The sequence below is a fragment of the Pteronotus mesoamericanus genome, unplaced genomic scaffold (genome assembly GCF_021234165.1).
Source record: "Pteronotus mesoamericanus isolate MK-2021 breed Mesoamerican mustached bat unplaced genomic scaffold, CSHL_Meso_final scaffold_125, whole genome shotgun sequence".
Lineage (NCBI taxonomy): Eukaryota > Metazoa > Chordata > Mammalia > Chiroptera > Mormoopidae > Pteronotus > Pteronotus mesoamericanus.
The window spans coordinates 949,339-1,093,517 of NW_026555304.1; the positions used below are offsets into that span (position 1 = coordinate 949,339).

The 144,179-nt window shown below is 39.6% G+C and overlaps 2 protein-coding genes and 1 pseudogene across 2 annotated transcripts; 2 read left to right on the forward strand and 1 right to left on the reverse strand.

Annotated features, from left to right (window-relative positions):
* The first annotated feature begins 7,839 nt into the window (after positions 1-7,839).
* Positions 7,840-8,366, forward strand: LOC129082280 (60S ribosomal protein L21-like). Its single transcript, XM_054587943.1, has one exon. The coding sequence runs from the start codon at positions 7,864-7,866 to the stop codon at positions 8,344-8,346; it is 483 nt and encodes a 160-aa protein (XP_054443918.1). The 5' UTR covers positions 7,840-7,863; the 3' UTR covers positions 8,347-8,366.
* A 3,703-nt stretch (positions 8,367-12,069) lies between these two features.
* LOC129082250 (tubulin-specific chaperone E-like) lies at positions 12,070-25,246 on the reverse strand (annotated as a pseudogene).
* A 13,423-nt stretch (positions 25,247-38,669) lies between these two features.
* FGF9 (fibroblast growth factor 9) lies at positions 38,670-97,384 on the forward strand. The gene is made up of 3 exons (XM_054587992.1): positions 38,670-39,092; positions 48,960-49,063; positions 96,613-97,384. Exons 1-3 carry the CDS (start codon positions 38,816-38,818, stop codon positions 96,856-96,858), a joined length of 627 nt encoding a protein of 208 aa, XP_054443967.1. The 5' UTR covers positions 38,670-38,815; the 3' UTR covers positions 96,859-97,384.
* Positions 97,385-144,179: the final 46,795 nt, after the last annotated feature.

The window sequence follows — 144,179 nt, forward strand, 5'->3', positions numbered from 1 at the left end:
CTGGCTACTTTCTCTTTTCTCTCCCCAATGCCTCCATCTTCAGACTTTCCTTAAGTATCTCCAGACCACTCTGCATCCCATTTAGCTAGGGATCTGCTATCTGTGACTTCCACTCTGTACTCAGCACCGGGGCCTGTGCAACACTGGTCTGGGGCTGAATCTCCTGAGAGCGTGGCTATTTTGTCATTTCACACTGCTGCAACTTGGGTGAGTGGTCTGCTTAAGCAAGATGGCTGCTCTCCTATGGGAGAGGGGTCAGCACCCAGATTTCCCCGGCTACTACTTCAGTTCTCTCCCCAATGCCTCTGTCTCCAGGCTCTCCTTAAGTGACTCTAGACCACTCTGCATCCCCTTTAGCCAGGGATCTACTATCTGTGACTCCTACTCTGTACTCAGCTGTTGGGCTTGCCGATCACCTGGACCTGGGCCGAGCCTCCTGGGGGCTTGGCTATCCTGTCCTTTCACTCTGCTGCTGCTCAGGGGAGTGGTAAGCCTGAGCAAGATGGCAGCTGCAGAATGGGGGGTAAGTCAGCACTGGGACCCGTTTGGCCACTTTCTCAGTCCTCTCCCCAAAGCCTCCTTCCCCAGAGTCTCCTTAGGCGGCTCCAGCCCACTCTGCCCCGCCTCCGCCGGAGTCCAGGTTAAATGACTGCCACTATAAGTTTTTGTGTTGGCCCTTTAAATGGCTCTTTGCTTCTCCAGCCACCAGTCTCTGGCAGAGAACTCCCCTATGTTTTTCACAGTTGGGTGTTGTCTATGTGCTTTTTGGGCTCTGGTGCTGCAGGCTGGAAATTCCTGCTTTTGGTTTAATCCCCACTCTTCTCAGGGGGATCCAACTGGCCATTTCAATATCCCTCTGGTGCTGCCACCTGTGGGTGCCTGGCCCACCCTCTTGAGCCTCTACTGCACTCCTTACCAGTTAGGCTGTGCTTACATCTATTCTTCTCTCTGTGTGAGGCTTTACGGCTCCTCTCTTGCTATTATTCTGTTGTTTTCCAGGTGATTTCTCCACAATTTAGTTGTAATTTCAGATTGGTCCTGAGAGGAGGTCAGTGTGACTTCCACTCACTCCTCTGCCATCTTGAAGTCTCAAGTTTTGAATTCTTTATCTGGTAGTTTGCTTGCCTCCATTATATATACCATATTTTGCTGTGTATAATGCACACTTTTTTGCCCAACTTTTTGAGGGAAAAATAAGGAAATGCATTATACATAGATATAGTGATTTCATGGGCATAATAATGGGTGTAATAATCCTGTGTATAATGCTCAGAAAAAACTGTGGGTGCATGTTATACATGGGAGCACATTAAGTGCAGCAAAATACAGTAGTTATTTTTCTGGAGATTTCTCCTGTGCTGTCATTTTGGACCTGTTTCTTTGCTTCCTCATTTTGGCTGCTTTTCTGTGTTTGTTTCCATGTATTAGATAGAGCTGCTACATTTGCTGGACTTGGCAGAATGGCCTAATATAGTATGTGTCCTGAAGGGCTCAGTGACACAGCCTCACCAGTCACCTGATCTGGGTATACCAGGTACACAACTCCCTCATGTGGGTTGTGGGTACTGTTCTATTGTAGTTGAGCTTGATTGCTGTTGGCACATTGTTGGGAGGGACTGACTCCCAGGCTGATTGACTTCAGGGACTGGCTGCAACTACAGCAGAAGAGTTGCTGTACTGGGGCTGACCCCACAGAGAAGTCTTGCTTCAGTGGGACTTTGGTGCCCACTGAGTCTGCTCCTGAAATGTGCTGCTTGTGGAGGTCCTTGGGTTTTAATCTGGCCTGGCCTGAAGCTGTTCATTGGATGTACTGGCTGTGGGGCCTCCTTGAAAGTACAAGTTCAGGCATCACCTGTGCCCAGCCTAGGTCCACCCAGCATGAGCTACAGAGTGATTTGCCAATGGCTGCTTCTTGTGCTGGGCTTTAGGGATAACTGGGAGAGACCAAGCTGTGAACCAAAGCTGGCAGCTGCTAGTGCCCGGCCTGGGGCCTTTTAGCAAGAGGTATGGGGTATGTGGAGGCCAAATGTTGCTTGTTTGAGAGATTTTAGGAAAGTCTGAAGCATGGGCCAAGAGTGGCTGTTTATATGGAGAAGATACTGGAAAAGGCCTAGGTGGGCCCACAAGTTGGATGGGAAAGGGTCTCGAATCACCAGGGTAGGGTGAACAGTGTTAGGTGGGTTGATGGAATCTCAGATATGGTGCCCATCTGCAGGCTCCATGTGGGGAGGGCTCAGCAAAGGAACTATAGCCTCTGCCAGCACTTCTGTGTGGGAGAAAGCTGCCACCCCACCCCTCATCCTGAAGCCAAAGAGTTTAGTTCCTCCCCTTGTGTCCCTGGCACCTTTTGAGCTGCTGCTCTAGAGCTGGAGCTCAGAGTGAGTCCAACCATGGGCCCTTTAAGAGAAATTCTTGGGACACCAAGAACCCTTAGCCTCACTCAGCCACAATCCCCACTAGTTTTTACAGCCAGAAATTATGGAGATTCCCCTCCCTGCATTGGAATTCTGGGCTGTGGGTTCTGATGTGGGGCTGGGATCCTTGCTCCTCAGAGGGAGCCTACGCATTCAATATATCCTTCCCAGTTTTAAACCACTCCATGTGGGTGTGGGACCAGCCCTTTCTGTGACTCAGTCCCTCCTCTCTCTCTTGATGTGACTTCTTTAAATCCCTAGTTTTAGGACTTCCATTCAGCTAGATTTCAGGCATTCTGAATGGTGGTTCTATAGTTCAGTTGTAATTTTTATGTGGTTGTTGGAATTCTGAGCACTGAATTTACCTACACTACCATCTTGGCTAGAAATTGGTCATGAAGTATCTTGAAGTTTTACTAACTTATCTTTAAAACTTGAAATAGCATTAAACATATTAACATAAACAAATAAGGAATTGTCTTAGAGAAACACTGAATAGTGAACTATGCATAGGTCTGTATACTTGAGAACAAAGCTCACTCAGAGGGAGCATGAGTGGTGTGACAGCCACATATGAGGGTGGCCTGTCACTTCTAGGTACATTGTATGTATACCTTTCCCACAGGCAATGCATGTGTATGTAATATATTTTTATTGTTTATTGTTTTTTTCAACATGTATAGTCAACATATCTATAGGAGAAAGGGTTGCGACATTCCTAGAGTGATCTAATCTCTTGAAGGTTAGGTACTAAGAGAGAAGAGGGTATAACTAGTAAAGGTCAACACAAGCCCAGATCAGGATCTGGTGAGACCATCACAACTGCCTGTGCTCTCCCTCTGCTCTTTGTTTGTGTTACTAGATTGGCACTTGACATAGTATCATTACAAGTCCCTTGAAGGCAAGGACCATGTTTTATGTACCATTGAATTCTAGTATTTAGCACAGGCCTGTGCACTTAGTAGGAGCTCAATCTGTGTTTGTTGACTGGAATTGAATATTATAAACAGGCAAAGAAAGGCTCACATGGAGAACTGTGATGTCATGAACTACGCTGAGGGGCCATCATTCTGGAATGGTCTGTCTCTATCCCCAGGGCACACCTTCACCTTCTCCCAGCAAGCATTTCACGTTGTGCAAGGAGGACTACCGACATAAACATGAACTGTATCACATTTGAACGATGTTTATTGTGGCGTTGTCTATATGAATAATAATCAAACATCCATCAGTAGGAGGAAATTGTTATCTGATGATATTATGGAAAATGAAGTGGCCCTTAAAAAAGAACAAGGTGAGTCTGCATGTTCTGACAGAGGAGGGGGGTCCATGGTAGAGCACTGATTTTCAAAAAGCAAGCTGTATATCACTAAGTCTAATTTGTTCCCATTTAAAGAAACAAATATATATATATATGTACTTACAAAAGGTATGGAAGGATGCACTAGTGAGTTTCTGTGAAAGGATGGAGAGGTTTTTAAAATTTTTACTTCATACACTTCTGAGTTGTTTGAATGTCTTTCAGTAAGCTTGTATTGCTTCTGTTACTTTTATAATATATGTATTATGTATATGCATACATATGTAGAACAGCAGCCTGTCTCCTGTGTGAGACATGCTTTGCTTTAGTAGTCAAGAATAAACATATAAATATACATATTAAATATTTATTACTTATTATTAACTATTAATTTATTGATTTATCCTCAGGACTTAAAGCAGAACAGTTCTCACAAGGGAGAAAGATCATTCTTCTAGTGACAAATTCCCATTTTCTGTGACTGAAAGCCCTATCATTTGGTTGGGCTCATATTTCTTTCAGTAGAAGTATGTGGCAGTGTCCCCAAAGCTCCTCTTTGAACTTGTGTCAAAAAGACTTTTTTTCTTATCATGAAAGTCCTTATCTCTGTGACCTAAATGTCCCCTGGCATGGGTCCTGGCCATGGGGAGATCTATCAGGTACAGCTTGGAGATGAAATTGTTAGTCAATTTAAAGGCTACTGACTGGACACTCAATCTGAACCACCATCTGGGGGCTTTACAAAAATGCACCCAGGTGGGCTCCACCTGAACCAGTTTACTCATAATCTTAGAGGGTTGGGCCTGGCTCCAAGCTTGTCCAAATGGTCACACAAGGTTGGGAACCACTGAGAAAAATTAGACAAGGGAATGAGAACCATGAGAAAAACCACTGTAGGTGAAGCAAGCCAAAGACAGCATGGCACCTCAGAGTCCCTCCAGGCATCAATTCACTGATCACCACCTAGAGTAACTTGGGGTATGCATTAAAAATGTGGGTGTTTTGGTCCCATCCCAGACATACTTGATCTCAGAGATATGCATTTTAAACAAAGATCCCAAGTGATTTTCTTTTTTTACCTTGCCATTTGATTTATAGTTTTATTTTTTTTAATTTATAAATCATGTTTATTCTATTTCCCCCCGCTTTACCCACCTCCACCCCCCATCCCCACCCCTCACTCCCACAGTCAATTCCCACTCTGTTGTCCATGTCTAAAATTTTCAAGTAAAGTTCTGGGGCCCCTGGTGCATAGACCTGGCTATGAAATGTCTCCATTTGGCAGCCAATTATAGGAATCTGTTCACACTGGGAAGGGTAATAGAGGATATGCATTTCAGTAAATGGTTTTGCTAAACTAAGGAAAAAATTTCTGATTTGTTTGATTACTGTAGCTATAATGCTGTAGCTTCAGAGTTTGTGTCTACATGGTATCTTTTACCCAAGGATCTTAATGTATTTTATAGGCATTCTTCTCATCATGGTTTTGACAGAGTTTGTAAATGTTATATTCCTCACTTTTCAGTCCATGAGTAGCAGATTCATAATTAAAAGTCACATTCTGGAAATACAAACTAGTATTTCTGTAGACTTTGTTGCAGTTCACACCCAACAAATGGTACAAGAAGAATATTTTTGTCATTAATATCAGAGCTTTAAACTCTAATGGGGTGGCATTAAAGTCTTTAACTATGGTTAACATATAGGTATACTATACATACATAACTGGATTCTGAAAGGCTGATCCCAGACATGAAGTTAAAATCAATGCTCTAATTATTTTGATTTTTTGTGATTATCTTCAGAAATGGTGTTATTAAGATATTCTCCTACACCAAGCTTTATTTTATAGGTGGGAAAGAGTAGTTGTGAAAACTGTGTTTTTGAAATTGTAGGTCTGTTTTTTATTTTGAATCATAATTTGTATGTCCAGTTCCTTTTTTGCATTTGCTCTGGGAATTTCTAAATAAGGCAAGCCCAAAGTTAGAGTAAAGTTCTAGATGAGCATTCTCACTGGAAGGGGAGGGAAATCCTAGGAGTAAGTCTGAGATGGGTCCTGACAACTATACTTTTACGTCATTCCCCATGTAAATCCTGAGGCTTAGACAGGACTGAGACCTACTTCTGGGGTTTCCTTTGATGGTAAAAATACTGTGTGTGATCTTGACATTAACACAAAATAGGAAAAGGGAAATGTTATTTTGCCAAAGCAGGTTTGTACTTTTCTCATTTGTTTTGATGGTCAGCATCAAACCCCAGTCTGATATTTAAATGCTTATTATTTTTGAATGTCTGAGATTGAAACTCTGTCAATAATTCTAGGTATATCGAAACCACAATCTTATTTTTCTTTATCACTCTTGGGGGCATTTGGATGAGATGACCACAGTGTTGTGTTCCCTTCCAATTATACAATTCCACTTTCTGGCTCTGATGGGTACCTGAGTGCTCTAGACAAGTCTAAATATCTAGACCTAGATGACTTATAGCTCAAGACACTATAAGAATTCACTTATATAATGGCAGAGCCTGTTCAATGGTATTTAAGAAACTTTTCCATGACTCTAAACAATCTTTTGCCACACTAAAAAATAACAGTTTATGTATATCAGTACGTAGCTGAATTAGTCTTTTAACTGATTCCCTATTATTGAACATTTAAGTTATTTCCATTTTTTCTTCCCTTGGTGTCTTTTTTCCCCCCTTCAATGGTCTCAATGTATGTGCCAGATATTTTGCCAAATGTTATGGATGTTTCTGTGAAGGTGGTTTTAGATGAGGTTAACATTTATATCAGTAGACTGAGCGGAGCAGATGGCTCACCAGAGTAACGGTGGGCTAATCCAGTCAGCTGAGGACCTCAACAGAAAAAGAGGACAACTCTGCCCTGAGTTGGAGAGAATTTTCTCCTTGATGGCATTACAAATAGGACATTGCTTTTCCTGTTTCTACAGCAGCTTGCAGCCTTTTGGACCTGTCCTGGGGCATTATCTCTGCTGATTTTGGACTTGCCAGTCTCCAAAATTACATGAGCCAGTTCTGTATAATAAAATCTTATATCACATATGATTAACTAGATCTGTCTGGAAAAACTCCAACCATTGTTAATATAACAAGAATGGTTTGATGCATGACCCATGGACATTAACTAAGGAGGGGGAATTGCTGGAGGGAATTGGTACAAGGTGGAAGGGGACAAAGAGGGAAAAATTGGGACAACTGTAAAAGCATAATCAATAAAATATATATTTTTAAAAAAAGAATGGTTTGTGCAACATTGATGCAACCTGGCAGCCAAAGAGAGTGGACTGGAATGTACATATGTGAACAATGATGACTTCACTGTAATAGACAGTGGGGGTGGTAAATGACATTGAGTGAGCATGTGTACTGTGTGGTCATTGCGTTCAAAATGACTGAACGAGTAGAGCAATGAATCTGCAACCAATTTTGAGTCAAGCTCCAACATTCTCCACATAAACTATTTGGATGATTCAGAAGGTTGCAGATATGGGCAACTTGTGACTGGCAGCTTCATCATGACAATGTGCCCATAATGCATCATGTCTCGTGCAGAGTTCTTTTTAATTTACTTTAATTTTTTTAAATTTTTAAATCATGTTTATTCTATTACAGTTGTCTCAGTTTTTCCCCTGTTCCTCTCCTCTACCCATCCAACCCCACCCACCTCTCCCACAGTCAATTCCCACTCTGTTGTCCATGCCCATGGGTCATTCATACATGTTCTTTGTTTAGTCCTTTCTTCTTTCCACCATTGTCCTCCTTCCCTATCCCTTCTGGTCACTTTCAGTTTGCTCCATGTTTCCATGCCTGTGATTTATTTTATTTGTCAGTTTATTTTGTTGAATAGAGTCCACTTATAGGTCGGATTATATGGTATTTGTCTTTCACTGACTGGCTTATTTCACTTAGCATAATATTCTCCATTTCCATCCATGTTGTTGCAAAAGTTAGGAGTTCCTTCTTTCTTTTTCTTAAAATGCAGATTGATTTTATTTATTTTTTTAATTGTTAAAATCCATTATAAAATATCAAGAAATTTAAATCCATTATAAAGTCTCAGCAATTAAAACATAACACCAGCTTTTTTTTTCGGTTGGAACCGCTATCTTCCAGTAATTCACCAAAATGACTAACACAAAGGGAAAGAGGCGAGGAACCCGCTATATGTATTCTAGGCCTTTTAGAAAACATGGAGTTGTTCCTTTGGCTACATACATGCAAATCTACAAGAAAGGTGATATTGCAGATATCAAAGGAATGGGCACTGTTCAAAAAGGAATGCCCTACAAATGTTACCATGGCAAAACTGGAAGAGACTACAATGTCACCCAGCATGCAGTGGGCATTGTTGTAAACAAACAAGTTAAGGGCAAGATTCTTGCCAAGAGGATTAATATATGTATTGAGAATATTAAGCACTCTGAGAGTCAAGATAACTTCCTGAAATGTGCGAAGGAAAATTATCAGAAAAAGAAAGAAGCCAAAGAGAAAGATGCCTGGGTTCAACTGAAGCGTCAGCCTGCTCCACCCAGAAACGCACACTTTGTGAGAACTAATGAAAAGGAGCCTGAGCTGCTGGAACCCATTCCCTATGAATTCATGGCATGATAAGTGTGAAAAAAATAAAAGACCTTCCTTCTGTACTGGTTAAAAAAAATAAAATGAAACATGACACCAGCACAGAAATAATCAAGTAGATCAATGAAATAAAACGAGCATTCTAAAAACAAACATATATATCTGTCTAACAATGTAATATATGATTAAATTGATATTTCAAATTGATGTGGGAAAATAAGGCTTATTCAACAAATAAGGTGCATAGACCACTGTTACTTGAAATAAAACAAATATAAAGCCCTATTTCACACATTATACAAAAAATATTCAGGTGAGTTAAAAATATGTAAGGATTTTTTGGAGAAAATACAAAATAATATTTTTCTCACCCTGAAGTCAATTATTCAAACCCAGAAGCTATCAAGTAAGATATTGACAATATGACTATATTAAACATTTAAGACTATATAGTAATATACATATAAAAAATGTTAAAGGACAAGTTATAGAATAGGAAAATATTTGCAACATATCTAAAAGATGGTTAATAGTTTTTGTTTTCTTTTTAGGGAAACAATTCTGCAAACATTTAATTAAAAAATGGATAAAGTATACCAAAAAGTCACTTAAAGTTTTTTTAAAAACTAGAAAGAGGCAAGAAATATACAAAAACAGGTTTAGTTTCAACAAATAATAAAGTAACAATTAAAATAACACATTATTGTCACAATCAGATTAATAAGGATTAAAAATATTGGTAATATCAAGTATTGGTGACTGGGAAAGGAACTGAGTATTCATACACTCTTTTTCTTCATCTTCTTAAAGCAGTCCCTTTAGCATATCTTGCAGTGCTGGTTTGGTGGGGGTGTATTCTTTTAGCCTTCTTTTGTCTGGGAAACTCCTTATTTCTCCTTCCATTTTAATTGAGAGCTTTGCTGGGTAGAGCAGTCTCGGTTGCAGGCCTTTGATTTTCACGACTTGGACTATTTCCTGCCATTCCCTTCTGGACTGTAGTGTTTCTGTTGAGAAGTCAGCAGCTAGCTGTACCAGGGCTCCCTTATTATGTTACTACCTGTTTCTCCCTTGCTTGCTTTAGGATTCTCTGTTTGTCTTTGATATTTGCCATTTTATTGATGATGTGTCTTGGAGCGGGCCTCATTGGGTTCCTCTTGAATGGGACCCTCTGTGTTTCCTGGACTTGTGTGACTTTTTCTCTCCTCAAAATAGGGAAGTTTTCCATCATTACTTTTTCCAACAGGTTCTCTATCCCTTCCTCCTCCTCTTCCCCTTCTTGTATTCCTATTATACAGATATTATTATGTTTCTGGTTCTCTTGCATTTCCCTAAATGCTCCTTCATTCTTTTTGAGTCTTTTTCATTTTCTGACTCTTTCTGGGAGCTTTTTTCCACCTTGTCCTCCAGCTCACTGATTTGATCGTCTGCTTTATCTAGCCTGCTTTTGATTCCTTCTACTGCACTCTTCAATTCAGAAATTGTATGCTTCATTTCCTCTTGCCTCTAATTGATAGTTTCTGTGTCCTTTTTCATGCTGATATAGTTTGCAGTAAGTCGCTCGTAGTTTCCCAGTAGTTTTTTTGTAATTCTCTCTGAGCTCACTGAGCTCATTGAGCTTCCCTAGAACCGTTGTTTTGAACTCAATATCTGATAGTTGACTTCCCTCTATTTCATTTAGTTCTCTTTGTGAGGATTCCTCCTTTCCCTTCAGCTGGGGGTGTTTCTTTGTCTTTCCATTATTTGTTGGACTCTTCTTTTTTGCTTCTGCTTCTTAAATTGATCTGTCTTGATTTCTTGACTTTGCGATGTGAACTTCTGTGACAGGAGACTGCTGTTTTTCCTTTCTGGATCTGCCTCTGATGATGTCAGATGTTGACCCTGTCTGACCTTAGGCACTCTCTTCGAGGCTTCCAAGAATCTACTGTCTGTTACTGTCTCCTTCAGTTGTTAATCTAGTCACCCTGCTCTCATCAGGCTGGCTTAGAGAGGGCAGGGCAGAGTCCCTCCTGGGAGAGGAGCAATTGTGTCCTTTCATGCTGTTGGCACTCAGGGGAGTGGTCTGCCTGAGCCAGATGGCTGCTGTCATAGGGGGGATGAGTCAGCACTGGGATTCCACGGAGCTACTCCCTCAGTTCTCTCCCCAAAGCCTCCCTCCCCAATCTCTCTTCAGGTGTCTCCAGCCCACTCTCTGCTGAAGACCAGGGTAAGTGGCTGCAAGTAAAAATTTATGCATTGGCCTTTTAAATGGCTCTTTGTATCTCTAGCCACCCATCCCTTGCAGAGAGCAACCCTGCTGCTTTTCGCAGCTAGTTGTCATCTATGTACTCTTCAGGCTCTGATGCTGTATGCTGGAGATCCCCGCTTATGGTTTAGACCCCTTTCATCTTAGGGTCATCCAACTGGCCATTTCAATATCCTTCTGCTGCTGCCGCCCATGGGCATCTCACCTGCCTTCTTAAGTCTCTACTGTACTCCTTGCCAGTTAGGTTGTGCTAACGCTGATTGTTCTGTCTGTCCAAGGATATAAGGCTTCCCTTTCACTATTGTTCAGTTGTTTTTTCCAGGTGATTTCTCCACAATTTAGTTGTAATTCTGGATTTGTCCTGGGAGGAGGTCAGTGTGACTTCCACTCACTCCTCCACCATCTTGTTTCCCTCATGCAGAGTTTTTTGGTGAAACATCAAATTACCCAGGTGACTCCACCCCCCTACAGCCCAGATTTGGTGTCCTGTGACTTCTGGCTGTTCCTAAAACTAAAATCACCCTTGGAAGGGAAGAGATTTCAGACAGTTGTTGAGATCCAGGAAAATATGATGGGGACAGCTGATGGTGACTGGGAGAACTGTGTGGGGTCCCAAGGGGACTACTTTGAAGAGGACTAAGGTATCATTGACTATGTACAATGTTTCTTGTATCTTCTTAAATAATTGTCTCTAATTTTCATATTACATGGCTGGGTGTCTTCTGGAAAGATATCATATATACTAAATTTGTGCGTGTATATACATTTATTTTATATATTATATGTAATATAATGCACATTATATATTAAATATATATTTAATTATAGTATCTAGAACATAAACACATTATATTATGTGTATTATAATTATATATATAATTATATATAATATATCATGTGCTATAATGTATCCAGTTATATATAATATATAATTATTATTACATATTATTAATATATAATATATATTATGTGTATAATATATATACATTATAATATAAACACATTATAATATAATGTTATATATACATTATATACGTGTGTATAATATAATACATATTACATCATATATACTCTAATACATATGTATATGTGTATAGTATGTATTTTATATAATATATATTAAATGTATAATAAATTTTATATGTAATATTTAATATATAATGTATAGAATAAATATTTTATATATACTATATATTTAATAATATAACATATATATTATTGATTCTGCATCTCTGGAGAACCTGAATAACACAATGAGCACTGAAAAACACATAATTTTTGGTATATTTTTCAATTCTTTTTTTCAGTCAGAACAAAGTCTTTATTCTTGCTATTTTATACAAGCTAGAAATTGTCTTTTCCTGATGAAAAGTACAACCTTTTCTATACCTACGGAAAATTATAAAACCTCTTTTTTTTGAGAGTAGAATTGTTCCGATAAATCACTTATGTCTTGTGAACCCTAGTCATGATAAACAGTCTAATCGCTGAGTTTTATTAGTTGGCTGTCATCATTGCACTAATAGACAATCTCCAGTTTCCATACAATAAAACTGTAATGACTTTGTCAATTTCTAGGTCAATGTCTCTGCCTGGCATTTTGTAACTTTCCTAGGATAGCAGAAGTTCTGACACAGGAACTTTGAGAAGATGTGACAACAATATTTTCAGCTTGAATTGTCATGCAGTCTGGAATTTGTTTCTCTAGGACTTTTTGATCAAGATGATTAGGATATTTTATTTTCAGTGTTAGTAGCTGATTTTTGAGCAAAGCTGGTGGTTGTGTTTTACATCCCCCATCTTCAGGTGCACCTGATTTGAGGCAGAGTGACTGGTACCTGGGATGGGCTGCTAGGAACTCCTCATTTGTCCTGCTTTTGTCTGGATCCTGATGTCCACCTGCTTTCTTCCATTCATTTTCAATGCTTTTAGGTAGTCCAGATCAGCTCCATGCCTATCCTTTGGAAGAATCTGACATTTGTTCAGGACTTCAAGCTGATCAATCTTGGTGATAATGTATTGGTAGGTGGTTTCCACTTTGCTTCCCTCAGTCAGGGGATTACAGGTATGACAAAGCATGCAAACTCTGTAACTTACCCAGCTTGTTGATAAATGACCATTGCAATGTCTGATTGTCATTGACTACAAGGTATCGAAAGGGAGGAGACATTGATGTTTTTGCACCAAATGCCAGCATCTGAGAAATGTAGAAAAGAAATCCCAATGTCAGGATTAGTTGTTCTAATCTCGGCAGTAAGCTGTTAGAAACAGCTGATTTTCATCATCAATTGATTAGAGGCATGATCTAATAACTTGACAATCTGTAGAATGTCAGCCAGCCTTTCTAAAATGGAAAGATTGTTAGACTCCTGGAGGATTGGTCACCCACCAGCACACCAGAGCACCTCAGCCCATGTCATTCCTGTTGGGCTAAGAACTAAAATCTTCAGTGTAGAAAATGTTCTAGTTGAAGATGGTGAGCCAGGGAAATCTCAGTTTGTCTTCACTGAGATTAAGGAGTTTCTGGTGTCTAAGCTGATCAGCAATTATCTGTGACTTCATCCAATGCTCACAGCAGGTTGTTTTATAAATTAAATTTCTAATATTAGGACATGCTTTGACAATACCAGCACAATTAAAAAAAATCCTCACCTGAGAATATGTTTATTGAATTTAGAGAGAGAATGGTGGGGGACGGGGAAGAGCACAACATCGATGTGAGAGAGAAACATTGATGTGAGAGAAACATTAATAGGTTGCCTCTCGTAGCTCCCAGACTGCAGATTGAACCCTCAGTCTAGGTATGTGCCCTCACCAGGGGTCAAACTTGCAACCTTCTGGTGTATGAGACAACAGCCCAACCAACTAAGCCACCTGGCCAGGGCTGTCACCAGTACAATTTACTGCATAGTTCCTCAAAAAATTTTTTCTGTAACTTGTTCAGCTGATTTTCCCATTTTATAACGGATTCAAAACCAATAGTTCCCACAGGTCCATGGTTTATTTTATAAATTTGCTCTTTTTCATCTTCCTCTTTTCCATTTTCTAACACATAGTGGTTCTTAATTGTAATTAAGAAAGTCAACTCCAAAGTGGGCTTTGTTTGGGCAAATAAAGGATCTTCCTGTTGGGTGCCTGCTGTACTTGCTTCTATCATGCTTGCCCCTCTCCGGATTGTCCCATTCTATTCCTCACCAATCTCAACTCACTTCCTCTGTGCTCCAACACTGGCATAGCAGCTTGAAAGGCACCAGAGACATACAGGGAGGGACTTAGTTGTCTGGCATTGGGGTGAGAGCTGGGAGGGACAGTTTTCTCCCAGACAGAAGTGCTGACAGAGGCCATCATTCCTTTGCTGAGCCCTTCCTCCACAATGCTGACATATTTGAGTCTCTATCAACCTGGCTATCACTGTTCACCGCCACTCAGGTGATTCCCTGAGACCTCCTAAAACTTTTTTTCTCATTGACACATATATTGGATTGTTAACAGGCAAATATAAGTTGTGTTACTTGTAAATCAGATTCATTGGGCATGAGGATGCTACAGTTACAATTTAGAAAACTTCCCGTGACTCCACTTTTGAGATGAAATAGAATTTAAAAGGAGCAACTGATATTTGATATAAATTCAGTTAAAGAATAAGTGGAAATTAAATACATCACCTGAAATATAGTATTTTTAAAAATTAATACCATAAATTATGTCTTCTGATAAACTAATAATAGTGTTGTAGACATATTTAAAGTCTTAACAATTTATAATCAATAACAACAACTCTCAGAACATTAGAATTTTCAGCTATTTGAAAAATCATCATATCGTCTTCATTTTACTCTTCCAAAATTGCTAAAAATTGTTACATAATTTAAAAGGGCAATTTCAACAAAGTCTGGAAACTAAAGATTAAGAAAATTTAACAAGCTTTTTTTTTCTTCATCGGCCTAGTTTTTAAGGATCTTGATGAGTTTATGGCAGAATTCTCACTAGTGTGGTCTAGACTAGGGTTCTTAACTTTGGCACTGTGGACATTTTGGGCTGGATAACTCTTTGTTGTATGGTCCTGTCTTGTACACTGTGGGATGTTTATCAGCACCCTGGTGTCCACCGTGGAGATCCCAGTAGTACCCCATCCCCGAATTGTGTCAACAAACAAATGAATGTCTCTAGACATTGCCTACAGTCCCCTGGGAGGCAAAATTGCCCCAGTTGAGAACCACTGGGGATTGGGCACATATGGCAAAGGCCAACTATGTAAGTAAGTAAAGGACCATAGCCTAAAAAAATTAAATAAGAGATTGCCTAATAAAGTTTAATAAAGGACAGTTGTCACAAAAGTGTTTGGAGCCCACAATGTGTTTCCACCTTTTTCCCCCTGAAATTTGATGTTGTAGTTAATAGGAAATGGATTTTGCTTTTTGTTGACTTTTCTAATGTCTCTCTTCGGTTTTTGACCAGGATTAAAGCAACAGCCTATCCAGAATAAGAATACTGTACTAATTTAAGGCATTTGCTAGCTTGTAAACCTCAGTAAAAATGACTCTGTGTTTGAGTTGATGATTCAGCTTGGTGTACCTTTCCAGTCTATCTAGTGTTGTGTTAAGCTGGTCAGGGAAAAAATATGGGATGCAGCAAGAATGGTATTTCCTGAGGGTGCTGTTTTTGTTGGGGTCTGCAATGAGCTGAGATCCTGGTGGCTTTAAGTAAGCTAGGAAATAGGAGGAAATAAAGCAGAGAATGTTGAGTGATTGTGAGGGTCAGTTGGATGTGTCCACTCGGCTAGACCACAGACTCCAGTTCTTCACTCAAATAGCCATCTAGGTGTTGCATTTCTTCAGGGTTCACTCTTGAACCCCACCTCATGCAAATGTAGTTTTTGTCTTTAATTTTTTCCTGCTTTTCTCTTTGTTATTACTTAGTCTTTATATGTATCATTTTCTCTTTATTTTTCCACGTTGAAAATAGCTTTAGGTAAAAGAGCCCTTTTTTAGGTACCAGGCATTTGGCCTGGTACATCTCTTTTTATCCTCAAAACAAGTATGTGGCAGGTATTATTGTCATCCTTATCGTACAGGTGAGGAAATTAATGTTGGAACTGCTCACGATCATCTCCAGACTAATGGCAGAGCCTCCGAGAAATTGCTTTTTCTATTTTGCTGTACTCTCTTGTTTGGCTTATTTCACATTACCTTTTCTTTGGTAGGTAAAGGGATTTGCAAATTCTGGGAGAGCATTTCTTTTTATCTTGCTCTGTGGGAAAGAATATGTGAAAAGACTCAATAGATGGATCCATATTGTACTATGCAGTGTGTTTTTCTGAAACTCAGCAGAGTGAACCATGCCTTTTTTCTTTTAGGTACTGTTGTTGCTTATATTTCCAAATTTAATTCACATTCCATAGTTTTAGGCTTTGGGTTAGTCACCAGTTAGTCACCAGTGACTATTTTACTTGAAATCCACATAGACAGATACATAATTGAAAATGACAGAAAAAGTGTTATGTGGTCATCAAACCCAACTGGGAGGCTGGGAAGTAAAATTAATAAGCAAGTAGAAAAGTAGTAAGTAAAATCCAGTCATCATTAAGGAAACGTTCAAAGATTAAGACCAGGCACTGTCATTGGATCTCCTTACAGTTTTTCATATGAGAACTGATTCAGGATACAGCATTCTCTCCAAAGTTGGGTATACTTAGAAACAATAATAAATTTTTTAGTCCTTTTACTGTGTGTTCAAAATGAAGTAAACAACACCACACCAAACAGCCCCAAATATTGTGAGAAAATTAAACACATACATAATCTAGTCACAGCATGGTGGACAAGGAAGCATCTCCAATGTCGGCATTTTAAAACTTGATTTTTCCTTTACCCTAAAGTAGCTCCTGTATATTGAAAATAAAAATGCCTCACCAACTGTAACTGTCCACAGCAATTTGGTTGGCTAGGTGTGGTCATTATTTTTCTACTTCATTCTGTGTCTGTAGCTTTTCTTTGAACTCATGCTATTTAATTATTCCTGATATTAACAGTGTGTCTTCTGGGCCTGGCCAGTTCATGAATAAGACCCACTCTTCTCTCCCCTCTGATTTTTAAAAAATTGCATTAATGCTAGGGGAGAAGTTTTGGGCATAGGGACTTTCTAGATGTCATTCAGAGAATACGACATAAATTCTGCTGACCACCTTGCTTAAAGACCAGCTCAGCTGGACAGCAATGACTGTCACAGTGAGAGGAGGCTTGTTGAATTGCTATAGCATCCAGAGGAAGAGGCTTAAAGATGTCACACAAACATGCCTGTGAAAGGCCAGCTTGGTGGAGCCAGCCAGAGAGATGGTAAGAATAAACATATATTCCCATCATAAATGAGAAACCAATGTAGTTTTCTAGAGTTGAGTTTATATAGCAGCATAATTCATATAATTAATGTGCCAGGATGTTCATATAGGGCTTGATTCTACTGCTATATATATATATACATATATATATATATTTAGAAAAATTTGGAATGTTAATTTTGTTTTTGTGTTTTTTCCCATTAGTGGAAAATGCTGTCTGTGGCAATTGTTTCATAAATGTTGTAAAGCCAGCTTTATGAAGATCTGAGATGGTGATTCACTAATAATTTTAAATCTCACCTTGAATCGGTCTGCATTCATTCAGTCTTGTAAATGAAGACTAGCAAGTGCAAGTCAGTTGTTGAAGAATGTTGTTTAGCCTGGTGAATACACTACCATTTATTTTTATGTCCCTAAATTAGAGAGAGTGTAGACAAGCTAGGTCTCAGAAGAACGTGGAAAAGCCCGCCTGATCTTTCACATGGACAATCATACTGAGGTGGCAGGCTTTTAGAGAGTCACTGCTGAGTCAGGTGCCCTAGTGTACCTATGCCATAGCTTTGGTGCCAGCTTTAATTGAGACAGTGGATGTGTAAGACCTTTGAAAACTAGAAAACACTATGAAATGAAGGTAGAATACTTGACATAGTAATTTTCAAAAATAAAACATGATACTACTTTGGATAGTATGTAGTTGGTTGAGGCAGGTTGGTAGTCCTACTGCAACAACTGGGAAAAACTGGACAAATTACAAAAAAATGGTATTTTTAAAGGCACCATAGAGTTTGGAAGAAATGAGTCCTAGGTGAAATAAAATTACAGAGAGGGGAAAGTTGTTCCAAGGCAAGCTGATGATTGATAGCTGTTTTTAGCCTGACAGACCTTTGTTGATTCTGCACATGGGTTGAGGATTGGACTTGGCCCAGGCTAAGAGTCTTTATGAAGGAAAAAGAAACCTGCAAAAGTCTAACCAACATAGGGCTAGTCTGACAAACTGGAAACTTGAGGGGCTTCAAATTCACAGCTGGTTTCTTCCTAAAGATATTTTCTGAGTTATTAGGATTCACAGGATCTTGGAGAGTGAGGCTGAAATTTCTAAAAGGCAAAGGAAACCTCCCATGGGCTTATGCTCCTTAGAAACAAAAAGCCTCTAGAAGATAGGGCCTGCTTCAGGCACAAAGCTGTTCCCCCTTTAAGGCTTTTGCAGATTTTGAAGCTTTTTGTGGCAAGGAAGCTGGAGAGCTGGTTTGAAACCCCCTGCAGGATAGAGCTAGATTTCCTGCAGTTTTTCAGGGTTCAGGAAATGACACCATCAAGGCTCTCCATCAGAAGGATGGGAAGGCCCTACGTGAGGAACAGGGGCCAAAAAAAGGTCTATAGATTCTTACTAAAACTGTGGCCCAGCCCCAACCCAGTTCAATTCCTGCTGGATTTATGTGCTCAGCTCCTCATGCAGTCTTTCTAACAGAAAAAAAAGGGACACACTCTCTAGTGGAATCATCATTAGCCTCTACTTTTTTTATGTGCAACATCTGACATACAATCAACAATATTTAGATATGCAAAGAAGCAAGTAAATATGAATGATAATAAAGAGAAAAACAGCAGAAGCAGACCACATGATAAAACTATTGGAGTTAATAGCTAAGAATAGTTAAGAACATAATAGATAGGTAGATAGGGAGAGAGATGATAGATAGACAGATAGATAAGTAGATAGATAGGTAGGTAGGTAGATAGATAGATAGATAGATAGATAGATAGATAGTTATGGGCATATGGAAAATTTCACCAGGACCAGAAAGCTCCATGTAAGTGTTCATAGGAATTCTGTATTTGTTGCCATGGTGTGGGAGTATTGGGCATGATTTAACAGAGTCATTCTTGAATTAATCCACTGAATACACATTGACACTCCTCTGTCAGGCTGCAAGCTAAGCTACGGACACAGAAGAAATTCTGGTGCCGTCAGAGGGTCCTCAGACTAGAGCAGTACAGCCCAATAGAAGCATAATGTGAGTCTCACATATTTTTATTTTTTTTTCATTTTTTAAATTTATTTACTTTTTAAATACATTTGTCTCTGCCTCCCCCCCACCTCTTTCCCTTGCCCCCTCCCTTCTTCCCTCCCTCAGCTCTTCCCCTTTGGTTTTGTCCATGAGTCCATGCTATATGTTCTTTGACTTTCCCTTTCCCTTACCTTTCCCCGCATCCTCCCTTCCCACTTGTCTCTGTTGACTTCGTTTCCTTTCAGTGTTGCTGGTCATATTTTCCTTGCATCTTTGTATTGTTGGTTAGGTTCCGCTTATAGGTGAGATCATATGGTATTTGTCTTTCACCCCCTGGCTTATTTCGCTTACCATGATGCTCTCCAGTTCCATCCATGCTGTCGCGAAGTTTAGTAGTTCTTTTTTCCTTTCTGCTGCATAGTATTCCATTGTGTATATGTACCATAATTTTTTGATCCAATCATAGACTGATGGGCATTTAGGTTGCTTCCAACACTTGGCTATTGTAAATTGTGCTGCTATGAACATTGGGGTGCATAGGTTCTTCTGAATTAGCGTTTTGGTGTTCTCAGGGTATAGTCACAGCAGGGGAATCACTGGATCAAAAGGCAGTTCCATTTACAGCTTTCTGAGGAAATTCCACACTGTTTTCCACAATGGCTGCACCAGTCTGCATTCCCACCAACAGTGTACTAGGGTTCCCTTTTCTCCACAGCCTCGCCAGCACCTGTTTGTGGATCTGTTTATGATGGCCATTCTGACCATTGTGAGGTGGTAGCTCATTGTGGTTTTGATCTGCATTTCTCTGATGGCTAGAGATGCTGAGCATCCTTTCAAATGCCTCTGGGCCCTCTGTATCTCCTCCTTAGAAAAGCACCTGCCCAGGTCCTTTGCCCACTTTTGGATTGGATCGTTTGTCTTCTTGGAGTGGAGTCGAGTGAGTTCTTTATATATCTTGGAGATCAAACCTCTATCTGATGTATCATTAGCAAATATATTTTCCCATAAGGTTGGCTCCCTTTTCATTTTGCTGATGTTTTCTTTCGCCGTGCAGAAGCTTATTTTGATGAGGTCCCACTTGTTTATTCTTTCCTTTATGTCCCTTGCTTTAGGAGACATATCAGTGAAAAAATTGCAGTGTGGCATATCTGAGAGTTTCTTACCAATGTTCTTCTCTAGGACTTTGATGGTGTTGCGACTTATATTTAAGTCTTTTATCCATCTTGAGTTTATTTTTGTGTATGGTGTCAGCTGATGATACAATTTCAATTTTTTGCGTGTAGCCATCCAGCTCTCCCAACACCATTTGTTGAAGAGGCTGTTATTGCTCCATTTTATGCTTCTGACCCCTTTGTTGAATATTAGATGCCCATAGAGACCTGGGCTTATTTCTGGGCTTTCTATTCTGTTCCAGTGGCCTATGGGTCTGTTTTTGTGCCAGTACCAGATTGTTTTGAGTATGGTGGCTTTGTAGTAGAGTTTGATGTCCGGTATTGTGATCCCTCTTACTTTGTGTTTCTTTCTCAAAATTGCTGCAGCTATTCGGGGTCGTTTATGGTTCCATATAAATTTTTGAAATGTCTGTTCTATTTCTGTGAAATACATCATTGGTATCTTAATAGGGATTGCATTGAATCTATAAATTGCTTTGGGTAGTATGGACATTTTGAGGATATTAATTCTTCCAATCCATGAGCACGGTATATGCTTCCATTTATTTGTGTCTTCCTTAATTTCTTTTTTCAATGTTGTATAGTTTTCTGCGTACAGGTCCTTTGTGTCTTTGGTTAAATTTATGCCTAGGTACTTAATCTTTTTTCTTGCTATCTCGAATGGTATTTTTTTTCTGATTTCTTTTTCTTCTATTGCATTGCTGGTGTACAAAAGCGCCTTTGATTTCTGAATGTTGACTTTGTATCCTGCTGTTTTGCCAAATTCACTTATTAGGTTGAGGAGTTTTTTGGTAGAGGGTTCTCTATGTACACTATCATGTCATCTGCAAACAATGATAGTTTTACTTCCTCCTTTCCTATTTGGATGCCTTTTATCTCTTTCTCTTGTCTGACCACTGTGGCTAGGACTTCCAATACGATGTTGAAAAGAAGCGGTGAGAGCGGACATCCTTGTCGTGTTTCCAATCTTAGCGGGAAAGCTTTCAGTTTTTGCCCATTGAGTATGATATTAGCTGTAGGTTTTTTATATATGGCTTTTATTACGTTGAGGAATGCCTCATTTGTTCCCATTTTGCTGAGTGTTTTGATCATAAATGGGTGCTGTACCTTATCGAATGCTTTTTCTGCATCTATCGAGATGATCATGTGGTTCTTGTCTTTTCTTTTATTTATGTGATGTATCACGTTTACTGATTTGCGTATATTGAACCATCCCTGCATCCCTGGGATGAATCCCACTTGATTGTGGTGGATAATCTTCTTGATGTATTGCTGGATGCGGTTTGCCAATATTTTGTTGAGGATTTTAGCATCTATGTTCATCAGTGAAATTGGCCTGTAGTTTTCTTTCTTTGTAGGGTCTTTATCTGGTTTTGGGATCAGGGTGATGCTGGCCTCATAGAAGGAGTCGGGGAGTCTTCCCTTCTCTTGCATTTTTTGGAATAGTCTGAGAAGGACAGGGGTTAGCTCTTCCTTAAATGTTTTGTAAAATTCTCCTGGGAAACTGTCCGGCCCTGGCCTTTTGTGTGCTGGGTGTTTCTTGATGACTGCTTCAATTTCCCCAGCTGTTACCGGTCTGTTCAAGCTTTCTGTTTCTTCCTCCTTCAGTGTTGGAAGATTATACTTTTCTAAAAATTTGTCCATTTCCTCCAGATTTTCAAATTTCTTGGCATATAATTGTTCATAATAGTTTCTGATGATCATTTGTATTTCTGTGGTATCGGTTGTTATTTCTCCTCTTTCATTTCTGATATTTTAATTTGGGTCCTCTCCCTTTTTTTCTTGACGAGTCTGCTTAAAGGCTTGTCAATTTTATTTATCTTTTCAAAGAACCAGCTTCTGGATTGGTTGATCCTCTGAATTGTTCTTTTTGTCTCTATGTCATTCAGTTCTGCTCTAACCTTGACTATTTCCTTCCTTCTACTTGCTCTGGGATTTATTTGTTGTTGTTTCTCCAGTTCTTGAAGTTGTAGTGTTAGGTCTTTTATTTGAAATGTTTCTATCTTTTTTAGGTAAGCCTGTATTGCTATGAACTTCCCTCTCAGGACCGCCTTCGCTGTGTCCCATAGGTTTGGGAGAGTTGTCTGTTCATTTTCATTTGTTTCCAGAAATTTTTTCAGTTCTTCTCTTATCTCATTATTGACCCATTCATTGTTTAATAGTGTACTGTTCAGTCTCCATGAGTTTGCAAGTTTTTGAAGTTTCTCTTTGAGGTTGATTTTGAGTTTCAAGGCCTTGTGGTCTGGAAAAAGTTTGGTATTATTTCAATTTTCCTGAATTTGCTGAGGCTTGCTTTGTGTCCTATCATGTGGTCTATCTTTGAAAAACTGCCATGAGCATTTGAAAAGAATGTGTATTTTTCTTCTTTGGGATGTAAGGTTCTATATATGTCAGTTAAGTGTCTTTGATTCAGTGTGTCATTCAGCCCCACGATATGTTTATTAATGTTTCGTTTGGAAGATCTGTCCATTTTTTACAGTGGGGTGTTGAAATCCCCTACTATCAGTGTGTTGCTGTCTATATCTTTTTTGAAGTCATCCAACAATTTCCTTATAAACTTGGGGGCTCCTATATTGGGAGCATATAAGTTTACAATGTTGATGTCTTCTTGATAGATTCTTCCTTTAAGTATGATAAAGTGCCCCTCTGGGTCTCTCTTTATGGCCTTTGTTTTGAAATCTACTTTGTCTGATACAAGTATGGCAACACCAGCCTTTTTCTCATGCCCATTTGCTTGGAAAATTATTTTCCATCCCTTTACTTTGAATCTGTGTAGGTCTCTTGCTCTGAGGTGGGTTTCTTGTAGGCAGCATATGTGTGGATCATGTTTTCTTATCCATTCAGCTACCCTGTGTCTTTTGATTGGGGCATTTAGTCCATTCACATTGAGAGATATTACTGATAGAAACTTACTCATCTTTTCTCTTTGTACTTGTGTTCCTCTCTGTCTCATTGTTTTCCTTCATCTGCTTAAACCAGTCCCCTTAGCATATCTTGGAGTGCTGGTTTGGTTGAGATGTATTCTTTTAGCCTTCTTTCATCTGGGAAACTCCGTATTTCTCCTTCTATTTTAATGGAAAGCCTAGCTGGGTAGAGCAGCCTCGGCTCTAGGCCCTTGCTTTTCATGGCTTGGAATATTTGTTGCCATTCCCTTCTGGCTTGTAGTGTTTCTGTTGAGAAGTCAGCTCCTAGGCATATCGGGGCCCCCTTGTATGTTACTTTCTCCTTTTCCCTTGATGCCTTGAGGATTCTCTCTTTGTTGACATTTGCCATTTTAATGATGATGTGTCTTGGAGTGGACCTCCTTGAGTCCCTCTTGAGTGGGGTCCTCTGTGCCTCCTGGATCCATGAGAGCCTTTCACTCCTCAAATTAGAGAAATTTTCCATCATTACTTTTTGAGGAGGTTCTCCATCCCTTGTTCCTCTTCTTTTCCTTCTGGGATCCCTATTATATGGATATTATTGCGTTTCAGGTTGTCCTGCATTTCCCTAAACGCCTCTTCATTCTTTCTGAGTCGTTTTTCCACTTGTTGTTCTTTCTGGGAGCTTCTTTCTACCTTATCCTCCATCTCACTGATTCGATCCTCAGCTTCATCCAGCCTGCTTTGGATTCCTTCTACTGTGTTCTTCAATTCAGAAATGGTATTCTTCATATCCTCTTGTGTCTTCTTGATAGTTTCTATGTCCTTTTCCAGGCTGATATAGTTTGCTGTAAGATCCTGATAGTTTCTCTGCAGTTTCTCATAGTTCTCTTTGAGCTGGCTGAGCTCATTGAGCTTCCTTAGAACCATTGTTTTGAATTCCATATCTGATAGTTCTCTTGCCTCTATTTCATTTAGCTCTCTCTGTGGGGAGTCCCCTTTTCCACTCATTTGGGGGGAACTTCTTTTTCTTCCCATTTTTGTGAGAGTCTGTTAAGTATTTTTGTCCTTTCCTTTTCTTTCTGGGCTTGCCTCTGATGATGTCAGTTGTTGACCATATATGACCTTGGGTTGTTTTTTTGAGCCTTTCAGGAGTCTACTGTCTGTGTCTGACTCCTACTTGGAGCAGCTCTGTGACCCCTTCGGTCAGGGCTGGGCTATTTTTTGGGATCTCTCTGTGCTCTCACGCGGGCTCCTTGAACACGTTCCCAGCACGGCATGGTCCCCCACGTGCCTGGGCTTGCATGTGCTGGCCCCAGACCAGGGGGCTTATTCGCGACTGCGCGTACTCATCTGGCCCCCCTGGCCAGCGCGCTCCGTGGCACTGGTCAGTTTAGGGTCTTCTATTGTGTATTTTCCCAGGTTTTGGCTCTTTGGGTGCGTTGCTTGCCCTCAAATGGGGACTAGGAAATGGGAGGAATCAGCTCTAGGACTCTCCGGTTAATCCTGTTTCTGGTCTCTCCTCCAGGGACTCTGGGCAGCTCTACTTATTTTGTAGGCTGCTCCTCAATCGCAGCGGGCAGGTCAGTTTACCCCTGCCCTTGCCCCTCTGTGCACTCCCTCGCAGGCCGTATGGGTGCCAGTCTGTGTGAGGCCTTGCTGGGAGGTGCAAGCGTTCGCCAGCCCGCGTGGGTCACACGCACGCTCGCCAACCCTTGCCGGTCACTCAGTGCAAGTGTCTCACATACTTTTATATCTTCAGTATTAAAAGAGCAAAAAGAGAACAGGAGGCTTCCAGTCAAGATGGCGACATAGATAGACATGGCTCACCTCTTTGTACAACTACATCAAAATTATGACGAAAATATAGAACAACCATCACTCAGGAATGCCAGAAATCGAGCTGAATGCAAGTATGACAACTATGGAATTGAAGACACCACACCCATCCAGTTTGGTAGAAGGGATGCTGACATGGAAAGGGCTGGCCCTGCACCCACATGGATAAAAGTCCTGGAGGGATATCTCAGGAGCAAGGAGTTCCAGGCCCACACCAGGCCCCCCAACCCAGGATTCTAGTGCCAGGAAGATAAGGTCCCCACAACTTCTGGTTGTGAAAACCAGTGGGGATTGAGTCAGTGGAGGAGGCTGGTGGAGCCCCAAGCAGTTTCTCTTAAGGAACCCACACACAAACTCACCTACTCAGACTCACTCCCTCTGAGCTCCAGCACCGGCATGGCAGCTTGAACGGCACCAGTGGTATACAGGGAGAGAATGAAGTGTCTGGCATTGGGGGGACCAGAGGCCATTGTGCCTGTGCTGAGCCCTCCCCACACAGAGCCAGTAGGCTGGTGCCATATCTGTGACTCCATCAACCTGGCTAACACTGTATGACCTACCTTGAAGATCCACAGAGGCTCTACCCCACCCAATTTATGGGCTTGCCTAAGGTGCTCTTCCATAAGAATGCCTGGTCTTGGCTCCTAAATCCTATCAAACAAGCAACAGCTGGCTTCAGTGAGCCCTAGCAGCAGCCAGATTAGAGTTGCAGCTTGGCTTCACCTGTGAATCTCCAAGCCCAGCACAAGTAGCCGCCATCTCAGATTGCTTTACAGCTCAGTCAGGGTGCCCCATGTAAAATACATGTGGGGGCTGACCTTGACCTGCACCATCTGGGAAACCATAGTGCCAATGTACACAGTGGAAAGCTACAGACCACATTGGAGCACCACTACCCTGCCCCTGCACAGCTGATCCTCCATGGAGGGTGGAGGTTAGGGGTCAGTAGTCCCAGCCAGTCCTTGCAGCTGACTGGCCTGGGTAAATCCCTCCCATGGATCTGCCAACAGCAACCAAAGCTCCACTACAAGAGGTGGGTGTACTGAGCCCACACAAAGGGCACACCTTGAGGACCCAGCTTGGGTGATATGGGACACTGTGCCACTGGACCCTACAGGACACCTACTACATTACCAAGATACAGAGTCAAAGCAGATCTACATAATACATAGAAACAAACACAGGAAGGCTGCCAAAATGAGGAGACAAAGAAACATGGCCCAAATGAAAGAACAGATCAAATCTCCAGGAAAAGAACTAAACGAAATGAAGATAAGCAATCTATCAGATGCAGAGTTCAAAACACCGGTTGTAAGGATGCTCAAGGAACTTACTGAGGACCTCGGCAGCATAAAAAGACCCAGTCATAAATGAAGGATACACTAATTGAAATAAAGAACAATTTATAGGGAAACAACACTAGATTGGATGAAGCCAAAAATCAAATCAATAATTTGGAACATAAGGAAGCAAAAAACAACCACGCAGAACAAGAAGAAACAGAATTAAAAAAACTGAGGATAGTATAAACAGCCTCTGGGACAACTTTTAAGAAGTCTAACATTCACCGCATAGGGGTGCTGGAAGGAGAAGAGAAAGAGCAAGAAATTGGAAATCTATCTGAAAAAATGGTGAAAGAAAGCTTCCCTTATTTGGTAAAGGGAATAGACATGCAAGTCCAGGAAGAACAGAGGGCCCCAATTATGGTGGATACAAAGAGGCCCATTCCAAGACATACCATTATTAAAAGGCCAAAGGTTAAAGATAAAGAGAAACACTTAAGAGCAAAGAAATTAGTTACCAGATGGTTGCCAGATGGGACAGGGGAGGAAGAGAATGGGCAAAGAGGTGAGGTGATCAAGAAATACAAATAGGTAGTTACAGAATAGCCATGGGGATATAAAGTACAGTATAGGAAATGGAGTAGCCAAAGAACTTATACGCATGACCCATGGACATGAACAATGGTGGGGGGGGGGTGTTGCCTAGGGAGTATGGGGCTCTAGGTGGACGGGGCAAAGGGGTAAAAAAAGAAAATTTCACCAGAGAATGGGAATCTATTTAAAAAAATCAAAAGGACATTCTAGAACTGAGAAAACTCTTATCTGAAATTAAGAGCTTAGTGAAGTGGTTTAATACCAGAATGGACATAATAAAAATTAGGATGAGTGAATTGGAAGAGAGGTTTATAGGAAATAAACTGAAGTATAAAGAAAAAAACAAAACAAAAATATCTAACATACACATAACTCTAGTGCCCCCCCAAAAAAAAGAGAGAATAAGGAATACACAATATTAAAAAAGTGAGAAGCTTCCAAAACTGGAGAACATTAATTACAGATTTAGGAAGCTCTGTAAACATCTAGCAGAATAAGCACACAAAAATTATATCTAGGTACAACATATTGAAGCTGCTGAAAAGTCAGACAAAAAGAAAAATCTTAAAAGCATCCCAAGAAGACACATTACCTGCAAGGTAGCAATAATAAGATTTACTTCTGACTTCTCAACTGAAATTACAGAAGCTATAAGAAAGAAAATAAACTGGTAACTTTAGAGTGGTAGGAATGAAATGACTGCCAATCAGGAATTCTATTCCCACTGAAATATCTTACAGGATGAAAGTGAAATAAACACATTTTCTGACAAAACGGGGAATTTGTGGTCAGTAGGCTTAACTAGAAGAAAAACTACAGAGTACTTCAGGAAGAATCTTGACAATGTTTTCAGATGAAATGGAAATGCAGGGGCAAATAACACAAATGGCAAATGGTAGATGCTCTTACCTTCTTTTTAAATAATTTTCTCATTAATCTTTTTTCTTTTTCAGTCATTCTTCACATTTGATTCATGGCTTCTAGAATTAAGTCTCATCTCTAATATTATTTCATTCTTCTCCAACATTATTTTATCCTTAATATAATCTATGCTTTTATAGTTTCTCTATTCTTCCTATCTTATATTTTTAGGTAATTATTTAAAATAGTAACTTGGCAATTATCCATTGAATCATTGAAAAATAGCATAGGACTACAACAAATGAAACAGGTAAATGTTTCATTAAACTTAGCATTTTTGTTAACAATAACAAAGAGCAAAGTTGGAAAAAATTGAGAATATAAACAGATAACTCAATGGAGCATTGCTCCCATTGAGTTATCTCATGATTACAAACCAAGCTTAATTTGGGGAGTGGTAGGGGTGGAGAAACCTGGGGAAAAAAATACAGTCTTGGGAAAGAAGAATGAGTTACAGTAAGTATGGGGAAAGTAGTCTAATGAAAATTGCTAAAATTCCACACAGCATTTTTATGATATTTAAAATGCTGTTTAGAATTTATGTTTGAAAGTGAAGTAATTGCACTGCATATTCTATGGATTATTTTGAGGGAAGCATCATCAGTCACCATGGTTGTTCATCACACTTGGAATAACACCCAATTTCTGGAGAATGTTGTTTGGGGAAGAGGAAAGGGCTACAGTTGTAATCTGGAAAGACTCAGCTAATGGATTGCTATTTAAAGCCTTGGGCGTAGATGAAATCCTCCTGGAAATGAGTATAGAGAAAAGATATGAGCAGTGAGCCTTTAGATGCTCCAAACATTGAATGTTATGGAGAGGAGGATGCAGCAAAGGATACTGAGAAAAGGATCTGTATAGTAGAAGGGAAACAGAGAATGTCTGCTCATGGAAGACACAAAAAATGTATATGAAAGCCAAGAATGATTAAAAGACAAGTTCAGCCAAGAGGGCAGTAGAATAGGTTGAGAACCAACCCCTGGAATTACCTTGTCAGACATTAATTTCAGGAGAATATGGGCAGCACCAATGGGAAGTAATTTGCTTTTTATTTCTAATCCGTGGAGAATCCTCAGAACATTCCATCAACTACATGGATATAGCAAATATTAAAGAGGCCCTTAGAAAAAAGAAGGAAGGAAGCTTTTTTCCCCTTTGTAGGTTGAATAGAAAAATCCCTAAGGTAAGTACTCAACAGGAAAAAACCCTATTTTCACTTGTTAAATTCAACAGTGTAGTAAAGCAGCTGAGAACCCAGGATTTGATGTTGTAAGATCTGTATTAGAATACTGCTCCATGTCTTTCTTGCTGTAAAAGTATCTTAACCTCTCTAAGCCTCAGTCTCCTCAACCTTAACAAGCAGAGATAATAAGGTCTAATTCATAGCACAATGAAGTTTAAATTAAATAACGTAGGTGAAGTTCTCTCTATATAGTGAATGTTTGATAAATGTTGTTTTTATTTATACCACATGTATGTTATACAAGTAGGGAAGGAAATAGGCAAGAAAAGAAAAAAGTTAAAATGAATTATGCTGGAGTGACATAAAGTAAAGTGAAGAAAAAGGACATAGAGAAGAGGGAAGGTTACATTAGGAAGTTGGGTGGCTTTGCTGGCCGTGAGGGTGAACTTGGAGTGGGAGGCAGCTCATTTTGAACCAGCAATGTGATGGAACATTGGGAACGTTGTAAGAGAAGGAAGTCCTAGCGCTTCATCAACCACATTTTATGAGAAACAGAGAGGCAGGAAGGTAAGTGAACAGGGCAAAAGTTGAATGTGGCTTAAGAAAGACAAGAATTACAGGGAAAGACATGGAAAGGGGCAGCAGTGTTGTAGAGCTTTTTGGAGGCTGAATGAGGTTTTTACTGCATTTTCAATGATGTGTCAATTTGTGCACCTGGGTTTGTGTGGAGGAAGGTGGTCCCTAATTCAAACATTGTCTGCGGTTTCTCTCAAGATCTTTGCATCATGCACTGTACATCCATTATTCAAAGAGAAATATGTAGTTATTTTAAAAAAATCAAACTGTGTTTATGTTTTTGTAAATAAATACTACATTTATGTGGTTCAAAAAGGTAAGAAAGTGCATATAGTTAAAATTCTCCTTCCTGACCCTTGTCCCTCAGCTATACAATTTTTTCCTGAAGGTAACCAAAGCTATTGTATTGTTGTATATATTTCTAAAAATTTTACTTATATGTATAAATATAAAAGTTTACTTGTTAGGACACAAATAATGGCGTAACACATACATTGTTTAGGATTGTATTTTTTCCTTAGCAGGATTCTTTGGGGATTAGTTTATGGTAGTATATAGAAAGCTTCCCTACTTTTTTCCCTTTAACAAGCTGCTTAAGGTTCTATTTTATGGGGTTATTATAATTTATGTAGCCAGTAATTCTTGATGGACACAAGGGCTATTTCCAATGTTTTGCTAACCACAAAGAACCACAGTGAGGAATCTTCTACAAACATTATTTTGCATGTGTGCATAAATATTTAAATATTTAAGTTTCCAGAAGAGATTGCTGAGTCAAAGGATCTGTATATTTGTAATTTTATTATATATTTCCAAAGTGCGCTTAGTAAAGACTGTCAGTTTTATCTCCACAGTAATGTATGAGTGCCTGAATTCCCCAAATTTAAACACAGTGTTTATATTATTTTTAAATATTTTAAAAAATTTATAGGTAAAGAATGGTATATCAGCAGAGTTTTATTTTTTATTTCTCTTATTATGAGTGGAGTTGAGCATATTTACTGGTGTTTAAAAACCATTTGCATTTCCTTTTCTGTAAACTCTTAACAAAATTTAGTTAAGTCAGTTTCTAATTTTTTTGGGTCACATTGGTTCACAAAACTATACAGGTTTCAAGTATACAACTCAATAAAACATCATCTGCACACTGCATTTTGTACCCATTGCCCAAAGTAAAGTCTCTTTCCATCCCCATTCCCCCTGCCTTTGCCTGCCTCCACCTACCTCCACCCCCCTTTCCCTCTGGCTGTGTCTATGCGTTATGCATATATGTTCTTTGGATAATCCCTTCACCTTCTTTCATTCATTCCCTCCACACTGCTCCCCTCTGACTGTTGTCAGTCTGTTCAATGTATCCATGCCTCTGTTTCTATTTTGTTCATCAGTTTATGTATTTTGTTCATAATTCCACTTATAAGTGAGACCATTCAGTGTTTCTCTTTCTCTGATTCCATGTATAAGTGAGATCATATGATATTTGTCTTTCTCTGACTGGCTTATTTCACTTAGCGTAATACTGTTCAGGTCAATCCATGCTGTTGCAAAAAGTAAGATTTCCTTCTCTTTTACGGCTGGTTCTGTAATATTCCATTTGTAAACTATATTATTCTATTGTTAATATTTTTTTCAACACTTTAAATATTTGATTCCACTTTTTTCTTGTTTGCATGGTTTCTGAAAGGAATTCTGATGTTATTCTTATCCTTCTTCCTCTAAAGGTAAGATTTTTTCCCCCTTTCTGGCAGTTTTCCAAGATTTTCTTTGTCTTTGATTATCTACACTGTAGACATGGAATATATGTTGAATATGATACACAGTGTAGATTTTTTGGTATTTATTCTATTTAGTGTTTTCTGGGCTTTTTAGACCTTTGGCCTAGAGTCTGTCATCAGTTTTGGAAAATTCTCAACCATTATCACTTCAAAATTTTCTTCTGTTTTTTTACTTCTCTTTCTTCTCCTTCTGGTAGTCCTTTTATTACTATCCCACAGTTCTTGGATGTACTGTTCCATTTCTTTTTTTTTTTAAAAAATCTTTGCATTTCAGTTTGAAATGTTTCTATTGACATTTGGGTCAGGCTCAGTGATTCTTTCCTTGGCTGTGTCCAGTGCACTGATGACCTCATCAAAGGCATTCTCCATTGCTATTACAGTGTTTTTTATTTCTAGCTTTTTCTTTAGAATCTTTCCTGTAGTCTTAATCTTTCTGCTTACATTACACATCTGTTCTTGAATGTTGTCCACTTTTCCCATTAGAAACCTTAGTATATTAATCATTATTACTTCAAACTCCTGGTGTGATAATTCCAAAATTTCTAACATATATGAGACTGGTTCTGATGCTTGCTTTGTGTCTGTACTCTGTGAGTGTGTGTGTGTGTGTGTGTGTGTGTGTGTGTGTGTGTGTGTGTGTGTAGGCGCTCACACACCTTCTACACTTGCATTCTTTTATTGAAAGCTGGATGTAATGCATTGGGTAAAATTTACTGAGGTAAATAGGCCTTTATCTGGCTAGAAGTTAGACTCTTTTTACTGTTCACAGTAGCTATGGTGTCAGGGGAGAAATTTCTTCCTGTGTCCTTAATTTTGTCTCCTGTATTGCTTTCGGGATTCCCTCAAGAGTCCTTAAATAGGGTCTGGGTCTTTTGAGTCTTTTAGCTCTAATAGCTGTTATTATAAAGGAGCCATATGGATATGATGGTAAGGTGTGTGGCCAGGAGAAGCATTTTATAATTCTATGACTACATCTCAGTCTTTTAGTAAGCTTGCCTGAGCTGAGTATTTCTCTTCCTCCACATTGAAGGCCAGAGGGGGCTAGAGTTGCTTGCATTTTTACCTTCTCGCAGGTTCATTAGGTGCTGGTGAAATTGAGGGATGACTTTGTTAAGGAGAACAGAGCACTTTGGGCATATTTTAAAAATGTTTACATTTCCCCCACTCCTGAAGGAAGCAGGAAGATATTTTTCTCAATTCTCTCTAAAAATTTTTTTCAATCACACTTTACATTTAATGTTATTTTGTATTAGTTTCAGGTGTACAGCATAGTCTCAGATTTTCTCAGTGAGAACCTGGTAGGGCTTCTGGAGGTAAATCTCTGGATAGTATAGGGGCCTTTTCTGAATTTTCAACTCTCAAGTTTGTGTACACTGAGCTCCCAGCAATTCATCAATTATAGTTTAAAGTGTTCCTACTGATACTGATTCCATGTGTGGACTCTTGCTCCAGTAAGCTATGATTTTCTGAATTATTTGTCTGTCTACAGTTTTCAGGGCAGCAGTTTGTTCTGTGACCTCAATTCTTTGATAGATTTAGGGAATGATGACTACAAGTTTTTTACATGTCAAACAGGATGGAAGTTGTATTTTTCTTTATGGTTTGCAGGAGTTCCTTATATATTATGGAAATTAGTTCTTTATTTTGATGAGATGTACATTTTGAAATTTTGTCATTTATCTTTAGAATTTGTGTTGTCCCAAATGCAGTTAAATAAATGTCTGTGTGTGTTTGAATTTATCATTGTTCTCTTTTAGAAATTTTAATTCTGTGATACAGTTATAGGTATACCTCAGTTTACTCTGCTTTTCTCTATTGTGCTTTTCACATATTGTGTTTTTAATGAATTGGAGGTAAGACCCTTCACCAGCAGAAAGATTACAATTCATTAAAGGCTCAGAGGATGATTAGCTTTTTTTTTTTTTTAGCAATACAGTCTTTTTAATTAAGTTATGTACATTGTTTTTTTAGACATAATGCTATTGCATACTTAATAGACTACAGTGTAGTATACACCTAACTTTTATAGGCCCTGGGAAAACAAAAAGTTCATGTGCCTTGCTTTATTGCAATACTTGCTTTATTTTAATACTAGCTTTATTGTGGTTGCCTGGAACTTAACCTGCAGTATCTCCAGAGGATGTCTGTAGTAAGGCCTTCCGAACTTAGATTATAAAAGAATTCTTCCATTGTCTCTTTTAATACTTGCTGTGATTTATTTTGTTAATATTTAAATGTTTGCTCCACTTATGTTTTTTCCTCAAGTAAAGTGTGAAGATTAGGTACTATTTCCCCTCCACCCAGTTGTCTATTCATTTGTTTCAAAACCATTTGCTTAATAGTTCATTTTTCCCCCATTGATTATCATATATTAAATTCCAATATGTATTTGGATTTATTTCTGTAATTTTTATTCTGTGTTATTGTTTTATCTCTTTTTCATGTGCTAATATGAATAATTTTATAATTCTACTTTTTTAATTAGTGTAGCTTTACCATTTAAAAAATATTATATGGCTAATTACCCATTTATTTTTCTTGTCAATTCCAAACATTTGTCAATTTTATTTTCTATATAAAACTTAGCACTTGTGTTTCTAATTTAAAAATTTGTTGGCATTTTTATTGTGATCATGTTAAGTTTTTGCCTTAATTTAGAAATGAGTGCACATTTATGAAATTGAGTTCTTTAAAATCTAAAAACATTGTACGACCTTCCATTTGTTCCAAGTTTTCTTTTGTGTCTCCAGTGAGCTTGAAACATATTTCTTCATATAGATCTTGCAAATTTTTGTTAATTTTGTTCCTAGGAATCTTATCTTACTTTTCTTCTTTCCTCCATTGTAACTAGGGTCTTTATACTTTCATTATGTCTCTTAACTTATTTATATATGTATGTAAGCTATTTATGTCTATATATATATATATTTTATAGAAACATGCCATTTATAAAAATTTAAAAGTATGTGCATATAATAATAAAGGGCAGCATTGCATAATGGGGGCCTGAGGTCTATGAACTTGGCTGCACCATTGATTAGCCCTGTAGCAGTAGGCATGGTACTTAATCTTTACAAGCCAGTTTCCTTGTGTGTCAAATAGGATAACAAGAGTACCTACCTCATAAGGTAGTTTTGAAGACTGAAAAGATAAAACATAAAGATGCTTGGTAGGATTTCTGTAATGCAGTAAGCAGTAAGTAAATGCTGGCTACAACAGTTCTGTGCTGTTACCACTGAAGCTTAAATCTAGTGCATCAGATGGGGAACAGATGTCAACATTTCCAAATCATTCCCCTCCAGCCACACTCCCCATTTCCCAAACAACAGCCCTGGAATAAGGGCTGCAGAGTGGGTGAGGGGAATGGGGAAATAGAGACTAGAAGCCCAGTTGTACCCTGTTGTTCTAGGAAAGGAATAAAAGGATTCCATAATGATTCGTATTTGAGGTGTCCAAGGATATTGGAAGAGGTGCATATTAATAAACAAAGCAGTGAAAGTGAACAGAGCACTTTTTTCAAATTGTTGCCTTAAATTGGATGGGACTTGAGAGCTTACAGGCCATTTATACATACTTGTATCATAAACCTATCTTGGCAGCAGCTCACTTGGTCTATGAAAGAGGGATTCAGAATCATGGGGAGTAGCGGGGTGCTGGGGAAGCCAGGTCCAATCTGCTGAGCCATGCTGCTGATCATTGCTGTTTATGTCTCTCTCTACTTACCTTGTCATGTATTCCCAAGTGGGTCTAAGTATTGGGTTGGCCAAAAAGTTCGTTTGTTTTTTTTCCTGTAAGATGGCTCTAGTAGTGCTTAGTTGTCTTTAAATTCATTCAAAAACAATTTTTTTAGATTGCATTATGATGGCTGTCATATCAGTGTGCATTTTAAAAAACTTATCAAAATTAGTGATTTTTTGTGTAGTCATTTTAATATTGAAGATGGAAGAAAATATGAAACATTTTTGGCATATTATGCTTTATTATTTCAAGAAGGGAAAAACACAACTGAAATGCAAGAAGAGATTTGTGTGGTATATGGAGAAAGGTAGACCAGTTGAAGTTGATAGAGATCAAATTGAGGCATTAATTGAGAACAATGACTCAAAATATACAAATCAATAGTTATTGGTGAAAATGAAAAATCTGTCTTTTATTTTATGGAAAAAACTAAATGAGCTTTTCGGCCAACCCAATACTAAATTGTCAGCAGGAAAGACAGAGGACAAACTGGAAGAAGGGAAAAGGATTAAAATGTTTTGAGAAAAGATAGCCTAAGAGAGAGCGAGAGCTTGGGGGTTGCAGTAAAGAATAGTATTTGCTGAATACACCATGTGCAGAAATCTCTGGGGAATTATGTTAGGAATAGTATAATAATAGCAACTATGTCTTAAGTGTCTATTGTGTCCTGCCTGTTTTATGTGCATTTTTTTCTTTTATTCCTAGTAACAATCTTACAAGGCTGGTGTTATTATGCTAGTTACACCACATATCTCTAGAAAGCCTGGCCTCAGTCTTCTTGGAGTTTAACGTCTGCATACTAATTGAAAAATACTTGTAAAACACACCTAAAGGCCTGGACATAGGAGGTCCCGACCATGGCAGAAACCGGAGGGAATTGTAAAGGAATCATTGGTAGCTAGTGGGATGAGCTCCCAAGAAATGTGATGTGAGCAGTGAAAAGAAAGACCTCTATGGCTGTTCATAGGAAAGCAGGGAAAGAAACCCGATGAGTAAGTTAATGGAGCAAGGAGACAGGGAAGTCTTCTGGAGCTGGAGTTAGGGATGTGGATGGAGTGTGGACTGAGTTAACTGCAGTGGGAAAGGGATGCGCATGGGAGGCTGCCTCTAAGTGAGAAAATGCTCTATCAGCTACTTCCCGTTGCTGCATTGCTTTTTAAAGTGACAGTCACGAGGTTTCAGGATTCATAAGCTGAAATGGTCTTTGCTCTTCAATCTAAATTCAGACAGAAAGAATGTGGTGGGAGACAGCTGGTGGAAATTGCCCCAGTTCTGCCTTCAGTGGAAATGTCCACGTGCTGCTCGGCTGTCTCCTGATTAAGCATCTATCCCTCCTCATCTCTGCTTGCCTCTCTCTTTTCATCAGGTTTCATTGGGGAAAAACAAAACAAAAAAACCAAACACACCCAGGAGCATTGTATCCAACTGACCTAGGCATACCCTTGTTTAACCCATTGCTGTTGGCTGCCCCCCAAGATAAATGCGGGCTACTCAGGTAGTTGATGAGAAGTGACACTTGCACCCCAGCTTCTTGAATCTGCCACGGAGCGGTTAACGTGAAAGCCCACAGTGGATGTGACTGCTGGAAATATATCTGGGTACGACGTTGGTACTTCATGAACACGTGAGCAGGACGCACAGAGGAGCGCCGGACACCCCATGACCCAGGACTGCGGCAAATGGGTGTAGGAATGGGAGAAAGGGAGGGTCACTTCGTCCTTGCCCTAGCTCCTCACCCACCCAAGCACGTCGTCCACGCGGAGGCAGGGTGAGATCGCCCTAGGTCGCCCGAGAATCTGCAGATTCATGCTGCTTTTCATCTCCACAACCTTACGTCCCGATGGGAGCAGCCCAACCTTTCCCTTTCATCTCGAGGCTGCTGCTAAGGCGGTCGACTTCTCCCTTAAAAAGGTTCCGATTCCCGTTCCCACTGCAGGGGTCCAGTCACAGCTCAGACTTCCGATTCTAATCGCCAGCCCCGCAGTCTGGGGCTGAGCGCGTCTCTTCCAAGTTTCCCCGTCTGACCCGAGTCGGGCCCTTTCTAGGACAATGTGAACAAAGAGCAGCAGGGAGAGGAACCCGCGGGGCGGCTTTGGAGCAAGTCTGTGTGTGCGTGCGTGTGTGTTGTGTGTGTGTGTGCGCGCGCGCGCGCGCGCGCGCGCTGGAACCCACAGCGGGGAGCCGATCGCGGAGCGTGCCGAGCCGGGCTCCGCAGGGCCTCTCGCGCGGCTCCGAGCGGCGGGTTGCTTTGTCCCGGCCCCGGTAGGGCACAGAAGCCGCCGGCCGCGAGCAGAAACCCGAACCCAGCTCTGGAGCTCAGGCTTCCACGTTGTCCCCCGGTTGGAGTAGGAAGACCCCACACGCCCGGCTCTCGCGGGCTCTGGCCTTGGAGGGGACACTGGACTCGCCTCTCCTTGTCCGAGCTCCTTGCGAATAGCCTGGTCTAGTGACAGAGGGACCCACTGGAGCGTTCTCCGTCCTGAGTCTCCGCAGACACGCGCAGGTCCAACTCTGGGATAGAGCCGGGTCTCGGGCGCCCCCCGCCGCCTGCGCCGCCGCCTCCGGAACAGCGCGGGCAACATTAGAACAGCGCACACAGGAGATGCCCGGTGGAAAGGGCGGCCAAAACCGATCCGGAGGCCACACCTGCATGTGTGCGTGTACGTCTCTATATGAGCGTGTGTGACAAGGGTTGCAGTCGCGTCTGCCGGTCTCACCTGCAATTCGGTTTGCCTGGCAGAGGAATGAAGGAGAAACTGCCATATCCGTTCAGTGTCATTAAATCAGCCCCCTTCCCTCCAACTCTCTACTGAGTTCTATTTTTCATGCAACATTAGAGTCCATGCATGCGAAACTACTTTCCCACTCCACTCTGAATATTCATCACTGCGCCCAGCCACGTTTCGAGGTCCCGGCTCCATTTCCGTAGGAGAACTTGGAGTCTCAGGGCTTGCGTTCCTTGCCTCTTTCCGGGCGTTTTTTAAAATACGGGATTCCCGGGCGGTCCAGGGTCGTTGCTCCCAGCGGGTTGCTCTGGGCCTGCCGCAGCGTGTAGCGGAACGGCAGGCGCTAGGACCGCGGGGCGCGCGGCCGGCACGGCGCTACCTTAAACCCAGCTCCGGCTGATGCTGCGCCACTCAGCGCGCCGGCGGGGTTGCGCAGGACTAGCGCTCCGCCAGTAACCAGGCTAGAGCCCGCGCGGCAACACCTGTTCGCGGCTGCAGGGCGCACGCGATCTCCGGACGCCGCTCCATTGCTTGCTGCTGGCCGCCCGCAGTGAACCAATGGACCTCCACCGAGCTGCCGCACGATTCCGGATCCCAGCTTTGGACGCCTAAAGTTTTCTTCTTTTTTTATTATATTATTATTGATTTTTTTTGGGGAGGGGAAAGCAGGAGGGGAGAGTCGTCTCCGCCTTCAACGTGAGATTCCTCCCCCCCCCGCCCCCGCTCTGGAAGGATTCCTGCTGATGTCTGCAGAGTCGGTTAGAGTAAAAACGGCGCATGCCTTCCCCGGAGTCAGGACCCATGGATTCTGACGTAGCCCGTGTATCTTAAAAATCCTGTAATAACGCCTAGGCATTGAAAGTTGCTATGGTCATTCCGATCTGGAACCAAATGGAGAAACTACGGATTTTTCCGGTTTGACGGCCGGCTGGGATGCAGACCTTCCTGCTTGCTAGGAGCCGGGATCTACCCGTAGAGATACATAGATATGTTTATCAGTATGTCAGTGTGTGAGTATACAGTGCTGGTTTCTTAGGCTATTAGTGGTTTGACCTTGAACCTGTGCCAGTGAAACGGCAGATTACTTTTATTTATGCATTTCATGGATTGAAGAAAAGAACGTTCCCCCCTCTTTCTCTCTCTGCAACCTCAGTAAGGGAGGGAGTTGGATATACCTCGCCTAAGATCTCCCGGGTTGGCACCATCATTATTGTTTATCTCTGTGCTCCAACAGCCCAGCCTTCTGATGGCTCCCTTAGGTGAAGTTGGGAACTATTTCGGTGTGCAGGATGGCGTACCGTTTGGGAATGTGCCCGTGTTGCCGGTGGAGAGCCCGGTCTTGCTAAGTGACCACCTGGGTCAGTCCGAAGCAGGGGGGCTTCCGCGGGGACCGGCAGTCACGGACTTGGATCATTTAAAGGGGATTCTCAGGCGGAGGCAGCTCTACTGCAGGACTGGATTTCACTTGGAAATCTTCCCCAATGGTACTATCCAGGGAACCAGGAAAGACCACAGCCGATTCGGTAGGTGTACCATTAACACTATCGTGTCCGTGCCTTGACACGTCGGGATTATAACTACCAAGAAATGGTTGGCCGGGCGGGGTGCGGGAAGGCTCTCTCCCTCTTTCTGCCCTTGTCTTGCCAGATTAAAAAAAAAAAAAAGAAAAGCATCCGGAACTGCAGGTCTCCGCCGCTGGCTGGCACTGATGCAAGTCTAAATTGAAAGGTTTTCTTTCTTTCTTTTCTTTTCTTTCTTTCTTTCTTTCTTTCTTTCTTTCTTTCTTTCTTTCTTTCTTTCTTTCTTTCTTTCTTTCTTTCTTTCTTTCTTTCTTTCTTTTCTTTTCTAAAAGAAGGGATGGTTTATAAATATCACGCAAGTCCCTCGTTCTTTTGCATCAGGTGCTTGGAAAGATCGGGTTTAGGAAGGTTTTTTTTTTTTTTTTTTTTGACCAATTCCAGGAGTTTAAAGCTTTAATCATTAACTACTGAGAACTTAAAAATGCATTTTCCTGAGAGCATGGGTTTTTATAATCTGGTGCCCCAATGAAGTTTTTGTTCTTTCCCCCTTTCCTCAAACAAGTATCCTGCTTGAATTGTAAATGATTCATATTGATTCCCAACGTGAGGGTCTGCACCACTTGGGCGAGGCTTGCTGATAGAGTTTTCAGTGGGGAGAAGGACTGAAATCACATATGAGACTTGGGAAGGGGCAGGAAGCTCATTGGGGGTGCTTGTCCTTCCAGCCATCAAGTTACCACCCACGCTCTGCAATTTTTCATAGTGTGCAGCCTGCGTGGGGTTCCAGGGTAGCTCTGTGGTGTGTGTGCTCGTGAAAAGCTGAGTGGTAATTCTAAAAAAGCATTCAGTTCCGAGGATTTCACTCCCCCAGGAGGGTACTTGTGACTCAGCATGGAGGAGGCTGCAGACCAGGGGGCTCGTGACTGTCCCCGTTCATGCCTGCACACCCGTGCCCGCTGGGCCACTCTGAGCCCAACATTCAGCACAGTCCAGGTTGGAAACTCTGGGTTTTCACCCTTCCTTACACAAAAAATAAAAATAAAAAAGAAAGAAAAAGCACTAGTTTGGGCAACCAGACTGTTGGAAGGAGTTAACTTTTGAGTGGACCCACCTGACAACACTTAAAGTGGGTCGTAAAAAACAAAGTCCTGCGGTGATTTTCTCCCTCTAGCTTTCATGCCAGATGTTGACCACAATCTAAACTATCTGTTTTAGGTTCGGGGGCTGCCAGAAGGCAGGCAGGATTCAGGCCTGGGTTGGGATGGCCCCGCATTTTCTCCCTTTGCTCCCTGCCCTCCCCTGCTCCGAGGCTCAGCCCAGTGCTGAACCAGCTAGTGCAAATATTCCTGGTTGTCTTTTTTTTTTTTTTTTTTTTTTAAAGTAACTTTTGGCTTTGCAATCATTCGGTTGAGTTCCCCCTGCCGCCCAACACACAGACAATTGGACAGCTCTGGTAGTTTGCACAGCAAAGACTAAACTTTGCAAGTGCTGTCCTGGGGCCGCTCCAGGGGCTGCCACCGTGTCCAGCGTTTGCTCCAGGGACAAGGTCTATGGGCGCTGTGGGTGGGACAGCTGGAGTGTCAGGGTCGCACCGCCTGCCCTAAGTTGGGCAACGCCTGTGGGGACAAGCTGCGGAGGAGGGGGGCGGATACCTTCCGGCGCCCCGCGGGGGAGCAGGTCCTCTAGCTCTCCGGGAGCAGGTGCCGGCTCCACAACCCAGTCTTTTGGCGCTTTCAGCGGTCGCCCGGCCAGTTCCGCGCGGTCTTAAAGAGCTCCATGTTCGGCACCCTCTCCCCGGCTGGTGCGCCGTGTGGTGCTGCTGAGGGGACTCAGGACTCTTGTCAATGGGCCACAGGCGATGGCTTGTATGGCCAAATTTTGGGAACCAGGTTTTTGCCCAAGTTGAACCCCTTCCATTCTTTGTGTGTGTGGGTCCACGGGACTGACAGCTGCCCCTCGGCTGTGCAGTAGTTTTCAGTGTGGGAACCACTGGAGGCACGCACACCTCAGCAGGAGACTCGGTAGTGGTGACTGAGGATAATCGGCTGGAGATCAGAGCCTGACTTCCCATGTCCCAGCCCAGATCCTTCTTTCTCTTTCTGAAGCGCACAGTCGGGGTTCAGAGAGTCGCTGGGATCTGTGGCACCCGGGGCTCTGCCGAGGGAAAGAGTGGACCAGGGGACAAAGGCTTGCGGATGTGGGCCAAACGGTGGCGAGCTATTGTTAACCCCTTCCAGGAGTCCAACCTAACGGTGGTGGCCCCCTGCCCAGGGCCCGCTTTCCAGCTCCGGGGAGCCCAGGGCACCAAGGGGTGCACCCAGCAGGGCAGGGCAGGGCAGGGCAGGGCAAGGCAGGGCTGGCCGGTTACATTGTGTGAACTGGCTGAACCTGGTCTTTGAAATACCCCCGGAACCGAGGTGCAGAACGACTGAACTCCGCATGGAGATTATGGGATGTGCTGTTGGGACCCCCCACACTCTAAGCTTTTTATTATTATTTCACTGCAGTCACTTTTAGGGTAGGACATTTGCTGCACATAGTCGAACCATTAGAAATCCAGTAACTGCCACTGGGAGAGGAGGATGCAAGGGAAAGTGGGGACCACGAGGCTGGGGAGGACCCGAGAAGTGCATTCTGGGGTCAGCAGACAAGGACGGCTGGTACAGTGGCTGAATAAAGACCTTAAAACAACAACAAAAACTAGACCTTGTCACCCTCCCCCTTGCACCTCCGCCCCCCCCCCCCCCCCCCCCCCCAATCTGGGAGTTTGGAGAAAGGTGTTGCAGCCAAGGAAGTGACATCTCTACTGTTTCGGCTTGCTGGGCACTGTTAGCCGGGTTGGCAGGGAGGGCAGGGAACAGAGACCACGGCTGGTGGGGCTTAGGGAGGCTGGAGGGTTGGCAAGCACTGGCGGGCGGGCTAAGGGCGCTCCTGGTGCTCAGCGGTGCGGCTCTCCGTGGCTTGGATGAAGCTGAGTGGGTGGCTGTGCGCAGTGGGGGTAGGGAAGAAGGGTTATTTAAATCTTTCATCCGGTTGCAGTGAGACCAGCCCCCGGGGTGACAGCAGTGCGGCGGTCACCCGCTGCTACCCGCTGTGGCAAGGTCCCAATATTAGCAACCTCTGCAGCGTGTTGCCTCCTGCACTTGCTGCGCAGCCCCACCTGGAGGAGTCCGGTGTCATTAAGACCCAGCACTGGCAAAGAGCGGAGATTGCGGCAGTGCGTCTCACCTGGCACCTGGCACCCTCACTTCTGTGCTCCTTCCACCGACTCCCTTCTGGAGACAATGTTCTTACGCTCAGTTTCTCCTCCTAGTCCCTAGAAAAGAGTAGCTGTGGGGCAGGGGTGGGCTGGTTTACACTTCCATGTAGGAGGTGCATCTTCTACCTGGAATGAACGAACCGGCAGGAGCAAATGTCCAGGAAAACGACTGCCTCCCCTCCAGCAGCAGCAGTGGAGGAGACTTGGTGGGGGAGGGGAACTTACCTTCGCCCTAGCAGAATCTATTCAGGGGGGACCTTGAGTAGCCCTGTGTTTTCCTTTGGGGGACGTTGGCGTGGAGATAAGGAATTGGGAATTGTGTCCTGGGGTACGGGCTGGGGGAGGCAGACGTTTCATTTCCTATCTGTTTTCTCTTTAAAACACTTGCTAGGCGGACAAAAGCACAACATAAATTGAGACGATGGTCGTATAGAAGAATAAAAAAGTGTGTTGGGCCTGATCCTCTATTTTACTTTCACAGGGAAGGAAGCCTGAGCTGTTGACCCTGGCCTTGGTGGACAGATGGCCTGCTTTTCTGGCTGTGCCTTGTGGCTGGCATGGTGGCCCTGCAAGGACCCCAGATGAGCATCTGAACTGGGGCTGCACTTCAAAGGGGCCAGATGTCAGGTGGAAGTTGTACAAGAGGGGAGAAACACAGTAGCATGATTTAAAAAAAAGAAGAGGTTAAAGCAATCTTATTTCTAGGGTTTTGCACTTTAAAAAGTTTGTTCTGTGTATCTGTCTTTTCAGCACCGCACTAAGGTAAAGACTGCCTATTGAAGGAGCTGTTTCAGGATTGGTTCAGATTCTTGAAAAATGGTGGGGTTATAACTACTATTCAGGTAGTCATTTCTTAAGTAACTTTGAGATTTGCTCAAGTTGCTGCCCACTGGACTTTCTAGGATCAGGCCCTGAGATGACTGACTGGGAAGCAGTGGTGTGGGGTTGCTGGCTGAGCAGGAAACTCTGTAGTGTGTGTGTGTGTGTGTGTGTGTGTGTGTGTGTGTGTGTGTATTGGGGGGGAGGGCAGGGGGCAGAGGGAAGGTAATCTATTTTCGAAAGCCTAATGTTATGCATCTCTCAGCAATCTGCATACATTCTTGTCCTCTAAAGAATGCAGCTCTGTTAAGTGTTGGGAGCTTTTAGGCTAGAAGGCTGTTTAACGTGGGCCAGAGTGGAGCAGCCTTTGCCCACCCTTCCCCTTCCCAGGGCTGACCTTGTTATGAGTAAAGATGAAGGTCTGGGGTGGTCTTTTCCTGAAGTGGTCACAGGAATTGATCTGGCCTCTTGTGTACCAGGGATGACCTTGGACAGCATAAGACCCTCTGGAGCACAGTGAGTTCATCCTCACTGGGAATTGTTGGCTACTGTGAAAGGGAATTGCCAAATAACACTAGGCATGGACCCTGTGTTTCCCATGTACCTCTATCTGTACCCATTACTTGAGGATGTCTAGGCTGTGTCTGCCTAAGAGGAGAGAGAGGCCACCGTGATACACATGTGAGGGTAACAGTTTTAATTATAGGCACAATTCCACCATTCCCTCCCTTCCTTCTTTTCTTCCTTGCTCTTTCCTTCTTTTCCTCCTCTCCCATTGATCATTAAGCATTTAAATGTTTCTGCACTGAAACCTTCTCTTGAGCTTCCTCTGTGTTGCATGCTCATATAAACAGATAAGAGAGGAAGTAGGCCATACTCAAATGAATAGAGTTGGACGCATATGCTTAGCTCTGGCTCAGGTCAAGAGACAGGTGAGTTGACCTGGTTGAGGTTATAGAGGTCACTGGGAACAAGATGGTACGATGAATGGTAAGTATTCCAGCCTGGCCTGGTTCTCTCTCTCTCTCTCTCTCTCTCTCTCTCTCTCTCTCTCTCTGTGTGTGTGTGTGTGTGTGTGTGTGTGTGTGTGGTGACTTGCCAGGTTACTAGGTCTTTCTGACCTGGGAGCGTGGCCATGACTCAAACTTTTGGGTATTCTGCTTGGTCTCAGCTCACTGAGATGGCCTCATGAAAAGCTGAGCTATCCTTTTCTAAAATAATCCTCACCCGAAGATAAGAGAGAGAGAGAGAGAGAGAGAGAGAGAGAGAGAGAGAGAGAGAGAGAGAGAGACATCAACTGGTTGCTTTCTGTATGTGCTCTGTCGGGATCAAACCCACAACCTTTTGGTGTACCAGATGACGCTTCCATCAACTGAGCCGAGCCACCTGGCCAGGGCTGGGCTATTTTTCTGAGGTCTTCATTTTTCAACGAGCTGCATAAATATGGATGGTGTCTGAGGTGATGAAATCTTTTCCACCTGAGGTCACTAGATACATAGTTCCTTTTCAAATGTGAGCCCCTCGGAGGCTTGTCCCAGGAACTATTTCTTTTAGGAAACCCCTCTGACTCTACTTCCCAAGCCCATCTTTGGACACTGACTGTGCCCTAATCTGTTCCCTCTCACTGCATTCACCATATTGCTATTATATTCATCTGTTTATTTGTCCTTTCTCCTGATAGATGGGGAGGGCTTTGAGGTTATAGGGCCTAGATTATATCTTATTCATCCCTATATACTCAACAAATGGCCTGATGCTTGGCTTACAATAGTCACTCACAATTTGTAGATTGAATAAGTCAATGCAATGAATTACAGCTGTCTTGATGTGAGAAAAGAAACAAGATAGATATCCTCATACTTTCATTTCTAAAGTATATAATAGTAATTTCAGAACTTAAATTCTATAACAGAAGAAGATATGTGCTATGTGCACATAAATGATTTTGGTAAATAGTCCACACACACAAGATATGTCTACCTTCCCAAGGTCTGTGTGAGGAGGGAATGCAGTCCTAGTGACTTGCCTGTCCTCATTTCCTCTGCGGCTTCTAGTACTGCCTGTGGGATCTGTGGACTCTGACCTTGGCAACATCTTCTAGTCACTAGTCAGGGATAACTATATACAAATGGTACAAAAGTCATGGATTTGTGGGGAAAAAAAAGGTGGACCGATGATAAGATGGGTATAATAAATGAGAGATAGACTTTGGAGTCTGGTTACTTTGGGGCAAGTTATTTAATACCATTAAACCTCAGTGTCCCCATTTGTAAACTGAAGATTAAAATATTGTAATGACTCAGGTTAGGATTATTCTGAGGATTGAATGAAAGAAGACATCTCATTGGCACAGATTAAATTCTCAAGTGCTCTAGGTATTAAATTGTCATCCCTTTGTTATTTATCTTGATGTTCTGCATACCAGCCAGTCATATGGATTTGTGAGGTTACATATACCCTATTTCTTCTTGGGCCTGATGGTCACCGTTGGCAAATATTTATTATTAGTTTCCAGAGCTGCCTCCTGTCTAGGCAAAGAAGAAAGGTCACCATATATCCTCATAGAAGATGCAAGTAATTTTCAGTCTTATGATTAAACCTTTTCCTGTTGACATGTTTTACATAATTGGTCAGACCTCCAAACGGGCACATTGTTTCCTGTCTCTCATTATATGATGACAATTGGACATTATTGAATTCCTGACACTAAATTCTAGATAAATGTGACCTATATTGTGCTGTGTTTTCAGGTAGCTAAGATGAGATTCACACATATGTGACTCCTAATAGTAATTAAGTACCAAAATTGTAATTATTTTCAACCCTAAAAGTTAGAAATAATACAATAAAACAGACTGATTGCATCAATAGGGGCAAAATGAGTTTCATGGAAATACTGCATTGTTTATCTTTCTGTTTGCTTTGTGAGGTAGGAAAGACTATAAATAAACTTGCTTACTTTTGGTGTATCCTCCGTTATAAAGTCACGGAGTATCAGATCCAAAATGTAATTTGTAATTTGCCTTTCTACTTTTTCACATAGTGTTTCACATTCTATAAAAATAGTTTTTCACCTCCTTTTCTTCCTTCTCATTCTCCATTAATTGTAATGTGTTGTTTACACCCTGTGATGCCTTTTCTCTGTTAATGATTTTTATGAGAAGCATTTAGTTCCTTACATGTCTTCCTTTTAGTGTATCGATGTACCATAATTTACTTATCCAGTCCCCTATGGATAAATGTTTGGTTTATATCCAATCTTTGGTTGTTAAAAACAATGCTGGAATGAATATTCCTGTATGCACCTATTGGGGCTTTGTGTGATTATCTTAGGTAGCATTACTAGAGGGAGAATTACTAACTGAAAAAGAACAAAATTGTTATAGATATTATCAAATTGCCTTCCCAAGACAACAGTATAGGAGAGTCTACTTCTCCTACCCATTGATGATATCTCAGTGGTTTTAGTATTTGTCAGTCTCATAGATAAGCAACCTCACTGAGTTTTATTTTGCATTTCTCATATTATAAATAATGTCATATCTTTTTATATGCTGAAAGGCATTTTAAAATTTCACTTCTTGTGACCTTTTTCTTCATATCCTTTCCTCATTTCTATTAGGTTATTAATATTTTTCTGGTTGGTGTGTAAAACTCCACATATTAAGGCATTAGCTCTGTTTTTTATATGTGCTGTGTATAGATTTGAGTTTCTTTCAGATCTGTTGGATGTTGTAGTACTAGAGTGAGCTTTAAAATAATTTGAACTCTGCATAAAAAGAATACTTACAGCAAGCTTTATCTTTTATTATCCATGTACCATGCTCAGATTAATACTAGGTGAATTTACATAATAAATCTGCTTATCTTAGTTTAAAATTTACTTACTGAGTACCATGTCACATCATGGTAAAAATCCTATTAAATGAACAATCTAATTTGTATAGTATGCTTATAGCAGTAATACATGCAGTTCCTAAGTCTAACCTATTCATTTCCCATTTAACTAGAATTAATTTATGGCCCACTATACTGTGTATTGTTATCAGGACACAAGTTAGATTGTGTTGCTGTGTTTCGAAAGTTCTAGGTGTTTTTTGCTGTAACTTGAATATTTATAATTAGAAATTCATGTAGTTTTCCCTAATGTTAGTGATGCAACTTTGAAATAAAATTGTAATTTAAAAAAAATAGTTTTTCAGGTTCAGATAGATATTCTGTGTATTGCAAACACAAGATATTTGTTACATTTTGTGCATATAAAATCATTAGGAATGCCCCTTTATAAGAAATGTCTCTCGTCTTTCACATTGCCTTGGAACCCTTTATTATATTTATGTAGTTCATGTATTTTGTTTTTAAATTAAATTTCTTGGGGCAACAATGGTTAATAACTTTATATGGGTTTCAGGTGCACAATTCTATAACACACCATCTGTATACTGTACTGTGTGCTCCCACCCAAAGTCTAGTCTTCTTCTGTCACTATGTATTTGTCATGTCTTCTTTTCATTGTAGCACTGTCTGTTTTGTAAGAGTTGAAAAATTAACTGTTTAAAAAATCCATGGAAGTGCTTTTTTATTAGTTACATGAGACTAACTATAGGTCAATGTTACTTTTAGTTTTTTTCTAAGTTCTAAAATGTAAATACATTTTTCAATATTTGAAGATTTAAAAAATCTCAATATTTAGTGTACATTAATGCAAGGTCTTTGCAAAGTCTAGCACTTTATGACACAATTGAGAAAATGGCTAAGCATTAGTAATGTTAGCATTGTCCCAAGTATCCGGTTGGGTAATCATGTTAAAACAACAATATAGTTAGAGAAATTGGAGCTGCTGTTGTATGGCCATAAAATTCTGGATTTATGCCAGCTTAGGTATTTTTATTCTTAGTGAGGTAAGTAAGTAGAAAGAAGGAAATATACAAAGATCATTATGTTAATTTGTTGTTGGGATATAGTATTCCATGACTATCTCAAATCAGGAGTATTTGTGGAACCAGCATTTTTTACAGAATATTGTATTTTTTAATTACTTAATGATCACTATGAGGTTTAGATAACTACAGCAAAAATAAATACTTTGTTTAGGCAGAAATATTTGGGATGTGTATATGCTATTTTAGTGTTGCAGATGGAGCTCAATATACAGTAGAGAGCTGGATAACTTTCTGCATAAGCCAATCAAGTTAGCACCTCATATTCAATGTGAGGGACATAAGACTCTTCTCTGAATAGAATGTTTTTCTGATCTATGCCCATACACAAATGCTTAATTTCACATTTGTCAACTGTAAGTAAAACTGTAGTTTTTCTCTTCAATTATATTCTTTTAGATTAATTAGAATATGTACACTGGTTTATGTCATATCACTTCTCAGCACGTGTATGTGAATACTAGCTTTTATTTTTAAAATGTTATGCATTATGTTGATAAGTATTTTTGTATCATTATTATAAAAATTATTTTAGGCAGTGTTTTTTTAATCCTCAAGGATATTGCAAGAGAGAGAAAGGAGGGGGGGGAGAGAGAGAAAGATTGAGAGAGATTGCGCCCTGACCAGGGACTGAACCCCACAAGCTTTTGGTATATAGGATGACACTCCAACCAACCAAGCCACTTGGCCAGGGCTAGGCAGTGATTTTAAGGAAAGACACTTCCTCAAGGAGTGTGAGATAATCCCAGCTGGGAGCTAGGCTCAGTCCTCTTCGAAACTACTAGTGACACCGAGACCCCAAAATGCTCTGTGCTCTGACTTGTACTTTGTCTTCTGACCTTTGTCTTATAGGCATTCTGGAATTTATCAGTATAGCCGTGGGCCTTGTCAGCATTCGAGGTGTGGACAGTGGACTCTACCTTGGCATGAATGAGAAGGGGGAGCTGTACGGATCAGTAAGTACTGTGAGAGACTTCACAACCTTTATGTTTCATGTTGGCTTAAATGTACTTTCTCTAGGTAGTTATAGCCTACATAAAACCCAGTCTGTTGGGAAGAAGAGTATGAGCTTTTACTTTTAAGGCAAATCATTTCATTTTTATTAATAAATATCAGCCCTGGATCTTCACTAGAGCAAGGTTTCTAAGAAAATGCTTTATTCATATGTCAAACTATTTTTATTATCAAATACATAAAAAAATTCTGTGTGAAAAATCTCATCTTCTTGTATTGAATGGGAGTTATTTTTGAAATGAGTTAAAATTATCTTCTCCCAAACTTTGCTGATCATTGTTTAAAACTAAAAATAGACCGTGCAGGGCTTTCTCTGAGCTACATGAGATTTTCATTACAGAGACAGAAGGGAAATGGAAGTTATTGTCAGATTTTCTTATATTGGAATAGGAATATAAATATAATTGTTTGCAAGTATCAAGTTCCTTTTTTTCTTCCCTCCTCATTTCTAACGGTCATGAGCTGCTTGCAGGAAGCAGTGAAGTATTTTGGTACCTACCAGGTGCCAGGCACTGTTCTAGGTTCTCAGGAACATCAGTGGATGAGACAGAGTCCCTGCTTCTGCTTTAAGAAGAAATACTGACTTTACATCTTTGTGTCTTTTTACTGATGCTGGCACAGTTTCTAAAACACATTGCATAGCATGCAGTGGGCATTTAAAACATTTTTGCCAAGTATATGAGTATGAATAATAGATTATTAGTCACTAACATGATTTTCAAGGGAAAGCTTGTAATGACATCAACCTTTAATTTTTCATTTCCATTAGGATAACATGGGAATTTAGTCCATATTCTCCGCTATATGAGAACTTGGATTAGAATCTCCAAAAAGTTGAAGAATAAAAGAGGCTCAGGATGAAATTTTGGAGTTCTCTGTCAACAGGAATGAAGGGCATATGCATATACAATCCGGAGAAATTTTCTATAGGCAGCTCCTTTCCTATCCACATTGTGTGTGTGTGTGTGTGTGTGTGTGTGTGTGTGTGTGTGTGTGTGTGTGTGTGTGTGTGTGTGTACAGGGGTTGGAAATAGTATCAAACTTTCACTCAAAGACTCCAGATGACAGTAAATTATGATCTATTTCATTTGAATACAGCACACACCATTTTTAATGACACAAGGATGGTTTTCCTGCCTTGGTGATATTTGACTCAGGATTGGTTGATTTTGTTAGAAAATTAAGTTATTTTAAAAAGTACTTCCTTGAGAGAATAGATTATTTTAAAATATGTTTTTAAGTCCAGGATTGAGTTTAGCTTTTAAATACAGTTCTTGGTTTTGATAAAGCTATTTATGTCCTAAATTATTTTTGTTAACATTTTAAGTACAAATATACAAGATATAAGGAAGCTTTTCAATTTTTAAATATAAAGTGATATTCTCCTTTCATGCTCCACCTCAATTTCTTTCACCTTTAAGCATATAATGTGGATTTAAGTCAGGCAAAGTTGAACTCAATAAAATGCTTTTTGTGTGTAGGACATAATCTGACCTCCACTGGGTGGCAGAGACTATGGTTTATCATAATAATGTACAAACTTTTGAAATCATATATCACTACCAAAAATGTTTTTGATGGATTTCAACAATGCATATTAAATTATTTTGAAATTGCATATAGTTCATAGGTGTTAGCTTATAAATATATTAAGGTAAACATTTTTCAAGAATGCAATGACTGGGTCAACACAAAAGGAGGCTGGACTATTTATCCTCCTGCTCTGGGAACCACCTTGGTTACTTCTCCAGGTACTTACCCCTTAGAAAGATAACCTATTTTTCAGATGAGAAGGCCCTGTGACCATGTGACTGCATGACCGTATGACCATGTGACAGCCCCTGTGGTTTTCTGGTTGACAGGGATCAAATGGAACTTTGTGTTCAGCACAGGGGCCTCATATTAGTAGTCAGGGCTCAGCCTCATCTCTTCTTCTGGATTCTTTCAGTGGCCACCTTACCCATCTCTCCTCTCACCCAGCTGACCAGAATTCTGCCTGTGTGGTTCTATCTGTAGCACAGGCTGGGGACAGAGTGAGGGCTTGGGCCCTCAGTGAATACCAGTGACAGAAGTACCTGAAAAGGTGGCCAGGGACAGAAAGTTGGAGAATCCCATTGTGGCAGGTTTTCTGTGATTCCCACCAGCTTTGTAGAGAGATTTTTAAGCCCATGGAGGGTGGGGCTAGGAGTGGACTTCTCACCTCCACTGCCTGACAGCAACATGGCCACACAGCCACAGGGCTAGCTGACACTCCCTATTACAGCAAAGGAGATAACCCGAGAAAAGGCAGAAAAAGCTCTTCTTCCTTCTGTGCATGAGAAATGCATACCTTCTCACAAGTCTCCCCTAGTTTGGATGGTGCTTGGAGGAAAGTGTGACAAAGAAGACATTTTCATACTGTGTTTTGTTTGTGGAAGAGTATCTTAAGTGGCTTCTGTGTGTTCTGCCTCTTCCATCTCCAATTCATTTTCCACATGGATGGGAGAATTACCTCCGCAATCCAGAGATGAGTGTCTTTCTCAGCTCAGACCCCTTCAGATGCTTGCCTTTGAAGTCCAGTGCCCGCAGTCTTTTTTTTGTATTTCTTTTAAAAGTATATTTCATTTATTATGTTATTACTGTTGTCCCAATTTTTCCCCCTTGCTGCCTTCCTCCTGTTACCCTCCTTCCCTACAGCAGTGCTCCCCCTTGGTTCATGCCCATGGGTTATGCATATAAGTCCTTTTGCCTCTCCATTGCCTGTACTGTTCTTAATAGCCCCCTGTCTATTTTGTACCTACCAATTATGCTTTTTAATCTGGGTATCTCTGCCCCCATTCTCTCCCTTCCCCGTCTCAGCTGATAACTCTCTAAATGTCCTGTTCTGGTTGTTTGCTTAGTTTGTTTCTTTGTTTTTAGATTCAGTTGTTGATAGTTGTGAATTTGTTGCCTTTTTAATGTTCAGAGTTTTGATCTTTTTCTTAAATAAGTCCCTTTAGCATTTCATGTAATAATGGCTTAGTGATGATGAACTCCTTTAGCTTTACCTTGTCTGGGAAGCACTTTATCTGTCCTTCCATTCTAAATGGTAGCTTTGCTGAATAGAGTAATACAGGTTGTAGGTCCTTGCTTTTCATCACTTTGTATACTTGTTGCCAGTCCCTTCTTGCCTGCAAAGTTTCCTTTGAGAAATCAGCTGATGGTCTTATGGGTACTCCTTTATAGGTAGCTCTCTCCTTTTTTCTTGCTGCTTTTAAGATTGTCTTTATCTTTAACCTTTGGCATTTTAATTATGATGTGCCTTGGTGTGGTACTCTTTGGGTCCAACTTGTTTGGGACTCTCTGGGCTTCCTGGACTTGTATGTTTATTTTGTTCACCAAATTAGTGATGTTTTCTTTCATTATTTTTTCAAATAAATTTTCAATTTCTGGCTCTTCCTCTTCTCCTTCTGGCATCCCTATGATTTGGATGTTGGCATGTTTGGAGATGTCCCAGAGGTTCCTAAGACTCTCCTCATTTTTTTTGAATTCGTGTTTCTTCTTTCTGTTCTAGTTGAGTGTTTATTTCTTCCTTATGTCCCAAATCATTAATTTGGATCCCCGTTTCCTTCTCTTCACTGTTGGTTCCCTGTAGATTTTTCTTTATTTCACTTAGTGTAACTTTCATTTCTTCCTTTATGTTTTTGCCATACTCAATGAGTTCTCTGAGTATCCTGATCACCAGTGTTTTGAACTCTGTATCTGATAGGTTGGCTATCTCCATTTCATTTAGTTCTTTGTCTGGGGTTTTGTTCTGTTCTTTCGTTTGGGTCATATTTCTTTGTCTCCTCAATTTGGCAGCCTCCCTGTATATGTATCTGTGTATTAGGTAGAGCTGTGTTGACTCCCTGTAAAAGACACTTGTAAATTGTGTGGGGCGGCAGATCCTTAGATAATCTCCAGAGTGGGACAACCAGCTTCACTATCTTATGGCTCTGTGTGGGGGGATGGCTTGGAGGAGGGACTGTACTACTGCCTGGTTTCTGGGGATTTGCCTAGCATTTCCCCTGTTTCCAATTACTTCACCCACTCCCTGTATGAGACTGGCGCCCTTCCAGCTGTTTCCCTGGTGTTGAATACCATAGTGGGTGGGTTTGCATACATTTTAAGATCATGTGGGCCCTTTAAGGGGAGTTTCCTGAAAATCTGTCAGTTTCTTATGCTGCCCCAACCCCCACTGGTTTTTATAGCCAGAATTATGGTGATTTATCTTCCCAGTGCTGGAACCCTGGGCTGTGTGGTCTGGCCTGGGGCTGGGATCACTTGCTCCCAAGGCATCCCTCCTGATTTTTATCTACCACATGTGAATGTGGGACTGCCCATGCCAATGCCACTGCTACCACTGCCTCTCTGTGCCACACTGTGTCTCCTCACCTCTCCATCCCAGCTCCTCATTTCTACCCCTCCTACCTGTCTGGATGAATGTGGCTTCTTTAAATCCTTGGTTGCTGGATTTTCATACAGTTCAATTTTCTGACAGTTCTGGGTGTTACTTGTTTTGAGGTTTAGTTGTAATTCTTTTTGTGTCTGCACAAGGAGGCAAAGCATGTCTACCTATGCCTCCATCTTGACCACAGTGCTCACATTCTTTAGTCATGCTGTCAATACTGTCACAGGCACTATGCCACTTCCATCTTTTGCCCTCTTTCCTGTGGAATTTGAGTTGTCTACTTGCTGTTCTGTCTAATTTGTACATGTGGGCAAGTTATTCCCTTTCTCTGGCATGTCTTTCTCTTCTCTACCTGATGAAGCAGTGTTCTTTCTTTAAGATTCAATGAAAATATTTCCTCTTCTGCAAAACCTTTACCATACCCCTAACTTTAACATCTGTCATTCTTTTTAGCAGTTCTAGTGTTTTCCTTTGGGTCCCTGTAGCACTGCCTATATTTTCATGGTTACTCATATAACAGTATTATTTACAGTGTAGTTAGTTTTATTTCTGTATTCCCTCATGTTGCTAACACATAGCCATGGCCTTTGTACATGCTAGGTGCTCAATAAATGCTTATTGGATTGAAATGAATGAAATGTTGTTATTTCCTTTTATGCTTCATTAAACAGACATGTGTGGACCTTGTCGTATGGTCAGTGTATCATAAGACACAGGTCTGCAGATCTTAAGGCTCTGCAAAGGATTGAATTTTAATAACCAACAGCTCTGTAGATGGCTATTATCCCCTTGGTGGTAGAAGGATATTCTGGGCTCTATGTGACATGCTCAGTGATGGTCTTTCTTCAGGCTCAGGAATCCTGGAGCATAATCTCCTTCCTGATGGGCACAGTTCTTACAGGTCATCCCAACATTTCTTCTCTCTTCCTGCCCTTGGTGTTTTCATTTTCCCTGTTCTATACTGCTGTGTGATCAAAGTCTCCCTGCCAGAGAAGTCTGGTGAAGAGATCTGAGAGAGGGGTTTGGGGAAGCCCTGAGTCAGGCATTGGAAAGCTGTTCCTGCAGTGGAACCTTGGTGGTTACCTAGTTCTCATAGAATTCCATTTCAGAAAGAGTAAGCTCTATGAAGGTAAGGTTGGGGTCACTTTTGTTTCTCATGGAACTGCCAGTCCTTAAACCATGTCTTGCATGCAGATGGCACGTAATAAATATTGAATGTGTGACTATATTGTCAGTGGGATTCCAGATTCCCTAGCTCTCATTTTCTCTTGTTTTTGGTTTATTTATTTATTTATTTAAATCATGTTTGTTCTATTACAGTTGTCTCAATTTTTATCCCTTTACCCCTCCTCCACCCATCTACCCCCCACCCACTCCAACAGTCAATTTCCACACTGTTGTCCATGTCCATGAGTCATTCATACATGTTCTTTGTCTACTCCCTTCCTCTTCTTTCCACTGTTGTCCTCCTTCCCCAATCCCCTCTGGTCACTTTCAGTCTGCTCCATGTTTCCATGCCTGTGGTTTATTTTGTTTGCTAGTTTATTTGGTTGAATAGATTCCACTTATAGGTGAGATTATATGCTATTTGTCTTTCACCAACTGGCTTATTTCACTTAGCATAATATTCTCCAGTTCCATCCATGTTGTTGCAAAAGGTAGGAGTTCCTTCATTCTTTATTTTTTTAAAAATGCGTATTGATTTTATTTCTTCTTTAAATGTCAAGATCCATTACAAAATATTAAAAATTGAAATCCATTTTAAAGTCTCAGCAATTAAAACAATATGTAACCAGCACAGAAATAAAGTAGATCAATGAAATAAAAGAAGCATTCTAGAGACAAATGTAAATCTCTAACAATGTAACATATGATTAAATTGACACTTCAAATCAATGAGGAAAATAAGGCTTATTAAACCCTTAAGGTGCATGGACCATTATTACTTGAAATAAAACAAATATAGAGCTCTATTTTACACATTATACAAAAAATATTCAGGTAAGTTAAAAATCAATATGTAAAATCTAAGGAGTTTTTGGAGAAAATACAAAATAATATTTTTCTCACCCTGAAGTCAATTATTCAAACCCAGAAGCTATCAAGTAAGATATTGACAATATGACTATATTAAACATTTAAGACTATATAGTAATATACATATAAAAAATGTTAAAGGACAAGTTATAGAATAGGAAAATATTTGCAACATATCTAAAAGATGGTTAATAGTTTTTGTTTTCTTTTTAGGGAAACAATTCTGCAAACATTTAATTAAAAAATGGATAAAGTATACCAAAAAGTCACTTAAAGTTTTTTTAAAAACTAGAAAGAGGCAAGAAATATACAAAAACAGGTTTAGTTTCAACAAATAATAAAGTAACAATTAAAATAACACATTATTGTCACAATCAGATTAATAAGGATTAAAAATATTGGTAATATCAAGTATTGGTGACTGGGAAAGGAACTGAGTATTCATACACTCTTTTTCTTCATCTTCTTAAAGCAGTCCCTTTAGCATATCTTGCAGTGCTGGTTTGGTGGGGGTGTATTCTTTTAGCCCTCTTTTGTCTGGGAAACTCCTTATTTCTCCTTCCATTTTAATTGAGAGCTTTGCTGGGTAGAGCAGTCTCGGTTGCAGGCCTTTGATTTTCACGACTTGGACTATTTCCTGCCATTCCCTTCTGGACTGTAGTGTTTCTGTTGAGAAGTCAGCAGCTAGCTGTACCAGGGCTCCCTTATTATGTTACTACCTGTTTCTCCCTTGCTTGCTTTAGGATTCTCTGTTTGTCTTTGATATTTGCCATTTTATTGATGATGTGTCTTGGAGCGGGCCTCATTGGGTTCCTCTTGAATGGGACCCTCTGTGTTTCCTGGACTTGTGTGACTTTTTCTCTCCTCAAAATAGGGAAGTTTTCCATCATTACTTTTTCCAACAGGTTCTCTATCCCTTCCTCCTCCTCTTCCCCTTCTTGTATTCCTATTATACAGATATTATTATGTTTCTGGTTCTCTTGCATTTCCCTAAATGCTCCTTCATTCTTTTTGAGTCTTTTTCATTTTCTGACTCTTTCTGGGAGCTTTTTTCCACCTTGTCCTCCAGCTCACTGATTTGATCGTCTGCTTTATCTAGCCTGCTTTTGATTCCTTCTACTGCACTCTTCAATTCAGAAATTGTATGCTTCATTTCCTCTTGCCTCTAATTGATAGTTTCTGTGTCCTTTTTCATGCTGATATAGTTTGCAGTAAGTCGCTCGTAGTTTCCCAGTAGTTTTTTTGTAATTCTCTCTGAGCTCACTGAGCTCATTGAGCTTCCCTAGAACCGTTGTTTTGAACTCAATATCTGATAGTTGACTTCCCTCTATTTCATTTAGTTCTCTTTGTGAGGATTCCTCCTTTCCCTTCAGCTGGGGGTGTTTCTTTGTCTTTCCATTATTTGTTGGACTCTTCTTTTTTGCTTCTGCTTCTTAAATTGATCTGTCTTGATTTCTTGACTTTGCGATGTGAACTTCTGTGACAGGAGACTGCTGTTTTTCCTTTCTGGATCTGCCTCTGATGATGTCAGATGTTGACCCTGTCTGACCTTAGGCACTCTCTTCGAGGCTTCCAAGAATCTACTGTCTGTTACTGTCTCCTTCAGTTGTTAATCTAGTCACCCTGCTCTCATCAGGCTGGCTTAGAGAGGGCAGGGCAGAGTCCCTCCTGGGAGAGGAGCAATTGTGTCCTTTCATGCTGTTGGCACTCAGGGGAGTGGTCTGCCTGAGCCAGATGGCTGCTGTCATAGGGGGGATGAGTCAGCACTGGGATTCCACGGAGCTACTCCCTCCATTCTCTCCCCAAATCCTCTGTCTCCAGCCCCTTCTCATGTCTGTAGACCACTCTGTACCCCCTTTAGACAGGGATCTACTATCTGTGGCTGCCACTCTGTATTTAGCAGTCAGGCTTTAGTACCACTGGGCCATAGCAGAGTACCTCCTGGTGGCAGGGTTATTTGTGTCCTCTCATGTTGTTACCACTCAGGGGAGTGGTCTGCCTGAGGAAGATGGCTGCTGCCATATGGGGGAGGAGTCAGCACCGGGATCCTGCCTGCTCTTCTTTCAGTTCTCTCCCCAAAGCCTCTTTTCCCAGTCTCTCCTCCAGCGTCTCTAGCCTACTCTGCCCCCGCCTTTGCTGGAGACCAGGGTAAGTGACTGCAAATGAAAATTTATGTGTTGGCCCTTTATACAGTTCTTTGCATCTCCAGCCACCTGCCTCTGGCAGAGAGGAACCCTGCTGCTTTCACAGCTCATTTTCTTCTGTGTACTTTTGGGCTCTGGTGCTGTAGGTTGGAGATCCCTGCTTATGGTTTAGATCCCACTATTCTCAGGGGGATCCAACTGGCCATTTCAATATCCCTCTGGCACTGGTGCCCATTGGGGACCAGCCCATCTTCTTGAGTCTCAATCATACTCCTTACCAGTTAGGTTGTGTTCAAGCTGATTCTTTTGTCTCTCTGAGGTTATAAGGCTCTTCTCATGCTGTTGTTCACTTGTTTGTTCCAGGTGATTTCTCCACAATTTAGTTGTAATTCCAGATTGGTCCTGGGAGGAGGTCAGTGTGACTTCCATTCACTCCTCTGCCTTCTTGAATTTTTTCCTCTCATTTTCTGTAAAAAGAAGACCAGGCAGACTGGCTTACAAGCATCTAGTTTATGACTCGGTATTTGAGGCTAGAATAGGAGATGTAGAGACCAGAGTAGTTGCTGATCATTTTGCATATACAGCTCCCCTTTTAGCAATTGTACTTGTAAATGTCTTTTGATTGAAAAAATGCCTTATGACAAAACCCCCTGTGAAATCATTAACATTTTTAAGTGAATTAGTTACAGAGGAGGTCATATATACATTTGGAAAGAGCAGCATGTCTGTAGGTGGTATTTCCTTTATAAAGTTCACTGACTGTGCAGGCCCCAGTTTTCCTGGCCTGAGCCTCACTGCACCCATGACATCTAGTGAATTTGTAAGTTGGGATGCAAGGACCACCAACTCTCTGCCTCCTAGTGCTCTCTGCTTCTGCCCCTTCTAATCTTCTGCACTCCTGAGCTCCTGGGACCACTTTCCCTCTTTGGTCCTTTGCTTTACCTCTTTAGTTGCTCCTTTTCTTGGAATACACTGTAGGTCCCACAGAGCCTGCTCTGCTCCTTACTTTGGCCTGTTTGTGGACCTTTAATTGCAGCACTTCCTGCACCTCTTAAGCGGAACCTCTTCCCAGTTCCTCCTATTAAAGCTGTTGGGAGCCTGGTCCATAATCAGGATGTACTCTGCAGTCACTCTGTCGCTCATTCATGCTTCCACTCACATACCCATGTACTTGCTTACTCACTCACTCACACATTCATTCTTCACTTTGCTCACAGTCACTATTCCATTCACTCACTCCTTCACTCACTTGCACACTCACTCTTCCATTTACTCACACAGTAATTCACTTACTCTTCTATTTACTCACTCACACATTCACTCATCCACTCATTCTTCTATTCACTTACTTGCAGACTCATTCGTCTACTCACTCTTCTGTTCACTCACTCATCCACTCACTCATACATTCACTCTTCCATTCAATCAGTTGTGTGCTCATGCTTACTTCCTTTCACAAAGTCCACAAACATTGTTGATATCATATTTTATGAACATGTGCCACATAGTAGGTGCTACACAAACAGATGATTCTCATTATTTGCAGATTGTGTTTGCCAGCTTGTCTACTTGCTGACATTTGCTGATAATCCTAAAATTATTCCTCATGGGACATTTGTGGTCATTTGCAAACATGAGCAGAGAAACAAAAAAAATGAGTTGCCTGGTGAGTACCCTCTCAGCTGTGGTCCAGCAAGGTGACCTGTTGTCTTATTGTTCCTGCTCTCACTGTAAGCAGGTATCCTTTTTAGGATCTGGTTAGCACCATGTTTTTAACATTTTTGGGTTTCTTGTTGATGCTTTTGTGGTTTAAGATGCCCCCAAGCATTGTGCTGAGAGTGATATGTGGTGTTCTAAAGAGCAAGGAGGCTGTCATGTGTCTTATGGAGTAAATACATGTGATAGACCAGCTTTGTTCAGGCACATTTCATTGCTATTGGCTGTGACTTTATTGTTAATGAATCAGCAACATTAACTTAAATAGAAACACATGTAAACCAGGGTTATGTATTGATTTTTGGACAAAAATGTTATGGTAAGAGGCTGGAAGTAACCTAATACTGTGTTTTCCTCAGGAACAGTGATTTGGTATTCTTTAATTCAGTGTTTGCTGGGACTCTGTTTAATAGAACTACTGTGATAATGGGAATTGACTGTACCTACAAATGCAGATTGTACTTCCTCATGTGGGTGATCCTAGAACTGATTCAAGAAGAACTTGCCACTTTTTTGGGGAATCAGAAATGCAAACCAAGTATTATAATTTGGCATTATAAGTATTATAATAGGATTATTATATACAGAAAGGGACTTGGAGAGCTTGGAGGAGGGAGCTTAGTTCTAGGGTAGAAGAGACTGTCAGGATTATTCACAGAGGAGATGTGGAAAAATAGGTAGATATTCTCAGGAGAGAAGGCAGCTTTGCTGCAGGGTTTGGAAACACAGGCTGCTAGATGTCTTCTGAATCTGTTTTCTTTACTTCCACCCTCCTGCCATAGTCCTGTCTCTGCTTCTGTCTCTCCCAGCTGCTGCTGGAGGCTATACTACTGACAGTGGGAGGATCCTCCCTTGTTATTATCATTTGCCATCAGGGATGGTGCTGTTAAGTTGCTGTGCCCTTGCATGGGAGACACCCCTGAGCCTCAGTGGAGCCAAGGCAGGGAGTAACTGCCCTGGGGGAGCTTCTGCCGTGGCCTGGTCACCTCATCCCCATATCCCACAATGTCAGAGGCCAACTTGTACTTGTGCAAAGACATCATCTTGTGTCAGTCAGTCTGTAGCCTCAGCAGCATCTGACAGGTGCTGAGAAAAAACGTCTATACTACTGACATGCCTGCTGCAGAGGCCTCCCCCAAGGACTACAGGGTTACAGCATTAAGTGGGAGAGACAGGCACAGAGCTGTCTTCCTTTGCCTTCTCTATGAATGCTTCAAATCCTGACACAAGTTGATCCCCTCCTTTCTTAATCTCTTTTTTTTTTGTGCTGTTGTAATTCTTCATTGAAGTCTCCAGTGTGACTTGCCTTTCCTTAGTAATGAAGTGCTCAAAGCTCAATGAAGCATTCCAAGAATAGACTTGCCAAGGTCATGCCAAAGACACCTCCGTGCCTGTGGGGCATTTGGTATTTGCCTTGTTGAAGCATGGAGAGATTTTTGCTTTTGAGCTGCCACATTGCACTGTACATTGTCACATAATTACTGTTCACAATCAACTCTAGGTGTCTTTCTATTCTCTTGGTCCTGTCCTTTCCTTCCCTTCCCCAACTGCTTCTTTTCTTTTCCTTCCTTTCCTTTCCTTCTCTTTCTTCCCTCTCTCCCTCCATTTTCCATATGAATTACTGGGTTTTTGATCATTTTCTGTTGGCTTGCATTGTTTTTTCCTCCCTCTCTATCCTTCAAGTTGATTTTCAGTTTGTTCTGTTTTCATGCAGTAGTCAAGCCCATATTTGCATTTGGTACTGATTGAGCATAGAGTTAAAGCATGAGTGGTGGGAACACAAGGCTCAAAATCCTAGCTCTGTCACCCACTACTTGTGCAAACTCAGGTAGTCTACTCAAAATTGCTGAGCTGTGACAAGGAGACAGGGATGATGAAGCCACAGTGCAGAACTGCTGTGAGGATAGAGGCTATGGTGTATATAAAGTGACTAGCATGGGGCTTGCTTTATTGTGGCTGCTTAGTACATGCTCAGTACCAGCTTTACCTTGCATCCTCCTCCTGGGTGACTCTGGCAATGATGAGAAAGCTCTTCTGTGCAACCTCTGAGACTCCTTACTGAGTGGGAGCGGCACAGAAATTATGTTTCTTTCCAGTTTCAACTCCATAAGACACATCACAGAGATAAAGATTTATGACATAGTCTACAAAAATAAACAAAAATTTTTCTCCAGGTCAACATATGGCATCCCTCAAATTATACTTTAAAGTGTTAACCATAAAGCCTTATTTATCAATATTCATTTTATTTATTTATTTTAGATTACATTTATTGGAGTGACATTGGTTAATAACATTATTAATACACCTGGTGTACAATTCTATAATACATCTTCTGTGTATTGTATTGTGTGACATTGCCCCAAATTTAACTCCTTGTGTCACCATATATTTGACTCCTTTACCTTTTATTATTTACCCCCAACACCATGCTGTTGTCTGTGTCTGTGAGTCTGTTTGTTCCTTTGTTCCTTTCTATTTAATATACTACATATAAGTGAAGTCATATGGTTCTTACTCTTTTCAGTCTGACTTATTCACTTAGCATGATATTTTCAAGATCCATCCATATTGTCACAAATGGCAGTATTTCATCCTTTCTTATGGCTGAGTAATATTCCATTGTATATATGTACCGTATCTTCTTTATTCAGTCATCTATTCATGGACACTTAGGTTGTCTTTATGTCTTGGCAAGATTAATTTTGTATACTTTATGCTCATATGCAGCTCAATATTATTTTATTCAGTTAAAGAAATGTATTTTGGGGGGTTTAATTTACTTTGTGGTCAGGCCAAGATGGAGGTGTACATAGATACACTTTGCCTCCTTGCACAACCAAAGGGACAACAGGAAATTTAAAAACAAAAAAATAACCAGAACTGTCAGTAAGTCGAATTGTATAGAAGTGCAACAACCAAGGAGTTAAAGGATAAACATTCATCCAGACCAGTAGGAGGGACAGAGATGGGTAACTGGGGTGGAAAGGACGCATGGCAAGGCCGCGGCTAGAGAACCAGATGGTCCCACATTCATATGAAGATAAATTGGGAGGAAGAGCTGGGGAATGAGACAGACTGTGCAATCCAGGGTCTCATTGCAGGAAAAGAAAGCCTCAAAACCTCTGGAGGTAAAAATCTGTGGGGGTTGCAGCATCAGGATAAGCTCCCAACCTCACAGGAGAGTCTGTTGGAGAGACCCACAGTGTCCTAGAACATACACAAACCCACCCAACCTAGAATCAGCACCAGAAGGGCTCAGTTTGCTTGTGGATAGTGGGGGAAGTGACTGAATGCTGGCTTGAGAGCTGAGCAAGCGGCATTGTTCCCTCCTAGACCCCTCCTCCATGCACACCATCGCAACATAGTGACCTGGGTTGCCTCTCCCTGGCAAATACCTAAGAGTCCGCCCCTTCCATTATAACAGGCGTGCTGAGACAAAGAAATATGGCCCAAATGAAAGAACAGATAAAAGCTCCAAAAATAGAACTGAGCGATGAACAGATAGCCAACCTATCAGATGCACAGTTCAAAACACTGGTAATCTAGATGCTCACTGAATTGGCTGGGTATGGTCCCAACATGGAGGGAAAAGCAAAGGCTATGCAAAGTGAAATAAAGAAAAACATGCAGGGAACTAACAGTAAAGAGAAGGAAACTGGGACTCAAATCATAGATTTGGAGTAGAAGGAAGAGATAAACATTCAACCAGAACAGAATGAAGAAACAAGAATTCAAAAAAAATGAGGAGAAGCTTAGGAACCTCTGGGACAACTTTAAACAATCCAACATCTGAATCATAGGGGTGCAAGAAGGAGATGAGGAAGAGCAAGAAATTGAAAACATATTTGAACAAATAGTGGAGAACTTCCCCAACCTGGCCAAGGAAACAGACTTCTAGGAGATCAAGGAAGCTGAGAGAGTCCCAAAGAAGTTGGAGTCAAGGAAATACACACCAAGGCACATCATAAGTACATTACCCAAGATTAAAGATAAGGAGAGAATCTTAAAAGCAGCAAAAGAAGACAGTTACCTACAAAGGAGTTCCCATAGGGCAATCAGCTGATTTCTCAAAAGAAACCTTGCAGGCCACAAGGAGCTGGCAAGAAGTTTTCAAAGCCATGAAACGCAAAGAACTACCTCCAAGATTACTCTGTTCAGCAAAGCTATCATTTAAAATGGAAGGGCAGATAAAGTGATTTCCAGATAAGGTAAAGTTAAAGGAGCTCATCATCACTAAGTCTTTATTATATGAAATGTTAAAGGGAATTATCTAAGAAAAAGAACAAGATCAAAAGCTACAAATAGTAAAATAGAGGGGAGAGGGAGAGAGAAGAATGGGGGAAAAGGTACAGGGAATAAGCAGCATAAATAGTAGGAACAAAATAGGCAGGAGGAGGTTAAGAATAGTGTAGGAAATGGAGAATCCAAATAACTTATATGTATAACCCATGGACATGAACTAAAGGACGGGGGGAATGCTGGGGGTGGGATGGGGAATAAAGGAGAGAAAAAAAAGTGGGACAACTCTAATAGCATAATCAATAAAATATATATTAAAAATAAAAAAATTACTTTGTGATGATGATCGTCATCATGATCGTGATTATTGTTATTAATGTTCAAATGTTAGTGAACTTGCTTGGCTGTCACAGCACCTGAAATGTCCTCCAAAAGCATTGGTTTTTCAAGGTTAAGGCCGTTTTAAAAAAGGCCCATGTCAGCATATGAGTTTTGTATCTTGGAGAAGGGAATTTTTAGTCAATGCTGTCAGCCCTGATTAATATTAGAAGTGGGCTATTATGCTCTAACAGAGAGAAGGGCCCTAAGAGAATTAGACACAGTCATTTGGTGTTGCATAGAAGAAGGGAGGACAGCCCTTAACCACTTTCTAAGAAAGCAGGATCATTTACATATCACAGACTGGGGGTTGGGAGGAAGTGTTTGGTTCCAGACAAATCTGATCTGACACAAATATAGTTGGAACTAGGAGTTGGGGATCCACAGATTAGGGAGGATGTTAGAGACAAACTTCATCTACCTGTGATTTTTATTAGGACTTCTCAGTGGGTTTTGGACAGATGGAGGTGCAGAGAGGCCTTGAGCATTGGCTGAGGGTGTTTGAAAAATTCAAGAGTTCTGGTATGATTTTTATTTGGAGTTGCATTTTATATGCCTTTTATATATTTTCAGCTTTCCCTCAGGTTTGAGAGCCCTGTGACATTGCTAACTTTGTTTTCTTATAGGATTTTGTGTTTTTTCAAGTAAATTTCTTGTAGGGTAGCATGAGGTAGGGTTTGTTGTTATGCACACATTCATTAATGGATCATGTTGGAAGAGGACAATGGCAGGTCCCAAGTGCAAAGAAATGGTAGGCAAGACACCTCCCAGGAGGGGACAGCCCTAATGGTCTCTCAGGGAGGAAAGAGTGGGGCACCTTGTGTCAAACTGGTATCTTCTTTCTTGTCTTTCTGTGTTCCCTGAAGTAGCAACTTCATTCCCTTGGCTGCATTTCCGATTGGCTGCCCCGCTACCCTGCAGTGGGTAAATGATAAAGCACATTTTATTTGGGTATCTTTCCCTGCTTACCAACTCCATGGCAGTTTCTTTTTCCATTTCCTGTTCAATATGTCCAAGAGTAGTTGTGGGTGGCTCCTCTTTCCATATTTTGATTTTCTAAAACTGAATCACTAGAACCTTAGATTGAAAGAGACCTTAGACATTTCTTGTTCCAAAACCCTCATTTTCCAGAGAAGGGAATTGAGGCCTGGGACTGTTAATCATCCCAACCCTAGAGACCAGGTTGTGTGTGTATATGTTTATGAAAGACTGGCACTCCTTTACCTAAAGAAATTCTGGAAATTGTTGAGGTTGTCAAAAATTGTTTTGGGGCTTATATTGTCATTACATTGTTAACCTTTCATCAGTTTCTTTAATTGTATTTCTACAAACTGAGTTTTGAATTTAACCTTCTTTGTCTATCATAGAAATCTTTGGTACAGTTTTCTGTTTTGATTCCACCCACTACAGTATATCTGACAATTATCATGGAAACAAATTAGTTGGATTCAACTGTCTGTATTAGTTGGATTCAACTGATTCTTTCTTGATTCCTTATTTCCTTAATTTCACTTCCCAGCCTTTTAGCTTCCATGTTTCTTCCGTTGTCCATCAATCTGATTCTTCAAAGGCATTCTACGATCAGTTTTTATGTAATGTAATATTTAGTTTGAAGTTTTCTTGGCTTTTGCATTTCTTTGATATGCATTTTAAGTGGCCACTGGAACATGCTACTCTTGTCAGGTAATTGGCTATGGTAAGAAATATTACATATTTCTTTTTAATTTAGTGCTCTAAGATCCTAAGAAATTTTAATTTAGTCTTCTAAGATCCTAAGAAATTGTACAAAGAAATTTTGTGAATTTTTCCTGTAGTGTTCTTTGTGAAAGAATTAAATGTGCATTGTTGACACGTTGATACAAACAAAAATATTTCTTTTAAAAATATTTTTATTATCCAAGTGGTATCCAAAGTGGAGACAGGGGTCTCCATTTTCATGCCACCACTTGCCCTGCCGCATCCATCCCCACCTCCCCCCCTGAAACCTTCCCACTTTGGCTTTGTCCATGGGTCCTTTATACATGTTCCTTGACTTGACCCTCCTTCTTTTCCCTGTGACCCTCCTCTCTCCTCCCCTCTCTTTACTGTTGGTTTGTTATTTCTTTCAATGTTGCTGGTTATGTTTTTCTTGCTTGTTTTTTAAAAAAATGTTTAATTATTAATTAATTAATTGTTCAGATACATCTGTCCCCATTTACTTTCCATCACTCTCCCCTGCCCTACCCACCCCTACCTTCCTCCATCAGTCCTTCCCCCCCTTGGCTTTGTCCATCTGTCCTTCACACCTGTTCCTTGATCTGACCCTTCCCCGTCCTCTCCCTGCTACTCCCCTTCCTCCCTCCTGTCCCTGTTGGTTTCTTCTTTCTTTCAATGTTGCTGGTCATATTTTCCTTGCCTGTTTGCTTTGCTGATTAGGTTCCACTTATAGGTGAGATCATATGGTATTTGTATTTAACTGCCTGACTTATTTCACTTAGCATAATGCTCTCCAGTTCCACCCATGCTGTTGCAAAGGGCAGTAGCTCTTTCTTCCTCTCTCTGATGCGTAGTATTCCATTGTGTAAATATGGTTAAAAAAAAAAACAACAGTTTTTTGAACCACTCATTTACTGTTGGGCACGTAGGTTGCTTCTAGCACTTAGCTATTGTAAACTGTGCTGCTACGAACATTAGGGTGCGTAGCTTCTTGGGAATTGGTGTTTCAGGATTCTTAGGGTATAATGCCAGCAGTGGACTTGCTGGGTAAAGAGGAAGTTCCATTTTTAGCATTTTGAGGAAATTCAATACTGCTTTCCATAGTGGCTGCACTAATCTGCACTCCTATCAACAGTGTACTAGGGTTCCCTTTTCTCCATACCCTTGCCAGCATTAGCTTTTTGTTAATTTGTTTATAATGGCCATTCTGACCTGCGTGAATTGGTATCTCATTGTGGATTTAATTTGCATTTCTCTGATGGCTAGTGATGCTGAGCCTCCTTTCATATATCTCTGGGCCCAGTGTATGTCCTCCTTGGAGAAGTGTCTGTTTAGGTCCTTTGCCCATTTTTTAATTGGATTGTTTGTCTTCCTTGAATGGAGTGGTGTGAGTTTTTATATATTTTGGAGATCAAACCCTTGTCTGAGGTATCATTGGCAAATATATTTTCCCGTAGGGGTGACTCCCTTTTCATTTTGCTGATGTTATCTTTGGCTCTGTAGAAGCTTCTTATTTTGATATAGTACCATTTGTTTATTCTTTATGTCCCTTGCTTTAGGGGACATGTCAGTGAAAATATTCCTGCATGGATTATATGAGGTATTGCTGCGTATGTTCTTCTCTAGAACTTTTATAGTGTCATGATTTATATTTAAGTTTTTTATTCATCTTGAGTTTATTTTTGCATATGGTGTAAGTTGGTGGCTGAGTTTCATTTTTTTGCGTGTAGCTCTCCACATCTCTCAACATTTGTTGAAGAGGCTATTTTTACTCCATTTTATGCTTCTGTCCCTTTTTTCAAATATTAATGACCATAGAGACATGGGTTTATTTTTGGGCTCCCTATTCTGTTCCATTGATCTATGTGTCTGTTCTAATGCCAGTACCAGACTGTTTTGATTATAGTGGCCTTGTAATATAGTTTGATGTCATGTATTGTGATCACTCATAGTTTGCTCTTTTTTCTCAAAGTTGCTGCAGCTATTTGGAGTCATTTATGGTTTCATGTAAATTTTTGAAATGTTTGTTCTAAATCTGTGAATTATGTCATTGGTACTTTAATAGAGATTGCATTGAATCTATAAATTGCTTTGGGTACTATGGAAATTTTGATGATGTTAATTCTTCCAACCCATGAACACAGTATATGCTTCTACTTATTTGTGACTTCCTTAATTTCTTTCTTCAGTGTTGTATAGCTTTCTGAGTACAAGTCTTTTATCTCCTTGGTTAAAGTTTATTCCTAGGTACTTTATTTTTATTGTTGCTATAGAAAATAGGATTCTTTTCATGATTTTTAATTCTGTTATTTCATTGTTGTACAAAAATGCCTTCAATTTATGAATATTGACTTTGTATCCTGCTGTTTTGCCAAATTCACTTATTAGGTTTAGTAATTTTTTGGTGGAGTCCATGGGGATTTCTATGTATACTATCATGTCATCTGCAAACAATGACAATTTTAGTTCCTCCTTTCCAATTTGGATGTCTTTTATTTATTTTTCTCATCTGATTTCTGTAGCTAAGACTTCCAATACAAAGTTGAATAGAGTGATGAAAGTGGACATCTTTGTCTTGTTCCCAGTCATAGTGGGAAAGATTTTAGTTTTTGCCCATTGAGTATGATGTTGGCTGTTTTTCATTTATGTCCTTTATTAGGTTGATGTATGCCCCCTTTTTTCCCACTTTTCTGAGTGTATTTATCATAAATGGGTGCTGTACCTTATCAAATGCTTTTTCAGCATCTATTGATATGATTATGTGATTTTGTCTTTCTTTTTGTTTATGCAATGCATTGTTTATTTTATTTTTTTTTACTTTTTTTCTTTTTTTAATTTACTTTTTAAATACATTTGTCTCTGCCTCCCGCCCACCTCTTTCCCTTGCCCCCTCCCACCTTCCCTCCCTCGTCCCCTTTGGTTTTGTCCATGAGTCCTTGCTATATGTTCCTTGACTTTCCCCTTCCCTTCCCTTTCCCTACCCCTCCTTTCTCTCTTGTCTCTGTTGATTTCTTTTCCTTTCAGTGTTGCTGGTCATATTTTCCTTGCATCTTTGCATTGTTGGTTAGGTTCCGCTTATAGGTGAGATCATATGGTATTTGTCTTTCGCCCCCTGGCTTATTTCGCTTAGCATATTGCTCTCCAGTTCCATCCATGCTGTTGCAAAGTTTAGTACTTCTTTTTTTCTTTCTGCTGCGTAGTACTCCATTGTGTATATGTACCATAATTTTTTGATCCAATCATAGACTGATGGGCATTTAGGTTGCTTCCAAGACTTGGCTATTGTAAATTGTGCTGCTATGAACATTGGGGTGCATAGGTTCTTTTGTATTGGCGTTTTGGTGTTCTCAGGGTATAGTCCCAGCAGGGGAATCGCTGGATCAAAAGGCAGTTCCATTTTCAGCTTTCTGAGGAAATTCCACACTGCTTTCCATAGTGGCTGCACCAGTCTGCATTCCCACCAACAGTGTACTAGGGTTCCCTTTTCTCCACGACCTCGCCAGCACCTGTTGTTTGTGGATCTGTTTATGATGGCCATTCTGACCGGTGTGAGGTGGTACCTCATGGTGGTTTTGATCTGCATTTCTCTGATGGCTAGTGATGCTGAGCATCCCTTCAAATGCCTCTGGGCCCTCTGTATCTCCTCCTTAGAAAAGCATCTGCCCAGGTCCTTTGCCCATTTTTTGATTGGATCGTTTGTCTTCTTGGAGTGGAGTCGAGTGAGTTCTTTATATATCTTGGAGATCAAGCCTCTATCTGATGTATCATTAGCAAATGTATTTTCCTATATGGTTGGCTCCTTTTTCATTTTGCTGATGTTTTCTTTTGCAGTGCAGAAGCTTCTTATTTTGATGAGGTTCCACTTGTTTATTCTTTCCTTTATGTCCCTTGCTTTAGGAGACATATCAGTGAAAAAATTGCTGCATGGGATATCTGAGAGTTTTCTGCCAATGTTCTCTCTAGGACTTTGATGGTGTTGCGACTTATATTTAAGTCTTTTATCCATCTTGAGTTTATTTTTGTGTATGGTGTCAGGAGATGATCCAATTTCAATTTTTTGCATGTAGCCGTCCAGCTCTCCCAACACCATTTGTTGAAGAGGCTGTTACTGCTCCATTTTATGCTTCTGCCCCCTTTGTCGAATGTTAGATGTCCATAGAGACCTGGGCTTATTTCTGGGCTTTCTATTCTGTTCCACTAGTCTATGGGTCTGTTCTTGTGCCAGTACCAAATTGTTTTGAGTATGGTGGCTTTGTAGTAGAGTTTGATGTCCGGTATTGTGATCCCTCCTACTTTGTGTTTCTTTCTCAAAATTGCTGCAGCTATTCGGGGTTGTTTATGGTTCCATATAAATTTTTGAAATGTCTGTTCTATTTCTGTGAAATACATCACTGGTATCTTAATAGGGATTGCGTTGAATCTATAAACTGCTTTGGGTAGTATGGACATTTTGAGGATATTAATTCTTCCAATCCATGAGCACGGTATATGCTTCCATTTATTTGTGTCTTCCTTAATTTCTTTTTTCAATATTGTATAGTTTTCTGCGTACAGGTCTTTTACCTCTTTGGTTAAATTTATGCCTAGGTACTTTATTTTTCTTCTTGGTATATTGAATGGTATTTTTTTTCTGATTTCTTCTTCTCTTTCATTGCTCGTGTACAAAGATGCCTTTAATTTCTGAATGTTGACCTTGTATCCTGCTGTTTTGCCAAATTCACTTATTAGGTTGAGGAGATTTTTGGTAGAGTCAACAGGATTCTCTATGTACACTATCATGTCATCTGCAAACAATGATAGCTTTATTTACTCCTTTCCTATTTGGATGCCTTTTATCTCTTTCTCTTGTCTGACCGCTGTGGCTAGGACTTCCAATATGATGTTGAAAAGAAGCGGTGAGAGCGGACATCCTTGTCGTGTACCCGATAGTGGGAAAGCTTTCAGTTTTTGCCCGTTGAATATGATATTAGCTGTAGGTTTTTCATATATGGCCTTTATGACGTTGAGGAATGCCCCATTGATTCCCATTTTGCTGAGTGTTTTGATCATAAATGGGTGCTGTACCTTGTCAAATGCTTTTTCTGCATCTATCGAGATGATCATGTGGTTTTTGTCTTGTCTTTTATTGATGTGCTGTATCACGTTTACTGATTTGCGTATATTGAACCATCCCTGCATCCCTGGGATGAATCCCACTTGATCGTCGTGGATAATCTTTTGAATGTACTGCTGGATGCGGTTTGCCAATATTTTGTTGAGGATTTTAGCATCTATGTTCATCAGCGAAATTGGCCTGTAGTTTTCTTTCTTTGTAGGGTCTTTATCTGGTTTTGGGATCAGGGTGATGCTGGCCTCATAGAAGGAGTCTGGCAGTCTTCCCTCCTCTTGGATTTTTTGGAATAGTCTGAGAAGGACAGGGGTTAGCTCTTCCTTAAATGTTTTGTAAAATTCTCCTGGGAAACCGTCTGGCCCTGGGCTTTTGTGTGCAGGGAGTTTCTTGATGACTGCTTCAATTTCCCCAGCTGTTATCAGTCTGTTCAAGCTTTCTGTTTTTTCCTCCTTCAGTGTTCGAAGATTATACTTTTCTAAAAATTTGTCCATTTCCTCCAGATTTTCAAATTTCTTGGCATATAATTGTTCATAATAGTTTCTGATGATCATTTGTATTTCTGTGATATCAGTTGATATTTCTCCTCTTTCATTTCTGATATTATTAATTTGGGTCCTCTCCCTTTTTGTCTTGATGAGTCTGCTTAATGGCTTGTCAATTTTATTAATCTTTTCAAGGAACCAGCTTCTGGATTGGTTGATCCTCTGAATTGTTCTTTTTGTCTCTATGTCATTCAGTTCTGCTCTAATCTTGACTATTTCCTTCTTTCTACTTGCTCTGGGATTTATTTGTTGTTGTTTCTCCAGTTCTTGAAGTTGTAGTGTTAGGTCTTTTGTTTGAAATGTTTCTATCTTTTTAAGGTAAGCCTGTATTGCTATGAACTTCCCTCTCAGGACCGCCTTTGCTGTGTCCCATCGGTTTTGGACAGTTGTCTGTTCATTTTCATTTGTTTCCAGAAATTTTTTGATTTCTTCTCTTATCTCATTATTGACCCATTCATTGTTTAATAGTGTACTGTTCAGTCTCCATGAGTTTGCAAGTTTTGAAGTTTCTCTTTGAGGTTGATTTCGAGTTTCAAGGCCTTGTGGTCTGAGAAAAAGTTTGGTATTATTTCAATTTTCCTGAATTTGCTGAGGCTTGCTTTGTGTCCTATCATGTGGTCTATCTTTGAAAAACTGCCATGAGCATTTGAAAAGAATGCGTATTTTTCTTCTTTGGGATGTAAGGTTCTATATATGTCAGTTAAGTCTCTTTGGTTCAGTGTGTCATTCAACTCCACAATATGTTTATTAATGTTTCGTTTGGAAGATCTGTCCATTTTTGACAGTGGGGTGTTGAAATCCCCTACTATCAGTGTGTTGCTGTCTATATCTTTTTTGAAGTCATCCAACAATTTCCTTATAAACTTGGGGGCTCCTATATTGGGAGCATATAAGTTTACAATGTTGATGTCTTCTTGATAGATTCTTCCTTTAAGTATGATAAAGTGCCCCTCTGGGTCTCTCTTTATGGCCTTTGTTTTGAAATCTACTTTGTCTGATACAAGTATGGCAACCCCGGCCTTCTTCTCTTGCCCATTTGCATGGAATGCTTTTTTCCATCCCTTTACTTTGAATCTGTGTAGGTCTCTTGCTCTGAGGTGGGTCTCTTGTAGGCAGCATATGTGTGGGTCATGTTTTCTTATCCATTCAGCTACCCTGTGTCTTTTGATTGGGGCATTTAGTCCATTCACATTGAGAGATATTACTGATAGAAACTTACTCATCTTTTCTCTTTGTACCTGTGTTCCTCTCTGTCTCATTCTTTTCCTTCATCTGCTTAAACCAGTCCCCTTAGCATATCTTGGAGTGCTGGTTTGGTAGAGATGTATTCTTTTAGTCATCTCTTGTCTGGGAAACTCCATATTTCCCCTTCTATTTCAATGGAGAGCCTAGCTGGGTAGAGCAGCCTTGGCTGTAGGCCCTTGCCTTTCATGGCTTGGAATATTTGTTGCCATTCCCTTCTGGCTTGTAGTGTTTCTGTTGAGAAGTCAGCTCCTAGGCATATCGGGGCCCCCTTGTATGTTACTTTCTCCTTCTCCCTTGCTGCCTTGAGGATTCTCTCTTTGTCTTTACATTTGCCATTTTAATGATGATGTGTCTTGGAGTGGACCTCCTTGGGTCCCTCTTGAGTGGGGTCTTCTGTGCCTCCTGGATCCATGAGAGCCTTTCTCTCCTCACATTAGGGAAATTTTCCATCATTACTTTTTCGAGGAGGTTCTCTATTCCTTGCTCCTCTTCTTCTCCTTCTGGTATCCCTATTATATGGATATTATTGCGTTTCAGGTTGTCCTGCATTTCCCTAAATGCTTTTTCATTCTTTTTGAGCCGTTTTTCCATTTCTTGTTCTTTCTGGGAGCTTTTTTCTACCTTATCCTCCATCTCACTGATTCGATCCTCAGCTTCATCCAGCCTGCTTTGGATTCCTTCTACTGTGTTCTTCAATTCAGAAATGGTATTCTTCATATCCTCTTGTGTCTTCTTGATAGTTTCTATGTCCTTTTCCAGGCTGATATAGTTTGCTGTAAGATCCTGATAGTTTCTCTGCAGTTTCTCATAGTTCTCTTTGAGCTGGCTGAGCTCATTGAGCTTCCTTAGAACCATTGTTTTGAATTCCATATCTGATAATTCCCTTGCCTCTATTTCATTGAGCTCTCTCTGTGGGGAGTCCCCTTTTTCACTCATTTGAGGGGAACTTTTTCTTCCCATTTTTGTGAGAGTTTGTTAAGTATTTTTGTCCTTTCCTTTTCTTTCTGGGCTTGCCTCTGATGATGTCAGTTGTTGACCCTATACAGCCTTGGGTTGTTCGTTTGAGTCTTTCAGGAGTCTACTGCCTGTGTCTGACTCCTGCTTGGAGCAGCTCTGTGACCCCTTCGGTCAGGGCTGAGCTATTTTTTGGGATCTCTCTGCGCTCTCACATGGGCTCCTTGAGCGCGTTCCCATCGCGGCAGTGTCCCCCACCTGCCTGGGCTCGCATGTGCTTGCCCCAGATCAGGGGGCTTATTCGCGACCTCCCGTACTCATCTGGCCTCCCTGGCTCGCGAGCTTCGTGGCACTGGTCAGTTTAGAGTCTTCTATTGTGTGTTTTCCCCGCTTTTGGCTCTTTGGGTGCATTGCTTGCCCTCGCCAAATGGGGACTACAGAAATGGGAGGAAATCAGCTCTAGGACTCTCCGGTTAATCCTGTTTCTGGTCTCTCCTCCAGGGACTCTGGGCAGCTCTACTAATCTTGTGGGCCGCTCCGCAATCGCGGCGGGTAGGTCAATTTACGCCTGCCCTTGCCCCTCTGTGCACTGCCTCGCAGGCCGTATGGGTGCCAGTCTGTGTGAGGCCTTGCCGGCAGGTGCAAGCGTTTGCCAGCCCGCGTGGGTCACACACATGCTCGCCAACCCTCGCCGGTCACTCGGCGCACTGCATTGTTTATTAATTTGCTCATATTGAACCATTCTTGCATCCCTGGGATGAATGCCCTTTGATCAAGGTGTTTGATCTTTTTAATGTATGGATAGATGTGGTTTGCCATTATTTTGTTGAGGATATTGGTATCTATGTTCATCAGTGATACTGGCCTGTAGTTTTATTTGTTGTGTCTTTATCTGGTTTTGGGATTATAATGATGCTGGCCTCATAAAAAGAGTTTGGGAATCTTCCCTCTTCTTGGATTCTTTGGAATAGCCTGAGAAGGGCCTGGTTTAGTTCTTCCTTAAATGTTTTATAAAATTCCCCTGTGAATGTGTTCTGTCCAGGGCTTTTGTGTGCTGGGAGTATTTTGATTACTGCTTCAATTTCACCAGCTGTTATCAGTCTGTTCAGACTTTCTGTTTCTTCTTGATTCAGTTTTGGAAGATTACATGTTTCTAGAGATTTGTCCATTTCACCCAGGTTTTCAAATTTCGTGGCATGTAGTTGTTTGTAGTAATTTTTTTACAATCCTTTGGATTTAGGTGGTGTCAGTTGTAACTTCTTTTTCATTTCTGATTTTATTTATTTGGGTCTTCTCTCTTTTTTTCTTGATGAGACTGCTTAAAGGCTTGTCGATTTTGTTTATCTTATCATACAACCAGCTCCTGCATTTATTGATGCTTTGAATTATTCTTTAAGTCTCTATGTCATTCAATTCTGCTCTGATCTTGATTAATTCCTTTCATCTTCTCGCTCTGGGCTTTGTTTGTTGTTGTTTCTCCAGTTACTGTGCATGTAGGGTAAGGTTGTTTATTTGAAGTGTTTCTATCATTTTAGGTAGACCTGTATTGCTATGAGCTTCCCTCTCAGGACTGCCTTCACTGTGTCCCATAGGTTTTGGACTGTTGTATGTTCATTTTCATTTGTGTCCAGAAACTTTTTGATTTTTACCTTGATCTCATTGTTAATCCATTCATTGTTTAATAGCATGCAATTCAGCCTCCATGAATTTGAATGTTTTTTAGTTTTTTTTTCCTTCAGGTTGGTTTATAGTTTCAAGTCCTTGTGGTCCAAAAAAAATGCTTATTATGATTTCAATTTTCTTGAATTTTTTGAGGCTTGTTTTGTATCCTATCATGTGGTCTATCTTTGAAAATGTTCCATGTGCATTTGAAAAGAATGGGTATTTTGTTGTTTGGGATGAAAAGTTCTACATATATCATTTAAGTCCTTGATCTAATGCATCCTTCAATTCCACAATATCCTTGTTGACATTTTGGTTGGAAGATCTGTCCATTGTTTACAGTGAGATGTTTATATCCCCTACTACCAGTGAGTTGCTGTCTATGTCCTTCTTGAAGTCCTCCAAGATTTTCCTTATACATTTGGTGCCCCTGTATTGGGTACCTATGGTTTTACAATGTTTATGTCCTCTTGATGGATTCTTCCCTTGAGTATTATAAAGTGTCCTTCTGTGTCTCTTTTTATGGTATTTGTGCTGAAATCTCTTTTGGACGTTGTAAGTATTGCTACCGTGGCTTATTTTTCCTGTCAATTTGCTTGGAATATTTTTTTCCAACCCTTTGCTTTCAGTTTGTATAGGCCTTTTGTTCTGAGGTGAGTCTCTTATAGGCAGCACAGGTGCCAGTCATGTTTTCTTATTCAGTCAGCTACTTTGTGACAGTCAATTGGAGGATTTAATCTATATACATTTAAGGTTATTATTGGTAGGTACTTATTCATTTTTTTCCTTTGTGCTGTGTTCCTTTCTGTCTCACTCTTTTTCCTCATTTCCTTAATGCAGTCTCTTTAGCATATCTTGTAATGTTGCTTTGATGGAGGTGGATTCTTGGCCTTCTTTTGTGTGTGAAACTCCTTATTTCACCTTCCATATTAATTGAGAGCCTTCCCAGGTAGACCAGTCTTGCTTGCAGGCCTTTGGTTTTCATCACTTGGAATATTTCTCTCCATTCCCTTCTGGCTTGGGTTTCTGTGGAGAAGTCAGCTGTTAGCCTTATCGAGGTTCTCTTGTATGTTACTACCTGTTTCTCCCTAGCTGTCTTTAAGATCTTATGTCTTTGATGTTTGCCATTTTATTTATGTTGTGTCTTGGAGCAGGCCTCTTTCAGTACCTCTTGTTTGGGACCCTCTGTGCTTCCTGGACTTACATGACTTTTCCTCTCCTCAAATAAAGAAGTTTTCCATCATTACTTTTTCAAACAGGTTTTCTATCCATTGCTCTTCTTCTTTTTCTGGTGGTATGCCTATTATACACATGTTATTATGTTTCATATTGTCCTGCATTTCCTTAAATGCCTCGTCATTCGTTTTGAGTCTTTCTTCATTTTATTGCTCTTTCTGGGTACTTTTATCTAACTTGTCCTCCATCTTGCTGATTCAGTCTTCTGCTTCTTCTAGCCTACTTTTGATTCCTTCTACTATGTTCATCAATTTAGAAATTGTATTCTTCACTTACTCTTGCTTCTTATTGATAGTTTTTATATCCTTTTTCATGCTAATGTAGTTTGCAGCACATTCCTCATAGTTTCCCTGTAGTTTTTGGTGAGTCTCCCTGAACTCATTGAGTTTCCTTATAACCATTGTTTTGATCTCACTATCTGATATCTTACTTGCCTCTATTTCATTTAGCAACCTTTCTGAGGATTCCTCCTTTTCTTTTGATTGATGGTTGTTTCTTTGTCTTCCCTTTATGTGTGAGACTCTACTTTTTTGCTTCTTCTTCTTAAATTGATCTGTTTTGACTCCCTGGCTTTGTGATGTGAAGTTCTATGGTAGGAGACCTGTGAGATTCATCGGTGTAGTCTCCTTGATGTCCTGAATTTGATGCTCTTAGGATGCCTTTTATGCTTGTTTATGTTGGCTCTCTGGAAGCAATTGGGTTTTGATTATTGTTTGGTCATTTTCTGGTGGGTACTTCCCTCTAGCTGATTGACTGAGTCTTTCTTCATGTCTTGTGTGATGTTGTGCAGGTGCTGTCAGAACAAAATCACAAAGCTCAGGAAACAAGCCTACATCTGGAAAATAACTCCCTCCTGCAATCCTACTATCAATAGGAAATGAACCAGTATTAATAAGGCTGTGAAGAGATTAAAACTATTATAAGATAGTAGAGAAATAAACTATTAGTATAAAATCTGATGACTTAATATGCAACTTGATGGTCCTGAAATGAATGTTAAAAAGTTGTGTAGCAAAGAAAATTTCACAAATCATGGAGAAAGCCGCAGTAGATTTCATCTTGGCAGCCTCTAGTATTTACCACTAAATTTTCTTTCTGGATCTGCTTCTGGTAATATAAGATGTTGAAGTTGTCTGACCTTAGACAGTCTGTGCAAGACTTCTGGGGATATACTGTATGTGGCTGTCTCCTTCAGTTGTTTATCTAGTCACTCTACACTCAGCAGTCAGGCTTAGGCACCACAAGGTGGGGCAGAATCCCTTGTGAAGTTGGGGCTATTGTTTTCCCACAGGGTGCTCAGAGTTTACTGGTCTGCCTGAGCACAATGGCAGCTGCTGTATGAGGGATGACTCATCACCAGGACCCTGGCTGCTACTCTTCAATTTTCTCCCCCAAACCTCCATCTCCAGTCTCTCCTCAAGTGTCTCCAGACAACTCTGTCCCCTCTTTACCAGGGATCTACTGTCTCTGGCTGCCACTCTGCACTCAGCAGTCAGGTTTAAGCACCACAGGGCCAGGGCAGAGTCCCTCCTAGTGGTGGGGCTATTGTTTCCTCTCTTGCTGCTGCCACTCAGGGGTGTGGTCTGCATGAGTAAGATGGCTGCTGCCATATGGGGTATTACTCAGTACTGGTATCCCACAGGGTACTCTCCTAGTTCTATCCCCAAAGCCTCTTTCCCTAGTCTCTCCTCAGGTATATCTGGCCCACTCTGACCTGCTTTTTCTGGAGCCCAATGTAAGTGACTGCAAATGAAAATTTATGTGTTGGCTGTTTAAATGGCTCTTTGCATCTCCATCTGCCCATCTCTGGCAGAGAGCAACCATGCTGCTTTTTGCTGCTGGCTGTTGTCTGTGTACTTCTTGGGCTCTGGTGCAGGAGGCTGGAGATCACTGCTTATGGTTTAGACCCCGCTCTTTTCAGGGGCATCCAATTAGCTGCTAAGTAGCCCTCTGGGGGTGTTGCTATTGGGTGCCCAGCCCGCCTTCTCGAGTCTCCACTGCACTGCTTACCATTCAGGTTGTGCTAAAGCTGATTGTTCTCTCTGATTTAGGTTAAGGCTTCTTTCTTGCTATTATTCAATTGTTTGTTCCAGGTGATTTCTCCACAAGTTAGTTGTAATTCCAGATTGGTCCTGGGAGGAGGTCAGTTCTTCTGTTCACTCCTCTGCCATCTTGCTGATCTTAAAGTCCAAAAGTATTTCTTATAATGAATATCAAACTTCTCATATTTGAACTCTATTATACTCTCAGGAAGGGTTTCTGTGAAACCAGGAAAGGTTTCTTTTACCAGCGGGACTGCATCTCTGAAAATACACAGAAAGTTTATGAACTAATATGATTTGCTAAACAAATGTCCATGTCTGTAGACAGCACCTTAGGAAGGCTCCTAAGTTGTCTAGCCTGTCCTGTGGCAATGTGGCAGGTGTGTCCTTGGCCTCATTAATGGTGCCACAAGGCTGGTGAGTGTATAGCATTGTTGTGGGCGCCCTTGATTCAGAATGTGTCCCAACCTTGAGTCCTTAAATACCTAAGTCAGCAGCTTCTGGAGGGAAGGTATTTTCTGTTTGTTTTTTATTTTTGCTGTTTGGTTTGGCATGGTAGGGGTGAAGTGGATACAACATAATTCTTAACTTTTGGATATTGATGAGACAGAATGAAAAATTTTCTGCTTACTTGCTTCTTGTTGTTTACATTGATCAGACACAAGTTATTCAATTATTCCCATGATTCTGGTGGCTATCCTGATGGCCAGGATTGTGGATCTGAAAGCAGACCCATCTTGAATAGTGGGAATTTTAAAGTGATTTTGGAAAGTGGGACTTAAGGTGAGGGCACTAGGGGGTTGGATCTGAATTGGAGCTTCTAATAAAAGAAGAAATAATACTGTGTGCCTATTCTCCGTGTTGTTTTTTGTCTACTTGGGGACTTCTCCCAGGAGAGAAGAGGCAAAAGACCAGGCTTCTTATTAACAGTCCCTTAGTCATTATATGTAACCACCCTGATCCCTGCAACAACTCCCATTAAGACATCGCTGCCAGATTATCAATGAGGAATACTACATAGGTACAGGTCATTGTGGTCCAGGGCGGTTTAAAGTACCATGACTAATAAATGGCAGATATGGGAGCTAGTTACTGCATCAAATCATTAGTTTATAAAGTGTTTGGGAACTCTACAGTCCTGTCAGTTTCTGTACATCACCGCCCTCGGATTCATGCATGTAGTTGAAGCAACCTCTTGAGTTGGATAAGTGTAGTTAACGCTATACGGTCTATATATACTTGTATCTATACATGTAAACCACATTTGTATAAACCACATTTCTATAAAAATATGGAAACCACATTTTAAAATAGCAGCATGATAAAGTTTATTCATTTTCAAGGGGAATTAATGAGTCTCAAATTTTGGAAAATTCTGATTTCAGTTTTTAAATGGTTATATATATATGAATTGGGCATGGTAAAGCATATGTGGATTACACATTTTTCAATGCTCTAATATTTTAAATTATTGTCTGTATGAATATATGTTTATAAAGTCTCTAAATAATCTCTGGGGTGTACAGTAATTTTCACATTATCTCATACTTTGGTTTTAATAGGATTGGTAAAAGTTTTGAAGTTTTCTTTTCTAAAGATTTTATTTATTTATTTATTTTAGACAGAGGGGAAGGGAAGGAGAAAAGGAAGGAGAGAAATATCAATGTGTGGTTGCCTCTTACATGCCCCATACTGGGGACCTGGCCCACAACCCAGGCATGTGCCCTGACTGGGAATCGAACAAGTGACCCTTTGGTTCACAGGCTGGCACTCATTCCAATGAGCCACACCAGCCAGGCCTAAAAGTTTTGAAGTTTTAATTTCAGTTTTTCTCCATTGCTCAGTTTGGTGATATAAAATGAAAAGAGGTTTCCATAGTTGCTAACATTCACCAGATTTTGTTCCAAAGTATAGGCTTCAGTAGGCTTTTGAATTAAATCCACATTCTTCACCCGAGTCTAGTGATATAATCCAAGAGTTCAAAGATAGGTATGCTGTAAACAGCTACAGTTAAATAATCTGAAAAAAATTAAAACATGGAAATACAATAAAAAAAGAATTGATCACTTTATAGTGGAATACTCTATAAACTGTCTGCATTGGAAACATGTGGTGAGTTTTCAAACATCTGACTTCTATAATTCTAAAATGTATAGTTTATTTTAAGGCAGAAACTTTTTTCCTCCTCTGCATATATTTATAAAAATAAAGGTTAATATATTTTTTGCTGTCCAAATTTGCATTCATTTACTTTTTAACTTAGAAAAATCACTTTGGAGTACAAATGCATAACAAATATATTCACCTCAACTAAATATTTCATCACTAAGTACTGAAGTATGAACATAAATAGATTAATTCTGTAAATTTTTCTACTTTACTGATCTGTATATAGCAAAAATCACACATTAACGTAATCCCTAATAAGAGGGAAAAATTATTTAAAACCATATATATGGTACTGAAGAGTAAAAGGTTCTTTAATTTTTAATAATCATTAACATTTTTAAGGTATATAAGCTTATCTGAATGGCATTATATCAATTGCAATAATTACATGAGTTGAAAGGTCTCTGTGGTTTTGCAGTGTAATATCTGCACAACTTTATTTAATTTGTTAAGGGAAGTTACAACCTTCCCATGTATGAGACAATTGAACTCTTAACTATCACACAAATGCTGGCCTTAGATTATACTGTTTTATTTTATTTTATAAATCATGTTTATTCTATTACAGTTGTCTCAATTTTTACCCCTTTCCCCTCCTCCACCCATCCCACCCCCACCCCCTGGTCCCACAGTCAATTCCCACTCTGTTGTCCATGTCCATGAGTTATTCATACATGTTCTTTGTCTGCTCCCTTCCCCTTCTTTCCATTATTGTCTTCTTTCTGCATCCCCTCTGGTCACTTTCAGTCTGCTCCATGTTTTCGTGCCTGTGGTTTATTTTGTTCGTTAGTTTATTTTGTTGAATGGAGTCCACTTATAGGTGAGATGATATGGTATTTGTCTTTCTACTGGCTTATTTCACTTAGCTTAATATTCTCCAGTTCCATCCATGTTGTTGTTCCCTCCTTCTCTCTTTCTTTCATAAATGCAGATTGATTTTATTTTTTAAATGTCAAAATTAATTATAAAATGTTAAAGAATTTAAAAACCATTTTAAAGTCTCAGCAATTAAACCAACATGACACCAGCACAGACATATTCAAATAGATCAATGAAATATAATGAGCATTCTAGAGACAAATGTATATATCTGTCTAATAATATATGATTAAGTTGATATTTGAAATCAATGGGTAAAATAAGGCTTACTCAGCAAATAAGGTGTATGGACCACTATTCCTTGAAATAAAACAAATATAGAGCCCTGTTCCACACATTATACAAGAAATATTCAGATGAGTTAAAAATCAATACGTAGAATCTAAGGAGTTTTTGGAGAAAATAGGGCAAATATTTTTCATGATGTGAAGTAAAATATTCAAACCCAGAAGCTATAGAGTAAATATTGAAATATGACTATATTAAACATTTAACTATATATTAATATACGTATAAAAAAGTTAAAGGACAAAGAATAGAATAGGAAAGTATTTGCAACACGTCTAAAAGACAGTTAATAGGTTTTTTTTTTGTTGTTTTTTTAGGGGAAAAAAGTTCTATGAACCTTTAATCAATAAATGGATAAAGAATACCAAAAAGTTATTTAGAGCTTTTTAAAAATAATAGAAACAGGCAAGAAATACACAAAAACAGGTTTAGTTTCAACAAATAATAAAGGAACAATTAAAATAACATCATTGTGACAATCAGATTAATGAGTATTAAAAATATTGGTAATATCAAGTATTGGACTTGTGTGACTTTTTCTCTCCTCCAATTAGGGAAGTTTTCCATCATTACTTTTTCCAACACGTTCTCTATCCCTACCTCCTCCTCTTCCCCTTCTCGTATCCCTATTATACAGATATTATTACGTTTCAGGTTGTCCTGCATTTCCTTAAATGCCTCTTCATTCTTTTTGAGTCCTTCTTCATTTTCTTGCTCTTTCTGGGAGCTTTTTTCTCCCTTGTCCTCCAGCTCGCTGATTCGGTCCTCAGCTTCATCGAGCCTGCTTTTGATTCCTTCCACTGTGTTCTTCAATTCAGAAATTGTATTCTTCGTTTCCTCCTGTCTCTTGTTGATAGTGTCTATGTCTGTTTCCATGCTGAGATAGTTTGCAGTAAGTTCCTCATAGTTTCTCTGTAGTTTTTGGTAATTTTCTCTGAGCTCACTGAGCTCACTGAGCTTCCCTAGAACCGTTGTTTGGAACTCAGTATCTGATAGTTGACTTGCCTCTATTTCATTTAGTTCTCTTTGAGGGGATTCCTCCTTTCCCTTCAAATGGGGTGAATTTCTTTGTCTTCCCATTATTTGTGAGACTCTTCTCTTTGCTTCTGATTCTTAAGTTGACCTGTCTTGATTTCCTGACTTTGTGGTGTGAACTTCTATGGTTGGAGACCACTGTTTCTACTTTCTGGATCTGCCTCGGATGATGTCAGATGTCGTCCCTGTCTGACCTTAGGCAGCCTTTTTGAGACTTGGAGGAATCTACTGTTTATGGCTGTCTCCCTCAGCTGTTAGTCTAGTTGCTCTGCACACGCTAGGCCGCCTAGACAGTTTAGGGCGGGGTGGGGTCCCTCCTGGGGGTGGGGTCCCTCCTGGGGGTGGGGTCATTGGGTCCTCTCATGCTGCTGCTGTATGGGGGAGGAGTCTGCACTGGGATCCCGCCAGCTACTCTCTCCATCCTCTCCCCAAAGCCTCCTTCCCCAGTCTCTCCTCAGGCGTCTCTAGCCCACTCTGCCCCCACCTTTGCCAGAGACCAGGGTAAATGGCTGCAAATAAAAATGTTGTGTTGGCCCCTTAAATGATTCTTTGCATCTCCAGCTGCTTGTCTCTGGTAGAGAGCAACCCTGCTGCTTTTTGCAGCTGGCTGTTTTCTGTGTACTTTTTGGGCTCTGGTTCTGTGGGCTAGAGATCCCCGCTTTTGGTTTAGACCCTGCTCTTCTCAGGGGGATCCAACTGGCTGGTTCATTATCCTTCTGGTACTGCTGTCCATGGTTCGCCCTGCCTGACTCTCGAGTCTGTACCGCACTCTGTACAAGGCAGATTGCACTAAAGCAGATTCTTCTGTCTCTGAGGTTACAAGGCTCCTTTCTCGCTACTGTTCAGTTGTTTGTTCCAGGTGATTTCTCCACCATTTAGTTGTAATTCTAGATCTGTCCTGGGAGGAGATCAGTGTGACTCTACTCACTCCTCCGTCATCTTGATTCTCCAGATTATAGTGTTTTAAATGTAATATTTTCTGGGTTGCCTAGAAAGTTATATTATGTGTGTATAAATGATGCTAAAATAACCTGCTAGGGGAAATACAGTATTTACTGAGCAGTGAAAAGGCTTTTTCAATTTCTTATCTTTTTTAATAAAGTTTTTTTTAACTAAAAAGACCCCTATAAAATATGTAAAATGAGAATATTTTTTTAAATACTGAAAACATATATGTTTCATGATTATATTATGATATCCCTACAACTGTAGAATTTTGTTCATAATGTGTTTTCTTTTCATCTGTTCCCATTCCTCCTGCAAAGTGGTGTTTTTTAAAAGTTATACTTTTGATGTAGAGAAGGAAGGAAGATGAAAAAGTCTTAGGGAAGAGAGGCTGCACACCAGCCTGTCTCCTGTGCAGCCCCAGGGCCTGGCCCTTGGGTACCAGCATGAGAAGGTCCCCAGACAGACTGACTGGAGTGTCTGGAGGCATCATGCTTCTTAGTGACAAGTGGAAAACAGAAGGGTTGTGTCTCCAGTAGGGTCCTTGGAAACTACTAGTGGCTTCATTACTCTTTTAGAGTTCTCTGGCATAGGTGGGGCAGATCACTTCACACACATGTGTTGGGAAAAGTTGTACCAGCTGTCTTCTAAGGCCTGTTCAGCTCTGAGAGGCCATGGTGTTAACTTAAATTCTACCTGTGGAGGATTTACCATGTGCATGGCAATGTTCTTAGCGTGCATATTTGGGACAGTCATCTCTCGAGATCCTTATTCCTCACCTACTTTAAGAGTAGGGCTCCTGAGACTTGGAGGTCAATAAGTATTTATTAAATGCCCATGGCCAGTTGAGGGGCATCTGCATGGGCCTAAGACTCCAGAGCCATTGTGCATACTAGCTGTCTTCTGCTGAGGTTACCTGCATGTGTTCCTCACCTGTGACAAGCCAGTGTGCATGGCCAGGTGCACCTGTACAAGCTAGTGCATAACTCATGTTCCAGAAGGAGGAGGAAGAATTCTATTTTTTAGGGAAAGCCTGTCAAGTGATGTGATTTTTGGCTGAGAAGAAAGTATAATTTGAATGAGCTTTTCACATGCTTTGTAGAACTAGAGGCTCATTATATGGTCCCATTGTTTTTTCCATTTTATGAGGTTAAGAAAAAATGGACAAATTTTGTTTAGAAAATTTAACTTAATCACATCAAACCAAAACATTTTTAGCCATGAATAATCTTGTCTGTGAGGACAATATTTATTATACAGATGGAAGAAAAGACTGAAATAGCTGTTAGTGTCTTTAACACACAATTTTTTTGAGTGTTTAAAATTATTTTTTTATTATTCAGTTACAGTTGTTCCCCTCCCCCCCACCATTACTCTACTCTGTCTGTCCCTCTCCCACATTCAATCTGTCCTCCTTGCCCCCAACCATTGTCCTTGTCCATGGGTCTTTTATACATGTTCCTTGACTTGACTCTTTCCCCCATTACTCCCTCACCCCACCCCTCTGGTTACTGTTAGTTTGTTCTTTATTTCCATGTCTCTGGTCCTGTTTTGCTTCTTGTTTGTTTTGTTGATTAGGTTCAACTTATGGATGAGATCAGATCATATGCTATTTGTCTTTCACTGCCTGGCTTATTTCACTTAGCATAATGCCCTCCAGTTCCATCCATGCAGTTCCAAAGGTAGGAGTTCTGTCTTTCTTTCTGCTGAATAGTATTCCATTGTGTAAATGCACCACAGTTTTTGATCCACTCATTGGGTACTTAGGATGTTTCCTACACTTGGCTATTGTAAATTGTGCTGCTATGAACATTAGGGTACATGGGTTCTTTTGAATTGGTATTTTGGGATTCTTAGTATATAATCCCATCAGTGGAATTGCTGGATCTAAAGGAAGTTCCACATTTACTTTCCTCAGGAATTCCATACTGTTTTTCCTAAGCAGTTGCGCCTGTCTGCAATCCCATAAAAAAAATGCACTGGGGTTCCCTTTTCTCCACAACTTCGCCAGCACTTGTAGTTTGTTGATTTATTTATGATAGCCATTCTGAGTGTGTGAAGTGGTATCTCATTGTGGTTTTAATTTGCATCTCTCTGATGGTTAGTGATGCTGAGCATCCTTTCATATGTCCCCAGGTCCTGCGTATGTCCTCCTTGGAGAATTGTCTGTTCATGTCCTTTGCCAATTTTTAAAAATTAATTAATTTATTTTTCCAAATACACTTGTCTCTGCCTTCTTCCCACCGCTTTCCCCTGCCTCCTCCCCCCTCTCCCTCCCTCAGTCCTTCCCCACTTTGGTTTTGTCCATGAGTCCTTGCTATATGTTCCTTGATTTGCCCTTTCCCTTCCTTTTTCCTTGCCCACCCCTCCCTCCTTCGCTCTTGTCTCTGTTGGTTTCTTTTCCTTTCAGTGTGCTGGTCTTATTTTTCTTGCATCTTTGTATTGTTGGTTAGGTTCCACTTATAGGTGAGATCATATGGTATTTGTCTTTTGCCCCCTGGCTTATTTCGCTTAGCATGATGCTCTCTAGTTCCATCCATGCTGTCGTGAAGTGTAGTAGTTCTTTTTTTCTTTCTGCTGGGTAGTATTCCATTGTGTAAATGTACCATAGTTTTTTGATCCAATCATCTAACCTTGGGCATTTAGGCAGCTTCCAACACTTGGCTATTGTAAATTGTGCTGCTATGAACACTGGGGTGCATAGGTTCTTTTGAATTGGCGTTTTAGGATTCTTAGGGTATAGTCCCAGCAGGGGAATCACTGGATCAAAAGGCAGTTGCATTTTCAGCTTTTTGAGGAAATTCCACACTGCTTTCCACAATGGCTGCACCAGTCTGTATTCCGACCAATAATGTACTAGGGTTCCCTTTTCTCCACAGCCTTGCCAGCACCTGTTGTTTGTTGATCTGTTTATGAGGGCCACTCTGACTGGTGTGAGGTGGTACCTCATGGTAGTTTTGATCTGCATTTCTGTGATGGCTAGTGATGCCGAGCATCCTCTCAAATATCTCTGGACCCTCTGTATCTCTTCATTGGAAAAACGTCTGCCAGGTCCTTTGCCCATTTTTTGATTTGATTGTTTGTCTTTCTAGAGTGGAGTTGTGTGAGTTCTTTACATATTTTGGATTTCAGACCCCTGTCCAAGATATCATTGGCAAATACATTTTCCCGTAGAGTCGACTCTCTTTTAATTTTGCTGATGTTTTCTTTAGCCTTGCAGAAGCTTCTTATTTTGATGAAGTCCTATTTATTTATTCCTTCCTTTATGTCCCTTGCTCTAGGGGACATATTGGTGAAAATATTGCTGCATGGAATGTCTCCAATTTTCCAGCCTATGTTCTCCTCCAGGATTTTTATGGTGTCATGACTTACATTTAAGTTTTTTATTCATCTTGAGTTTATTTTTATGTATGGTATAAGTTGGTGATCAGGTTTCTTTCTTTTTTTTTCTTTTTTTTTGCATGTAGCTGTCCAGATCTCCCAACACAAATTGTTTAGGAGGCTATTTTTACTCCATTTTATGCTTCTGCCCCTTTTGTGAAATATTAATTGACTCTACAGACATGGATTTATTTCTGGGCTCTCTATTCTGTTCCATTGATGTATGTGTCTGTTCTTATGACAGTACCAGACTGTTTTGATTACAGTGGCCTTGTAATACAGTTTTATATCAGGTATTGTGATCTCGCCTACCTTGTTCTTCTTTCTCAGAACAGCTGAGGCTATTAAGGGTTGTTTATATTTCCATTAAATTTTTGAAATATTGGTTCTATATTTGTGAAATATGTCATTGGTATTTTAATAGGGATTGTGTTGAATGTACAAATTGCTTTGGGTAGTATGGACATTCTGATCATGTTAATTCTTCCAATCCATGAACAACACAGTATATGCTTCCATTTATTTGTGTCTTCCATAATTTCTTTCTTCAGTGTTGTTTAGTTTTCTGAGTATAGTTCTTTTATCTCCTTGGTAAGGTTTATTCCTAGGTACTTTATTTCTTTTTTTGCAATAGTAAATGGGGTTTCCCCCCATAGTTTATGCTTCTGATATTTCATTTTTGGTGTACAAAAATGCCTTCAGTTTTTGAATATTGACCTTGTACCCCAAAATCACATATTAGGTTGGGTAGTTTTTTGGTAGAATCTATAGGGTTTTCTATGTACACTATGATGTCATCTGCAAATAATAACAACAGTTTTAGTTCCTCCTTTCCAATTTGGATGTCTTTTATTTTTTTTCTTGACTGATCACTGTGGATAGGACTTCCAATCCTATGTTGAATAGAACTGGTAAAAGCAGACACACATGTCTGGTTCCTTATCATAGTGGGAAAGCTTTTAGCTTTTGGCCATTGAGTATGATGTTGGCTGTAGGCTTCTAATATATGGCCTTATTATTTTGAGGTATGCTGCCTCTACTCTGACTTTGCTGAGTGTTTTTATCATAAATGGGTGCTGTACTTTATCAAGTGCTTTTTTTCTGCATCTGTTGATATGATCATGTGACTTTTGGCTTTCCTTTGCTTATGTATTATGTTTATTGATTTGTGAATACTGTACCATCCACGCATCTCTGGGATGATTTTGACTTGAATATGGTATATCATATTTTTAATGTATTACTGGATGTGGTTTGCCAGTATTTTGTGGAGGATTTTAGCACATATGTTCATCAGCGATATTGGCCTTAAGTTTTCTTCTTTGTTGTACCTTTATCTGGTTTTAAGATTAGGATGATGCTAGCCTTAAAAAGAATTTTGGAGTCTTCCTTCTTGGATTCTTTGGAATAGTCTGAGAGGGATAGGAGTTAGCTCTTCCTTAAATTTTTGTAAAATTCTCCTGTGAAAGTGTTCTGTCCAGGGTTTTTGTGTGCCAGGAGTTCTTTGATTACTGCTTCAATTTCACTTGCTATTATTGGTGTGTTCAGGCTTTCTGCTTATTCTTGATTCAGTTTTGGAACATTATGTGTTTCTAGAAATTTGTCCATTTCACCCAAGTGTTCAAATTTCTTGGCATAATTTGTTCGTAGTAATTTCTTACAATCCTTTGTATTTCTGTGGTATCAGTTGTAACTTCTTTTTCATTTCTGATTTTATTTATTTGGGTCCTCTCCCTTTCTTTCTTAATGAGACTGCTTAAAGGCTTGTTGATTTTGTTTATCTTTTCAAAGAACCAGCTCCTGGATTTATCGATCCTTTGAATTGTTCTTTTAGTCTCAGTGCCATTTAATTTTGCACTGATCTTGATTATTTCCTTCCTTCTACTTGCTCTGGGTTTTGTTTGTTGTTGTTCCTCCCATTGTTGTAGATGTATGGTTAATTTATTTGAAATGTTTCTATCTTTTATAGGTAGGTGTGTATTGTTATGAACTTCCCTCTCAGGACTGCCTTTGCTCTATCGTATAGGTTTTGGACAGTTGTGTGTTCATTTTTATTTGTTTCCAGAAAGTTTTTGATTTTTTCCTTTATCTCATTGTTAACCCATTCATTATTTAATAGCATGCTATTCAGTCTCCATGAATTTGAATGTTTTTAGTTTTTTCCTGGAGCTTGGTTTCTAGTTTCAGGCCCTTGTGGTCCAAGAATATTCTTGTTTTGATTTCAATTTTCTTGAATTTGTTGAGGCTTGTTTTGTGTCCTGTCACATGTTCTATCTTTGAAAATGTTCCATATGTATTTGAAAAGAATGTGTATTTTGCTTCTTTGGGATGAAAGGTTCTATATATATCAGTTAAGTCCATTTGATCTAGGGTGTTGTTCAGTGCCACAATATCCTTGTTGATTTTTCAGTTGGAAGATCTATTCATTGTTGACAGTGAGTGTTTAACACACAATTTTTATTTCACCAGTTTTAATAGAGATTAAGCCTCATTTCCCCAGCACAGAGCGTGTGGAGTGGTGTCCCCTCAGAAGAATGTGCCACTAGTCTACATGGAGAGGAGGACAAGGGACCCTTACTGCAGGGCACATTTTCTCCTGGCACCCCTACATGGGAGTGTTTTTTGGAGAGGGATATGGATCACTTCTCACTGCGTGTGTCCCATTTGTCCTCATACACCTGTTATACACAGTTTAGTTTTCCCATCCTTTCTGTCCTTGCCAGGTAAGTTGTTTTTAATTTTTGCTTTCTCCTGTGCAACCACTTAGGAAAAACTTGTCCAATGAAATAACATTTTATTATAGACCTACTCATTGTTTTGACCTGAAGGAGCTTCTGGGAGGAAGTGCAGGAACTTGTGCTCTTTTTAGTGGGTTTTAAGCCTTCAGTTAATTAAAGAAGAGAAGGTGAGAAGGTAAGAAGGTGGTCTTTGTTGGACTAAAGATTTTATCAGACCATCTTCCTTTCTTCCCTCCTTTGCTCTTCTGACTTTTCTCCTGACTTACTCCACATCAGTTGGAGAGGATGGATTCTTCTCAGCTTAGATCTATGAACTCAGTGTCCTGAGTTGTGTTTTCAGGTGTGTACATGTGCAAGAAGGTCTGTATTTTGGGAATGTATAGTTTGCCCTCTGTCCTCTGGGTCTGAATGATGATAGATTTGGAAGCATGTCAAATACCCTGATTTTTTATGCTGTTTTAACTTTGTATGTGGACATGTATTTGTTTTCTTAACATGTAAGGTGCCAGGTGGACAAAAGCAAGAGGAAGATTTTTATTTATTTATTTTTTTAATTTATTTTTTTGTATAAATTGAACTTGTTTTTCCATTTATTTTTATTTTTTAAATTTATAAATCATGTTTATTCTATTACAGTTGTCTCAATTTTTACCCCATTACCCCCTCCACCCATCCCACCCCGACCCCCTGCTCCCACAATCAATTCCCGCTCTGTTGTCCATTCATACATGTTCTTTGTCTAGTCCCTTCCCCTTTATTTCCACCATTGTCCTCTTTCCCCATCCCCTCTGGTCACTTTCAGTCTGCTCCATGTTTTCGTGCCTGTGGTTTATTTTGTTTGTTAGTTGTTTTTGTTGAATAGAGTCCATTTATAGGTGAGATCATATGGTATTTGTCTTTCACCAACTGGCTTATTTCACTTAGCTTAATATTCTCCAGTTCCATCCATGTAGTTGCAAAAGGTAGGAGTCCCATCCCTCCCTCCCTTCCTCCCTCCCTCCCTTCCTTCCTTCCTTCCTTCCTTCCTTCCTTCCTTCCTCTTTCTTTTTTCATCTTTCTTAAATGTGGATTGATTTTATTTATTTTATTCAATGTCAAAGTTAATTATAAAATGTTAAAGAATTTAAAAACCATTTTAAAGTCTCAGCAATTAAACCAACATGACACCAGCACAGACATATTCAAATAGATCAATGAAATATAATGAGCATTCTAGAGACAAATGTATATATCTGTCTAATAATATATGATTAAGTTGATATTTGAAATCAATGGGTAAAATAAGGCTTACTCAGCAAATAAGGTGTATGGACCACTATTCCTTGAAATAAAACAAATATAGAGCCCTGTTCCACACATTATACAAGAAATATTCAGATGAGTTAAAAATCAATACGTAGAATCTAAGGAGTTTTTGGAGAAAATAGGGCAAATATTTTTCATGATGTGAAGTAAAATATTCAAACCCAGAAGCTATAGAGTAAATATTGAAATATGACTATATTAAACATTTAACTATATATTAATATACGTATAAAAAAGTTAAAGGACAAAGAATAGAATAGGAAAGTATTTGCAACACGTCTAAAAGACAGTTAATAGGTTTTTTTTTTGTTGTTTTTTTAGGGGAAAAAAGTTCTATGAACCTTTAATCAATAAATGGATAAAGAATACCAAAAAGTTATTTAGAGCTTTTTAAAAATAATAGAAACAGGCAAGAAATACACAAAAACAGGTTTAGTTTCAACAAATAATAAAGGAACAATTAAAATAACATCATTGTGACAATCAGATTAATGAGTATTAAAAATATTGGTAATATCAAGTATTGGACTTGTGTGACTTTTTCTCTCCTCCAATTAGGGAAGTTTTCCATCATTACTTTTTCCAACACGTTCTCTATCCCTACCTCCTCCTCTTCCCCTTCTCGTATCCCTATTATACAGATATTATTACGTTTCAGGTTGTCCTGCATTTCCTTAAATGCCTCTTCATTCTTTTTGAGTCCTTCTTCATTTTCTTGCTCTTTCTGGGAGCTTTTTTCTCCCTTGTCCTCCAGCTCGCTGATTCGGTCCTCAGCTTCATCGAGCCTGCTTTTGATTCCTTCCACTGTGTTCTTCAATTCAGAAATTGTATTCTTCGTTTCCTCCTGTCTCTTGTTGATAGTGTCTATGTCTGTTTCCATGCTGAGATAGTTTGCAGTAAGTTCCTCATAGTTTCTCTGTAGTTTTTGGTAATTTTCTCTGAGCTCACTGAGCTCACTGAGCTTCCCTAGAACCGTTGTTTGGAACTCAGTATCTGATAGTTGACTTGCCTCTATTTCATTTAGTTCTCTTTGAGGGGATTCCTCCTTTCCCTTCAAATGGGGTGAATTTCTTTGTCTTCCCATTATTTGTGAGACTCTTCTCTTTGCTTCTGATTCTTAAGTTGACCTGTCTTGATTTCCTGACTTTGTGGTGTGAACTTCTATGGTTGGAGACCACTGTTTCTACTTTCTGGATCTGCCTCGGATGATGTCAGATGTCGTCCCTGTCTGACCTTAGGCAGCCTTTTTGAGACTTGGAGGAATCTACTGTTTATGGCTGTCTCCCTCAGCTGTTAGTCTAGTTGCTCTGCACACGCTAGGCCGCCTAGACAGTTTAGGGCGGGGTGGGGTCCCTCCTGGGGGTGGGGTCCCTCCTGGGGGTGGGGTCATTGGGTCCTCTCATGCTGCTGCTGTATGGGGGAGGAGTCTGCACTGGGATCCCGCCAGCTACTCTCTCCATCCTCTCCCCAAAGCCTCCTTCCTCAGTCTCTCCTCAAGTGTCTCCAGACCTCTCTGTGCCCCCTTTAGCCAGGGATCTACTGTTTGTGGCTGACCCTCTGCACTCAGCAGGTGTCTTATACAGCACCAGGCTGGGTGGAATCTCACCTGGGGATGGGGCTATTGGGTTTTTTGATGCTGGTGCCACTCAGGGGATGTAGTCTCTGCCTGAGTAAGAGGGCTGGTGCCGCACGAGGGATGAGTCAGCACCGAGATCCTGTCAGCTACTCTCTCAGTTCTCTCCTCATAGCCTCCTTCCCCAGTCTCTCCTCAGGCATCTCTAGCCCACTGTGCCTCCGCCTTTGCTGGAGACCAGTGTAAATGACTGCAAATAAAAATTTATGCATTGACCCTTAAATTGCTCTTTGCATCTCCAGCCGCCTATCTCTGGCAGAAAGCAACCCTGCTGCTTTTTGCAGCTGGCTGTTTTCTGTTTACTTTTTGGGCTCTGGTGCTGTGGGCTAGAGATCCCCACTTTTGGTTTAGACCCCGCTCTTCTCAGGGGGATCCAACTGGCTGGTTCATTATCCTTCTGGTGCTGCTGCCCATGAGCACTCCCCCTGACTTCTCAAGTCTGTACCGCACTCTGTACCAGTTAGATTGCACTAAAGAGGATTCTTCTGTCTCTGAGGTTACAGGGCTCCTCTCTCACTACTGTTCAGTTGTTTGTTCCAGGTGATTTCTCCACCATTTAGTTGTAGTTACAGGTTGGTCCTGGGAAGACATCAGTATGACTTCCACTTACCCCTCCATTGTCTTGATTTTTCCAAGAGGAAAATATTTAAAAAACATTTTTGTATTTATTTTTTCAAAGTGCCATATAAGTAGAGATTACTCTAAAGGTTTCAGCTGAGGAATGAGAAGAGCACAGAGGCAGTTCAGTCTGTGGTCTCCTTTTTCCGGGTGAGGAACTCCAGGTTGTGTTGAGGATTGTTTGTGATTCTGGGATGTCATGTGCATGTCATTTCTAGTCCCAATTCCTGCCCACAACAGGCAGACACAGGAGCCTTAAATTGTGGGGTAAAGGGAGAAGTATACCACATTTGTGAATGTCTGGAACCTTTTAGCTTTAGGAATGTGAGAATTAGTACAGCTTTTCTATTGACAGCTGTGTGCCTGAGAATGTGGATTTTTAAGTTGTGGGGGTTCTTCTTCCATTGAAATTCGGGGAAGTAGGAGGGCTAGAATATTTTTTTGAATTATTATTTTTTTCCCTTTAAAAAACTTTAACTTATTTTTAAATATATTTTATTGGTTATGCTATTACAGTTGTCCCAGGTTTTTCTCCCCTTTCAATCCATCCTACCCACACCTCCTTCACCCTCCAGCATTACCCCCACTTAGTTCATGCCCATGTGTTGTGCATATATGTTCTTTGGCTTCTCCTTTTCCTACACTACACTTACCTTCCCTATTTTGTGCCTACCAATTATGCTTCCTATCCCCTGTACCTTTTCCCCCCATTCTCCCCCTCTCTGCTGATAACCATCCTTGTGATATCCATTTCTGTGATTCTGTTTCTGTTCTAGGTGTTTGCTTAATTTTTGTTTTTGTTTTTTAGGTTCAGTTGTTGATAGTTTGTTATCATTTACAGTTGTTGATTGTTGAGTTTGTTGTCATTTTATTGTTCATAGTTTTTAATCTTCTTTTTCTTAGATAAGTCCTTCTAACATTTCATATAATAAGGAGGTGGTGATGATGAACTCCTTTAGTTTTACCTTATTTGGGAAGCATTTTATTTGCCCTTCCATTCTAAATGATAGCTTTGTGGATAGAGTAATCTTGGATGCAGATCCTTGCCTTTCATGACTTTGAATACTTCTTTCCAGCCCCTTCTTGCCTGTAAGGTTTCTTTAGAGAAATCAGCTGATAGTCTTAAGGGAACTCCTTTGTAGGTAACTCTCTCCTTTTCTCTTGCTGCTTTTAAGATTCTCTTATCTTTCATCTTGGGTAACTTAATTATGATGTGCCTAGGTGTGTTTCTTCTTTGGGACTCTGAGTGTCCTGGACTTGCATGTCTAGTTCCTTCGCCAGATTGGGAAGGTTTCCCTTCATTATTTATTCAAGTAAGTTTTCAATTTCTTGCTCTACGTCTTCTCTTTTTGGCACCCCTATGATTTGGATGTTGGAATGTTTAAAGTTGTCCCAGAGTTTTCTCATCCTGTCCTTTTTTTTTTTTTTTGAATTCTTATTTCTTCATTCTGTTCCAGTTGGATGTTTATTTCTTCCTTTTGTTCTAAATCGTTGATTTAGGCCCTGTTTCCTTCCCTTCACTGTTGGTTCCCAGTATATTTTTCTTTGTTTCACTTTGTATAGCTTTCCTTTGTTCCTTAATTTTGCAACAGAACTCAATAATTTCTACGAGCTTCCTGATTAGCAGTGTTTTGAACTCTGCATCTGATAGGTGGTCTATCTCCTAGTTCCTTAGTTTTTTTTCTGGAATTTTGATCTGTTCTTTCATTTGGGCCATATTTCTTTGTCTTGGTGCATCTCTTATGTTGTAAGGGGCAGAGCCTTAGGTATTCGTCAGGGTGGGACAACCCACGTCACTGCATTGTGGTGCTGTGGCGGGGGGATCAGAGAGGGAACAATGCTGTGTGCTCGCCTGCTTGGCTCTCGCCCCATTTTCTGTTACTTTCCTTGCTTCCCACAAGTGGAGTGTGCCCTTCCAGGTGCTGATCCCTGGGTCGTTGGGCTTGCGTATGTTCTAGGATCCTGTGGGTCTCTCCAACAGACTCTCTTGTGAGGCTCTGAGTTTCTCCCACTGCTGCATCTGCCATGGGTTTTTACAGCCAGAGGTTTTAAGGCTTAGTTTCCTGCCCTGGAACCCTGGGTTGCAAGGCTTGTCTTGCTCCCCAGTTGCTCCTCCTGGCTTACGTGCATGTGAATGTTGGAAATCCTGTCTGCCTGCTGCCACCTCATCTGCCAGTTCTGCAACCTTCCCTCACATCCTCTCCTCCCCAGCTTCCCATCTCTGCCCCTCCTACCAGTCTGGATGAGTATTTCTTCTTTATCTCTTTGGTTGTTGGACTTTCATGCAGTTTGATTTTCTGGCAGTTCTGTTTTTTTCTTAATTGGTTGTTACCCTTCTTTTGGTTGTGTGAGGAAATGAAGCATTTCTACCTACACCTCCATTTTGGCTCTCTTCTAGAATATGTGTTTTTACTTCAGTCATGACCATATACATTATATCTTAAAATGTGACCAAGGAGTATCTTCATCATAATTACCCCTAGGGCCTGTTACAAATGTATATTTTCAGACTTTATGGTTAAGAATTGTAAAGGATTGGGGATTGGAAATCTGTGTTTTAAAGAGCACCTGAGGTGATTCTTGTGTATATGCTTATGGAGGGACCATGCTTATGGAGGGATTAGCAAACACCCCTGTTCGAAGGTCAGATGTCATCTGACACCACTGGTGATGTGGCTTATGTTGGTCTATGTAGAAAGAACTTTATGGAAAATGTAGAAAAGATGAAGCAGTGACCTGAGCCTTTGGTTTCTGCTGGGATAGTCATCATCCTAATTGTTATAGTAAAAATGAAAAGAACTCATCTTGTTAGTTGTTCTTTGTTTGACTTATTCTCATAATTGGTTGGTAGAATAGTCTAACTAGAAGACACTTGGAATTGTTTGTGTTTTAGTCATTCTGAATGAAAATCAGAATGTTTTAAATTTATACAGTTAAGCTGTTTTTGCAAAATGTTAAAATGGTTAGAATGGGTTAAAAATCATCATTTTATTGCCAGAATTATAGTATATAGCAATTGAATGTTTTTTTAAATACAGAAAGTAGCTCATTTTGCAAAAATACTTATTTACTTCTTTTTTTTTAAACAGGAAAAACTAACCCAAGAGTGTGTATTTAGAGAACAATTTGAAGAAAACTGGTATAACACATACTCTTCAAATCTCTATAAACATGTGGACACTGGAAGACGATACTATGTTGCATTAAATAAAGATGGGACCCCAAGAGAAGGAACGAGGACTAAACGCCACCAGAAATTCACACATTTTTTACCAAGACCAGTGGACCCCGACAAAGTACCCGAACTATATAAGGATATTCTCAGCCAAAGTTGACAAAAGACCATTTCTTCACTTGAGCCCTTAAAAAAGTAACCACTATAAAGGTTCCGTGCAGTGGGTTCTTATTGATTAGCTGTCATCACATCCGCTCCACTGTTGCCAAACTTTGTCGCATGTATAACGTAGGATGAAGGCCTGGATAGGGAGATGCTAATTTTGTCTTGCACTTAGGGGCCTGTCTTCTTGGAGACTTGCCTGTGCCCACTTGATTTATTGTGAGAAAAGGAGAGGAGACGGGGTTGGGGGGATGTGAGTGTGGGAGTGGATGAGCAGCAGGGAATGCAAGACAGGAGCAAAGTAGAGGATGGTGGCCTGATGCATGCTGGGGAATAGGCAGACTTTCACATGTCTGATCAGCTGTCCTTCAGCCAGTATCAGCACAGCTGCCGCACTTGGACTCATCGGGATCTGCTGGTGGCCTGCACAAGGACACACTGCATTTCACAGGCATGGAGGATGCAGTCTTACTAAAGAGACCTTTTCAGTTAATTCTCGTTGGCACCATCCCAGTGAATTTAAAGCAAAGAACTCTTAGGAAAAAAATGTTAAATTTATTTATAGAAATTCCAAAGGCAACATTTTATTTATTTTATATATTTATTTATTATATAGAGTTTATTTTTAATGAAATATGTACAGGCCAGATAGGCATTTTGGAAGCTTTAGGCTGTGTAAGCATTAAATGGGAAAGTCCGCTACAAACCTGTGGTAAATTCATGCAAGTGAATATAACTTTGCATGAATATAAGAAATTCTGATGACCCTTAATGTACTAAAGGCGACAATCTCTTTTGTGCCCATATTATTGTAAACTTATGCACATCATTCATGACACTGAGTATTCACTCTTCAGACTGCTTGTTTCATAGCTTATCCCAGAGGATTAAAGATAAACTGGGTCTCAAACTTTTAGTCTGTGTCTGTACTATTTACTCTTTCATAAGTGACTGATGTCATTCTTGTCATGGTTGGAAATATGAGGGTCAGTATATATCTGACTTGTCTAAATGTCTTGCAAAATATACCAAAGCTAAGCAATAGTCATGCTTTTATTTTACTTGTCTTCAGAACATTGGGTGAACATCAAACATTGTACTGATTTAGAATTCTCAAAAAGGAAAAAAAAAAAAAAGCTTACATAGCAGTTTCTTTCTTTCTTTTTTTAAAAGGGACACCTGAACCAGATTAGTAGGATCATTCTTGTAAATTTTTTATTTGTAAATTTGGTTTTCAAATATGAAATTATACAAATACTGTAGGGGTCATTGTAACATCTTTTATAGAAAATTGCTTTTGGTGTGAACTGTCATAATACAAGGTAATAGACCCTTCAAGTAAAACTTGCAAAAGAAACTAGTAAGTCTTCATTAGTAATGACAGGGGAAAGTGTTATACTTGTTGACTGTGTTCTGTTTTTAAAAAGGTCTTCATAAGCACTCAGTTTTTTTAGAGGGGAGGTTACTGTATAGAATATCTTTTACAAGGTTTTTATAAGATTTTATGCTAAAAAGCATAAGAATACATATTTCTTTAGTAGCAATAATCTTGGAACTTGCCTTTGGGCAAGGGGGACTTTTCCTTACTATATCTAAGGAGAAAAGAGCCAAATTCTATAAGCAATATTTAAGAAAAAGGAATTTTTAACAAATTCTCATACCACAGAGAACAGTTTCTATGAGTCAGTTACGTTGGGAAATTGAAAGTGACAGTTAAAAAAATGTGCTGGGATTTATGTAGCTAATTTTAAAATGTAATATTCCAACTTTGTTTTGCTCTAATGCACATTATCTATGAAAAATAAAAGTATGTCACTGGTGAATTAAAGCTTTTTTGAAATAGAAGGCCATGACTTAACTGCCCTGAGCACATGTGGTCTTTCTGAGGTCTAAGCTGGAGCCCATGGAACCCTCCTGTTAATAGGCATTAAGGAAAAGTAAAGTCTAAACTTTAGAATTAAGAAATATTTTGGGTGGAGGGGGACTGAAGGAATGTAAGATAGTTGATTTATGATAAAGGTCAGAAAGTTCTCTTCATTTATTTTTTTTTGTTTTTTTAAAAACTTTCTAAAGAGAAACTGCATTTAATCCCAAGATGTAGTAGTCTTATTTATTACTTAACTCTTTGCTGCTGCTAAAATGTATACATATTCAGGCTTTAGTTTTTCCAAAAGGCATTTAATATTTTTTGACTGAAAAACATTAAACATCTGGCCATAGGGGGGAATTACATTTCTATAATGTCATGGGTACAATATTTAGAAGTGAAAAAATTGATTTTAGGCGATAATCAAAAGTAATCTTAAAGTAGCGTGAGGTGCTAATTAGAGAGGAAACAATTTGTGAAAAAGACTAAGATCCCATACATTCCTAGAAAATGCTACTTAATGTCCACATTTGGAGTTATTTTGTTTTGGTACCTGTTTTTTTTTTTTTTAATGTTATATGCTTTTGGCAATGGATACAATAAACTGTAATGGTCTGTAAATAAATAAATATTGACTTATGAAATTTATATAAATAAGTGTTCTGGGAGAATAGATGGCTCAGGGTTTTGGTGGGCATTGTCCTGTTGGGCAACCCAGAGTGAGTTATTCCCAGCTCATGGGTTTGCATCTGGTTTTTGTCCAAAGAGACCCAGAGCCCTTTGGATAGCAGTTCTGAGCTACTGTGGAATGAGTGGTCCCAGTTTTCATAAGCAGATGCTCAGACAGCGTAACCACTGTTATTGGTGCCAACATATGCACCTTGGTTAACCACTTAACAAGCTTTACTGAACCACCCTCCCATCTCTCTTGTGACTATTCCAAGCAGCACTGAAGGATGTGCCAGATTGGGGAACCTGTTTGCACCAGATCCTGTTGTGTAGATAAATGTATGGATTCAGTTTATGGTGTTTTCATTCTGTTTCATCTCATGAACGCTACAACCTTGCGTGATTTCCTTGATAATCTGTAATTGTACATAAATGCATACAGGATTATGTAATTTGTGTAAATACATGATTACAGGCTTTTGAAAATTTTTTTTTTTACTTGCTGTCCATTTTGAAGCTGCTTCAAGTTACGTGCCTACATGAACCTATGGAATTTTAGAAACATGCTCTTCTTGCTCTTACAGCTGTTGTGTGTATGTTGAGGGGGTGGGAGTGGAGGATGGAGGGGGAGGAACAAACACAACCAGAACCTTTTCTTTCGGTGAACATGAGATAGAGAAGCAGGTAACCTTCTGGGATGGACATTTATGGAGTTGTAGCAAGGAAATCAGTGTGTGTGCACATTTACGTGGATGGGTGGATGGACAAAGTCTCATTGTTTGAGGTTAAATTCTGTTTGCTGGATCATTTGACCTTGAAATGTGCCAAATTTAGATCCACTCTTTTTGGTCACTTGCACAAAAGAGCAACGCATTGGTGGGGTGAGGAATACATCAGATGGATTCAGAAGATGCATTGGCCACCAAGCCCCCTGCTGAGGGCATGTGTGTGTATGTGTGTTATAAACATCATGTAACACCCACAAGTGTCCATAGACATTGCAAAATTATTTAACTTTTTTGCCACTTTATTCATTTTGAGTTCTGGTAAAGTTTCTGGGAACAAACTGATGTGGGAACATATTACCTTGGCATTACATGACATTTTAAAAAGTATATTCCTTGAGTCCAAAACACTCCTATGCAATTTAGGACATACATTGCCTAGATTAATTTAATTTAATTTATAATTTAATTTATTATTTTTATTCCTATCTCCCCATCCCTGCCCCTTTGGCAACTATCACCTTGTTCTCTATGAGTCTGTTTCTATTTTGTTTATTCATTTATTTTGTTTTGTTTTTTTTAGATTACACATATAAATGAGATCATATGATATTTGCCTTTCTCTGACATTTCACTTAGCATAATACTCTCTAGGTCCATTAATGTTGTTGCAAATGTCAAGATTTCATTCTTTTTATAACAGTCATATTCCATTGTGTATACAGACCACATTCTCTTTATCCATCCATTAAGGGACACTTAAGTTGCTTCCATATATTGGCTATTGTAAATAATGTTGCAATTGTAAATACCTAGACTTGGAATTGCTGGGTCACAAGGCAGTGCTATTTTTATTTTTTTTTAGGAATCTCCACAGTTTTCCACAGTGGCTGCCCCAGTTTGCATTTCCACTAACAATGCATGAGAATCCCCTTTTCTCCACATCCTGGTCAATACTGTTTGTTGATTTATTGATAATAGCCATTCTGACAGGTGTGAGGTAATATCTCATTATGGTTTTAATTTGCATTTTCTTGATGATTAGTGATGTTGAGCATCTTTTCATATGTCTATTAGTTATCTGTATGTTCTTTTTTTGGAGAAATGTCTGCTCAGGTACTCTGGCCATTTTTCAAAATCTTTATTATATTTTTTTCCATTATCATTTAGTCCCCTTTTACTCCCCTTGCCCCCAGCAATACCCATACTGTTGTCTATGTGCATGAGTCCTCTTTCCTTTTTGCTCAATCCCTCCACCTCCTAACTTCCTTTCCCTGGACTAGCTGTCATCTATTTTCCATCTGAGTTTGTCTCTGTTTTGCTTGTTAGTTCAGTTTGTTTGTTAGATTCCACATATGAGTGAAATCACATGGTATGTATCTTTCTCTGACCGGCTTATTACACTTAGAATAATGTATTAGGTTGCAAAGGGTAAAATTTTCTTTTTTACAACAGAGCAGAATTCCACTGTGTAAATACCCATAGTTGTTTTATCCACTCTTCTATTGATGGACAGTTGCACTGCTTCCATATCTTGGCAATTGTAAATAACACTGCAATTAACACAGGGGTGCTCATGTTCTTTAAATAAGTGTTTTGGGTTCTCTCAGATATATTTCCAGGAGTGGGGTTGCTGAGTCAAAAGGCAGATCCATGTTTAATTTTTTGAAGTATCTCCATATTGCTTTACACAGTGGCTGCACCAGCCTGAATTCCCACAAACAGTGCAAAAAGGTTCCCCTTTCTCCATATCCTCACCTGCACTTGTTGCTTTTTTATTTATGCTAACCATTCTGACAGGTGTGAGATGGTATCTCATTGTGTTTTTTATTTGCATTTCTCTAATGATTAGTGATGTTGAGCATCTTTTCATATGTCTATTGGCCATCTCTATGTTCTCTTTGGAGAAGTGTTTATTCAGGTCCTTTGCCCATTTTTTAATTGGGTTGTTTGTTAATTTCCCTTTCTGTTAGTTTGTTATTGGCATATAAATATGCAACTGATTTATGAGTATCGATTTTGTATCCTGATACTTTCCTGAATTCACTTATCAGTTCTAGTAGTTTCTTGGTGGCATCTTTGGGGTTCTCTATGTACAGAATAATGTCACTTGCAAATAAAGACAGTTCTACTTCTTCCTTTCCAATTCGGATGCCTTTTATTTCTTTTCTTGTCTGATTGCTGTAGCTAGGACTTGCAGTACTGTGTTGAATAAGAGAGGTAAAAGTGGACATCCCTGTCATGTTCCTGATCTTGAGGGGAACATTTGTAGTTTTTGCCCATTGAGTATTATACTGGTGGTTTTGTCACATATGGCCTTTATTATGTATGGTATGTTCCCTCAAATCCCACTTTGCTGAGAGTTTTTTTTTAAATCATAAATGGTTGCTGGGCTTTCTCAAAAGCTTTTTTTTTTTGCATCCATTGATGTGATCATGTTGTCTTTATCCTTCATTTTGTGTATGTGGTGTATCACATTTATTGATTTGTAAATGTTGTACTATCATTCCATTCCCAGAATAAATCCCACTCAATCATGGTTTATGATCTTTTTGATGCATTGCTGTATTCAGCTTGCTAATATTTTGTTGAGGATTTTAGCATCTATGTTCATTGGTGATATTGGCCTATAATGCTTTTCTTTGTAGTGTCTTTATCTGGTTTTGGAATTAGGAGAATGCTGGCCTGTAAAATGAGTTTGGGATACTTCTGTCCTTTTGAATTTTATAAAGTAGTTTGAGAAGGAGAGGTGTTAGTTATTCTTGGAATTTTTGGTAAAATTCACCTGTGAAGCCATCTCATTAAGTGCTTTTGTTTGTTGGGAGTATTTTCGATTACTGCTTCAATTTCATTTGGTGAAATCTGTCTATTCAGATTCTCTGATTCTTTCTGATTTAGTTTGGAAGATTATGTTTTTAGGAATTTATCCACTTCATCCAGGTTGTCCAGTTTGTTGGCATATAATTGTTCATAATATTTTCTTACAATCCTTTGCATTTCTTTGGTGTTTGTTATTTCTCCACTTTCACCTGATTTTATTTGGGCCATTTCTCTTTTTTCTTGATGAGCCTTGTTAAAGGTTTGTCAATCTTGTGTATCTTTTCAAAGTACCAGTGCTTTGATTCATTGATATTTTTTATCTTTTTTTGACTGTATTTCATTTATTTCTGCTCTGATCTTAATTATTTCCTTCTTCTACTCACATTATACTTTGTTGTTCCTTTTCAAGTTCTTTAAGTATGAAGTTAGATTGCTTATTTGAGGTTTTTCGTTTTCTTTCTTTCTTTCTTTCTTTCTTTTTTTTCTTTTTTTTTTTTGAGCTAGGCCTGTAATGCTATGAATTTTCCTCTTAGGATTGTTTTCCCAGTGTCCCATATATCTTTCAAAAAATATTTAAAAAAATTTATTTTTAGAGAGGGGATGGGAGGGAGAAAGAGAGGAAAAGAAACCTCAATGTGTGGTTGCCTCTTGAGTGCCCCATAAGGGGGACCTGGCCTGCAATGCAGGCATGTGTTCTGACTGGGAATCGAACTGGTGAACATTTGGTTCCCTGCTGGTGCTCAATCCACTGAGCCATATTAGCCAGGGCTGTCTTCTAGATTTTGGATTGTGTGTCCTCATTTTCATTTGTTTCAAGGTATCATTTGATTTCTACCTTACTCTCATTGTTGGCCCATTCATTGTTTAAGAATATTTATTTAGCTTCCATGTCTTTGCATATTTTTCAGTGTTCTTCTTGTGATTGATTTCTAGTTTCATAGCATTGTGGTCAGAGAAGATGCTTGACATTATTTCAGTCTTCTTAAATTCATTGAGACTTGTTTTGTGTCCTAGCATGTGGTATATTCTAGAAAACATTCCCTGTGTACTTGAAAAGTATGTATATTCTGCTACTTTGGGATGAAATGCTCTGAAGATATCAATTAAATTCATTTGATCTAGTGTTTTGTTTAAGGTTGCTGTCTCCTTGTTGATTTTTTGTCTGGAGGATCTATCCATTGAAGTCAATGGGGTGTTCAAATCCCCAACTATGATTGTATTTTTGTCTCCCTTTATGTCCATCAAGATTTGTTTTTACATATTTAGATGCACCTGTATTGGGTGTATAAATGTTTACTATGGTTATATACTCTGGTTGGATTGTTCCCTTTACCAGTATGTAGTGTCCTTCTTTGTCTCTTACTATAGCCTTGGTTTTAAAGTCTACTCTGTCAGATGTAAGTATTGTTACCCCAGCTTTTTTGCTTTTCCATTTGCATGAAATATCTTTCTGAAATTCTTTTCTTTTAGTCTGTGTGTATCTTTTGATCTGAGAATGGTCTTTTGGAGGTGGCATATATATGGATCTTGTTTTCTTATTCATTCAGCTACTCTCTGTGTTTTGGTTGGAGTATTTAAGCTATTTGCATTTAAGGTGGTTATTGATAGATACATATGTTGCCATTTTGTTGTTAGACTGTTTTCCTGTGTTTTTTCTTTTCTTGTTGTTGTTCTTCTCCTCCTGCCCATCCTCCTCCCTCCTCCTTCTCTTCCCTCCACTGCTTCCTCTCCTCCCCCTCCTCTCCTCTTCCTCCCCTTCCTCTTCTGCTTCCCCTTCCTCTCCTTCTCCATCTTCTTCTGTTCTTTACCCTTAACATTTGTTGCAGTATTGGTTTGGTTTTAACAAACTCTAAGCTTTTTCTTTTCTGGGAAGCTCCTTGTTTCTCCTTTGATTTTAAATGATAGCCTTGCTGGTTATAGTAGCCTTGGTTGTGGGTCCTTGCTTTTCATTACCTTGAATATATCATGCCACTCCCTTCTGTCCTGAAATGTTTCTCATGAGTAATCAGATGATTGTCTAAGTGGCGCTCCCTTGTAGGTAACTACCTGCTTTTCTCTTCTGGCTGTTAGGATTCTCTCCTTATCTTTTGGCCTTATCATTTTAATTATGATGTATCTCAGTGTAGGCCTCTTTGTGTCCAGCTTGTTTGGGACTCTCTGAGCTTCCTTGACTTGTGCAACTTTTTCCTTCACCATGTTAGGGAAGTTTTTGGTTATTATTTATTCAAATAGGTTCTCAACCCCTTGCTCACTCTCCTTCTAGTATTCCATGCTGCAGTTGTTATGTTTCATGTGTCCAAGATGTTTTTTAAGCTCTCCTCATTTTTTAAAAATTCTTCTTCTTTTTTTTTTTTTGCTTCTCTGCCTGATTGTTTTTTTTTCCTACCTTGTCTTTCAAACCACTGACTCGGTCCTTTGCTTCATCTAACCTACTGTTTATTCCATCCAGTGTATTATTTATTTCAGGTATTGAATTGTTTATTTCTGATCCTTTTTTTATGGTTTCTATATCTTTTTTCATGCCAAGAACCATATAATCATTACTCTAAACTCTATCTGATAAATGACTTACTTCCACTTCATCTAGTTCTTCTGGAAAATCCTCTTTTTCTTTCATTTGGGGTCTATTTCTTTGCCTTCCCATTTTGGTTGCTTCTTTGTATTTTCCATCTTAGATGTTAAACTAATCAGCTGGCAAACCGATCAGTTGTCAATCTAAACAATCTGTAATCAGCAGTAAGGCTTAAGCAACACATGGTTGGGCAGGGTAATTGCTGCAGGCAGGGCTATTGCTTCTTCTCAAGCTGATGCCATCCATAGAAGAATGCTCTGACTGAGAGTTGGCTCCTGCATTATGGGGGATGACTCAGCACCAGTATCCTGGAGGCTATTCCCTCAGTTCTCTTCCAAGAGCCACCAACCCCAGACTCTCCTCAAATGTCCCTTGTCCACTCTGCCCTCTCTTTGCCACCATCCAGCGTAAGTGGCTACAAACAAAATTTTGTGCTTTGGCCCTTTAAAAGTTTCTCTGCATCTCCAGCAGTCTGTCTTGGCTGACAGAACCCCTGTTGCTTTTCACAGATGGATGTTATCTGGGTTTCTTTCTGGCTCTGGTGCTGTAGGCTGGGGAGCCCAGCTTGGGTTTTCACCCCACACTTCTCAGGGGGACCACCCCAGCCACTGAACTATCCCTCTTGTACTTCAGTTGCCATCTGTGGGAGCCCAGTCAGCCCTCTCACATTTCCTCTGCACTCCCTATTCACATTGTGCTGATGTGTTTTCTTCTGTCTGTTCATGGTTGTAAGGCTTCTCTCCAGCTGGTGTTCAGTTGGTTATTCAAGATGATCTTTCTACAGTTTAGTTGTAATTCAAGGATTGTCCTGGGAGGAGTTAGTGTAGCTTTCACTTACTCCTCCATCATCTTGAGTCTCCTGACCATTTTTAAAATTGGATTGTTTGTTTTTTTGTGTTAAGTTGTATGAATTCATTATATATTTTGGATATATATCCAAATCCCCTTATCATATGTATCACTTGTAAATATATCTTTTGATGGAAGCATTTAATCCATTTGCATTAAGAGGAATTATTGATAATTATTTACTTATTGCCATTTAAATTATTTTTAGGTTGTTTCTATAGTTCTCTGTTTGTTTCTTCTTCTCTTGATCTCTTCCCTTGAGGTTTGCTGTTTTTCTTTAGAGTTTTGTTTAGGTTCCTTTCTGTTTGTTCTTTGTATGTCTTGTAGGTTTTTGGTGTGTGGTTACCATGAGGTCTATGTATATCATTCTTTATCTACAATAGTCTATTTTAAGTTAATAGGTGTTAGAATTCAAATATATTCTAAAAGCTCTACATTTTTTACTCCCTCTCCATTTATGCTATTGATGTCATATTTTAGATCTTTTTGTGTTGTGTCTCTATCTACTGATTGTAGTTTGAATTTTGATAATTTTTTCTTTTAATTTTTGTAGTAGTTTTTTTTTAGTTTTTTAAAATTAATTTATTTATTTTTCCAAATACATTTGTCTCTGCCTTCCTCCTACCATTTTCCCCTGACCCCTCCCCCCTTTACCTCCCTCAATCCTTCCCCACTTTGGTTTTGTCCATGAGTCCTTGCTATATATGTTCCTTGACTTGCCCCTTCCCTTCCTTTTCCCCTGCCCACCCCGCCCTCCTTCCCTCTTGTCTCTGTTGGTTTCTTTTCCTTTCAGTGTTGCTGGTCTTATATTCCTTGCCTCTTTCTTTTGTTGGTTAGGTTGCACTTATAGGTGAGATCATATGGTATTTGTCTTTCGCCCCCTGGATTATTTCGCTTAGCATAATGCTCTCTAGTTCCATCCATGCTGTTGCAAAGCATAGTAGTTCTTTTTTTCTTTCTGCTGGGTAGTATTCCATTGTGTAAATGTACCATAATTTTTTTGATCTAATCACCTGATGTAGTAGCTTTTTACATGTCAGATTGCTGTATTTATTGAATGTTTAGCTCTACCTGTGAGGATTTTCCCTTTCTCATATTAAAAAAAATTCTGGTTATGGCCTTCCCTTTTCTACCGAAAGAAGGCCCTTTAAGATTCTTGTGAAGCTGGTTTAATGGTGGTTAACTCCTTTAGTTATTGCTTGTCTCAGAAAATCTTTATCTCTCCTTCAATTCTGAATGATAACTTTGTTGGGTAAATTATTCTAGGTTGTAGGGTCCTTTCAATGAGCACTTTAAAGATGTCTTGCCATTCCTTCTGGCCTGTAGAGTTGCTGATGAAATATCAGACAATAGCTTTATAGGGTCTCCTTTGTACAAAACTTTTTTTTCTTTCTTTCTTCAAGATTGTCTCTTTGTCTTCAACTTTTACCATTTTAACTAAAACAGCATGTCTTTGTATGGGTTTCTTTGGGTTTTTTTTTTTTTTTAGAACTCTCTTTTCTTCCTGAGCATGGTCTCTGTTTTTTCTCCCAGGTGAGAAAAATTTTCAGCCATTTTTCCTTAAATAGAGTTTTTTTTTTCTTTTTGCCATTTCTCTTCTTCTGGGATCCACATAATGAAAAAGTTTGAGTGCTTGATGCTATTTATCCCAAAGGTCCCTTAAACTATCCTCATTTTTTGAAATTATTTTTTCTTTTTTCTCTTCTCATTAATTGATTTCCACTAGTCTGTCTTCTAGATCTCTGATCCATTGTTCTGTATTAGATAATTTGCTGTTGATTCCTTCTAATGTGTTTTTCAATTCAGTTATTGTATTCTTCTGGTCTGCTAGTTTCTTTCTTATACTTTCTAACTTATTTTTTTAAATCCCCGCCTGGGGATGTTTTTAAAATTGATGGGAGAATGAAACATCCATGTGAGAGAAAAATTGATTGGTTGCCTTCTGTATACTCCCTGACTGGGGATCTAACCCACAACCTATGCACATTCCCTAACCGGATATCAAACATGCAACCTTTTGGTGTATGGCTCCAACCAACTGAGCCACCTAGCCAGGGCTACTTTTTAAGTCTATGTTGAAGTTTTCCCTTAGTTCCTCTATTCCACTTGAACTTGGTGAGCATCAATATGACCATTTCTTTGAATTCTTTATAAGGCAAATTACTTATATCAATTTTTAAGATTTTTTTTAATGGGACTTTTCTTGTTTCTTCACCTGAAAGATATTCTTCTGTCTTTTAATTTTTTAATTGTGTTTTAAAATTTTGTTTGACTTTCTATGGATTTTTTTCATAGTTTGTGTATATGGATTAGAAAAAATAGCTCTCTCTTTCAGCTTTGGAAAACTGGCCTATGTAGAAGCAGTCTCTGTGTAGACTGTGTGTGCTGGGTGCTTTTAACAGGCAGGTACATAGGAGCCAAGCAGGTGCTTAAGACATCTGGGGCACTGGTCTACTTAGCTGGGTCAGCTCTGGGTGGGGAGGCCAGGTGTGTGTAGTAATGTTCTGTTGATTCTGCCTGCTCCCTTGTTTGGGCCAAAATAGGCTCAGATTGTGTCCAGGAACACACTACAACAACTTTGCAGGCTGGCCAGAACATCTGCATAGAGCCCCTGCCCATCCCATGGAGGTAGAAGGGACATATACAATGGCAGAGGGCTCCCACAAGTACCAGCCTCCCTATTTGTTCTCTTCCTCTTGTTTGTTGTCAGAAGTTGTTCACTCAGTGTTCAGTTGTCTTGCAGGAGAAATTCTACGTATTGTACATACATGCATATTTGAGTTTGCTCACAGAGAGGACAAGGTCAGCGTCCCCCTACTTGGATGCTACCTTGCTGGACCCCCTGATACTGAACATTTTGAAATCAATATTTTGTTGTTAAAAGTGGAACAGTTAGTAATTATAAGAATAAACGGGCCTACCTTCTATGGGGGACTCGGCCCACGAAATCCCCCGATTTGCTGTGGATGGAAGAGTCATTCCAGACACCATTTGCCTATCAAGGAAAGGGGAAGGCGAGTCCCTCTAGTGGGGAATACCCTGAGCCCCCATGCTCAATGGTTTTTATTAAGCAGGTTACAAGTGGGGGACAGGTAGCAGGAATATATAGGTAGCCTAATTATATCTGTAATTTAAGTTTAAAGAGAATAGGTGATGTTTAGAGAAGATAATGGTAGGAATACACCAAATTTCTTGGGTCTGAGATGAGTAAGCATTATAGTGCCAGATGGGATTTGGGTCAGGATCCAGAAATTTTGTAAATTTCTTTCCCAGCCTTGAGCTGGTTATCTGGTATAAGATTAAGAGAGCTTGAGGGAGAAACAAAGCATGCTTCAAGGAGTATTATTTACTTCTAGGCCTGATTTCCCCTGGGGGCTCTCAGAGTTATTATCAGGTCTTACCTATCAACCACATTACCAGTGTTCTGACAAGTCTTATAGTTCCTCTCCCACGCCCCACCTTGCATGGGACTCCAGTCCCTGATACTACTCAAAGCAGCTTCCTACAACTTTAATCATGATATAACCTCAAATTCTGGGACTTGGGTTTGTAGAATGAACCCTGGCCACAACAGGTTGGTTACAAAGTTGTGAGCAGTGCATTAGCATGTGATTTCTGCCTTTTACTTGCAGCGTGCCTTGGTGGCTCTTGCTCTTATGTCCTTAGAAGAATTTTTCCAGTTTTATTGAGATGTAGTTGCCATACATCACTGTATAAGTTTAAAGTGTTCAGCATAATGATTTCACTTATATTGTAAAATGATGAGTACAGTTACTTTAGTTAATGCCCATCATCTAGCACAATTTTTTCTATATATAGCTTTTGGCAATTTTATTTATATTTACATTTATTTATTATTGAATTTATTGAGATGACATTGATTAATAATATTATATAGGTTTCAGATATACAGATATACAATACATCAAGAAATATCTGTCACCATCTAGCACAATTTTTGATATAACACTTCTTGCACTCTTCCAGTCAAATGGTGACAGGTAAACACAGCTTGACTCCTTGCACAACCACATCAAAATTACAACTAAATTGCAGAACAGCCATCACTCAGAACCACCAGAAATTGAGCTGAATGGAAGTCTGACAACTATGATATTAAAGAAGCCACATCCATCCAGATTGGTAGGGGGACAGAGATGTGGAATGGGCTGGTCCCGCATACATGTGTGGTGGATAAAAATTTGGGAGAGATATCTTAGGAGTGAGGAGTCCCAGCCACAGAACAGGTCCCAAGCCCTGTGTTCCAGTGCCAGGAATACAAGTCCCCATAACTTCCTGCTGCAAAAACCAGCAGGGATTGAGTTGATGGAAGAAACTTCTGGAGCCCCAAGCAGTTCTCTATAAAGAACCCACACATGAACTCACTCAGACTGACTCACTCTGAGATCCAGCACCAGGGTAGTGGCTTTAAAGGCACCAGTGGCATACCAGGAAGAAGTGAAGTGACTGACGTCAAGGCAAGAACTGAGGGACAGCTTTCTCCCTGACAGAAAGGCAGGCAGAGCCACAGAGCTGGCAGGTAAGTGTCATATCTGAGACTCCGTCAACCTGGCTAACACTGTTTGCCCTGCCCTGGAGATCCCCTGAGGCTCTGTCCCACTCATTTTACAGCTGTTAACAGTGGCTTTTCCATATGAATGGCTAGTCTTGGCTCATGCTTCACAACATCCTAAATTGTTCCAAACAAGCAATAGCTGGCCTCAGTGTGCCCTCAGCCCATGTACCTTTTGCATAGTGGCCCCAGGCATGGCACTAGCAACAGCCAGCCTAGATTCACAGTTTTGCTCACCTTGGAATCTCCAAACCCAGCGCAATTAGAAACTATTGAAGATTGATATATAGCTTAGGGAGGGTGGCCCTCAGCAAAACACTGGTGTGGGATGACCTTGGCCTATGCCCCCTGGGAAACTCCAGAGCCTGCATACCCAGTGGACAGCTACAGACCACATCATTGCACAACCACCCTGCCCCTGCAGAGCTGATCCTCCATGGAGGGTGGAGGTAGGTGGCCAGTGGTCATAGCCAATCCTTGTAACTGATTGGCCTGGGTAAATCCCTCCCATTGACTTGCCAACAGCAACCAAGGCTTATCTACAAGATGAGGTTGTACTCAGCCCACACAATGGGCACACCTCTAGTACCCAGCTTGGATGATAGGGGAGGCTGTGCCATGAGACCCTACAAAGGACACCTACTATATTGGGCCATGATAACAAGACAAGGTCTCATAACAGCTCTACCTAATACATAGAAACAAACACAGGAAGGCTGCCAAAATGAAGAGACAAAGAACATGGCCCAAATGAAAGAACAAATCAAAATTCCAGAAAAAGAGCTAAACAAAATGGAGATAAGCAATCTATCAGATGCAGAGTTCAAAACAGTGGTTATAAGGATGCTCAAGGAGCTTAGTGAGGACCTCAACAGCATAAAAATGATCTAGTCAGAAACAAAGCATACATTAATTGAAATAAAGAACAATTTACAGGGAAACAACAAAAGAATAGATGAAGCTGAGAATCAAATCAATGATTTGGAACATATGGAAGCAAATAAACAACCAATCTTTTTTTTTTTTTCCTAACTTTACCTCTAACATACATGACTAGGGGTATCAAACAGATGTTTAGATTGAACCTGTCCATTAAGTTAAACAACCAATCTTAACAGTAAGAAAAAAAAGAAAGAATCCAAAAAAAAAAAAAAAAAAAGAATAGTGTAAGCAACCTGAGGGACAACTTCAAGAATTCCAACATTCACATCATAGGAGTGCCAGAAGGAGAAGAGAAAGCAAGAAATTAGAAATCTATTTGAAAAAATAATAAAAGAAAATTTACCTAATGAAAATGTAGAGGCAAATCCAGGAAGCATGGAGAATCCCAAACAAGATGGATGCAAAGAGGCTTATTCCAAGATATCATAGTTAACACACCAAAGATTAAAAGTAAAGAGAGGCTCTTAAAACCAATAGGAAAGAGTTAGCTACCAGAAAGTTGCCAAACGGGAGGGGGGAGAGGGATAATGAGTGAAGACGTGAGGGGATTAAGAAGTGCAAACAGGTAGTTACAGAATAGTCATGTGTTGGGGACCGTCCCACCTGGTTTCAGGGACTGTGTCCTCGCAGACAGGTGAGAGGGCCCCAAGGCTGGAGCTAAGCAAGGAGGCCTTGAAAAAATAGGCCACAGAGGAGACATAACTTGTCCCCCTGGCAGGGGCACAGTCCCTGCCTCCCTCACATCACCCTGCTTGGCCCCGGAGGATGGCTGGTTAGTCAATTACAGGTAAGACCCCTGGATGGCAGGGGCAACCTAAGACAGGCACAGTCGCATAGGGGCCATCAGGGAAGGACTTGGGGGACACGGAAGAAGGGAAAAATACCCTCATCCCTCAGTTTTGATATTTCCAGAGTCCTCATTCTATCTGAACGAAGTCTTCTTATCTCTTGGCGGTTCTTCGCCTGCCTGGCTCAGGCTTGAAACAATACTAGAGGCAGGTACAGCCCTAAACTGGATCAGGCATTTCCCGGGGACAATTAGGCCTGGAAAAGGAATGCATTAAGTCCTATTAAACTTACTTTGTTAAGAATGCCCTTGAGTTAATGAGTAATGATGTTTGGGGTTGAGCATAGAATGTGATCAGTTTCCCAGGTTTCAGAGCTGAATGGGGGCCACTCCGTCTACCAGACCCTGACCTGAGGTAAATCTCTTGTGTTCCTTCAGTTGTTATCTATGATCTCTATTTGTTTTCTGTAAACATAGCCTTTTGACATTAGTTAATGGGCTTTACATCCATGCTGTGTACCCCTGCATATGTGGTTCTCAAAAAAATCCACTTCAAGAGAAGGGCGCAGGGGCCTTCTCCACCAGAGGGAAGTGCCACTCACTTCCACTGGCAGACCGAGAGAAAAGTGTCTGGGATGGTTTATTTTATTTTACCCATCTGCGATGACCAAGAGCATACTCTGTGGGACAGAGTCTGCCCTCCACTTCAGCCATGGGGATGTAAAACATAGTATTGGAAATGAAGTAGCTAAAGAACTTATACACATAACCCATGGACATGAACAATGGGATAGGGATTGCCTGAGGGAGTGGGGGTGTGGGGTGGAGGGGGGAAACAGGTAAAAATTAGGACAACTCTAATAACATAATCAATAAAATATGTTAAAAAATACATTTTCTTCACAGGGTGGAACATGCCAAAATAAGAAATAGTGTCTTCTACCATTTTATTTGGAAAGAAAGTGAAGTGACTATTCCTTGTGTGTATTATTCCTCCTTCTTTTCAGCCTGCATGGTCATCAGGGTGACAGACATCTAGTTCTGAGGCTGGATGATTGATGTGATGGCCACCAGGGAGGCCAGGAATATAGGCCAGAGAGGACTTTTTGCAATTTTTGGTTAAAAGTAAAAGAAAATTCTTATTTAGAATTCTTATTATTCTCCTATTATATTTCAAAACATTTTAAAAACTTGCTTTTAATTAAAAAAAATGTGTAGGCATACTGACATCTCAAATAGCACTTGACATGTTGTGCTATAACTGGCTCTTGCATTTCCCCTGTCCCCTCTTGAAGACCTTCTAAGTATGATTATGGTTTTAGTTGTGATTTCCATTGTCACTAGTGGACTTAGCCAGGAACAATTGATATCGGGAACTAAAGAGCGAGAAGAGTTTAATGAGGACATTTAGAGCTGAGCAACTTGTGCCTTCCTTACACAAGGTATGGAGAACAACTTGTGCCTTCCTTACACAGGGTATGGACATGAATTAGTGACGTTGTGCATAACCTAGCTGGGAGAAACCAATTAAAAAAACACTCACATGAACTTTTTTTCCTAACCATTTTGTGGGATGTTGCAAAACATCCTGGTGGTTGCCTCTGGCTTATAGTGCATGTACAGGGCTGGTAAATGACAGCATGGTGGGATTTTTGTTTCTGATGAATAAAAAGAGGACTTTTACTACTCTGTGAAGATATTAGATTTACAACTACTACTTCTGAAGGAAGCCAGTCTCTGAACACCCCTTTCCTCTGTGGTTGACCAAGTTTTCCCTCTGTCACTTCCTCCCTCTTGTCCTGTTTTTCTATTCCTCCCTCCCATACTCCTTCCTTTGTTTTATTGCGTGGAGTTGGCACCAGTGGTAAAGACATGCACAGTCCTGAGGGAGCATGCAGAGTTGAAACAAAAAGGCATCTTGGTAGATCATGAACATGGTGAGAAGAGAGCCACAATATGGGACAAAAGGTGTGCCTGATATAGACTTAGGGGGTCTGAGGTGAGATGCAAAAGTGAGTAGGAGGTTCAGAAGAGGGAGCTACACAATCTGGCATTCTAAATTGAGAGAGTGCTTTGTACTTAAAGAATTTGGGCACTTTTTTTTTTTTTTATGTTTCCCAGATGACTGTGACCCAGCTTGATTGGCCAGCATTCATTCATTTTGGTTTCCTACCCTGTGCAGGAACAGTGGTTTATGAGGTGATCAGAACCTTCTGTGTGTCAGACCTTCTCTGTTGCCCTGGACCTTTTGAGGCTGTGACCAGAATGCTTTTTGTTACTCTTGGTTTATACCCAGAGGAAGCTGACTCTGTTCATTTTCATTAATATTATTCACTTTAATTTCCCCTCTAACAGTCTCCTCATGTCATAGGTGAAATTCAGAACATAATAGAAATTAAAACATAGGATAATAAAAGAGGTGAAAATATAACCTAATTTTTAACATATCCACTTCATTTTTTGAATAAATGGGTATTGAGCAATTGTTATACAACATGGAACAGAGATGAGGATATATTGGAGAAGAGGATGGAAAATATTCGGATCTTGTTACTTAAATAGTGGCCTAGGTTCTATATCAATGATTTTATAAGTATGCAGTACCTGTTTAAGATACTATGAGACTGGAAAAAATCAAGATGCCGGAGGAGTGAATGGAAGGCACACTGACCTCCTCCCAGAACCAACCTGGAATTACAACTAAATTGTGGAGAAATCATCTGGAACAAACAATGGAACAATAGTGACAGAGGAGACTTAAAACCTCAGATATGCAGAAGAATCAGCTTTAACACAACCTAACTGATAAGGAGTGTGTTAGAGACTCAAGAAGGTGGGCTGGGCACCCATGAGTGGCAGCACCAAGAGGATATTGAAACAGCCAGTTGGATCCCCCTGAGAAGAGTGGGGTCTAAACAATAAGTGGAGATCTCCAGCCTATAGCACCACAGCCCAAAAAGTACACAGATAAAAGCCAGCTGCAAAAAGCCACAGGGCTGCTGTCTACCAGAGACAGGTGGCTGGAGACAAGAAAAGAGCCTTTTAAAGAGCCAGTGGCTAAATTTTTATTTGCAGCCACTTATTCTGGTCTATGGCAAAGATGGGGGCAGAGTGGTCTGGAGATGCTGGAGACACTGGAAAAGGGACTGAAGAAGGAGGCTTTGGGGAGAGAACTGAGAGGGTAGCTGGTGGATCCTGGTGTTGACTCACCCCGCTATGGCAGCAGCCATCTGGCTCAGGCAGACCGCTTCCCTGAGCAGCAGCAGTGTGAGAGGACCAAATAACCCCACCCAAAGGAGGGACTCTGTACCACCCTGTGATGTCTAAGCCTAGCTGCTGAGTTCAGAGTGACTACATTGACAGATGAAAGAGACAGCTACAGACAGAAGATTCCTGAAAGTCTTGAACAGGCTCCCTAAGGCCAGATGGGGTCAACATCTGACATCATCAGAGACAGATCCAGAGAGGAAAAAGAAAACAGTGGTCTTCTGCCATAGAAGTTCATACCACAAATTGAGAAAATCAAAACAGATCAATTTAAGAAGCAGAAGCAAAAGAGAAGAGCCTCACAAATAATGGAAAGACAAAGAAACACCCCTCAGTTGGAGAAAGAAGGAATCCCAAGAAAAAGAACTACATGAAATAGAGACAAGTCAACTATCAGATATTGAGGTCAAAACAATGGTTCTAAGGAAGCTCAGTGAACTCAATAGGTTCAAAGAAAATTACCAAAAACTACAGAGAAATTATGAGGAGCTTACTAAAAACTATATCAGCATGCAAAAGGACATAGAAACTATCAATAAGAGACAAGAGAAAATAAAGAATACAATTTCTGATTGGATCAAAAAAATATGGTACATATACACAATGGAATACTACCCAGCAGAAAGAAAAAAAGAACAACTAAACTCCGAGGCAGCATGGATGGAACTAGAGAGCATTATGCTAAGTGAAATAAACCAGGGGGCAAAAGACAAATACCATATGATCTCACCTATAAGTGCAACCGAACCAACAAAAGAAAGAGGCAAGGAAAATAAGACCAGCAACACTGAAAGGAAAAGAAACCAACAGAGACAAGAGGGAAGGAGGGAGGGAGAGCAGGGGAAAAGGAAGGGAAGGGGAAAGTCAAGGAACATATAGCAAGGACTCATGGACAAAACCAACCGGGAAGAGTTGAGGGAGGGAAGGAGGGAGAGGGCAAGGGAAAGTGGTGGGGGGTAGGCAGAGACAAATGTATTTGAAAAAATAAATTAATTAATTAAAAAAAAATACAATTTCTGAATTGAAGAACACAGTAGAAGGAATCCAAAGCAGGCTGGATGAAGCCAAGGATAAAATCAGTGAGATGGAGGATAAGGTAGAAAAAAGCTCCCAGAAAAAACAAGAAATGGAAAAAAGACTCCAAAAGAATGAAGAGGCATTTAGGGAAATGAGGACAACCTGAAATGCAATAATATCCACATAATAGGGATACCAGAAGGAGAAGAAGAGGAGCAAGGGATGGAGAACCTCCTCAAAAAAATAATGATGGAAAATTTCCCTAATTTGAGGAGAGAAAGGCTCTCATAGATCCAGGAGGCACAGAGGACCCCACTCAAGAGGGACTCAAGGAGGTCCACTCCAAGACACATCATCATTAAAATGGCAAATGTCAAAGACAAAGAGAGAATCCTCAAGGCAGCAAGGGAGAAGGAGAAAGTAACATACAAGGGGACCCCGATACGCCTAGGAGCTGACTTCTCAACAGAAACACTACAAGCCAGAAGGGAATGGCAACAAATATTCCAAGTCATGAAAAGCAAGGGCCTAACCAAGGCTGCTCTACCCAGCAAGGCTCTCAATTAATATAGAAGGGGAAATAAGGAGTTTCCCAGACAAAAGAAGGCTAAAAGAATACATTTCTACCAAACCAGCACTCCAAGATATGCTCATGGGCCTGGTTTAAGAAGATGAAATAAAAGAGTGAGACAAAGAAAAACACAGGTACAAAGAGAAAAAATGAATAAGTTTCTATCATTAATAACTCTCAATGTGAATGGACTAAATGCCCCAATCAAAAGACACAGGGTAGCTGAATGGGTAAGAAAACATGACCAACACATATGCTGCCTACAAGAGGCCCACCTCAGAGCAAAGACCTACACAGATTGAAAGTAAAGGGATGGAAACAAATATTCCAAGCAAATGGGCAAGAGAAAAAGGCTGGGGTTGCCATACTTGTATCAGACAAAGTAGATTTCAAAACAAAGGCCATAAAAAGAGACCCAATGCAAGGAAAATAAGACCAGCAACACTGAAAGGAAAAGAAATCAACAGAGACAAGAGGGAAGGAGGGGGGGCGGGGACAAGGAAGGGAAGGGACAGTCAAGGAACATATAGCAAGGACTCATGGACAAAACCAAGGGGGAAGAGCTGAGGGAGGGAAGGAGGGAGGGGGCAAGGGAAAGTGGTGGGAGGTTGGCAGAGACAAATGTATTTGAAAAAATAAATTAAAATAAAATTAAAAAAAAAAGACCCAGAGGGGCACTTTATAATACTTAAAGGAAGAATCTATCAAGAAGACATAAACATTGTAAACTTATATGCTCCCAATATAGGAGCCCCCAAGTATATAAGGAAATTGTTAGCGACTTCAAGAAAGATATAGACAGCAACACACTGATATTAGGGGATTTCAACACCCCACTGTCAAAAATGGATAGATCTTCCAAATAAAACATTAATAAAGATATTGTGCAGCTGAATGACACACTGAATCAAAGAGACTTAACTGACATATATAGAACCTTACATCCCAAAGATGAAAAACACACATTCTTTTCAAATGCTCATGGCAGTTTTTCAAAGATAGACCACATGATAGGATACAAAGCAAACCTCGTCAAGTTCAGGAAAATAGAAATAATATCAAACTTTTTCTCGGACCACAAGGCCTTGAAACTTGAAATCAACCTCAAAGAGAAACTTCAAAACTTGCAAACTCATGGAGACTGAACAGTAGACTATGAACCAATGAATGGGTCAATAATGAGATAAGAGAAGAAATAAAAAATTTCTGGAAACAAATGAAAATGACCAGACAACCATCCAAAACCTATGGGACACAGCAAAGGCAGTCCTGAGAGGGAAGTTCATAGCAATACAGGCTTACCTAAAAGGGATAGAAACATTTCAAATAAAAGACCTAACACTACAACTTCAAGAACTGGAGAAACAACAACAAATAAATCCCAGAGCAAGTAGAAGGAAGGAAATAGTCAAGATTAGAGCAGAACTGAATGACATAGAGACAAAAAGAACAATTCAAAAGATCAACCAATCCAGGAGCTGGTTCTTTGAAAAGATAAATAAAATTGACAAGCCTTTAAGCAGATTCATCAAGAAAAAAAAGGGAGAGGACCCAAATTAATAATATCAGAAATGAAAGAGGAGAAATAACAACTGATACCACAGAAATACAAAGGATTGTCAGAAACTACTATGAACAATTATATGTCAAGAAATTTCAAAACCTTGATGAAATGGACAAATTTCTAGAAAAATATGATCTTCCAACACTGAAGGAGAAAGAAACAGAAAGCTTGAACAGTCCTATAACAGCTGGGGAAATGGAAGCATAATCAAGAAACTCCTGGCACAGAAAAGCCCTCGGCCAGTGGGTTTCACAGGAGAATTTTACAAAACACTTAAGGAAGAGCTAACCCCTGTCCTTCTAAGACTATTCCAAAAAATAGAAGAGGAGGGAAGACTCCCAGACTCTTTCTATGAGTCCAGCATCACCCTGATCCCAAAAGCAGATAAAGACCCTACAAAGAAAGAAAACTACAGGCCAATTTCACTGATGAACATATATGCTAATATCCTCAACAAAATATTGGCAAACTGCATCCATTTAAAAGATTATCCACCACGATCAAGTGGGATTCATCCCAGGGATGCAGGGATGGTTCAATATACGCAAATCAGTAAAAGTGATACATCACATAAATAAAAGAAAAGACAAAAAACACATGATCATCTCAATAGATGCAGAAAGAGCATTTGATAAGGTACAGCACCTATTTATGATCAAAACACTCAACAAAATGTGAATAAATGGGGCATTCCTCAACATAATAAATTCCATATATAGAAAACCTACAGCCAAGATCATAGTCAATGGGCAAAAACTGAAAGCTTTCCTGTTAAGATTGGGAACACGACAAGGATGTCCGCTTTCACCGCTTCTTTTCAGCATCGTATTGGAAGTCCTAGCTACAGCAGTCAGACAAGAAAAAAGATAGAAAGCATCCAAATAGGAAACGAGGAAGTAAAGCTATCATTGTTTGCAGATGACATGATAGTGTACATAGAGAACCCTGTATTCTGTACCAAAATACTCCTCAACCTAATAAGTGAATTTGGCAAAACAGCAGGATACATAGTCAATATTCAGAAATCAAAGGCATTTTTGTACACCAGCAATGAAATGAAAGAAGAAGAAATCAGAAAAAAAAACCCCATTCGATATATCAACAAGAAAAATAAAGTACCTAGGAATAAATTTAACCAAGGAGGTAAAAGAACTGTATGCAAACTATACAACATGAAGAAAGAAATTAAGGAAGACACAAATAAATGGAAGCATATACCGTGCTCATGGATTGGAAGAATTAATATCATCAAAATATCCATATTAGCCAATGCAATTTATAGATTCAATGCAATCCCTTTTAAGGTACCAATGACATATTTCACAGAAATAGAACAGACATTTCAAAAATTTATATGGAACCATAAACAACCCCGAATACCTGCAGCAATTTTGAGAAAGAAACACAAAGTAGGAGCGATAACATTACCGGAAATCAAACTCTACCACAAAGCCACTATACTCAAAACAATCTGGTACTGGCACAAGAACAGACCCATAGACCAGTGGAACAGAATAGAAAGCCCAGAAATAAACCCAGGTCTCTATGGGCATCTAATATTTGACAAAGGGGGCAGAAGCATAAAATGGAGCCATAATAGCCTCTTCAACAAATGGTGTTGGGAGAGCTGGACGGCTACATGCAAAAAATTGAAATTGGATCATCAGCTGACACCATACACAAAAATAAACTCAAGATGGATAAAAGACTTAAATACAAGTCGCAACACCATCAAAGTCCTCGAGGAGAACATTGGCAGGAAACTCTCAGATATCCCATGCAGCAATTTTTTCGCTGATATTTCTCCTAAAGCAAGGGACATAAAGGAAAGAATAAACAAGTGGGACCTCATCAAAATAAGAAGTTTCTGTACGGCAAAAGAAAACATCAGGAAAATGAAAAGTGAGCCAACCATATGGGAAAATATATTTGCTAATGATACATCAGACAGAGGTTATATCTTCAAGATATATAAGGAACTCACTCGACTCCACTCCAAGAAGATAAATGATCCAATCAAAAAATGGGCAAAGGACATGGGCAGGCGCTTTTCCAGGGAGGAGATACAGAGGGTCCAGAGGTATTTGAAAGGATGCTCAGCATCACTAGCCATCAGAGAAATGCAGATCAAAACCGCCATGAGGGACCACCTCACACCGATCAGAATGGCCGTCATAAACAGTCAACAAACGACAGGTGCTGGTGAGGCTGTGGAGAAAAAGGAACCCTAGTACACTGTTGATGAGAATGCAGACTGTTGCGGCCATTGTGGATAGCAGTGTGGAATTTCCTCCAAAAGCTGAAAGTGGAACTACCTTTTGATCCAGTGATTCCCCTGCTGGGACTATACCCTATGAGTCCCTGAAATGGCAATTCAGAAGAACTTATGCACCCCAATATTCATAGCAGCACTATTGATAATAGCCAAGTGTTGCAAGCAACCTAAGTGCCCATCAGTAAATGAGGGGATGAAAAAACTGTGGTACATTTACAGAATGGAATACTACGCAGGAGAAAGAAAAAAAGAACTACTAAACTTCACAACAGCATGGATGGAGCTGGAGAGCATTATGCTAAGTGAAATAAGGCAGGGGGCGAAAGACAAATACCATATGATCTCACGTATAAGTGGACCCTAACAATACAAAGATGCAAGGAAAATAAGACCAGCAACATTGAAAGGAAAAGAAACCAACAGAGAGAAGAGAGAAGGAGGGAGGGGGAGCAGAGGAAAAGGAAGGGAAGGGGAAAGTCAAGGAACATATAGCAAGGACTCATGGACAAAACCAAAGGGGAAGAGTTGAGGGAGAGAGGGAAGGAGGGAGGGAGGGAGGGAGGGAGCAAGGGAAAGTGGTCAGATGTAGGGAGAGACAAATGTATTTGAAAAAACAAATATTAATTAAAAAAATAAAACACACATGAAGTCAATAGGATGTAATTCAGCATAACTTTTGGACATGTTTTATAATGGTTAGTCTATACTTTTAGTTTAAAACAGTAGTTAAATTTCATAATTCCTGTGCAACTGTTTTTATCTCAGCAACATGTGATGGCTTGTCATGAGGCTATCTTATTTGGGAACCATATGCACTCATTCTGAGAACTCTCAGGGATTATGTTTAGGAGCATGTGATAAATGTATGAACAATTTATAAATACATTTGATTAGTTACTGTTCCTTAGAAAGGGGTTGTACAATGATTAGTATATGAGGATAAGGAAAACTACCTGAGGCTAGGAAAGGAGCCACCTGAAAATACTTGGAGTTCACAAAGGGCCAGAAATAGTGTCTCTTTATACCAACCAAATTAGAAAAACCTCAGGATTCATGGATCATTGGATAGAGAATAATTAGTTTTAGACTAAACACAGTTCTAACCTTACTTAATATATTTAAAAAAATACCAAAAAAGGTCAAACTATTTTCAAGGAAATATAGGCCCAATGATATTTATAGAAATAAAAACATCCAGCACCTAGCAAGATTAAAATATACAACATTTGACATCCAGTCAAAAAAAGAAGCAGGAAATTATAATCCATAGTAGAAGAACAAAATCATTCAATTCAACCTGATCCAGAAGTGACAAAGAAGTTAACATGAGCAGAAAAATACATTGAAAGTTATTATAACTTTATTCCACATATCAAAAAAGTTCTCCACACAGAAGTTACAAAAACATACACAGGTCCCAGAGACATATGAAGGGATGCTCATCATCACTAGCCATCAGAGAAATGCACATTAAAACCACAATGAGATACCACTTCACACTGATCAGAATGGCCATGATAAACAGATCGACAAACAACAAGCACTGGCGAGGTTGCGGAGAAAAGGGAACCCTAGTGCATTGTTGGTAGAAATGCAGACTGGTGCAGCCATTGTGGAAAACAATGCGGAATTTCCTCAAAAAGCTAAAAATGGAACTGCTTTTTGACCCAGCAATTCCACTGCTGGGATTATACCCTAAGAATCCCAAAACACCAATTCAGAAGAACCTATGCACCCCAATGTTCGTAGCAGCACAATTTACAATAGCCAAGTGCTGGAAGTAACCTAAGTGGCCATCAATAAATGAGTGGATCAAAAAACTATGATACATTTATATGATACTATGATACATGTTTACACAATGGAATACCATACAGCAGAAAGAAAGAAAGAGCTATTACTGTTCATGACAACATGGATGGAAGTGAAGAGCATTATGCCAAGTGAAATAAGCCAGGGGATGAAAGACAAATACCATATGATATCATATATAAGTGGGATCTAATGAACAAAACAAACAAGCAAGGAAAATATAACCTGCAACACTGAAAGGAAAAAGAAACCAACAGAAATGAGAGGTAGGGAGCGAGGGAGGCGGGGTAATGGGGAATGGAAGGGGAAGGGTCAAATCAAGGAACATGTATGAAGGACACCTGGACAAAGCCAAAGTGTAGAAAGATTGAGGGAGAGAAGTACGGGTGGGAGGGGCAGGGTTAAGTGGTGGTGGGTAAATGGAGACAAATGAATTTGAGCAATAAAAAAAATATTCAAAATTGACTTCTAGAGATGAAAAGCACAGAGTGTAAGGTGAAAAATTCATTGAATGGGATTAATAGCCATGTAGACATTACAAAAGAAAAGATGTATGCACTCAAAATTTAGCAATAGAAACCACTTAAAATGGAAGATAGTGAAAAAAGGGAATAAAAAGAATTGAACAGGGCATCATTGGACTGTGGGAAAACTTCAAGAAACTTAATATACATATCATTGTAGCCCCCAAAAGAGAAGAGGAGGAGACAAAATATTGAAATAAATAATGGCTGTAAAATTTCAAAAATATTTATATATGTTTATTTATATGAGAGAGAGAGAGAAACAAGAACATCGATGTGAGATAGAAACATTGATTGATTGCCTCCCATACATGCTCCAACGAGGGATCAAACCTGCACATAACCATCTGTTCAGAGAGGACATAAAAACAATTAAAAAAAACTGCCCCCCCAACCCCCCCCTGCAACCTAGATATGTGCCCTGACTGGGAACTGAACCCCACCCCTTTGGTGCAAGGGACAACACTCCAATCAACTGAACCATACTGACCAGGGTAAGTTTCAAAATTTGATAAATAAACTCAGATCCAAGATGCTCAATTAAACATTAGAAAAATGAAAAAAAAATTGAGAGAGACAGCAAGATTCAATATCAACTACTCCACTTACCTACTAGCCATCAAGTTACTGCATATTTCTAAACTTTTGTGTTGTGAAACAGCCATGATGATAAACAGTTCATGTGGGTTTTGTGATGAAAGAATGAAATAATGCACACAAGGAGCTCAGTATGGTGCCTGACACAGAGGAAGAGCCTACTGACATATTGACTGTTGTTGTGAGGTCCTTTAATCTCAAAAGCATTCTTCTAAAGAAGTTCCCCAAATTTGTTTTGGAGAAAGAGAAGAAGGGTAGGGGAAAGAGAAAGAGAGAAAGATCAATTTGTTGCCTCCTACATGCACTCCAACTGGGACTGAACTGCAACATAGGCATGTGTGCTGCCTGGGAATCAAACCTGTGACCTTTTGGTTTATGGGACAATGCTCCAACCAACTGAACCACATTGGCCAAAACTAAGTTTACTTCTTGTTTTCCTATCCTTATTTTATGTGTAATTTCCATTAAATTTTCTATCTAAAAAATAAAAGAAAAACTATACCAGGTAGCATCCTAATTATATTGCTGACAACCAGTGATATAAGAGAAAATCTTAAAAACAGCCAGTTAAAAACATCCACTACATACAGAGAAACAGAGTTACCAGAAGAGAGGGAGGAAGGGATAATGGGGTGGGGAGTAGGGTGGTCGGAGAACATGTATAAAGGACATATGGACAAAGCCAAAGGTGGGTAGAATCAAGGATGGGAGGTGGGGATCAGTGAGGTGGAGGGGAGTGATGGGGGGCAAATGGAGACAAAAAATAAGTAAAAAATATAAAATGGAAAAAAGGGATGAGAGTGGAATTCTTGTCAGAAACAATGTAAGTAAGGAGAGAGTGAAGTGTAGTATACTATCTATACAAATATGCAAAATTAATATGAATCCTGAAACACATACAGACAAAATATTTTGAATTCAAAATAACATAACTATTTGACTTCATTTCTTATTTTCTGTTTAAATTAAATATTAGAAAATGGTTTATTGAATTAAAAATAGGTAAATATTTTAAAGCTTTTACCCAAAGATGTTCATTATTGTTTTATTTAAATAACACCACCATAAGTTTGTTATTCAGCCATAACGTAATTATTAAACTAATTATTATTCATCTATAAGATAAAAATATGCAGTATACAAAATGGAGAATCAGATATTGAAATAAAAGTAACATTTAATAGGATAATAAAACTTAGGGATAAATGTGACAATAGATGTCAAAGATCAACACTTTGTAGACTATATAACACAGCTGAGTTGAATTGAAGAAGACCTAAGTGAATGATGAGCTATACCATGTTTATGTATTGTGAAGGCTGCAAATTTCCTGCCTAATGATCTATTGATCTAAGGCAATCCCAATTAAAATACTGCCAGATTTACTTTTGTTTTATTTTTTATTTTTTTAATTTATTTACTTTTTAAATACATTTGTCTCTGATTTACTTTTGTTTTAGAAATTAACACACTAATTCTAAAATTCATATGGAAGTGCAGAGGATCTTGAATAGCCAAAACACATCTTTAAAGGAATAAAATCAAATGACTGATACTATTTGAATTCAAGACTTACAAAACTACAGTAATAAAGACTGTAATGGGCATAAAGATAAGCAAAGAGAGCAATGAAAGAGAATATGGAGTACATAAATAGACCCGACCCATCTATAAGTAGATACCTAATTAAAAATTATCATTACACTCTCTGTTTTATCTTAAAAAGCAAATACCTAGAAAGAGAATGCAATTTAGCAACAGAATCACTGAAATAGAGATGTGACATGCTAAATTTATTTTTATCTCAATGCATTTTTACAAAATAGACTTTATTTTTTAGAGCCATTTTAGGTTAACAGCAAAGTTGAGGTGAGTGTTCAGAGATTTCCCATATTCCTCCATTTACACACGTGCAGTTTCCCCACTATCAACATCCCCTAACGGAGTTGTATATTTGTTACAACCAATGAACCTACATTGACAAAATTACCTAAAGTTCATAATTTACAATACAGTTCTTGTTGCTGTGCATTTTATGGATTTGGACAAATTTATAATGACATGTATCCATTATTATATCACATAAAATAATTTTACTGCCCTAAGAATCCCCTGTGCTCTGATAATTTATCCCTCCCTCTCCTCAAACCTCGGGCAACACTGATTTTTTTTTGTCCTCACCTGAAGACATTTTTTTTCATTGCTTTTTAGAGAGAGAGAAAGGGAGAGGATGGGAGAGAGAGAAACATCAGTGTAAGAGAGAACCATTGACTGACTGCCTCCCATATGTGTCGGACTAGGGATTATATGGGCACAGATCAGGGATCAAACCTGCACCCAGGCATATGCACTGACTAGGAATTAAATACACAGCTTTTTGGCTATGGAATGATGCTCCAACCAAATGAACCACACTAGCCAGGGCAACGCTGATCTATTACTGCCTCTGTAGTGTTGCCTTTTCCAGAATGTCATATACTTGGAATCAATATAGTACGTAGCCTTTTTAGATTGACTTTTCTTTTAGTAATATGCATTTAAATTTCCTCCATGTATATTCATGGTTTGATAGCTCATTTGTTTTTAGTACTGAATAATATTCCATTGTCTGGATGGACCACAGTTTGTTTACCATCATCTACTGAAGGACACCTTGGCTGCTTCCAAGTGTTGGCAATTATGAATAAAGCTGCTGTAAGCATGTATATGCAGGTTTTTGCATGAACATAAGTTCTCAGCTCCTTTGGGTAAATACCAAGGAGTGTGATTACTGGATCAGGCAGTAAGAATATGTTTAGTTTTGTAAGAAAACATCAAACTATCTTCCTGAGTGTTGGCACCACTTTGCACTCTCATCAGTAATGAGTGATAGTTCCTGTTGCTCCATATCTTCACCAATATGGACAACTAATTTTTTGACAAAGATGCAAAGGGGATTCATTGGAGAAATTATGGCTTTTCAAAAAAAATGGTATGGAGCAATTTGATATCCATATTCAAAAATTCAATCCACACCTTGTACGATATATAGAAATTAACTCAAAACCAAAAACTATAAAACTTTTAGACTTAGACATAAAAAAGGCATTGTGATCCTGGGTGAAGATTTCTGATACAACACAGAAAGAGCACAATCTTTAAAAGATACCATTAGGAGAATGCAAAACAAAAACAAAAACAAAAAAAACCAAAACCCCAAAACAAACACTAAACTAGTGGCTGGCAGAATATATTTGTAAATTATGCCCAGAATTACATGTTCAGGGACTTATATCCAATATGTAGAAAGAACTCTCAAATCTCAAGAAAATGGACAAACTACTGAACAAACACTTCACCAAAGAATATATGAATGACAAGTACATAAAAAGATATTCAACATAATTGCTCATTAGGGAAATGCAAAATAAAACCACAATGAGATAGCATTACACACCTGTTAAAATAGCTAAAATTAAAAAAACTGTGCATTCATAGCATTCATAGATTTGGAGGAACTAGAACACTCATACACAGCTGGCAGGAATGCAGAATTGTGCAACCTCTTGGAAAATGGCAGTTTCTTAAAATGTATATCTTAACATGTGTCTACTATATGATTCAGCCATTTCACTTCTGTGTATGCATCCAATAGGAATAGAGGAATATGTTTATACAAAGACATATGTAGCTTTTTAAATAATAGTCAAAGACTGGGAATACCCAAATGTGTACTACAGGTGAATGAATAAACTATGGTACAGCAGAACACTGTTCAACAATAAAAATTAATTATTGAAACATTGTAGCAATGATTAATCTTAAAATAACTGTGCTGAATGAAGTACATACTGTATGTTTCCATTTAAAAAAAGATAAAAAGTAAAAAAAGAAAATAAATGATGTACTCCTAAAAAAAATAGAATTCTAAAAGATTAACTCTAATGGAGAGGTATAGGAAGTAGATCAGTAATAGGACAGGCAGGGTGGGAAGAACTGCCAGGGAGCCTGAAGGACTTTAGGAAAATGGGTATGCTAATGATCTTGATTTACTGGCAGTAAAAATACGTCAAACTTATCAAATTATACATTTTTGTGCAGTTTATTGTATTCCAGTTTTCCAGAATAAAGATTTTTAAAAACTATTATGTGAAATGATTACAAACAATACCGACCCCCCAGAGTTGTCAGGTAGAACAATGAGATAATGAATGCTGGTGTAATCCTGGCATATCAGGGAGTCCAAACATAAGTCAGCTCCCTGAACTTACATTCTTCCATCAAAGAGCTCCTCAAATTTGCCAAATATTTTAGAGGAAGGGAGATGCATTAGGATATTCATCCTTGACCACCATTTATAAAACTCAGCTCTTTAGACTGGAGTCATCGGCCAGAGAGACAAATGAATCAGGTGATAGAAGAGCATTTCCTAATGAGTGGTAGCTGAATCCTATGCCCTGATCCTTAGCTAAAGTTTGTATGAGGACAGCACACTTCATAGGAGAGTGTGGCTTGATTACAACTTACAACACAGGAGCAGTGGAAGCAAAATAAAAAACAAAATCAAGAAAATCGAGACATATGTAATACCATATAGAATACCTTTTTTGGTGTTTTTGTAATGATTACGTCTATATTTTTATTGGGTTGGCCAAAAAGTCTGTTTAGTGTTTTCCATAAAATAAAAGACACATTTTTCATTTTCTCCAATGACTATTGATTTGGATATTTTGAGAATGTCCGCTATCTCCCACATGGTAGAATGTTGATTGTTCTCAATTAATGTCTCAATTTGATTGCTATCAACTTCAACTGGTCTATCCAACCATAGAGCATCATCTAGTGAGAAATCTCCATCATGAAACTTTGCAAACCCTTTTGGACATGTTGGATCAATCACAGCACCTTCTACATACACTGCATGAATCTTTTTTTTTTTTTGTTTCAGTTTGTCTTTACTTTTACCTTTCTTGAAATAATAAAGCATAATATGCCACAAATATTGTGTATATTCTTCCATCTTCAATATTAAAGTGGCTACACAAAAATTCACCAATTTTGATTAGTTTTTAAAAAATGCACACTGATATGACAGCATTACAATCTAACAAAATTGTTTTGAATGAAGTTAAACACAATTAAGTGCTACTAGATCCATCTTATGGAAAAATCCAAATGAAATTTTTGGCCAGCACCATAGTTCTTATCAGGAATTAAATTTCAGAATTCCTGTTTAGATGTTTTTATCTCAGAAACATGTGACAATTTGTCATGAGACTAAATAAGGGACCATACCTGCTTGTACTGAACACACTTGGGAAGCTATGTTAAGGGCTACATGACAATCGTATGAACAAATTATAAGCTCATTTGATTTGTTACTACTCCCAAGAAAAGGCTGAGAATTTGCAACAAATGCTAGAATTTAGACTATGCTGTGAAGTTCATATGAAATTAGTTGAAAGAATCAATATAACATGTAATCCAGTGATGAAATTGCCCATTCTTGGGACTGTAAGATTTTATATTTAAGACATGACATGAAGGTCAAGGCTGTAGGATTATGAATTAATGGTCTGAAAACAAGTTGTATGTAAGAGAGAGGAGGTCTAATCAAAGCCTTCTTTTTTTGTTTTCTTCAAATAGAATTATAACTTTTCATTTAGAAAGCAGTAAATAAACCAGTGATGGTTTGTCTCAATAGAAATTAGGACGTTTTGTGCCTTGCAATATAAAGTATTGTTCCCACATTAAATAGAAACTGTACTGCTTAAATATTTAAAAAGATCGAACCCATTGAAATAGTAATCATTTATACTGGTGTTAATTCACATTGGGCAATACTAATTTATAAGGAATATTTATTTTCATTTTCTCATGGGATGGAGAATGAATGAGATGAGTCGATATTTTAAGCATAGTGGAAGTAAGCACTAGTGCCACTTTTCAATATTTATTTATTTATATTGAATTTATTGGGGGGGCATTTTTTCACAAACCTGTACAAGTTCAAGTGTACAACTCAACAAAACCTGTCTGCATACTGCATTGTGTACCCATTGCCCAAAGGAAAGTCTCTTTCTGTCTGTCCTCATTCCTCCCCTCTTTGACCACCTCCACCTACCTCTACCCCACCTTTCTCTATAGATATCACCACTCCGTTGTCTATGTGTATGTGATATATATATATATATATATATATACACATATATCTATATATATGTGTGTGTGTATATATATGTATGTGTGTGTATCTATCTATCTATCTATCTATCTATCTATCTATCTATCTATGAGGGCTATCTGGAAAATGTCCAATAATTGTTAATATGATGAGAGCAGTTTGCATGACATTGATGTAACCTGGCAGCCAAGGAGAATGGCCTGGAATGCCCATGTGTGAACAATGATGACTGTTCTAGTTAGTGGGGATGGTAAATTCCATTGAGTGAGCACGTGTACTCATATTAAAAATGACTGAGCAAGTAGAGCAATGAATCAGCATCCAAATTTGCATTAAGTTTGAACATTCCTTTGCAGAAACTATTTGGATGATTCAGAAGGCCATAACTATGGGCAACTGGTGTTTGGTTGTTTCATCATGACAATGTACCTGTTCATGCATCATGTCTCATACAGAGTTTTTTTATGAAACATCAAATCACCCAGGGGACTCAGCCTCCCTATAGCCCAGATTTGATGCCCTGTGACTTCTGGCTTTTCCCAAAACTAAAATTGCCTTTGAAGGAGAAGATATTTCAGACAGCTGATGAAATTCAGGAAAATATGACTGGGTAGCTGATGGCAACTGGGAAAACTGTGTGAGATCCCAAGATGCTTACTCTGAAGGGTACTGAGGTGTCGTTGTTTTATATATGTTGTCTCCTGTGTCTTGTATCTTCTTCAATAAATGTCTCTTTCTCATATTACATAGCTGGATACCTTCTGGACAGACCTCGATATTATATATAGTATATATAACATATACAAAAACACATTTATGTATATATATATCATATACACAAATATATTTGTTATGTCATATACACAAGTATAATTATGTATATATACATATATAAGTAAATATATAAATATATTTGTATATTGTATATATACATATATAAATAAATATATACGCACACATATATTTTTATATATATATAAACCCATATGGAGAGAATCAAGATGGTGGAGGAGTGAGTGGAATTCACACTAACCTCCTCCCAGGACAAACCTGGAATTACAACTAAATTGTGGAGAAATCACCTGAAAAAAACAACTGAACAATAGTGAGAGAGGAGCCTTATAACCTCAGAGACAGACAAATCAGCTTTAGCACAACCTAACTAGTAAGGAGTGTGGTAGAGACTCAAGAAGGCAGGTGGGGCACCCATGGACGGCAGCACCAGAAGGATATGGAAATGGCTAGATGGATCCACCTGAGAAGAGTAAGGACTAAACCAAAAGCAGGGATCTCCAGCCTACAACACCAGAGCGCCCCAAATATACAGAAAACAGCCAGCTGTGAAAAGCGCGGTGTTGCTTTCTGCCAGAGACAGGCAGCTGGAGACATAGAGAGCTGTTTAAAGGGCCAATGCATAAATTTTTATTTGCAGCCACTTACCCTGGTCTCTGGCAAAGGTGGGGCAGAGTGGGTGAGAGACGCCTGAGGAGAGACTGGGAAAGGAGGCTTTGGGGAGAGAACTGAGAGAGTAGCTGGCGGGATCTTGGTGCTGACTCATCCTCCAGAGGGCAGCAGCCATCTTGGTCAGGCAGAGACCACTCCCCTGAGCGGCAGCAGTGTGATGGGACCCAATAACCCCACACCAAGGAGGGACTTTGCCCTGCCCTGAGCTGTCTAAGGTGGCCTGATGAGTGCAGAGTGACTACATTAACAGCTGAAAGAGAAAGCCACAGACAGTAGATTCCTGAAAGTCTCAAACAGGCTGCCTAATATCAGACAGGGTCAATATGTGATGTCTTCAGAGGCAGATCCAGAAAGTAAAAACAGTAGTCTCCTACCATAGTAGTTCACACCACAAAGTCAGGAAATCAAGACAGATCAATTTAAGAAGCAGAAGCAAAAAAGAAGAGTCTCACAGATAATGGGAAGACAAAGAAATACCACCCAGCCAAGGGGAAAGGAGGAATCCCCACAAAGAGAACTAAATGAAATAGAGGCAAGTCAACTATCAGGTACTGAGATCCAAACAACAGTTATAAGGAAGCTCAATGAGCTCAGTGAGCTCAGAGAGAATTACAAAAAACTACAGAGAAACTGCAAGGAAATTACTGCAAACTATATCAGCCTGAAAAAGGACATAGAAACTATCAACAGTTGGCAAGAGGAAATGAAGAATACAATTTCTGAATGGAAGAGCTCAGTAGAAGGAATCAAAAGCAGGCTCGATGAAGCTGAGGATCGAATAAGCAAGCTAGAGGACAAGGGAGAAAAAATCTCCCAGAAAGAGCAAGAAAATGAACAAAGACTCAAAAAGAATGAAGGGGCATTGAGGGAAATTCAGGACAACCTGAAACATAATAATATCCGTATAATAGGGATACCAGAAGGAGAAGAGGATGAGGAAGGGATAGAAAACCTGTTGGAAAAAGTAATGATGGAAAACTTCCCTAATTGGAGGAGAGAAAAAGTCACACAAGTCCAGGAAGCACAGAGGGTCCCATTCAAGAGAAACACAATGAGGCCCACTCCAAGACATATCATCATTAAAATAGCAAATATCAAAGACAAAGAGAGATTCCTAAAGGCAGCAAGGGAGAAAGAGGTAGTAACATACAAGGAAGCCCCAATATGGCTAGCAGCTGACTTTTCATCAGAAACACTACAAGCCAGAAGGAAGTGGCAAGCAATATTCTAAGTCATGAAAAGCAAAGACCTGCCAACATGACTGTTCTACCCAGCAAGGCTCTCAATTAAAATGGAAAGCGAAATAAGGAGTTTCCCAGACAAAAGAAGGCTAAAGGAATACACCTCCACCAAAGCAGCACTGCAAAATATGCTAAAGGGACAGCTTTAAGATGAAGAAAATTTGTCTATGAATACCCAGTTCCTTTCACAATTGGTAATACTTGACATTACCAATATTTTTTAACACATATTAATCTGATTTTGGCAATGATGTGTTATTTTGATTGTTCCTTTACTATTTGTTGAAATTAAACCTGTTTTTGTATATTTCTTGCCTATTTCTATTATTTTAAAAAGAGCTGTAAGTGACTTTTTGGTATTCTTTATCCATTTATCGATTAAAGGTTTGTAGAAAGTGTTTAATACAGTCATTTTGTCAATATTTTATGTTATAGTTTTTGGGTTAGAATATTTTACTTCAGGGTAAGAAAAATATTAGTTTGCATTTTCTCCTAAAACTCCTTAGATTCTACATATTGATTTTTAACTCACCTGAATATTTCCTGTATAATGTATTAAATACGGCTCTATATTTATTTTATTTCAAGTAATAGTGGTTCATGGACCTTATTTGTTGAATAAGCCTTATTTCCCCCATTAATTTGAAATATTAATTTAATCATATATTACATTATTAGATGGATATATATGTTTGTTTCTAGAATGCTCATTATATTTCGTTGATCTACTTGATTATTTCTGTGCTGCTGTCATTTTGTTTTAATTGCTGAGACTTTATAATGGTTTTAAATTTTTAAATATTTTATAATTGACTTTTACATTTAAAAAATAAATATCAATCTGCATTTAAAAAAGAAAGTTGAAAGAAAGAAAGAAAGAAAGAGAGAAAGAAAGAAAGAAACAAGAGAAACAGAGAAAGAAAGAAAGAAAGAAAGAAAAGAAGGAAAGAAAGATGAAACTCCTACCTTTTGCAACAGCATGGATGGAACTGGAGAATATTATGCTAAGTGAAATAAGCCAGTTGGTGAAAGGCAAATACCTTATAATCTCACCTATAAGTGGAATCTATTTAACAAAATAAACTAAGGAACAAAATAAACCACAGGCATGCAAACATGGAGCAGACTGAAAGTGACCAGAGGGGATGGGGAAAGAGGACAATGGTGGAAAGAAAGGGAAGGGACTAGACAAAGAATATGTATGAATGACCCATGGACATGCACAACAGAGTGGGAATTGACTGTGGGAGCAGGGGGTGGGGGTTGGATGGGTGGAGGAGGGCAACAGGGTAAAAATTGCAACAACTGTAATAGAATAAACATGATTTAAAAATTAAAAAAACTATTTAAACAAAAAAACTATATATATATATTTATATATACATTTTTCTTAATCCCTTCACCTTTTTTCATCCAGCTTCCCAATCACTCTCCCCTCTGACAGCTGTCAGTCTGTTCCATGTACCAGGTTCAGAAGATGCATAAACATGTATTTTCTATTTTCTAACCCTCTATAAGGCAATTAAAAAAAAAGCCAAGAATGTGTTTCTACTTTATTGCTACATAATGGTGCTTGAATTGCTGCCATGTTGTTCATCCGATAACTTATCTTTTTTGAGTTAACAAGAGGGGACATGCATGGTGACACTAATTGAGAAGTAGGAAGACTAAACAAGGAGGGGTGTTTTGGTGCTAGCCAAGTCCAGTGGGACCAAGCAGCTCTGTATTTGACTAAGCCAGCACCAGGAAGGAAGGAGGAGGAGATCACCAGAGCAACACCTAATCTCTTTTATCTGCTTTCCTACACCTGCCTCAACTATATGGCAGGCTTTCTTCAGGGAGTTTCTGGAGTGCCTGGACAGATGTTCTCTCTCTGCCTTTGTCTTTACTAGGTGGAAAAAAATTCTGATTTGTCTTTACTTGATAGCAATCTATGATATTTTAATTTGCCACCACTCATGCCAAATATCTCCCCTGAGCATTTTAATTTTTTGAGTTTATTGTTTATTTATCAACCTCCCTGTTGGATGGCTTTATCTGGATGTCTCCTGGGTACTTCAAACTCAGTACATTCAAATGGAATCATCACTTTACACCCTAATCCTGCTCTTCCTTCTGTGAGCACCATCTCAAAGGTGACACTACAACCATTACAGCCACCTGAGGGGAGACTTGGGGTCCTTGTCTCTGCACCAACCCTAAAACTCACAATCACCAAATCATGCTGATTTATCTTCCAATCAATTTTTTATTTTTTCCAGAAATAGATTTTTATTGTATTTTTTTCCCATTAAAATTTAGTCCCCTCATACACCACTCCCTCCCCTGCAATCAAAACACTATTGTCCATGTCCATGAATCCTTTTTCCTTTTTTGATCAATCCCTCCACCCCTACCTTCCCCCCAGCTTATTCCGCTCTTTATCTATGAGTCTGTCTCTATTTTGCTTGGTAGTTCAGTGTGTTCATTAGTTTCCACATATGAGTGAAATAATATAGTATTTATCTTTCTTTGACTGGATTATTTCACTTAACTAATGTTCTCCAGGTCTATCCATATTGTTGCAAGGGTAAAATTTTTTTCTTTTTTGTAGCCCAGTTGTATTCCATTGTGTAAATGCCTGTAGTTGTTTTATGCACGCATCTACTGATGAAGACTTGGGCTGCTTTCATATCCTGGCAATTGTAAATAAGATTGCAATAAACATTGGGGTTCTTATGTTGTTTTGAATTAGTATTTTGGGTTATTTTGGATATATTCCCAGATGTGAGATTGCTGGGTCAAAGGCAGATCCATTTTTAATTTTTTGAGGTATCTCCATATTGCTTTCCACAGTGGCTGCACCAGCCTGAATTCCCACAAAGAGTGTAAAAGTGTTCTCCTTTCTCCACATCCTCACCAGCACTTGTTGTTTTTTGATTTATTTATGCTAACCATTCTGACAGGTGTGAGATGGTATCTCATTGTGTTTTTTATTTGCATTTCTCTGATGATTAGTGATGTTGAGTATCTTTTCATATGCCTATTGGCCATCTGTATGTCCTCTTTGGAGAAGTGTTTATTCAGGTGCTTTGCCCATTTTTTAATTGGGTTGTTTGTTTTCTTAATTTCTCTTTCTGTTAGTTTGTTATTGGCATATAAATATGCAACTGATTTATGAGTATCGATTTTGTATCCTGATACTTTCCTGAATTCATTTATCAGTTCTAGTAGTTTCTTGGTGGCATCTTTGGGGTTCTCTATGTACAGTATCATGTCACTTGCAAATAAAGACAGTTCTACTTCTTCCTTTCCAATTCAGATGCCTTTTATTTCTTCTTCTTGTCTGATTACTGTAGCTAGGACATTCAGTAAGTACTATGTTGAATAAAAGAAGTGAAAATGGACATTCCTGTCATGTTCCCAATCTTAAGGGGGAATGTTTGTAGTTTTTGCATATTGAGTATGATACTGGCAGTGGTTTTGTCACATATGGCCTTTATTATATATAGGTATGTTCCCTCAATTACCACTTTGCTGAGAGTTTTTATCATAAATGGGTGCTGGATTATACCAAATGCTTTATCTGCATCTATTGATGTGATCATGTGGTTTTATCCTTCATTTTGTGTATGTGGTGAATCACATTTATTGATTTTTGAATGTTGTAACACCCTTCCATTCCCAGAATAAATCCCACTTGATCATGGTATATAACCTTTTTGATGCATTGCTGTATTTGGTTTGCTGATATTTTGTTGAGGATTTTAACATGTATTTTCATCAGGGATATTGGCCTATAATTTTTTTCAGTGTAGCATATTTATCTGGTTTTGGAATGAGGATAACGCTGGACTTGTAAAATGAGTTTGGGAGCCTTCTTTCCGCTTGAATTTTTTGGATTAGTTTGTGAAGGAGAGGTGATAATTCTTCTCAGAATGTTTGGTAAAGTTCACCTGTGAAACAATCTGGTCCAGGGCTTTTGTTTGTTGGGAGTGTTTTGAATACTGCTTTAATTTCACTAGGTATAATCTATCTATTCAGATTCTCTGATTATTTCTTATTTAGCTTTAGAAGATTGTATGTTTCTTGGAATTTATCCATTTCTTCCAGTTTGTCCAATAAAATCCTTTGTATTTCTTTGGTGTTGGTTGTTATTTTTCCTCTTTCATTTCTGCACCCCTTTTACTTCAATGGATAGATATTCCAGACAGAAAATCAAGAAGACAGTGGCTTTAAATGACACACCTAATAAAATAAATTTAATTGATATCTTTACCTCAAAGCAGCAGAATATACAAACATTTGAAATGCACATGGAATGTTTTCTAGGATAGACGAATACATTTTCAAATCATTTTTTCTCTCTATTCCTCATAGCACACCCTGTTCAGGCCTGTTCATCATTTGAACATGTGGCCACAGCTGACCTGGGCTCCTACTTCAGCCCTGGGCACCCCTGTCCACTCTTCATGAGGCTGCCAGAGTGCGGCCCATCTGCAGCCCCACCACTGGGGTATTCTGTCTCTAGGAATGTTCTACCACACATACTGTAACAGTCCATTAGAATCTGAGGTAGCACTTTCTAACACATTAATATTTATGCTTAGAATATTTGGTCACATGAAGTGGCTCAATAAAGTCTACATACAGCTTTAGACCAGTGTGCATTGGGTTTTATGTTATAAGGTTGGATGGAGTCTGAGTTTGTCCCCTAAAGTGTTCAACTTCATGTTCTGGACTTTTTGGGTGAGGGGTTGCACACGCTCAGTTGCATGTCACTGTGTGGCCCTCTTTACGTCAGGAACTTCTATGGCCCCTGTGGCCTGCTGGATATATTCTATACCTTCCTGGCTCACCATTGCCCAGGCTCCCTGTATCTCCTCGATGTGGCATTCACTCCTCCTTCCATTTCTGTTCTAGTGACCCGGAAATGCTGTGGCTCCCCAGAAGCACCACACTGTTCCTTGACTCCGTTTTTCTGTTCATGCTATTCCTTCTGCCTACTCTTCCCTGCTCCCCTATTGGCTACATTCTGAGACTCGCAGCAGACTCCTTCACCTGCATCAGGGTCTTTATGCACAAGACTTTCACTGACTCCATAGCACATTGGAATGAAATGGCTTGTTTCTGTGTCCAGGGTTCTGGGGCAGCCAGTGACTGCAAAGGACTGGAGAAGCCTTCATTTACTGAGTAAATTGGAAAAATGGCTACATTTCCTGACTTTCACCCTGGAATGTATTTAGTGTTTTATTGTGGATGCTAATGGGGTGTTGAAATTGAATGGAAGGACTGCAGGCTTTGAAACTGACTTTTTCAGAAACAAATGTATTCTTCTAGGGTGACTGCACTTTGCCTCCAACTTCTTTTTTTAAAAATATATATTTTTATTTTTTTTTTACGATTTTTAAATTGTTATTCTATTACAGTTGTCCCAGTTGTTTCCCCTTTTTTCTCCTCTGCCTATCTCACCCCTACTCCAACAGTCAATTCCCAGCCTGTTGTCCATGCCCATGAGTCATTCACACATGTTCTTTAACTAGTCCCTTTCCCTTCTATCCACAATTATCTCCTTTCCCCCTCCCCTCTGGTCACTGTCAGTCTGTTCCATGTTTCCGAGCATGTGGTTCTATTTTGTTTGTTAGTTATTTTGTTCATTAGATTCCTCATATAGGTGAGATCATATGGTATTTGTCTTTCTACGACTGGCTTATTTCACTTAGCACAATATTTTCCAGTTCCATCCATGCTGTTGCAAAAGACAGGAGTTCCTTCTTTCTCTGCTGTGTAGTATTGCATTGTGTAAATGTACCATAGTTTTTTGATCCACTCATCTACTGATGGGTACTTAGGCTGTTTTCAGAACTTGGTACACTGGTACGAACACAGGGGTGCATAAATTCTTTTGAATTGGTGAATTGGTGATTTGGGATTCTTAGGGTATACTCCAAGCAGTGGAATCATTGTGTCAAAAGGCAGTTCCATTTTTTGTTTTCTGAGGAAATTCCATACTGTTTTCCACGGTGGCTGCACCAGCCTGCTTTCCTACCAATAGTGTACTAGGGTTCCCTTTTCTCTGCATCCTTGCCAGCACTTGTTGTTTGTAGATTTATTAATGATAACCATTCTGACCAGTGTGAGGTGATATCTCATTGTCGTTTTAATTTGCATCTTTCTGATAGCTAGTGATGTTGAGCATCTTTTCACATATCTATGGGCCATCTGTATGTCTTCCTTGGAGAAGTGTTTATTCAAGTCCTTTGCCCATTTAAAAAAAATCCTCACCTAAGGATATGTTTATTGACTTTAAAGAGAGAAAGGGTGAGGGTGGGAGGGAAGGAGAGAGAGAGACAGACAGACATTGATTAGTTGCCTCCCTGACCAGGAATGAAGTTGCAACCTTTGGTACATGGGACGATGCTCCAACCAAGTCAACTGGTCAGGGCTGCTTCCAACTTTTGTAACAACAGCTCAAAGCATTGGCCAAGTGGACAAAGAAGATTCTGTGTTCACAGACTTCATGAGCTGTGTTCTGTGGCTTTGTCCATGAGCTGGTGCAGAGGAACTTGGAATGTGAGTAGGGTCAAGCAGGTGGGCTCTGCGGGCAGCCTGGTGGGTTCAACCTTAGCTCTGTCACTTGCTTGAGACCATTATTTAACATCTTACAGCCTCATTTTCATTAGAAGTGTATAACAGCATGCTAAGAATGGCACCTGGTGAACTCAGTACACACATAGTGGAGCTTGTCCTGTAGTTTTGGCTGTGCAACAGATTGGGTCACCTGGGGCATATTACTCCCACTAATCTGCATATGGCAGTGCTGAGCTAGAATTGCAGTCCTGGCTTTTGTATTTTAACACAAGAATTACAACGTTGTGTAGTAGTGGAGCAAATCATTTTGTTACTAAAATGCAAAACTCAAGAAATGTTCTTGTGCACCTGGGAATGCGTGGGCCTGCGTCAAGTCTGGGTGCCACCTTTACCTGAAGTCTGAAGTACAGCAGGGAAGGAAGGCTGTGAATGTGCAGTGCACAGGGTGCTCAGGGAGGGCTGCTAAAATCAGCTTGTGAATTAGTTACCCCCCTTTTTAAAAATCTTTTAATTAAATGTATTGTGGTGACATTGGTTAATAAGATCATATAGGTTTCAAGTGTGTATTTCTATAATATATGATCTATATTTTGCATTGCGTGCCTACCACCTAAAGTCAAATCACCTTCTGTCACCATATATTTGCGCCCCCCTTTACCTTTTTGTTTTTAATATATTAGAGTGGCTTCAAGGTTATCCAGGTGATAATGGAACTCTCACTTACTTGTATTCTGATAAGCATTTTTTTTTTACAGTGGAAAGAAAAGGATGGAATTATATTGGTGTGCTGGAAATTTTGTAAACTGAGGAGAACACCCGAACTGATCTGGAAAAATAAAGTTAAGGATCACTGAAATAGAAGACTTTCAATGGCCATTCTAACCCTAAAACCTGATACCCTATGCTCCATAGCAATGATCCTACTAGATCTTTGGCACTTCAGTATTACCATTACTACATATTGTTTGGGGTAACAAATGTTTTAACTCATTCTATTTCCTTGCAAATGGATCATTTTCCAGTTTTTCATTCAGCCAATGCTTAAGAGACAATGACAATGAGGTGGGCACTGCACTGGGTATGGGGATGTCAACAGTGAGCATGACAAATGTATTTTCACCTTCTTTGAGCTTCCAGTCTCCTGGGGAGGAAAGAATGACAATAAAGCAAAATATAAGTTGTGATAATAGCTGTCTAGGCTAGACTGGAAACCAATATAATTTAGAAAAACAAGATTTATTCCTGCTGAATGGAAACATTACTCCTTGGTATCTTAAATTTCTGTCTGTCTGTCTGCTTGTCTGTGTGACTTACAAAAATTCCAACACAACTTTCCCAACATTCTTTATAAATTGTCCTTTGCTTTATCTCGCCCTCATTACTGGGCCTGTACCTCCTTGTACCAGCTAAAAATCTCTTCCCGTGGGTGTTTCCATGTTTCCATTATTTATAGGCTGCTATGTTTTCCCCTTTGCTCTCACCAGTCACCACCTTGACGTGCAGTACATAGTTATTTTAATCTTTCCTAGTAAATCAATTCTCCCAAATTCCCCATCATTTTTATTACTCTTCTCTGATCTCCTTTCAGCTTTTCTTCATCTTTATGGCATTGAAGTGCTCGGAATTTAGTATAATTTTCCAGGTGGAGTTGCAGAGAGGCTATTAAAGAGAGACTCTCACCTATGTTGGTTCATGATGGAACCATTGGGAACAAAGCCCCAAACTGCATTAGCCTCTATTAGCCCCAAACTGTATCAGCTCTATTAACTGATATCTAATTTTCTTTTCCCCATCATCCTTCCCCCTGTTTCTCATGACCTTTGTGGTTGCTCAGTGGGTAGAATGGGCCTTGCAGTTTCTACAATGGTTTCACTAGTTTCTAGCTTTAGTTTAGAATCAGCACCAAGAGTCAGAGGAAGAAAATCAAGAACAGAGTCCCTAAAACAGAGCAAATCTAGAAGTATAATGATACTGGTACTAGCTGCCCTGGGAAAGGAGTGACTGTGTGCTACAAGACTTATTTATTTTCCTATTCAGTACTCATCATCATCTTGTCACATGGACTGAGGAACGTGAGGCTCAGAGACATTGGTTAAGTACAGGGAAGTCACCCAGCTAGAGACAGCACAGGTGGGTTTGAATTCCAGCCAGCCTGACCACACACATTTGCCATTGGGAACTCAGAGTGAGAATATACAGGTGTCAGTCACAGTGGCTTGCACAAGGGCTGTGAGAGAGCTGTGGAGTAAAGTACAGCTTCAGTGTTGACTCACAGAGGCATGACGGCCATCATTGTCTGGGTCTCAATGCCTCATCCACTGAGGTCTTCATTAAGTGAGTGAAGGCTAAGATCCTGGAGGTAGCAGACACTCAATAAATGTCATCATTCCCCCACCTCCTTCAACTCCACTGATCAGAAAGTAGCTTTGGGAGTTACTCAAATGACAATAGATGCAAAGCTCAGTGATACAGGTCTTGTCAGCATATTTTTCAAAATTTTAATTTTAAGGAATAGAATTATCCAGTCTCTGAGGACATTTCTAGATGGAGCTTTACTTGAAAAGGATCTTAATGGCCAGTTGCCTACTCTATAGTAAAACCACTTCTCAACACACCTCATTTTTGTTTTTCCTTCTTTTTAGGTCAAAGACAAAATGGAGTAATTCAACTTTATTTCTCCTTGTACTTATGTAAACCTTGATTAAGAAAATGGAGTTAGACAGGAGAAACTAGGGTGTAAATGCTATAATTAGAGTACATAAATGTGACTTTTTTTGAGCAAAAATAAAAGTTGGTATTTTGAAGCCATTACTGCATTGGAAAAACACTTGCTGAAATTCCCTTCTCACCATCTAGCAATTCTTCATGGGCTCGTTTTTTGCTATGGCATAGTATAGTAGGAAATGTACGGCTCCTGGAGTCACGCTGATCTTAATGAGTTTTGTGACGTTAGGTGTCACTTAATTTATCTGATCTTAGTTTTTCTTATCTTTAAGTTAGAATTTCTGCCAATGAGTTGTTATGAGGTATAAACAAGAGAATACAGGGTGGGGCAAAAGTATTAATAGGTTACAGTTGTGAGTATGAGAAACACAGAGTTTATTTTAGCATTATTATCTATTAATTATTATATTATTTTCCATACCAACAACTGTAAAGCTACATTTGCCCCACCCTGTATATTTTCATGGTCCTTGATATCTGAGCAGGTGCATCACAAATGTTGCTTCTTATTCTGCTTATTTATATCTCATTCTCTCTCACTTTTTTTTTGTTATTTTTCAAATTATATTTTTCCATCAACATTTGTTCCCATTATATTGTTTTCTATTTTCACTACATGCCTCTGCTTAACATGCCCTGAAATCGCCACTCTGTTTTCCATGTCCATGAGCCATTTTTATTTTTTGCTTAATTCCTCCACCCCCTAAACCCCCCCCTGCAGAGCTTTCACTCTGATTTCTTTCTATGAGTCTGTCTCTATTTTGCTTGTTAGTTTGGTTTGTTCATTAGATTCCACCTATGAATGAACACATAGTATTTGTCTTTCTCTGACTGGATAATTTCACTTAACATAATGTTGTCCAGGTCTATCCATGCTGTCATAAAGGGTAAAATTTTCATCTTCTTTATGGCTGAGCAATATTCCATTGGGTGAATATACCATAGTTGTTTTGTCTACTTATCTATCTGAGGGACATTCATCTATCTGATGGACAGTGGGGCTGCTTCCAAAATAACACTGCAATGAACATAGGAGTGCTTATATTACTTTGAATTAGGGTTTTGGGTTTCTTTGGATAAATCTCCATAAGTGGAATCGCTGGGCCATGAGGCAGTTCCATTTTTAATTCTTTGAGGTAACTCCATACTGCTTTCCACAGTGGATGCTCCAGTCTGCACTCTCACCAACAGTGCACAAGGGTTCCCCTTCCTCCAAATCCTTGCCAGCACTTGTTGTTTGTTGACTGATTGATGATTGTCATTCTGACAGGTCTGAGGTGATATCTCATGGTCGTTTTAATTTGCATTTCTCATATGAGTAGTGACATTGATTATCTTTTTTTTATCATTCAAATACATTTGTCTCCATTTTCCCACCACCACTTTCCCCTGCCTGATCCATGAAGCCTCCCACCCTCAATCCTTCCCCACACTGGCTTTGTCCATGAGTCCTTTATATATGTTCCTTGACTTGACTCTTCTCCTTCTTTTCCCCATTATCCCCCCCAAACCCCTTATTTACTGCCAGTTTGTTTTTTCTTTCAGTGTTGCTGGTTATATTTTTCTTGTTTGTTTTGTTTATTAGGTTCCATTTATAGGTGAGATCATATTATTTGTCTTTCATCCCCTGGCTTATTTCACTTAGCATAATGTTCTCACTTCAATCCATGATGTAATAAAGGGTAGTAGCTTGTTCTTTTCTCTGCTGTGTAGTATTTCATTGTGT

Excerpts from the sequence above, each read along its gene's own strand:
- FGF9 (XM_054587992.1), top strand. The coding sequence starts at position 38,816 with ATGGCTCCCTTAGGTGAAGTTGGGAACTATTTCGGTGTGCAGGATGGC. Across the intron at positions 39,093-48,959 it reads GAAAGACCACAGCCGATTCG|GCATTCTGGAATTTATCAGT; the intron begins GTAGGTGTACCA and ends TTTGTCTTATAG. Across the intron at positions 49,064-96,612 it reads AGGGGGAGCTGTACGGATCA|GAAAAACTAACCCAAGAGTG; the intron begins GTAAGTACTGTG and ends TTTTTTAAACAG.
- LOC129082280 (XM_054587943.1), top strand. The coding sequence starts at position 7,864 with ATGACTAACACAAAGGGAAAGAGGCGAGGAACCCGCTATATGTATTCT.